Source organism: Pseudophryne corroboree, chromosome 8, assembly GCF_028390025.1.
Source record: "Pseudophryne corroboree isolate aPseCor3 chromosome 8, aPseCor3.hap2, whole genome shotgun sequence".
Taxonomy (NCBI): domain Eukaryota; kingdom Metazoa; phylum Chordata; class Amphibia; order Anura; family Myobatrachidae; genus Pseudophryne; species Pseudophryne corroboree.
In genome coordinates this window covers 470,852,424-470,996,602 of record NC_086451.1, presented here as the reverse complement: position 1 = coordinate 470,996,602, position 144,179 = coordinate 470,852,424, and positions in this window count along the sequence as shown.

The window sequence follows — 144,179 nt, the reverse complement described above, 5'->3', positions numbered from 1 at the left end:
TTCTCTATGCTCATATGTACTATCCTATGTCTGTATAGTGTATAATAGATGTATTATGGTCATGGCCAGTGGTCAGGTCATGTTGGAGGTGTAGTGTCCTATGTCTGTATAGGGTGCAACAGATGTATCATGGTCATGGCCAATAGTCAGGTCATGTTGGGGTGTAGTGTCCTATGTCTGTATAGGGTGTAATAGATGTATTATGGTCATGGCCAGTGGTCAGGTCATGTTGGGGTGTAGTGTCCTATGTCTGTATAGGGTGTAGTAGATGTATTATGGTCATGGCCAGTGGTCAGGTCATGTTGGAGTGTAGTGTACTATGTCTGTATAGGGTGTAGTAGATGTATTATGGTCATGGCCAGTGGTCAGGTCATGTTGGGGTGTAGTGTACTATGTCTGTATAGGGTGTAGTAGATGTATTATGGTCATGGCCAGTGGTCAGGTCATGTTGGGGGTGTAGTGTCCTATGTCTGTATAGGGTGTAATAGATGTATCATGGTCATGGCCAGTGGTCAGGTCATGTTGGGGTGTAGTGTACTATGTCTGTATAGGGTTTAGTAGATGTATTATGGTCATGGCCAGTGGTCAGGTCATGTTGGGGTGTAGTGGTCTATGTCTGTATAGGGTGTAATATATATTATGGTCATGGCCAGTGGTCAGGTCATGTTGGGGGTGTAGTGTCCTATGTCTGTATAGGGTGTAATAGATGTATTATGGGTATGTCCAGTGGTCAGGTCATCCCCGGCGTCATATATGTCAGACTTATAGGAGTACATTTACTAAAGTGCGGGTGTTCAAAAGTGGAGAGGTTGCCAGTAGCAACCTATCAGATTCTGGCTATTATATTCTAGAAGTTACTAAATAAATGATAATTAGATTGTGATTGGATGCTCTTAGCAACATCTCCATATTTGAATACCCGCATTTTATCAATAATACCCCATAGAAGTGTATTTATTTATAGATATCTAAATCTAGGTTTCAGGTAAAAGCTTCCTCTATAGAGCGAGATTATTAATCAATGCAATTAACTTACCCAAGTGAATATTTCATTTGGAAGATTAATGATATATGACGTATTCTGGTTGCAAAGCTTGGAGTAATTCACTTGGAATATTACACAAGATGATATTCAGAGTGAATGGAAGACCTGGTGGCACCTGTTGTTGACCCCTCAAGATGATTCATTGTTTCAGCGTAAGTGAAGTGTGAGATTTAAATTCTGGAAGCAATGTCATCTCCAAGGTCACAGCTGCACAGATCATTAATATAGATGCATCCCATGCAAACCCTGCAAGGAACCTACCCATACTTAAGACATATGTCATATGCGGATGAAAGCACATATTGCGCTCTACAGTCAAGTCAAGCGGTATGACTAATATGTTCTCTGGGCACGGTTATATTGCCAGCAACGTAACTCTGTTTGCACAGCTAGTTTATCTAAACCGAAACATGGGGTAATCTTACTACTTACAGCTATGGGATCCGGTCTCTAGGTCGTCAGTAACTAGGTCAATAAGTTCTAGGTCGACAGGTCAAAAGGTCAACATGAGTTTTTCACAATGTTTTTCTTTTTTTGACCATTTTCATACTTAACGATCCACACGGACTACACTTGGGAATAATTACCAGTGCAGAGCACAGTGAGGCACCGTGTCCGAAGCTCGCGAGCCAAGCGAGGGGACATAGTGCACTGATTGTGGTTCCCGGTCACTGTACGGAGATAACAACACCAATTTTTTTTAAACTCATGTCGACCTTTTGACCTGTCGACCTACACCATGTCGACCTAGAGACCCTGTCGACCTAGTTACTGTTGACCAATAGTGGTCAACCTAGTCACGGTCGACCTTCCATACCACACCCTATACCTACAATATAGAGGCTGAACTTGTAGTGCAAAAAGTTACTTAATACAATAAAATAACTTTAATGGCTGTAAATAGATCACATACTGGGGGTCATTCCGAGTTGATCGCTCGCTAGCAGTTTTTAGCAGCCATGCAAACGCTATGCCGCCTCCCACTGGGAGTGTATTTTAGCTTAGCAGAAGTGCGAACGAAAGGATCGCAGAGCGGCAACAAAATAATTTTGTGCAGTTTCAGAGTAGCTTCAGACCTACTCAGCGCTTGCGATGACTTAAGACTAATCAGTTCCTGTTTTAACTTTACAAACACGCCCTGCGTTCACCCAGCCACGCCTGCGTTTTTCCTGGCACGCCTGCGTTTTTCCGAACACTCCCTGAAAATGGCCAGAAACACCCTCTTCCTGTCAATCACTCTGCGGCCAGCAGTGCGACTGAAATGCTTCGCTAGCCCTTGTGTGAAACTACATAGTTTGTTGTAATAGTATGACGTGCGTGCGCATTGCGCCGCATACGCATGCGCAGAAGTGCCTTTTTTTGCCTGATCGCTGCGCAGCGAACGAAAAAGCAGCTAGCGATCAACTCGGAATGACCCCCACAGTACGTACTGGTTTTACTTGTGGTCTGGACAAAATGCCTGTAAGATGATACAAAAAACAACGCCAGTGTGAACGGCCTTAAAAATAACATATCCGTACTCTTTGCCATGTTAGGGGGTGACAGGCTTTGTGATATGTCGGCGGTAATTATTATGTATCTTCAAATATTTTCAGTACTGCAGAATCTCTATATACTCTAACACAAACTCCACCCTCTGGTGTACAAACCTCATTCTGTCAACCGGGGGGAAAAGTTACAGATTCTACGCAGCATTTGCTACATATACAGAGTGAGATCAGATTGTGACATGTGCGGAGGACGCAATTGCCAACTATAAATATGTTGTGCTTATAATATAAATATAGGAGATACAATTAATCATCGCAGCCAGCAGTTACGCCGTACCTGCTTCAGTCAGTCACCGTGCGCGAGGCATGCTAATTAGACCTATCCTACGACAGAAGAAGAATGGGAAAAATACATAAATCACGTTAATGAGTGATGCAGAGACCACTCTCGTCACTTCTCTGTATTTTCTGTTTTTTCAGCTGGAAACATCACTCCCGTCTGTTCCAGGAGAATGTATAATGATACGCAGTTTGTTATAAATCTCTGTGTACATTTTACTTCATAGCTCACATGATGCGGGGATCGCTAATGATCTCAGGTAGGGTGCCACAGCCTGGGTAGGAGCGCTGATGGCTGTAGTGTCTTGCATTGTGCGCAGGCTTGGCGATGCTCGGAGTACAGTAACGCGCAGAGAGTGTGGATGAGCTTGCGCTGACTGATACAAGAATGTAACAGCCTGTCTTAATCATGTGACCACTGACTCACTGAGCCCCATCCAGCATCGCCCGCTGTCCCCCACAATCACAAACTGTTTCTGAAGGATGCTGACCCCTCCCCCCACGCACCTGATTACATTCATTGGGCCCATAGAGGTGGTCCTGGTATCTTGTTCATTCCCTACTCAGCGTCCGTGGCTGTGGGTCCTTAAGATCGCATTTCATACAGTCAGTGACCAAGTCTGGGGGCCAGGGCCGTTTCTTGGGGCAGGCGAGCAGTGCAACCGCACTGGGCGCCCGCCGCGGCACTAACTGTGGCTCCCTGCTTCCCCCTCCTATTTCTCCCCGAGTAACCCGTTCGGGGGGCGAGGTTTCACGGAATGACGCGGTTGCGTCGTTACGTCACGACGCAACCCCGTCACTCCGCAAAACTCCCCCCCTCCCCCCGAGCAGAGTACAGAGGGGGATCCAAGTTAGGAAGAGGGAAAGGCCGGCGCGAGGAGCGACTGCTGAGGCGGGCTGGAGAGCGGTAATCGCCTCTGTAAGTATTCTCTCTCTCTCTCTCTCTCAATGTGTAAAATGGGGACAGCTGCCGTAATGTGTGAAATGGGGACTCTTGCCTGCCGTAGTGTGGGGATTTAATGTATCAAGGGCATTGCGGTGTTTGGCATAACATGGTGAAGGGGGCATTACTGTGTGGGGCTTAATATGGTAGAATTTTTTTTCCCTGTGGTGGTCATGATCTATTGGAGCAGGGTCAAAAACTGGATTGTGAGGTAGTCTTTTCAGACGAGGCCATGCCCATTTAAATGAGGCCACACCCATTTACATGAGGCCATGCCCCCTTGCCGAGTGCACACTCAAGTTTGTTTTTTTTTAATCTAGGTGTGGGGGGGGGGGCACATTTTTTTATGTCATGGGGGGCGCATTTTTAAATCTCGCACTGGGAGCCAAATTGGCTAGAAACAGCCCTGCTGGGGGCACTTGGCGGAATGAATGGCAGACTTTCAGTACCAAGGGCCCGATTCAGACCTGATTGCTGCGGTGCGTTTTCGTACAGTGGGGGTTTATCGATGGTGCGAAAATTTCGATCGCATAGGCGTTCGCAAGGTGATTGACAGGCAGAGGACATCTGTGGATGGTAACTGACCGTTTTCTGGGAGTGTCAGGAAAAACGCAGGCGTTCCCAAGCGTTCTCAGGGAGGGTGTGTGACGTCAGCTCCGGCCCCGATCAGCCTGTTCACATCGCACTGGAGGAGTAAGTATTGGGCTATGCACACACTACACAGAATGGGAAAAACATTCGATGGTGAGTGTGATGGGAATGATTTTGCAGCTGTCCGCTGACTGAGGGGAATTTTCGCACGGCGTACACATGCAATCGCACACCTGCACAAGGCAAATTTTCACTCCCCCTGGGCGGTGACTATCTGAGCGCAGGACAGTGTAATTTGCAGCACAGCAATCAGGTCTGAATTAGGCCGTAAGCCTTGGAGAGTGATAACATGGAAAGAGATAAAGAGGCCTATTTACCAAGCCTTGGATGGAGATAAAGTATCAGCCAATCAGTTTCTAACTCCCATGTTACAGGCATACTCAAGTCCAACCAGATTTACAAACCTCTGCCGTCAATAGCGACTGTTGAGCGAGATGTAGCTACATTATTGGATTATACACACTTTCGCTTGTAGCTAATTAGGTTTAACATGTCTGGTGGATTTGCAGCGTGACCTCCGTACAGTCATGGTATCTGATATCTACAGCGTTCCTTGTGCCACCATGTTATACAGTTGGGTAAAGAATATACATACAGTATGATGTTTTTTCAGTCACATCCGTTCTTGCCCTGTTATACAGAAGCTTACCGTCTAATCTCTGTACCACATGAACACACGCACTGGGGTACATCTTTTGTCAGTAGCCATGAAACCTACCAATACAGTATGTTTTTGGACTGTGGGACAAAAAACTGGAGCAACAGAAACATGGGGAGAACATACAAACACCACACAGACAGGAATAATGCGTTGAAGTCCAAATCCCAGCACTGTGTGGCCGCAATGCTAACCACTCTTCCACCATGCATATAAGACACTTTTGAATGATGATATTGTGTTCCTTGCCACACACCATAGTTTAAAAAAAAAAAATTGTTCACAAAAACCTAATTTGCGTATCTCCGAAACACTCCAAATTGAAAATAAAAAAATCTAGCAAGTCACGCCTACAGTCTACACGTCCACGTCCGAGCTACCACGGCTATGCAGTCTGTCTGTATGTAAAACTAACTTAATTAGCTGCTATGAGAAAGTGAGCGATAATATTGATCAGGATAAAACAGTGGATGTGATCCATTTAGATTTTGCTAAAGCCTTTGACACAGTGTCGCATATGAGACTGATCTTCAAATTAAGAGAGCTTGGTTTAGGAGACACTACTATATCTGTACTTGGGTAAGTAATTGGCTGGACAACAGGGAACAAGCGTGGTTAATGGGATGTTTTCTGACTGGGCCTAAGTACTCAGTGGAATACCGCAGGGCTCAGTACTCGGGCCATTGCTGTTTAAAATATTTATTAATGACCTAGGAGAGGGACTGGAAAGCACAGTGTCAATTTTCGCAGATGATACTAAACTCTGTAGAGTAATTAATGCAGACAAGGATGTTGAGTCTCTAGCACAGCCTTTTTCAACTGTTGTGCCGCGGCAAAGACCAGTTGCTAGGTGTACCGCCGCCGCCCGCCGCACAGACACCCCTGCCGCCAGCCAGACCTGCCCCCACCACCAACCAGATCGCTGCCTGCAAGACAGTTCCGACTCCCGCAGCAGCTGCCCGGCAGCCAGATACGTAAGGCTGCTCGTCCAGCGCTGCATTTCCGTTCCACGACAGCCGGGCAGTGACCTATGGTGAGTCATAGGCCACGCACCGCATGTCGCATTCCCACCCGCCCACTCACACACTGCTCTGCTGCTCTGTGCTGCCTGGTGAGGTCACAGCGTGACAAATTATTATGGGGGCTGGGGGCAGGTGTGTGGAATTACTAAGGGGGGGGGGCAGGTGTGTGGAATTACTAAGGGGGGGGGGCAGGTGTGTGGAATTAATAAGGGGGAACAGGTGTGTGGAATTACTAAGGGGGGGGGGCAGGTGTGTGGAATTACTAAGGGGGGGGGGCAGGTGTGTGGAATTACTAAGGGGGGGGGCAGGTGTGTGGAATTATTAAGGGGGAACAGGTGTGTGGAATTACTAAGGGGGGGCAGGTGTGTGGAATTACTAAGGGGGGGGGCAGGTGTGTGGAATTACTAAGGGGGGGGCAGGTGTGTGGAATTACTGGGGGGGGGGGGGGAGATATTCTCATGTAAGTAAAACCTAATTATTTCTACTAACTTTATGAGAAATAATAACAAATATCAACATATATTAAATATGTGTCAATATTTTTTATTATATGTATTATATTTGATTAAAAAAACGGATGGTGTGCCTTGACAATTTTAAAATCTTGTTTAGTGTGCCACGAGTGTAAAAAGGTTGAAAATCACTGCTCTAGCAGATCCCAATGTCAAAGTGCAGCAACAAGAGCAAATAAGGTACTGTATTAGGATGCATAAAACGGGGAATGGAGACAAGGGATGAGAGTGTAATCCTGCCACTGTATTAGAGATGTGCACCGGAAATTTTTTCGGGTTTTGTGTTTTGGTTTTGGATTTGGTTCTGCGGCCGTGTTTTGGATTCGGACGCGTTTTGGCAAAACCTCCCTGAAAATTTTTTGTCGGATTCGGGTGTGTTTTGGATTCGGGTGTTTTTTTACAAAAACCCCTCAAAAACAGCTTAAATCATAGAATTTGGGGGTCATTTTGACCCCATAGTATTATTAATCTCAATAACCATAATTTCCGCTAATTTCCAGTCTATTCTGAACACCTCACAATATTATTTTTAGTCCTAAAATTTGCACCGAAGTTGCTGGATGGCTAAGCTAAGTGACCCAAGTGGTCGACACAAACACCTGGCCCATCTAGGAGTGGCACTGCAGTGTCAGACAGGATGGCAGATTTAAAAAATAGTACCCAAACAGCACATGATGCAAAGAAAAAAAAGAGGTGCACCAAGGTCGCTGGATGGCTAAGCTAAGCGACCCAAGTGGCCGACACAAACTCCTGGCCCATCTAGGAGTGGCACTGCAGTGTCAGACAGGATGGCACTTCAAAAAAATAGTCCCCAAACAGCACATGATGCAAAGAAAAAAAGAGGCGCACCAAGGTCGCTGTGTGACTAAGCTAAGCGACCCAAGTGGCCGACACAAACACCTGGCCCATCTAGGAGTGTCACTGCAGTTTTCTAGCGAGAGGATGAGTGCTTCCATCCTCATGTGAATCTGAATCACTAGCCATGAACATAGGCCAGGCCCTCAGCCGTTCCTTGCCACTCCGTGTCGTAAATGGCATATTGGCAAGTTTACGCTTCTCATCAGATGCTTTTAATTTTGATTTTTGGGTCATTTTACTGAAACTTTTGTGTTTTGGATTTTACATGCTCTCTACTATGACATTGGGCATTGGCCTTGGCAGACGACGTTGTTGGCATTTCATCATCTCGGCCATGACTAGTGGCAGCAGTTTCAGCAAGAGGTGGAAGTGGATATTGATCTTTCCCTATTTTACCCTCCACATTTTTGTTCTCCATTTTTTAATGTGTGGAATTATATTCCAGTAATATATCAATAGCAATGGCCTACTGTACCGTACTGCTATATATTATATATATTATATACTGGTGGTCAGCAAAATTATGCACTGTCCTCGTACTATATATACTACGCACAACTAAAATGCACCACAGATATGGATGGATAGTATACTTGACGACATAGAGGTAGGTAGAGCAGTGGCCTACTGTCTCATACTGCTATATATTGTATACTGGTGGTCAGCAAAATTCTGCACTGTCCTCCTACTATATATACTGCGCACAACTAAAATGCACCACAGGTATGGATGGATTGTATACTTGACGACATAGAGGTAGGTAGAGCAGTGGCCTACTGTACCGTACTGCTATATATTATATACTGGTGGTCAGCAAAATTCTGCACTGTCCTCCTACTATATATACTGCGCACAACTAAAATGCACCACAGGTATGGATGGATTGTATACTTGACGACACAGAGGTAGGTAGAGCAGTGGCCTACTGTACCATACTGCTATATATTATATACTGGTGGTCAGTGGTCACAGCAACATTCTACACTGTCCCCTCCTACTATATACTGTGCACAACTAAAATGCACCACAGGTATGGATGGATAGTATACTTGATGACATAGAGTTAGGTAGAGCAGTGGCCTACTGTATCATAGTGCTATATATTATATACTGGTGGTCAGCAAAATTCTGCACTGTCCTCCTACTATATATACTGCGCACAACTAAAATGCACCACAGGTATGGATGGATAGTATACTTGACGACATAGAGGTAGGTAGAGCAGTGGCCTACTGTACCGTACTGCTATATATTATATACTGGTGGTCAGCAAAATTCTGCACTGTCCTCCTACTATATATACTGCGCACAACTAAAATGCACCACAGGTATGGATGGATTGTATACTTGACGACATAGAGGTAGGTAGAGCAGTGGCCTACTGTACCGTACTGCTATATATTATATACTGGTGGTCAGCAAAATTATGCACTGTACTCCTACTATATATACTGCGCACAACAACTAAAATGCACCACAGGTATGGATGGATAATATACTTGACGACACAGAGGTAGGTAGAGCAGTGGACTACTGTACCGTACTGCTATATATATTATATACTGGTGGTCAGTGGTCACAGCAACATTCTACATTGTCCCCTCCTACTATATACTGTGCACAACTAAAATGCAGCACAGGTACGGTGCATACGCAGTTTAGACCTTTTCACCTGCTGTACGAAAACGCAGCCTAGCGCTCAGGTCTGAATTAGCTCCTCAGTCAATATATTTAAAAATGGATTAGATAAATTCCTAGCTGAAAGAAATATCCAAGGATATAAAGTAGCATTTAAAAGGAAGAGAATTGTAGAAAAAGCATGAATTATAGCTGTTATTTAGACTCAAACACAGAACTTCATCTAGTTACATACAGATTAGTGTAAGAATTATAATACATCTTGAACTCGACGGACATTTTTTTCTTTTTTTCAACCTCATTAACTATGTTAGCCGCTAAATGCATCCCTTACAATCCAACGCTGATGGAGTAACCGTTTCGGAACATGTATTTGGATAAATTGTAAACAGATCCTAAGTAATTATGAGCAACAGGATAGGACCCAGTCTGTCAGAAATAGTTGATTTATGACCGGATTCCGGAGTTTGCATACAACTCCGATAGCAAGAAATGTGTTTGGGAGTGGAATATGGTGTGGGGGGATCGGTATGAAATACCTCCAATCAAAATCCTGACGGTCGAAATTCCGACAGCAATTGACCAACGGTCAAAATCCCGACAAGGTCAAAATCCTGACACGGACAAAATACCGACATTTAAAATACCGACAAAGTCAAAATACAGACTTGTAAAATGCCAACAGGTCAAAATACCGACATGCATTTTTCATTGTTTTTTGTGTGTATGTCAACATAAGTCGACATGGATACCATATAAGTGTACCGCGTCCCCTCGTATGGCTTGCTGCGCTCGCCATGCTTCGGGCACGGAGCCTCGCTGCGCTCGGCACACTATTATATTCCCCCTCCAGGTCCACTGGGATGGTAAAGTATGAACCAGTCTGTTTCAATGAAAAAATCATTAAAAACTCATGTCGGCATTTTGACCCGTCTGCATTTTACATGTCGGTATTTTGACCGTGTTGGTATTTTAAATGTCGGTATTCTGACCGTGTCGGGATTTTGACCTTGTTGGGATTTTGACCGTCGGTCAATTGCTGTCGGGATATCGACCGTCGGGATTTTGATTGGACGTAAATTGACTGCATCCCAGTGTGGGTGTGGGTGGGGAGATTTTTTTTTTGGGGGGGGGGGGCTGTGATGGTCACCATTGGAGAAAATCGGGGGAGGGGGTGTCACACCCGTTTTCTGGGCATGCTGAAGCCAGTCGCAGCTGCTACTCTATAGCGTGCACATCTCTGAATCCGGCCCCTAGATCAATAAACGAAAAGGTTTTTGTCAGCAGAAATGTATCCTTGAAAAGCGTATTTCCAGAATCACAGGAATGTCCCACATCTATGTATATAGTATACAGCACGTTACTTGTCATTCTGACATGCAACATCGTGACGGCTCCCAGCTAGCAACAGATGAGATTGCACGCCAATATAAAATATCCATGTATTGCTTTTACATATAAGAGCCAATGTATGTAACATGCTGCTATGAAATAAGTGCTTTGTACGCCTTACAGTACCATCTGCTTTGAAATGCACCAAATTGACACGTCTTTTCATGTGTACACTCACTCTCAGCTCTTCCCACTCACACTGCACAAGAAATCAGCTTTATTTAAAAAAACAACCCAACAACAACAACAATATATATATATATATATATATATATATATATATATATTATTTTAAGAACAACCAGGAAAAATCGTAGTGAAAATGTTGTAAGAAGACAAAAATGTCAGGTTGTCAGAATGCTGCAAACGCACGCGGGCCGGGATTCAGCCAGGGACAAGAATGCTTCTGACAACATTAAGTCAGAAGTAATTCATTACAATACACAAGAACTAAATCACAAAGTCCCTGAAACAATGACAGGTAGAATTGTCTCAAACAAAAGCGCTCTTTGTGCCTCCTTGCAGATATTATCACGAGCAATGTTAACTCAGTTAGAAATATTAACACAGAGCTCGCTGGGAACATAAAATGTAAATTCTAGAACTCTGGATTTTTTTTTTTTTTTTTTTAAGTGTCTTATTTTCACTCGTCCTCCAATTTATAATGAATTTAGAACAACTTAGAATATGTGAGGGTGGCTCAGTAAGGGTCTATTTACTAAGCTTTGGACGAAGATAAAGTGGATTGAGATAAAGTACCAGCCAATCAGCTCCTAGCTGCCATGTCACAGGATGTGTTTGAAAAATGACAGGAGCTGATTGGCTGGCACTTTATCTCCATCCAAGTCTTAATAAATGGACCCCTAAGTAAGGTGCAGTACAGTAAGTAACAAGAGACCTCTCATGTGTGTAATGTTCTCTATTTCATTCTCATTTCCCACCAGGCCAGAGCAGTTAGACCATACAGTACCTCCATGAAAAGAAAAGAAATTCTACCTCTGGCGCTGCAAAATGAAGCAGCACAAAACCACACAAACAGGTCACCAAACCTATAACAATGTATACAAAAGAAAAAGTACGGTCTCACTTGCGCTCCAAAATGTCCACAATTTTAGATCCTCCTCAATAAGATGATTTCATGGGAGAGTCCATCAGCGCATATGCTCCAACGTTGGTTACATGAAAATAAAAACAATAATATAGTGTAATACTGTATAATGAAGACTGAGAAGCACCCTTGGTGATGGAAAAGGTAGGTGTGTAGAAAAAAGTCCCAATCCGGTTAAAGATCCGTTCTTCTTTTAGCAGCACCCCAGATGTGAAGGAAATGGATTTTTAAACAGATTCTTACTTGTGTTCAATGGGTAAAAAGCTCATAAAGGTTTCTTTTTGGCTCCTGTAATGTTCTCACTGGATGTGACAAGGGACCGATGACTCTCATGGTATAGATGCAAATAATATAAAACAAATGGGACCGTATTAAAAGCCCAAAATGTTTATTGTTAAATAAATTAAAAATTTGGTCATGACAACCATACTTTAAAGATGTTATGTACACTCCACTTATAAGATGTAACCCGGATATGAATATATGTGGTGGGTACCATTATGGATATGGACAGTCAGCCAAAATGCGAACACCGTATCTACACGTTTCGACACACTGCGGCGTCTTTGTCAAGATGACAAAAGTGATGATAATGTACTCTGCTGTCTTAACCGCTAGTATGCAGTTTGCCAGAGAAGGCTTCTAAGTCTTCATTATACAGTATTACACTATATTATTGTTTTTATTTTCATGTAACCAACATTGGAGCATACACTGTATGCGTTGATGGGCTCTCCCATGAAATCATCTTATTGAGGAGGATCTAAAATTGTGGACATTTTGGAGTGCAAGCGAGACCGTACTTTTTCTTTTGCATACAGTACCTCCATACTGTCCCAATTTTCACGGGACAGTCCCCTTTTTTTTTTGCGACTGTTCCGCCATCCCATCTGCGGCCCCAGTGTCTGGGGGCATGCCAGCAGCTCACAGAGCCCTGGCTATGACCCCACCTGGGGTGGTTAGGGTAGGGCTACGGGGGGGATTGGAGATTAAGGTTAGGCTGCGGGGAGGGGGGTTAGACTTATGCACTTCTGGGGGAAGGTTAGGGTTAGGCACTAAGGGGGAGGGTTAGTGTAGGGAAGGGGAGGTTAGGTTTAGGCACCACCGGGGGGAGGTTAGGGTTAAACTCCAGAAAGAGAACATTATGGGGTAGGGGAGAGGGGATAACATACTTACCTCTCCCCTATTGAGATTCCGGTGTTGGTATTGTGATCGCTGACATCCCGTCTGCCGGCCAATCATACTGAACCCATACATTGAGGTGTATAGTTACGGCCAGCTCTAACAGTAGGCAGCTGCCTAGGGTGCCCGTGATCAAGTGGGGCTCAACTGAGTCTGCTTATCACAATGTTAAGGATGTCTCTGAAAGACACATCCTTGTTGCACTTGAAGCAAGTCACACTGTCACCTGAAGGGCTGGGAAGTGGGTATTGGTGGTGGTTGGAGGCGGTAGGCTGAAGTTTTACCTAGGGTGCCGAGAAACCTTGCACCGGCCCGGTGTGTAGTGTGATCAGATTGCTGCATCTGAAGGGCACATCAGCAGCTGGAATTCATCGCCAACTTGTCACGGTGTACGCATAGGCGAATCTGGGGGGTGGTCCGGGGGTGCACCGAACTACCCATTAGCCTGTATCCATGATTTATTAATTTAAATTGTGTCCGCCCAGTCAGGATGGGATGCATTTACTGACGGGCAGGACTATAGCCGTGCGCGCTGCTGCACCCCGGCTCCGCCCCCTCCCCATGCTATTGAATGTGTGCGGCGTGACGTGCTGACATCACGCCGCACTCATTCCTGTCAAAGCCCGCCTACCTACCGGAGCTCCGCCAGTCCTCCCGCCCGCCACCAGCTCTTACCGTGGTCACGCCTGCTGCCCTCCGCTGGCTCCTGGTCCTCCTAGACATAGAAGGGACACACACACTGAGAGACTAAGAAGGAGAAGAGAGAGACACTGAAAGGGATAGAAAGGGGGGGGGGGGGTGGCGACACACTGAGAGACACAGAATGTTAATTGGGGGGAGACACAGACATAGAATGTGATGGTGTGCTGAGAGACTTTGCAGGGGGTATGTGATGGTGTGCTGAGAGACAACACAGGGGGTAGGTGATGGTGTGCTGAGAGACAACACAGGGGGTAGGTGATGGTGTGATGAGAGATGACACAAGAAGTAGGTGATGGTGTGCTGAGAGACAACACAGGGGGAGGTGATGGTGTGCTGAGAGACAACACAGGGGGTATGTGATGGTGTGCTGAGAGATGACACAGGAAGTAGGTGATGGTGTGCTGAGAGACAACACAGGGGGTATGTGATGGTGTGCTGAGAGATGAAACAGGAAGGTGATGGTGTGACTGACAGATGCAGGGGGCAGAATGTGAGTCTGGTGGAACTGCTGTTGTATGATGCTGACCTTGTTAATATTCCCACACAAACAGGCATCTTCTGGACGATGTGAAGTCCTACATGAATAGTGAATACCGACTGAAGATGCCGTCTGCCTTAGAGGAAACAGTTCTTCAGAGGTTCCACATTGTGATCATCCATTATATAGGTAAGGTGCATTTGGAATTGAAAAGAATGTTCCAAGTGTGACAAGAAACTGGAGGCATGTCATGTTGACACGCCCCATTTTCAGTGACCACGCCCCTCTGGTATGTGGTCACGCCCATTTTCTTTTCACCACGTCATTAGCTTTGTAGGTCTTTTTGGGAGTGGGGGCCCAAATAGGATCACCCATTACCAAATGTCTAGTTTCGCCTATGGGTGTACGGTGATAAAGTCATGTCACGGAAACAGGTTTGAGTTTGGTGCACGGCCTTTGATAACAGGACAGACGAGCAGCAATCCGGCCAACCACGTCCACCACAGACCGTGCACCAAATACAAACCAGTTTCCATGACATGACATTATCACCGTATACTGCGACAGGTTGGCGATGAATTTCAGCAGCTGATAGGCCCTTTAGACGGAGAAATGTTGAAATTATATATTTTTTTCTTAATGACTAGTACGACACAAACAAGTGACTGATAAAATAAAGTACACATTTCAGAGCATAAACAAACATGTTCTCTCATTTCACCTTCTACGTCAGGGATGGGGAACCTTTTGGCTCTCCAGCTGTTGCTGAACTACACATACCAGCATGCTCTGCATCAGTTTTGCAATTTGGTCATGCTAAAACTGTTGCAGGGCATGCTGGGATGTGTAGTTCAACAACAGCTGGAGGGCCAAAGGTTCCCCCCTTCCCTGTTCTACGTTATTGCACAGGATCCAAAACCTAACATTAGAGGGACACGGAGGGATGCGCTAAACAAAATGCTCGGAGTTGGTTGCAAATTGGATGTAAAAATGTAAAGCTAGCCTACAGGTTGGTATCAGCAGCAGTTGAACCCATTTTACGGGTGGTATTCATGTGACCGCCGGTCAGCTGACCGACAGTCACATGACCTCCTCCACCAGCCCGGCGGCTCACTATCCCGATGATCGGCATGCTGACCAACAGGGACTATATCCACTCGTGGGTGTTCACGACACCCATAGAGTGGGAATAGAACCCGCGGCGAGCGCAGCGAGCCCGCAAGGGGCTTGCTGCACTTGCCCCTCCCGGCGTCGGTATGCTGCCGGGATCCCGGAGTCGGTAAGCTGGCCGGCGGTCTCCTGACCGCCGGTCAGCAGTACTAAACCCCATTTTACAGTATGTCCTACATGTGTCACACATGTTAGTATTATTAATTTCAATAACCATAATTTCCACTCATTTCCAGTCTATTCTGAACACCTCACACCTCACAATATTATTTTTAGTCCTAAAATTTGCACCGAGGTCGCTGGATGACTAAGCTAAGCGACACAAGTGGCCGACACAAACACCTGGCCCATCTAGGAGTGGCACTGCAGTGTCAGACAGGATGGCCCTTCAAAAAAATAGTCCCCAAACAGCACATGATGCAAAGAAAAAAAGAGGTGCAATGAGGTAGCTGTGTGACTAAGCTAAGCGACCCAAGTGGCCGACACAAACACCTGGCCCATCTAGGAGTGGCACTGCAGTTTTCTAGCGAGAGGATGAGTGCTTCCATCCTCATGTGAATCTGAACCACTAGCCATGAACATAGGCCAGGGCCTCAGCCGTTCCTTGCCACTCCGTGTCGTAAATGGCATATTGGCAAGTTTACGCTTCTCCTCAGACGCTTTTAATTTTGATTTTTGGGTCATTTTACTGAACTTTTGTGTTTTGGATTTTACATGCTCTCTACTATGACATTGGGCATCGGCCTTGGCAGACGACGTTGATGGCATTTCATTGTCTCGGCCATGACTAGTGGCAGCAGCTTCAGCATGAGGTGGAAGTGGATCTTGATCTTTCCCTATTTTACCCTCCACATATTTGTTCTCCATTTTTTAATGTGTGGAATTATATGCCAGTATCAATAGCAATGGCCTACTACTATATATACTGCGCACAACTGAAATGCACCACAGGTACGGATAGATAGTATACTTAACGACACAGAGGTAGGTAGAGCTGTGGCCTACTGTACCGTACTGCTATATATTATATACTGGTGGTCAGCAAACTGTGCAAAACTGAAATGCACCACAGGTATGGATGGATAGTATACTTGACGACACAGAGGTAGGTAGAGCAGTGGCCTACTGTACCGTAATACTATATATGATATACTGGTGGTCAGCAAACTGTGTAAAACTTAAATGCACCACAGGTATGGATGGATAGTATACTTGACGACACAGAGGTAGGTAGAGCAGTGGCCTACTGTACCGTACTGCTATATATTATATACTGGTGGTCAGCAAACTGTGCAAAACTTAAATGCACCACAGGTATGGAATGGATGGATAGTATACTTACACAGAGGTAGGTAGAGCAGTGGCCTACTGTACCGTACTGCTATATATTATATACTAGTGGTCAGCAAACTGTGCCAAACTTAAATGCACCACAGGTATGGATGGAATGGATAGTATACTTGACGACACAGAGGTAGGTAGAGCAGTGGCCTTCTGTACCATACTCCTATATATTATATACTGGTGGTCAGCAAAATTATGCACTGTATTCCTACTATATACTACAATGCAGCACAGATATGGAGCGTTTTTCAGGCAGAGAACGTATAATACTGGTGGTCACTGGTCAGCAAAACTCTGTACTGTACTCCTCCTATATAATACTGCTGGTCCCCAGTCCCCACAATAAAGCAGTGTGAGCACAGATATATGCAGCACACTGAGCACAGATATGGAGCGTTTTTCAGGCAGACAACGTATAATACTGGTGGTCACTGGTCAGCAAAACTCTGCACTGTACTCCTCCTATATAATATACTGCTGGTCCCCAGTCCCCACAATAAAGCAGTGTGAGCACAGATATATGCAGCAAACTGAGCACAGATTTGGAGCGTTTTTCAGGCAGACAACATATAATACTGGTGGTCACTGGTCAGCAAAACTCTGCACTGTACTCCTCCTATATAATATACTGGTGGTCCCAAGTACCCACAATAAAGCAGTGTGAGCACAGATATATGCAGCATACTGAGCACCTATATGGAGCGTTTTTCAGGCAGACAACGTATACTGGTGGTTACTGGTCAGCAAAACTCTGCACTGTACTAATCCTATATAATAAACTGGTGGTCCCCAGTAACCACAATAAAGCAGTGTGAGCACAGATATATGCAGCACACTGAGCACAGATATGGAGCGTTTTTCAGACAGACAACGTATACTGGTGATCACTGGTCAGCAAAACTCTGCACTGTACTCCTTCTAGATAATACTGCTGGTCCCCAGTCCCCACAATAAAGCAGTGTGAGCACAGATATATGCAGCACACTGAGCACAGATATGGAGCGTTTTTCAGGCAGACAACGTATAATACTGGTGGTCACTGGTCAGCAAAACTCTGCACTGTACTCCTCCTATAATACTGCTGGTCCCCAGAATAAAGATATTTGCAGCCCCCTGAAACAAAGTGAGAGGACGCCAGCTACGTCCTCTCACTATCATTTCCAGTGCACGAGTGAAAAATGGCGGCGACGCGCGGCTCCTTATATAGAATCCGAATCTCGCGAGAATCCGACAGCGGGATGATGACGTTCGGGCGCGCCCGGGTTAACCGAGCCATACGGGAGAATCAGAGTATGCCTCGGACCCGTGTAAAATGGGTGAAGTTCGGGGGGGTTCGGTTTCCGAGGAACCGAACCCGCTCATCTCTAGTATTTACACATTTGCTTTGCTTGCAAAATATAAATATTTGCATTAGTAAAACATCAAAACCATTAATGGAATGCAACTTAACCAACTACAGTATCTGTAATAAAATATGCTTCACTCTACGCATCAGAAACGCAATTTCATCAGGTGAAACGCTTTAGTACAGTGGTTCTTAAACGGTGTGCCGTGGCACCCTGGGCGCCTCAGGACACTTGCAGGTGGGCCTTGGATTGGTGGTTCAGGACCAATTTAATTATTTATGTCCAATGTAATAGGCTAAACCAGTACTGGAGGCTGCCAATCATAACATATGTGGACAACCAGAAGCAAATATCGTCCCTCACCACATAACTGACCCTAAGGATGACATGTAAACACAATTTACTTAATTTAATATTTATTTCTAAATTTCTCAATAAGAAATTTTGTCCTAGGGGTGCAGTGAAATTTTAAAAAAAAATCTGATACTCTAGGGGGTAAATTTACTAAGATGGGAGTTCTATTTAAGATGGGATGTTGCCCATAGCAACCAATCAGATTCTACTTCTCATTTATCTAGCACCTTCTAGAAGATATTACCTGAAATCTGATTGGTTGCTATGGGCAACATCCCATCTTAAATAGAACTCCCATCTTAGTAAATTTACCCCTAGGGCGCCGTGATTCAAAAAAGTTTGGGGACCACTGGCTTAGTAGATGTTAGACTTTTGCTTAAACTGGATTAGTAGTCTTTTACCCCACACTAACAGACTTAGGAGGGTATTCAATTATGTGCCATTTTTTTAAGCTAGCCCAAAAAACGGCACTAGTTCGACCATGGGTATTCAATAGTGGGCGTTTTTGCCCATTATTGAACCCCTATTCACTGACGCCGTCTCTTTTTTTTTTTGGAGGGTCGAATCGGCATGGGCGAAAACGGACCCGCAAATTCGACAGTGCCGGATTTTTCAACCAGTCAAAAAATCAGCACGGGCATTGAATAGGGCGAATCTAATTCACCCTAAAAATATCCGATAATTACCGATTTTTTGATTGGTCGAAAAATCTGCCAATAATTGAATACCCCCCTTAGGCTGGTTTGTTTTGTTCCCTCATGTCTTCACAGGAAAGGAATGGATCTCTATGTGTGAGGACGGATTAACATTCGTGTAAGTGTGATACACCAACGGCATATTATTAAAATCTGCTAATGGGGTTGTGATGAGAATTCTCCAGGTAAATTCACAAATATGGCAAAAAAAGAATTTCTTCACGTAAATGTATCATGTTTCTCTAGGTGGGACATGGACTCTGAGTGACACTCTGCTTCCATGTTTGACTGCATCGGTTGAGGCTGATGGAAAGGACCCGTCTCTGGTAAAAACTTGTGACAGTGTAGCCCATACTGTAGGCTAATACCCTGTGTAGGTGGCAATAACGCAGGGGGTGAAGTACCACAATTATTTTCATTCTGAAGCTTGGTAAATCTACCATTTATGTAGCATGCTTAGGAACTTGTGGCGGTTGCCTTTGCAGTTGGAAATGGAAGGACCATGGGGGTCATTCAGAGTTGTTCGCTCGCTAGCAGTTTTTAGCAGCCGTGCAAACTAGTGATGAGCGGGTTCGGTTCCTCGGAATCCGAACCCGCCCGAACTTCAGGTTTTTTTACACGGGGCCGAGCGACTCGGATCTTCCCGCCTTGCTCGGTTAACCCGAGCGCGCCCGAACGTCATCATCCCGCTGTCGGATTCTCGCGAGGCTCGGATTCTATCGCGAGACTCGGATTCTATATAAGGAGCCGCGCGTCGCCGCCATTTTCACACGTGCATTGAGATTGATAGGGAGAGGACGTGGCTGGCGTCCTCTCCGTTTAGACTAGAGTACTAGAGAGAGACACAAATTTTGGGGAGCATATTATTAGGAGGAGTACTACTTGCTGCTGATAGTGTGACCAGTGACCACCAGTTTAATTAATCCGTTCTCTGCCTGAAAAAAAACGATACACAGTGTGACACAGTCACATACCATATCTGTGCTCAGCCCAGTGTGCTGCATCATATGTAATACTGTATATCATTATCTGACTGTGATGAGTGCTCACTGTTCACACAGCTTAATTGTGGGGGAGACTGGGGAGCAGTTATAGCAGGAGTACATATTTTAACAGTGCACACTTTTGCTGCCAGAGTGCCACTGCCAGTGTGACTGACCAGTGACCACTGACCACCAGTATTGTGATTGTCTGCTGACCACCAGTATATTGTGATTGTCTGCCTGAAAAAGTTAAACACTCGTCGTGTGGTGTTTTTATAAACGCATTCTGCAGACAGTGTCCAGCAGGTCCGTCATTACATAATATATACCTGTCCGGCTGCAGTACTAGTGTGATATATATATATATTTTAGTTTTATCTCATTATCATCCAGTCTATATTAGCAGCAGACACAGTACGGTAGTCCACGGCTGTAGCTACCTCTGTGTCGGCAGTCGCTCGTCCATCCATAATTGTATACCACCTACCCGTGTTTTTTTTTTTCCTATCTTCTTGATACTAGTAGCTTACTTTAGGAGTCTGCAGTGCTGAGTCTGACAGACAGTGTCCAGCAGGTCCGTCATTACATAATATATACCTGTCCGGCTGCAGTACTAGTGTGATATATATATATATATTTTAATTTTATCTCATTATCATCCAGTCTATATTAGCAGCAGACACAGTACGGTAGTCCACGGCTGTAGCTACCTCTGTGTCGGCAGTCGCTCGTCCATCCATAATTGTATACCACCTACCCGTGGTTTTTTTTTTCTTTTCTATCTTCTTGATACTAGTAGCTTACTTTAGGAGTCTGCAGTGCTGAGTCTGACAGACAGTGTCCAGCAGGTCCGTCATTACATAATATATACCTGTCCGGCTGCAGTACTAGTGTGATAGATATATATATATATATATATATTTTTTTTTTTTTTTTAATTTTATCTCATTATCATCCAGTCTATATTAGCAGCAGACACAGTATGGTAGTCCACGGCTGTAGCTACCTCTGTGTCGGCAGTCGCTCATCATCCATAAGTATACTAGTATCCATCCATCTCCATTGTTTACCTGAGGTGCCTTTTAGTTGTGCCTATTAAAATATGGAGAACAAAAATGTTGAGGTTCCAAAAATAGGGAAAGATCAAGATCGACTTCCACCTCGTGCTGAAGCTGCTGCCACTAGTCATGGCCGAGACGATGAAATGCCATCAACGTCGTCTGCCAAGGCCGATGCCCAATGTCATAGTACAGAGCATGTAAAATCCAAAACACCAAATATCAGTAAAAAAAGGACTCAAAAATCTAAAATAAAATTGTCGGAGGAGAAGCGTAAACTTGCCAATATGCCATTTACCACACGGAGTGGCAAGGAACGGCTGAGGCCCTGGCCTATGTTCATGGCTAGTGGTTCAGCTTCACATGAGGATGGAAGCACTCAGCCTCTCGCTAGAAAAATGAAAAGACTCAAGCTGGCAAAAGCACAGCAAAGAACTGTGCGTTCTTCGAAATCCCAAATCCACAAGGAGAGTCCAATTGTGTCGGTTGCGATGCCTGACCTTCCCAACACTGGACGTGAAGAGCATGCGCCTTCCACCATTTGCACGCCCCCTGCAAGTGCTGGAAGGAGCACCCGCAGTCCAGTTCCTGATAGTCAGATTGAAGATGTCAGTGTTGAAGTACACCAGGATGAGGAGGATATGGGAGTTGCTGGCGCAGGGGAGGAAATTGACAAGGAGGATTCTGATGGTGAGGTGGTTTGTTTAAGTCAGGCACCCGGGGAGACACCTGTTGTCCGTGGGAGGAATATGGCCATTGACATGCCTGGTGAAAATACCCAAAAAATCAGCTCTTCGGTGTGGAAGTATTTTAACAGAAATGCGGACAACATTTGTCAAGCCGTGTGTTGCCTTTGTCAAGCTGTAATAAGTAGGGGTAAGGACGTTAACCACCTCGGAACATCCTCCCTTATACGTCACCTGCAGCGCATTCATAATAAGTCAGTGACAAGTTCAAAAACTTTGGGCGACAGCGGAAGCAGTCCACTGACCAGTAAATCCCTTCCTCTTGTAACCAAGCTCACGCAAACCACCCCACCAACTCTCTCAGTGTCAATTTCCTCGTTCCCCAGGAATGCCAATAGTCCTGCAGGCCATGTCACTGGCAATTCTGACGAGTCCTCTCCTGCCTGGGATTCCTCCGATGCATCCTTGCGTGTAACGCCTACTGCTGCTGGCGCTGCTGTTGTTGCTGCTGGGAGTCGATGGTCATCCCAGAGGGGAAGTCGTAAGACCACTTTTACTACTTCCACCAAGCAATTGACTGTCCAACAGTCCTTTGCGAGGAAGATGAAATATCACAGCAGTCATCCTGCTGCAAAGCGGATAACTGAGGCCTTGGCATCCTGGGTGGTGAGAAACGTGGTTCCGGTATCCATCATTACTGCAGAGCCAACTAGAGACTTGTTGGAGGTACTGTGTCCCCGGTACCAAATACCATCTAGGTTCCATTTCTCTAGGCAGGTGATACCGAAAATGTACACAGACCTCAGAAAAAGAGTCACCAGTGTCCTAAAAAATGCAGCTGTACCCAATGTCCACTTAACCACGGACATGTGGACAAGTGGAGCAGAGCAGGGTCAGGACTATATGACTGTGACAGCCCACTGGGTAGATGTATGGACTCCCGCCGCAAGAACAGCAGCGGCGGCACCAGTAGCAGCATCTCGCAAACGCCAACTCTTTCCTAGGCAGGCTACGCTTTGTATCACCGGTTTCCAGAATACGCACACAGCTGAAAACCTCTTACGGCAACTGAGGAAGATCATCGCGGAATGGCTTACCCCAATTGGACTCTCCTGTGGATTTGTGGCATCGGACAATGCCAGCAATATTGTGTGCGCATTAAATATGGGCAAATTCCAGCACGTCCCATGTTTTGCACATACCTTGAATTTGGTGGTGCAGAATTATTTAAAAAACGAGAGGGGCGTGCAAGAGATGCTGTCGGTGGCCAGAAGAATTGCGGGACACTTTCGGCGTACAGGCACCACGTACAGAAGACTGGAGCACCACCAAAAACGCCTGAACCTGCCCTGCCATCATCTGAAGCAAGAAGTGGTAACGAGGTGGAATTCAACCCTATATATGCTTCAGAGGTTGGAGGAGCAGCAAAAGGCCATTCAAGCCTATACAATTGAGCACGATATAGGAGGTGGAATGCACCTGTCTCAAGCGCAGTGGAGAATGATTTCAACGTTGTGCAAGGTTCTGCTGCCCTTTGAACTTGCCACACGTGAAGTCAGTTCAGACACTGCCAGCCTGAGTCAGGTCATTCCCCTCATCAGGCTTTTGCAGAAGAAGCTGGAGACATTGAAGGAGGAGCTAACACAGAACGATTCCGCTAGGCATGTGGGACTTGTGGATGGAGCCCTTAATTCGCTTAACAAGGATTCACGGGTGGTCAATCTGTTGAAATCAGAGCACTACATTTTGGCCACCGTGCTCGATCCTAGATTTAAAACCTACCTCGGATCTCTCTTTCCGGCACACACAAGTCTGCTGGGGTTCAAAGACCTGCTGGTGAGAAAATTGTCAAGTCAAGCGGAACGCGACCTGTCAACATCTCCTCCTTCACATTCTCCCGCAACTGGGGGTGCGAGGAAAAGGCTCAGAATTCCGAGCCCACCCGCTGGCGGTGATGCAGGGCAGTCTGGAGCGACTGCTGATGCTGACATCTGGTCCGGACTGAAGGACCTGCCAACGATTACGGCCATGTCGTCTACTGGCACTGCATATGATTCTCTCCCCATTGAAAGAATGGTGGAGGATTATATGAGTGACCGCATCCAAGTAGGCACGTCAGACAGTCCGTACTTATACTGGCAGGAAAAAGAGGCAATTTGGAGGCCCTTGCACAAACTGGCTTTATTCTACCTAAGTTGCCCTCCCACAAGTGTGTACTCCGAAAGAGTGTTTAGTGCCGCCGCTCACCTTGTCAGCAATCGGCGTACGAGGTTACTTCCAGAAAATGTGGAGAAGATGATGTTCATTAAAATGAATTATAATCAATTCCTCCGTGGAGACATTGACCAGCAGCAATTGCCTCCACAAAGTACACAGGGAGCTGAGATGGTGGATTCCAGTGGGGACGAATTGATAATCTGTGAGGAGCGGGATGTACACGGTGATATATCGGAGGATGATGATCAGGTGGACATCTTGCCTCTGTAGAGCCAGTTTGTGCAAGGAGAGATTAATTGCTTCTTTTTCGGTGGGGGTCCAAACCAACCCGTCATTTCAGTCACAGTCGTGTGGCAGACCCTGTCACTGAAATGATGGGTTGGTTAAAGTGTGCATGTCCTGTTTATACAACATAAGGGTGGGTGGGATGGCCCAAGGACAATTCCATCTTGCACCTCTTTTTTCTTTGCGTCATGTGCTGTTTGGGGAGTGTTTTTTGGAAGGGCCATCCTGCGTGACACTGCAGTGCCACTCCTAGATGGGCCAGGTGTTTGTGTCGGCCACTAGGGTCGCTTAGCTTACTCACACAGCTACCTCATTGCGCCTCTTTTTTTCTTTGCGTCATGTGCTGTTTGGGGAGTGTTTTTTGGAAGGGCCATCCTGCGTGACACTGCAGTGCCACTCCTAGATGGGCCAGGTGTTTGTGTCGGCCACTAGGGTCGCTTAGCTTACTCACACAGCTACCTCATTGCGCCTCTTTTTTCTTTGCGTCATGTGCTGTTTGGGGAGTGTTTTTTGGAAGGGCCATCCTGCGTGACACTGCAGTGACACTCCTAGATGGGCCAGGTGTTTGTGTCGGCCACTAGGGTCGCTTAGCTTACTCACACAGCTACCTCATTGCGCCTCTTTTTTTCTTTGCGTCATGTGCTGTTTGGGGAGTGTTTTTTGGAAGGTCCATCCTGCGTGACACTGCAGTGCCACTCCTAGATGGGCCAGGTGTTTGTGTCGGCCACTAGGGTCGCTTAGCTTAGTCATCCAGCGACCTCGGTGCAAATTTTAGGACTAAAAATAATAGTGTGAGGTGTGAGGTGTTCAGAATAGACTGAAAATGAGTGGAAATTATGGTTTTTGAGGTTTTTTGGGGGGGGGGATTTCTCTTAATGTAACTTTATAAAAAATACCCCTTAGCGCAGTTGCTTACTGCAGGTACTATCCTTTACATCCGTGTAAATTATTAACCGACAGGTATCACGGTCACGCAGCACGCTAATCGGACATTGCCGTTCCTCCTAATCAATTCTCCGGAGGAAACACAAGCTTTTGCCTGAAGGGGTGGTATTCATGTGACCGCCGGTCAGCTGACCGACAGTCACATGACCTCCTCCACCAGCCCGACGGGTCACTGTCCCGATGGTCGGCATGCCGACCAACAGGGACTATTTCCACTCGTGGGTGTCCACGACACCCATAGAGTGGGAATAGAACCCGTGGCGACCCGCCTGAAGTGCTGGTTCATTTCTCCAGCCTGGGAGACATTTGTGGCTGACTGTATCCATATGTATGTTTGATGTGCAATACAGTAGCACCTGGTTCCTTTGCTGCAAATTGATTATTTTACCCTGATATTTCTAACTACACTAGACAATAAATTACTTTATTAATGTTAGGCTCACTCCACGTATTATTTCTATATTGCTTTATAGGTCACGGGTGCTTGTGGTGGGTGGGTGTCTGATTTTAGAGCAATTTTACACAAGATGCACCCTGCAAACTGGCGTACTGTAGTACTCGCCCTACGTCAGCTACAGACTTCCGTAATTACTTAATTTATTAACTTAAGAAAGTTTTGCCTCATGCAGAGTCCTGAAAGACTGCGTAGGTCATGAATGTGGCCGAGACAACATAAACTCACCGGCTGGGCATGCGGCACGCCTCTTAATGCATCACTCTGGCACGGAAGGGGTTACAGTTTTTGTGGGAGGAACGTAAGGGAAACTGCCTGGATGGTGATTGGCTGGATTCTGTATAGGCGCTGGTCTGACATACATATAGTCTTCAGACCTAGGACATCCTGCCTCTTTCAAGTTTTTCCGTGACTGTAAGTACTACTGCTTCTCAGTTTTTATTGCATTTGGCTTCTATTACTCTATCCTCTTTCTCCCTGCTCTCCTCAGCTTTACACTCTCTGTATTTCTCTTTCATACCTCTGTTCTTCCCTTCTTCCTTCCATCTTCCCCCTTTTGTTTCTCATTGAGCCTGCAGTGATTGCCGCCAGACCCGGACGCAGGGGCCCGGCCACAGGTCAATCGCCCCCGGAGGGGACGGCGTGCGCAGGTGGGTAACGAGTTGTCTGTCCCCCGCCTCGTCCAGACTGATAATTTGGACGCTGCTGTGGACGGCCCTCAGTCGGACAGTGCGCTGAGTTTTTTCTAGTACTGACGGCGCACAGGTATATTGTGCTGAGACCAATGCTCGGGATTGGCGGAGGTCGTGTGCAGGCAGATCAGGCAGATTTTATTGCAGCAGGACAGATATGCTGTGATACCCGACAGCGAGGGATATTCCGGTTCCTTTCTCCCGACGGGTGGTTTTGCGAACCTCCCGTGGGGCGCGGTACTCGCGTGCCGCATCTGAGCTTAGAGCACCAGCTACGGCGGCCGCACCCCTGGTGGACACCGCCGTCTTGTCCGCCATTTGTGCCACAGTCGTGTTGGCGGTGGCTCCCTTGTTATCCTCCGTACCCGGGGGACAGGGGCAGACCACCGCTTCTTTGGCTGATAGCTACGCGCAGACTCTTGTGCCGCTCCTGTCCTCTGGTGGAATGGCCGGCCCGCCAGCCCCGCTTGCGGCGGCTGCTGGACCGGTGGGGGTGCACGGGAACAATGTCCCTTTTGTCTCCCCAGCCGTGGACGTAGGGACTGGAATGGAGTCGGTCGGTGCCTCAGCAAGTCGTCCTGAGGGAGCAGGGATGGATGGAGTAGCTTCTCGTGCAGGTGAGTCTTCATCGGACCCTGACTGGTCCCGAGGGAGCGCGGTTAACCCCCCCCCCGTAGCGGATTGGGGTCATGTACCCAGTCCCGCTCCTCTACCGATGGTAGGAGTACGCGTAGGGTTTCCAGCAAGCGAAATAGACGTAGGCGTCGGGGCACGGACTCTTCCCTTGGCTCCACGTCCTCGGAGGGTGTGTCCTCCTCTGACCGAGGTTTGCACAGGGTCCAACGTCACAAACGGCGCGAGCACCGGTATTCACCCTGTTCCGCCTCACAAGTGTCGGTCGAGTCGGACACTCTTCACTGCGCTAACACGGCAGTGCAACGTGGTCTGAGCCCCTTGGGATCGTAACGCTTTGGTTTCGGCTAAGAAAAATGGCCGTGGCAGCAAAGACACTTTGCGATCCTACCCGAATTGGGTTAGGTGCATGTTAATCTTCCTGGCGTGTTCTTTAGCGACGCGCCCGGACGAGCACATGAACCTAGTGCGCTATCAGTTCCTTATACACGCGCTGTGCCATAAGTACGAAGGGTCGGTTTGGAGACGTTATTATTAGGACTTTCGGCGCAAATAGCATAGCCGGGATATCTGCAATTTCGGTAAAAAGGATGTCGAAATGTGCTCTGAGCTGACACAGGGCTCCGTGGGCACCGGGGAGGGCGGTACGGCGAGAAGATGGCCAAAGCGGCCTGGCTCTCGTTCTACCGCTTTTTGAAGGGATCCATCGCGCACGGGGCATGGCAAATGCTTCGCTTTCAATAATGGCCAATGTGACTTGGGGGGGTCCGTGTCGTTTTTCGTCACTCCTGCATCAGATGTGGCGGAGCCCATGGGATCAAGGACTGCACCAGTCCTGGGACAGGGGGTAATTCCGGCCTGCACACCCGACAGAGTCGCGTTCCCGCGACACCAGGCACGGGCAATGGCCCCCACCCCAATTCGGCTCCTGGCGCTCATACCCTGGCTGCGACGATACCCGCGGCGGGTGGACGCCCAATTTTTTGCACTCGGGTTTCGCCTCCGGCTTCCCCTTGCCGATATCTGGGCTAGTGGGTCCTGGGGCTGGTACGAACCTGCGTTCGGCTCGGGAGTTTCCGGACGTGCTCCGGCAGAAGGTTCAGGCTGAGGTGTCGTTGGGCGGGATGATAGGGCCCCTTTTTCGGAATCCCCCCCCCCCTTACCGGATTTGGTCTTGTCCCCCGTCGGGATAGTGCCCAAGAAGACCGCGGGCGAATTTAGGCTCCTCCGTAAATGATACTATCTTCGATTATCAGTGTAGAGTCATTTACCTGTCCTTTGTTTCGGCCTTTGGAACGTGGGCCGTGATGTGTAACTTGGACATCCAGTCAGCATTTCGTCTTCTCCCTCTGCACCCTTCGGCCTTTCGGTTTATGGGTTTCTTATATTGGGCGATGGCTATTACATAGATCGGTGCCTCCCTATGGGTTGTTCTCTCTCTTGCGCATGCTTCGAGGGATTCAGTTCTTTCCTCCATTGGTGCCTGGAGCATGCGACGGGCGAACGTCGAATTTCGCACGGCTTTGATGATTTCCTTTTGATCGTGCCACAGGACTCAGATTGCTGCACTAGCTTCTTGCGGAGGGCACTCGCCCTCTTCGCACACTTCGGGGTTCCGGCGGCGCCTGAGCGACTTTATGGGCCCTCTGCATCCGTAGTTTATCTCGGAATTCAGATTGCTTCGGTCGCCGGCCTCTGTGGGCTCCCAGTGGATACGGTGTTACGGCTTCACGATGATATCCTTTATGCACTTGCTGCGAGCGAAGCTTACTTTCATGCAGGCTCAATCCCTATTGGGCCTGTTTAATTTTGCTTGCAAAATTGGAGCGGGCGACAGTTGGAATTCGACGTCCGCATCACTTTCTCAGATTGTCCCTTGAAATTCGGCGGGATTTACGTACAAGGAATGCATTTCTGGTTCGTTTCAGCGGCGTCTGTGTTGGGTGGGAGGCGGTCGTGTCTGGCACCTCCCTGGAGCTTTTCACGGACGTCTCTGGTGCTTGCGATTAGCGAGCGCTTCACGACACACTTGCTGTTGCGGGATATTTTTCCCATACTGGGCGCATTGGAGCTCTGGCGCTATGCCATGCGTAACGAACGGGGGGTCTTCTGGTGCGACAATTTGGGCGTGGCTTGGGTCTTCTGGTGCGACAATTTGGGCGTGGCTTTTGCCATCATTAGGCAGGAGTCCACATCCTTGCCGGTACTGCGGGTCTTCGCGCAGATAGTCTTGCTATGCTGGGTGAACAACATTACGTTGCAAGCCGCGCATTTCCCGGCCGAGTGCAACGACATTGCTGATACCCTTTCTCGTGTCGACTGGCAGCGGTTTAGGCAGTTGGCTCCTGCAGCTCTAATCCAAAGGGACTTCTGTCCTGCTTCAGTGTGCGGATTGGAGGATTTAGCCCACAGGTCTTTGGCTCCTGCAACTTTCGCGGCTTGTCTGGCCGCTTGTGAGCGGTGGAGTCGCTACCTTCTGGAGAGGGGCCATAGTGGTAAGACCCCTCACAAGGCAGATGGCCCATAGTTGCATTGGATTCGGGATGTCAGGGATGGTGGCAGCAGGCCGATCCCTGAACATCTGGGCAGCCGGCCCTCAGGGATGGTGGCAGAAGGCCGATCCCGGAACATCGGGGCAGAAGGCCCTCCAACATTTAGGATATTATTTCTCTTCTAATTTTGAGATATTTTATTTTCATGTGCTGTATGCTTTCTGCTATGTGTGATAAATATTTCAGTTAGAGAGGGAGTTTTTCATCCAAGTTTGGATTTAATAGGCCTTCCTTTCCGTCAATAAAAGCCGTCGACATAAACCCCGACGGTTTGCGATGTAGGATTTAGCCGGGATACGAGGTTTGCCTCTTCATGGCGGCCTTTACGATGGCCTTCCACGGTGGGTTCTGGGTGGGTGAGCTGGTGTCCGTCTCTCGGACTTCTGCCTCGCCCATGCTGGCGGCCCACGTCGTCGTACGCCCCGACGGTTTGTGGTGTGGGATTCAGAGCTCCAAGACGGACGTAGTGGGCAGGGGGCTGTGGGTTCGAGTGGGTCGGGCTCATGTGCGGGGCATTTGTCCAGTTCTCGTGACCCGGTCTTATTCGTCCGTACGGCCTCCAACGCCTCCCGGGTGGCTCGTCCATTGTGACGGTTCCCGTTGACTAGGTATCAATTCCTGTTGGTTTTGGGGCGTTGTATTACAGTATATACCTGGGTCTATCTCCGGCCGACTATGGGACTCACTCTTTCCGCATCGGCGCTGCTTCGGCAGCCGCTGTGGCGGGTTGGTCCGAAGTCGACGTCCGGGCACTGGGTAGGTGGGGGTCTGGTGCAGTCAGATGCTATATCAGGCCTTTTCCTCCCAGTGCGCCCTTTTGAGGATTAGCCGCTCATCGCAGTTGCTTTTTGCAATTGCGGGGGCCTTGAGGAATTTTTTTTTTATCGTTGGTTTTAATTACGGCTTTTGCCGGCTGATGAAGTTTTGCGTTTTTGCCTCAAGTCAAATTAGGCGACTCGCCTTCCCCCCCCTCCCCCCTTCCTGTTAGGGATGCAGGTTAGGTTACCCATTTTCTCCTTATATTTTGTTTTGTTAACCTCAGTAACACCCTTCTTTTGCAGGCAGGTGGCTGGATCCGCGCTTTACATGGCTTGTCGGACGGGGGTGGCAATTTCTCTGGTGCGCCGGGTCTTGAGGTCTTTTTAGTTTCGTATTCTGTTTTCTTTAGTTTGAGTTGAGTGAGTTTTCTTCGTATTCTGCTTTGTTTAGTTGAGTTGAGTTTTCGGTTCAGGTGCCGGTGGCAGGTTGGTAACCTGGCTGTTGGCCGGTTTCTGAACGTTTTTTTTTTAGTTTAACTTAAGGAGTTTATTGTTAGTAAGTTCGGGTGAACTTTTAGGTAATTTTATAGTCTTATTATTAATTGATGGGCACCACCGTACCTGGTGGGCCCATATGATAGATCATAAACATGTGTGGATATCGGGGCCGGTGGCCCTATTTTTTACCCCGTAGGGGCGGAGCATCCCTCCGTCCCTACAACTGTTGGTGGGCAGGGGTAGTGGCAGAAGGTCGACCCCATGCCTTGGATTTTTGGATTTCCGATGTCTGGGATGGAGGCAGGAGGCCGATCCCGGAACATCTGGGGCAGAAGGCCGCCTCACACATATGTTATTATTGCTCGGGATGGAGGCAGGAGGCCAATCCCGGAACATCTGGGGCAGAAGGCCCCCTCACACACACATGTTTATTGCTCTATTTCATCATATAATTTTGGATTACCCTCATTAAGTTGTTTATCATGCTTAACCGTTCTTCTCCCCGCCACCTTAGTTAGAGAGGGAAGTCTGCATTTCTAGTTTTAGTATTAATAGGCCTCCCTCTCAATCAAAATAAAAAGCTGACCCCTTTCACGCCAATTACGGTTGTTGTGTTTTTATTTACTAATATAAGTGTGCTTGAGTGGCGTGCGTATGCATCTGACGTGTAAAGTTTAAGACTGCGTAGGTCATGAATGTGGCCGAGACAACAAACTCACCGGCTGGGCATGCGGTACGCCTCTTAATGCATCACTCTGGCACGGAAGGGGTTACAGTTTTTGTGGGAGGAACGTAAGGGAAACTGCCTGGATGGTGATTGGCTGGATTCTGTATAGGGGCTGGTCTGACATACATATAGTCTTCAGACCTAGGACATCCTGCCTCTTTCAAGTTTTTCCGTGACCCACCCTCCCGCCCTGGGGAGTTGGTTTTTTGTTGCTCCAATGTGGTTACTTGTGTCAGCTTTTGGCGGCTGGTTTCTGAACGGTTATTTTAGTTTAACCTAAGGAGTTTATTGTTAGTAAGTTCGGGTGAACTTTTAGGTAATTTTATAGTCTTATTATTAATTGAGGGGTACCACCGTACCTGGTGGGCCCATATGATAGATCATAAACATGTGTGGATATCGGTGCCGGTGGCCCTATTTTTTACCCCGTAGGGGCGGAGCGTACCTCCGTCCCTACAACTGTTGGTGGGCAGGGGTAGTGGCAGAAGGTCGACCCCTGGCCTTGGATTTTTGGATTTCCGATGTCTGGGATGGAGGCAGGAGGCCGATCCCGGAACATCTGGGGCAGAAGGCCCCCTCACACATGTTTTTATTGCTCGGGATGGAGGCAGGAGGCCAATCCAGGAACATCTGGGGCAGAAGGCCCCCTCACACACACGTTTATTGCTCTATTTCGTCAAATAATTTTGGATTACCCTTATTAAGTTGTTTATCATGCTTAACCGTTCTTCTCCCCGCCACCTTAGTTAGAGAGGGAAGTCTGCATTTTTAGTTTTAGTATTAATAGGCCTCCCTCTCAGTCAAAATAAAAAGCTGACCCCTTTCACGCCAATTACGGTTGTTGTGTCTTTATTTACTAAGATAAATGTGCTTGAGTGGCGTGCGTATGCATCTGACGTGTGAAGTTTATGAACTTGTTACTTGCTTATCAGGTTTTGCCGCCCTTATCAGAAACAGCTGTAGCAAGACACTTCCTGTGGTTATTGATCAGTTTCCTGCAGAGCAGTAGAATCATGTTGGTCTGCTCCGTTTTGCAGAACTTCTACAACTCATGTACAGTAGATGTCTGAAAACGAATGCCTTGTTCTTGCACCAAGGGCTCTCGCATATTTAAAGCTGCTAAGGCAGACGGCTACCCACCATGTTTCAGGTCGCAGCGACTGCGTTTTGACATCACGCAATGCAGGCATGTCCGGACCATTTGTAGGGCAGGCCGCGGCAGCTGCCACCCCAAAGTGCCGACGTGATGCTCCCACCAGCCCCATGAACACCTCTGCCTGTCCAATCAGGCAGAGGCGTTCGCACATGTGAGACGCCGGTTTCTGCGCGTGCGCACACTGCACTGGGCTTCAGTATGTGAACGCTGTTGGTGCAGCATTCTCATGCTGAATTAGGCACCACGTCACCCCGGAGTTTATGTGACAGTCTAAATCTCAGAATATCTTGCTCTTCACCCATTTTGTCAGAGACTTCTTATTGTGATTTGGAACAGTGTTTCGGCAGCTCTGTATTTCGATTCAAATGGGTGGAGGTTGTTCGGCCAAGTCTGAACACAGGCAACAATCCGCATTTTTTCCCAAGCCCACAATGGGGACCACTTTCAAGCAAACCTGAATTGACCTTCTAGGTCTTTAGTTTATTTTAAATGACCTATAAGCCTAGATTATCTATAAGCCAATTTTTTGTTTTTCACAAAGGGCATATTTCACCGTATAACTCCACATTTTAATATATGTGACCGCTGTCCGCTGCGTATACAAAAACAAGTACAGTGGTTTCAAAACTTTTTTTTTTTTTCCAATCCTTCTCATGCCTCTAGGGCAGAGGTTCTCAAACTCGGTCCTCGTGGGCCCACACAGTGCATGTTTTGCAGGTAACCCAGCAGGTGCACAGGTGTATTAATTACTCACTGACACATTTTAAAAGGTCCACAGGTGGAGCTAATTATTTCACTTGCGATTCTGTGAGGAGACCTGCAAAACATGCACTGTGTGGGCCCACGAGGACCGAGTTTGAGAACCTCTGCTCTAGGATGTGACACACCTCTGAGTTTCAGGCACGCTGAGCTAATTTTTTGTAGCCTTCCTCTAACTTTTAGGGGCATAGACATATTTATCAACCCCATTGGATTCCCATGAATTAGTTATCTGGCTCACAGTGGGTTGCGGAGGTGGACACCAAACTACAGTACTACTCCTTTGCAGGACAGCTACTCGGAATAGCAGCTGTCCCCACGAGCTCTATCACACTACTTTTGGCAAGTCCAAGATTATTAGCATAAGCCCTTCATCTATTGTTCTCTGCTGCAATACAATACAATACAGAGAGAACAATACATCAGGGGATTAAGAGGGACATGTACTAAGCAGTGATAAAAGTTGAGAATAGTCAGTGGAGGAGTTGCCCATGGCAACCAATCAGCATTGACGTAACATGTATAATTTGCATACTATAAAAGTATACAGAGCAGCTGAATGGTTGCCATGGGTAACTTCTCCACTGGCTCACTTCTCCACTCTTTTCACTGTTTAGTACATGTCCCCCTTTGTCATTACAGCGGGAGGATTAAGTCTGACTGCCCTGGCTCTGTTAATCCTATTAAAGGCCAAGATAAAGATGGCTCCGTCTGTATCATTGGGAGCCAGTACAGGTGAGCATTAAAAGAGCTGTTACTTTCCACCTGTGGTTGCCTGTGCAGCACCTGGATCAGGATCCAACATCTGTAACTACTAAGGGGTACATTTACTAAGCAGTGATAAGAGCAGAGAAGTGAGCCAGTGGAGAAATTGCCCATGGCAACCAATCAGCACTGAAGTAACATCTATAATTTGCAAACTATAAAATGATACAGAGCTGCTGATTGGTTGATGGGGAAATTTCTCCACTGGCTCACTTCTCTGCTCTTATCACTGCTTAGTAAATGTTCCCCTTAGTGTCCTTTCTTTATTGGGGCATCCAGTAGGCCACAAGGGCGGTCCATAGAAACCCATTGTGCCCATTACAGCCCCTTAGCCTCCCTGCCCTCCAGAGAGAACTTTAGTTCCATGCCTATCACCTCCCCTATTTGGACTTTAGGCCACTGGCCAGTAAAGCGGACAGGCTGTAGGCCTGGCACTTTACTGGCCACGCATTCAACTACCAGCATTCCCTCTGTGCAGCTAACGCTAGGACTGTTACCCATATTATAGTCATTATGTCTGGGCACAGGATGGAGGTTTCGCTACTAGCTATGGATTAGGCACTTGTGTGTTTTTGCCAGCTGTAGGAGCCCCATTTGGCGAGCAAAGCCCCTCTACATTTTTTCTTGACAGAACTGGCCACATATACTGTAGTTATAGTTAAAGGGGTAAACCCTTTCTAGGCCCAGTAACGTTACTTTGGCATAGCCAAGCTCCATGATTACACTGCTAATTGGTTTCTTCATTAGTTAGGCCTCCATTAAAATGAAGGTTTTGGGTGTATTCCTTGTTACTGAACGCTATATGGTAACGGTGATTGTGCTATCGGCATCAATATTAATCAGTGCGGCAAGAACAGGTGGCGCGATACTGAAGACAGAACGGGACAGTCTACACACTGCTCACCACAACACTAGTGTCATCAATAGAGCGTATTAAAGACCCCATACGGTATGGAACAAAGATTGCCAAAAATTGCAAACAAGCGATTTTTGGCAATCTGCACGCGCGCCGCGTCTTCACAGTGTGCACAGGTTATCAAAGTGCGATCGCATCCCTGAAGGATCTGTTCACACTTTGATTGACAGCGGTAGGGTTGTGTTGCGGTAGGGTGGCGGTACGAATGCAGTCGTGGACGGACCATTTTTGGGGTGGCTGTATGATGTCAAACACAGCTGCTCTGATGGAAAAGATGGCTGTGGTGCGGCTGCAGCGGGGCATCAGTTATTCCCTGGTCAGCGATGCGATCGCAATTAGATTACGATTGCAATGCTGTGCAGGACTTTGCATGCTGGGCGCCTCGCCCTGCGCTGTCTGGTCCTCCAGCATGCGATCACAAGTAGTAGCAGAATAGGTTCCTGAATACACTAAATATCATCAAGTAGATTGTGTGTTTCCCTTTCTATTAACCTGCCGCCGCACATGTAGCAGAACTGGCACTCACAAGAGTTCGAGGAGAGTGGCTGAGGTCCATCAATGTAACCTGGGGGCACTGCGTCATAATGTGACCTGGGGGCACTGCGTCATAATGTGACCTGGGGGCACTGCATCATAATGTGCACTGGGGGCACTGCGTCATAATGTGAACTGGGGGCACTGCGTCATAATGTGAACTGGGGGCACTGCGTCATAATGTGACCTGGGGGCACTGCGTCATAATGTGACCAGGGGGCACTGTATGACAGAATGTTAGCTAGAGGGGTATAACACGAACCAGCAGTGTGCAGAGGTGTCTCACTAGAAGCATTGGGAGACCCTTCACAATGTTGCGATGGGGCCTACAGAGTTCTAGTTACACAACTGCGTACACACAGCCACAGTCCTGTTGTGCAGCTTTAATAACTAGTTCATTGTCATTGTTTAGGTCACTGCGCTTGTTGACAGTGAAGAGGAAAAACTGCACAAGAACGTGACAACACGCCACCGCTGCTTATGAAGAATAACATGTAGATATAGTGAATAGATGAATAGAAAAGATGTCACTTAGGATAAAAGCAACAAGAACTGAAAGAACACGGAGCATTAACATGAATGCTGTTCTATATATACATTTATACAGACACTGATAGGTCAAGGAAAAGGATCATGTTTAATGGAAAAATAAACCAATCCATTATCCTAGCGTGTGAAAGTGGCCACAACCATGGGGACTTAATGCATTGCTCAGCGACAAACAATTCTCCATCACGAGTGCACAGATACACTGCAGAAATACACAAAAACTAAGGGCATTTGGTCCTTTTTGCTCATAGCTGCCGTAGATGCAGGGGTCCGTCACCCAAGCCACCTTCCCCCCAAGCACTCATCTCACACCGCAGATAGGTCTTTCCTGGGGGTGTGGATCAAAGAGTCGAGCAGACTTAAGTCGACAGTGTGTTAATTGACCACTATTGGTCAACAGTAACTAGGTCGACACAAGCATTAGGTCGAGATGATAAAAGGTCGACATGAGTAAAAAAAAAAAAAATTGGTGTCATTTTCTTCGTAGAGTGACCGGGAACCCCAGTTAGTTCATTGTGTTCGCTCTCCATGCTTCGGGCGGGTTAACGTTCCCAATCATAGTCCACGTGGATCGTAAAGTATGTAAAAGTTCGACGAGCAAACGCTGCACACTAATTGGGGTCACATGTGGTTTATCAAAGAAAATGACACCCCCATTTGCATGTCGACCATTTGCATGTCAAGCTTTTAACCTGGTCAACCTCTTCACTCTGCCGACCTACTGCATGTTGACCAAGGGGGTCATTCCGAGCTGATCGTTCGCTAGCAGTTTTTAGCAGCCGTGCAAACGCTATGCCGCCGCCCACTGGGAGTGTATTTTAGCTTAGCAGAAGTGCGAACGAAAGGATCGCAGAGCGGCGGCAAAGTTTTTTTGTGCAGTTTCAGAGTAGCTCAAAACCTACTCAGCGCTTGTGATGACTTCAGACTGTTCAGTTCCTTTTTTGACTTCACAAACACGCCCTGCGTTCGCCCAGCCACGAATGCGTTTTTCCTGGCACGCCTGCGTTTTTCTGAACACTCCCTGAAATCAGTCAGTCAGTTGACACCCAGAAATGCCCACTTCATGTCACTCTGCGGCCAGCAGCGCGACTGAAAAGCTTCGCTAGACCTTGTGTGAAACTACATCGGCCGTTGTAATAGTACGTCGCGCATGCGCTGCACAGCAAACATATGCAGCTAGCGATCAACTCTGAATGACCCCCCATATGTGGTTGACCCATTAACTTTCAACCTAATTTTGGTCGACTATATGATCTACACCCCACCTGAACAATGTTATCTCCGCCTGCTGGGAGGGGAGATGATGCAACGTCTGCTGTGGGGTGGATCTGTGGGGCTGAGGGGCGGAAGCGGGACCCCAGGAGAGGTGCGGCCAGCACCTGGTGCCTCTCCGGCTAGATGACTTACTGTGCACAGAGCAACAGCGCAGTTGTATGCGTCTGTGGTGGGTCCAGAATGGGAGGGGTTGCTGTTGGGGGTGCTAAGTCTACATGTCAAGGTAGTGAAGGGTGCTAAGTGTGCCCAGTAAGTGTGTGTGGGCGGATGACAATTGTGCACAGTAGGAGTGTGTGGGCGGATGACAAGTGTGCACAGTAATGGCACGGGGCCCCTTCAGATTTATGCTATGGGGCCCACAAAGTTCTAGTTATACCCCTGGCTCTCACTGACTGCAGTTCATCCTGTAAGGATTACTTGATCCCAGGGTAAAACTCTCTCTCACCACTGGTAACCTACTGTGACAGTTCCCATTGCTGCATCAGGCCGTTCCTGTGGTTCTAACAGTAACGACCACTCTCTCATTCTGGAAAACTAGACTCGCAGTGGGTATTTGCATAGTGAACACAATATGCACCTGCAGCCCAATAACCAGATTAACCGTAGATCTAGTGTACGGTTCATGTTCTCCTGAGAGCCGCAGGTTCTGTGACATCAGTGACATTCACCGTTTCCGAGCAGTTTAAATCCTCGTATCAACAGTGTCCGTGTGCAACACATAAGCAGTGTCCATGCTATGTGTGCATGCCAAATACCAACGTCAGTATTTACCTTTTGATTAAGCATATTGGACCTTACTCAGTAAGGATTGCAAAATTAGCGAATCGCAATCCGGACGATTATCGAATGACTGCGCATGTGCAGTGTTCATATTGCGCATGTGCAACTTAAAATAGCAATGGAAAATGCATGCACATCGTGATCACAATGCAGCCGCCTTTTGACTCACAGGAAGCCAGAATTTCTGGGCGGAAACCTGACGTTTTCTGGGTGTGTATGGAAAAACGCAGGCGTGCCCAGGTGTCTTTAGGGAGGGCCTCTGACGTCAGCGATGACCACTACCAGCCTTCTGTGTTGCAAGAATTGTGGACAACCTTGATTGGCGCAGGTAGGAAAAATCTTCGATGTTCCGGTTATTGCGTATGGTTCTGCGATCAGCCGCATATTGCGATGCATTTGCAATTTCTGCAATGACTGCTTTTTAGCAGAAACTGCAATCTTTGCTGAATGAGGCCCATAAACCGCAGGGCACACCTGTATGTTAAAGTACAACACCAGAAAAGCTGCATAGAACTGAATACCTTGCTAAGGAGCAGTGGTTCACAAACTCAGTCCCCAGGACCCCACACAAGTCAGGTTTCCCACGTCCCTCGGCAGGTGCACTGTACATCACCAACTGTCACATTTCAAAAATCCACAGGTGACCTGGAAAACATGAACCGCTGGGGGTCCTGAGGACCGAGTCTGAGAACCACTGCTATAGAGGATCTGTTTGGAGCTGCTGTATTACTGCAAAAGCAGACAACATTGTATTTCCTACCTATTAATAGAACAGACGCTAATTAGTACTTAAACTTGAGTCGGTGAAACGCAGAGGACATCTTTTCTCTCTGCAAAAGATGATAAACAAACGTTGCTTTGAGAACCTTTAACCGAAACAGCTGGAAATGATTTGATACATTTGCAACACACAATGGAGAGTTACTTGAAATTCCGATGCAGCAGTTACCGAGTGTCAGTTGTTATTCTGGGAGTCATCCCTGACTGCGATCAAAAATACATTTTCAATGTTAGATAGCGGGTGTCCCTCCGAGGCCAGGTAAAATATTGGGAGGCGTGCATTATCCGGCGATTCTTGTGCCGTATAAAAGGGAGTTGGAGAAAGTCTGCACAAGAAAGAGTCACTCCCGCAGCCAGTTACCACCACTTATGAAGACTTATGGACGTACTGAATAGATGAGAAGTTGTTATGCACAAAAGCGAGAGAGCGCTGAAAGAACAGCGAGTACGAACATGTGTACAGTGTACAGACGTATATGTAGAGTAACAATCCAAAGGAAGGGTCAAGGAAAAGGGCAACGTTTACGGAAAAATAACAAATCATTATGTTAAAGGAGAGAAAGTAGCCATATCTATGGGGACTTAATGTATTGCATAGTAAAAAAAGCAATTCTCACCTAACAATTACTTCCGCCGCAAGAACACAGTCATGGAACAGCACCTGCAGAGATATACAAAAGCTAAGTGCAACTATAGCCGCGGAAACAGGAACAATATAAGGCTAATATGGATTATTTGTAGGCAGTAAGAAGAATTTCTTAAACCAAGCTGCAAAATAAAATCAAGAGTAATCTGCTGAAACCCCACAAAGGATGATCCAGGGGGCGGTGTAAGGAGCTACAAAGAACAAGACTTAACATTAGCGCACACCCGTATACAGTACTTACCTTCCATCCTAAGTGTAGGAACCCCCCCCTCTACCCCCACTCCTGCTACTCATTAGGCAGAAGAGAGCCTGACTGTGCCTAGGTACTTTTTCAGGGGTGTGGCCTAATCACAGGAGGTGTGGCCATGCACCCTGAATACAGTAGGCACTATGCGTAACTGGGAACATATATATTGAAAGCTGTATTGTTTGCAAATACACTAATCATTGCTAGCACAAGGATGGCCCTGGGAGTTGCCCGGGGCCCCCACACATGGCAAAATCATCAGTGTAAGGGGCACTGTGGCTTAACATGAATTAAGGGTTGTGTGTGCCATAGGGGGAGATGTATCAAACCCTGGAGAGAGAGAGAGATAGCGGAGAAGTTGCCCCCAAAAACTAATCAGCTTCTAGCTGTCATTTCATAAACGGTGCTAGATAAATGATAGAAGCAGAATGTTTGTTTCGGGCAACTTCTCCACTTTCTCTCTTTCCAAGGCTCGAGACACCTCCCCCATAATGGGAGGTTTCTGGGGACACCAGAGTGGGTTCAACACATCTTCGGGTCTGTGAGTAGTTACAGGCTGTGTTAGGAGCTGGTTGGTTGGCACTTTATCTCTCTCCACTTTATCTTTCTCCCCAAGGCTTATTACATAGGCCCCCTATGTCATACTCGCCTACTTTTGAAGTCTACTCTCCGGGAGAAGTGTGGAGAGGAGACTCCGCTTGCCACTCTCTCTGCACATGTTATATCTGCCTCCCCTGCACTGCACATGGGGGTAATTCCAAATTGATCGCAGCAGGACATTTTTTAGCAATTGGGCAAAACCATGGCCCTCATTCCGAGTCGTTCGCTCGGTATTTTTCATCGCATCGCAATGAAAATCCGCTTAGTACGCATGCGCAATATTCGCACTGCGACTGCGCCAAGTAATTTAACAATGAAGATAGTATTTTTACTCACGGCTTTTTCATCGCTCCGGCGATCGTAATGTGATTGACAGGAAATGGGTGTTACTGGGCGGAAACACGGCGTTTTATGGGCGTGTGGTTGAAAACGCTACCGTTTCCGGAAAAAACGCAGGAGTGGCTGGAGAAACGGGGGAGTGTCTGGGCGAACGCTGGGTGTGTTTGTGACGTCAAACCAGGAACGACAAGCACTGAACTGATCGCACAGGCAGAGTAAGGTTGAAGTTACTCAGAAACTGCTCAGTAGTTTGTAATCGCAATATTGCGATTACATCGGTCGCAATTTTAAGAAGCTAAGATACACTCCCAGTAGGCGTAGGCTTAGCGTGTGTAACTCTGCTAAATTCGCCTTGCGACCGATCAACTCGGAATGAGGGCCCATGTGCACTGCAGGGGAGGCAGCTATAACATGTGCAGAGAGAGTTAGATTTGGGTGGGGTGTGTTCAATCTGCAATCTAATTTGCAGTGTAAAAATAAAGCAGCCAGTATTTACCCTGCAGAGAAACAAAATAACCCACCCAAATCTAACTCTTTCTGCACATGTTATATCTGCCTCCCCTGCAGTGCACATGGTTTTGCCCAACTGCTGACAAAAATCCTGCTGCGATCAACTCAGACTTACCCCTGTGTCAGAACCTGGTAACGCACTGATAATCATTATTATATAACAATTGATCCCTTAGGATCTATGGGGGTCATTCCGAGTTGTTCGCTCGCAAGCGGATTTTAGCAGATTTGCTCATGCTAAGCCGCCGCCTACTGGGAGTGAATCTTAGCATCTTAAAATTGCGAATGATGTATTCACAATATTGCGATTACACACCTCGTAGCAGTTTCTGAGTAGCTCCAGACTTACTCGGCATCTGCGATCAGTTCAGTGCTTGTCGTTCCTGGTTTGACGTCACAAACACACCCAGCGTTCGCCCAGACACTCCCCCGTTTCTCCGGCCACTCCTGCGTTTTTTCCAGAAAAGGTAGCGTTTTTTCCCACACGCCCTTAAAACGGCCTGTTTCTGCCCAGTAACACCCATTTCCTGTCAATCACATTACGATCGCCAGAACGATGAAAATGCCGTAGGTAAAATTCCTAACTGCATAGCAAATTTACTTGGCGCAGTCGCAGTGCGGACATTGCGCATGCGCATTAAGCGGAAAATCGCTGCGATGCGAAGATTTTTACCGAGCGAACAACTCGGAATGACCACCAATCACCAGTAGGGCTGGATGGGAATGTGCCCTGTGCATTCTAGGATTAGCACAAATAAGCAGGACAGTATGTCCATCTGAGAGACATACAGTCATTAGTATATTGTGTTCCGTCTCGGTCTGCAGTGACGCGTCATGTCGCTGTAACCTGTGCTGCGTTCCTTGGATGCCTTGCAAAAATCAAATCACTAAAGTAGTTCATTTTTAATGAAAAAATGCATTATTTAAATTTTATTGCATTTCTAATAACGTCACATTAAGCAGTAAGTAGACAGAGTGTAGGGTCACAACGAGGTTACTGGCATGCAATCACTTTTTATGAAAAAATATGTTTAGCATTCACCGGCGATTCACGCTCGTCACAATATTTTTGGAGCTTTTGTTGGCAAACATGTATAGATTGTTAGTTACAATATACATGGAAATGTCAGTAATCTTTTATCAAATAGAGAATTCCTGAAGACTTACACCATAAAAAAAACCTAACAAATTCTGTAAAGGGACAATAAAGTTAGAGACGTGTATTCAGAGAAAGAATTATACAACATTTTATAACTCTGTGGTTTATTAAAGTTTGCCCATTAACTAAATATAGCATTTGACTGGCCCACAGGGGTACCCCCGTGGGCCCTCCGGCCTGTGGCCCCACCTTCTCCTCTAGAGATCAGGTTCCAGACTGTGCACTTGAATTATACATTAAACATATGTTTCCTTATACTGCACAGGACTATGGTGTATTTTCTACAGTGTATCGCTGTTATTAACCTGGTACATTATCATGCATGCACTAGCTGTATTTACAGTATATTATATTTATCAAGGGACCCAGCCCACGCACCCCAACTAGAGTCTTCATAACGTTAATTTGATCCTGCATTCCCAGAACGTGACAGCACACATATTGTGGGGCTGATTCTGTGTCGCACACAAATCACAACATATATGGATATCAGAATACGCCAGCGCCAAAGAAAGAAATCGGACAGAGATTGTTTGTGTATATGGATTGATCCACCTGTCAACAGACCACACTTTCCTTGAAACTTGCGTTCCGGAGTATCAACTGGGTGGCAACCATGTCATCACCGCAAACTCTTCCGTCTCACGGGGGTGCTGGGGCATGTCGGCCAAATTCCTTGCTCAGTTCTGGTGGAGGGGTGTCTCTGTTTCAGCCGGACCTCTTGCACGCACCATGAATCTTCTGTAAGTCCCAAAATTAATGGTGACGGTTGAGGGCGTAAGAACAGTGGGCGGGACTGGTTTCCACATGCTGCCACGTGGATTTTTAGTATACAACGGCGGATTCAGGGCCGTTTCTTGCGGCGGGTGAGCCGTGCAACCGCACGGGGCGCCCGCCGCGGCACTTATTGTGCTCTTTGATTTCCCCCTCCTCCCGAGTATACAGCTCGGGGGCGGAGTTTCGCAGAATGACGCGGGTGCGTCGTGACGTCACAAGGCAATCGTGTCATTCTGCAAAACTCCGCCCCCCCGAGCTGGGTACTTGGGAGGAGAGGAGGAGGGGGAGCCAAGCAGCAGTAAGGCCCGGCGCGGCGAAGACGAGGGAGAGGCAGCCGAAGAGCGGGAAAAATCGCTTCAAACGTAAGTCAGCCCATCTCTCTCTCTCTCTCTACCCCTGCCTCAGCCACCTGCCGGAATGTGTAAAATGGGGACACTCGCCTGCCGTATTGTGGAAAATGGGGACACTCGCCTGCCGTATTGTGGAAAATGGGGACACTCGCCTGCCGTATTGTGGAAAATGAGGACACTCGCCTGCCGTATTGTGGAAAATGGGGACACTCGCCTGCCGTATTGTGGAAAATGGGGACACTCGCCTGCCGTATTGTGGGCCGTATTGTGGAAAATGGGGACACTCGCCTGCCGTATTGTGGAAAATGGGGACACTCGCCTGCCGTATTGTGGAAAATGGGGACACTCGCCTGCCGTATTGTGGAAAATGGGGACACTCGCATGCCGTATTGTGGAAAATGGGGACACTCGCCTGCCGTATTGTGGAAAATGGGGACACTCGCCTGCCGTATTGTGGAAAATGAGGACACTCGCCTGCCGTATTGTGGAAAATGGGGACACTCGCCTGCCGTATTGTGGAAAATGGGGACACTCGCCTGCCGTATTGTGGAGAATGGGGACACTCGCCTGCCGTATTGTGGAGAATGGGGACACTCGCCTGCCGTATTGTGGAGAATGGGGACACTCGCCTGCCGTATTGTGGAGAATGGGGACACTCGCCTGCCGTATTGTGGGAAATGGGGACATTCGCCTGCCGTATTGTGGAAAATGGGGACACTCGCCTGCCGTATTGTGGAAAATGGGGACTCTTGCCTGCCATAATGTGTAAAATGGGGACACTTGCCTGCCGTAATGTGTAAAATGGGGATTTACATTATCAAGGGCATTGCGGTGTACGGCATAATATATATATTTTTTATTTTTTTCCTGTGCTCGCCGTGATCTGTCGGTGCAAGGTCAAAAACTGGTGTGTAAGGTAGTCTTTTCAGATGAGGCCACGCCCATTTGCCGGGAGCGCGCGCACATACATTTTACTTTTTATATCTATTGGGGGGGGGGGGGCAGTTTTTTGTTATGGCAATGGGGCGGGGGGCACATTTTTTAATCTCGCACTGGGAGCCAAATTGACTAGAAACAGCACTGGGCGGATTAGTGCATTAGCATAAACTAGTAAGCAGTGTGTAGTGGCTACATGTAGAAGCGGCTGCGTCCAACTCACAAGATAGTATAGATGTGGCTGGTGTAGATCTGCAGAAAAGGAAAAAGTATGAAAGGGAGAGAAGGAAGAAGATGAGGATTTATCATAAACTAACCACACTGACTGCCAATGCAGAGGTGTATGCACCTGTATACAGTATGTGAGAAAATAGGTTATGTTTGTATGAAGCTTTTAGTTTATTTTGAGAGCAATTTACACCCATTTTGTGACCAACACTGCATATTCCCATAGACTTAGACTAAGAGGAAATGCATTAACGTAACGGCAATTCACAAACCGCCACTCAAGGGATGCGGCATTCAGATCCAAACCACAGGATTCATTTCAATTCCCATCTTTTGTGTTGTTGTTTGTAAACAACGAAACAGTTTGCTAAATACAGCCTGGAACAGCCCATTACATGTTCTACAACTCCAGAGCTTCTCATCATCGTGCCCTGTCCTCAGTGGGGGCCGAGTGTAAAGCAAATTATCCCATCCCACACCTATAGAGTATTAGCGCAATGCTGCGAAGACCCGTCTTACTACCCCTAAAAAGGCACTAAAAATGCCAGCATGCACAATGTGACCAGATTATAGATGCACTTGTTGTGACTGGAGTAACCATTTAAATTAAACACTAGATAAAATAAAGACTACAGCCCCATTGAAAATACACCATTGCAACCATTAAAAACAATATAAAAAGAGTATTGCCACGTATCATAAATAAAAATATGGCCCCAGTAGCATGATGATTAATACAGTAGTAGTGCCCCTTGTATAAAATAATAGATAAGTCTTCTTACATTCTTAATCCATTATAATCTCCAAATTAAATGGATAAACCATTTGGGAAATTGGAAAAAAAATTGAATAAATGGACCACCCGGGAGAAATGTCTAATGCAAAATGAGTTAAGCTCTGGTAAACTGTCCACCTAATAGCCATGTAGCTGTCAAGACTAAGGTTTTGTGAACCCGGTGTTAGTGAAGTCTGTGCGGGCGACTGGAGGATTATATGAATACTACCACTGACCTGGTTTGGGACTGTTGTGGACTCTGGGTTTCTTCCGGTGACTGGGAAGAGGAACCGCAGCAGAGATGGCCGAATCTAGGTTCTCCTCATGCAGGATTAGGTCGGCAGACAGGAGGCATGCTGAAGGTCTCCTGAAAGACAGAACTGGAAAGGCACTGATGAATCAGTGAAGAATACCAGGTATAATTGTGCTAAAGGGCACGGGGTGCTTGGAGACACTGAGGTGCTTGCGGACACTGAGGTGCTTGCGGACCCTGAGGTGCTTGCGGACCCTGAGGTGCTTGCGGACCCTGAGGTGCTTGCGGACCCTGAGGTGCTTGCGGACACTGAGGTGCTTGGAGACACTGAGGTGCTTGGAGACACTGAGGTGCTTGGAGACACTGAGGTGCTTGGAGACACTGAGGTGCTTGGAGGCACTGAGGTGCTTGGAGGCACTGAGGTGCGTGGAGGCACTGAGGTGCGTGGAGGCACTGGGGTGCGTAGAGACACTGGGGTGCGTAGGGGTGCTGAGGCACGGAGGTGCTGGAAGCACGGAGATGCTGAGGCACGGAGGTACTGAGGGACGGAGGTGCTGTGGCACGGAGGTGCTGTGGCACGGAGGTGCTGGAAGCACGGAGGTACTGAGGCACGGAGGTACTGAGGCACGGAGGTACCGATGCACGGAGGTGCTGGAAGCACGGAGGTGCTGAGGCACTGAGGCACGGAGATGCTGAGGCACTGAGGTGCTGAGGCACGGAGATGCTGAGTCACGGAGATACTGAGGTGCTGGAAGCACGGAGGTGCTGAGGCACGGAGATGCTGAGGCACGGAGATGCTGAGGCACGGAGATGCTGGAAGCACGGAGGTGCTGAGGCACGGAGATGCTGAGGCACGGAGATGCTGAGCCACGGAGATACTGAGGTGCTGGAAGCACGGAGGTGCTGAGGCACGGAGATGCTGAGGCACGGAGATGCTGGAAGCACGGAGATGCTGAGGCACGAGGTACTGAGCCCTGGAGATCCCAACTACAACAGTAGTAAAACTGAAACACGACAGCTGTGGTTTTCAGTGGAGAACACGGAATTCAGTACTGTGCCTTTAAGACGAAACATTGCAGCTGTACCTTTACATTGAGACTCAGGGAAATGGTGAAATCAAATGGCAACACACAAATAAACCAAACGGTAACAAGGGAACAGAGTTTCCACAGGAACTTAGGTACAAAGGTTACCTTTAGGGAGCTCAGCTTAAGACCCACACAAGGCTGTATGTGACACAAGGAACTGGCCTAGATTCCAACTCAGCCTCCTGATTTATACTTCCTGGTCCTTGATGATTGGTGGGCAGGATTAGGTGATGTAGAGAGTCTCAGGCTGGCAGAGGATTGGACAACTCTGGGTCAGGTGAAGTCACTGTCATGTGACTACTCTAGAGGAGGCTGTGAAGTGCAGCGAGGCCTAGCAGGCCGAGAGAACACTGAAGCCTGAACTTCAGATTACTGAATTCAGCCTCACACAGGAGATCACCACAGGTGGAGCTAATTAACTATTACCTCTCAGGCAGAGAACTCAGGAAACTCAGTGCTGACAAGCTGTTTAACTCCGTGAGTGAAAAGACACAGGATCCAGGACAGATGGCAGGGGTAAGTCACCAAATATAAAACCTACAGTCAGGATTGTGACAGTATCCCCCTCTTCAAGGGTGGACTCCGGACACCCATCTTGAATCTTAGAGGAACTTGAGAAATTCATACAGAAGAATTTAGGACCTTCGTTGATGCAGATTCCAAAGGTTTAGGACTAAATTCTTTAACTACAGCGTTACTGAAAGTCTGTAAGTCATGGAACACAGGATCATTACTCTCAAAGAGCATGTTGGCCCACTCCAAAGCTCTTCCTCTGAATGCCAGGAACAGATATCGAGTAACGTTGGAAGGAGTTACTGCACCTGAAGGATCAGACTCCATCCGAGAGAGAAATTGTTCAACCAGAGCGGCATATTGCAATAAATCTCCATCAAAGTAAATAGGTGGAAAACCATCAGACGAAAGCTTAGAGGATGAAACTGAAGAAAGCTTTGGCTGGACGAGTAGGACTGGATTGGATCCGAGGATACTTGAATTGGCTGGAGCCAAAGGAGACGGACCAGGCTTGTCCTGGAGTATTGCTGGACCGGCTGGAACCGGGACGGACTGACCAGGTGGAGCCTGGAGTATTGCTGGACCGGCTGGAACCGGGACGGACTGACCAGGTGGAGCCTGGAGTATTGCTGGACCGGCTGGAACCGGGACGGACTGACCAGGCGGAGCCTGGAGTATTGATGGACCGGCTGGAACCGGGACGGACTGACCAGGCGGAGCCTGGAGTATTGATGGACCGGCTGGAACCGGGACGGACTGACCAGGCTGGGCCTGGAGTATTGCTGGACCGGCTGGAACCGGGACGGACTGACCAGGCTGGGCCTGGAGTATTGCTGGACCGGCTGGAACCGGGACGGACTGACCAGGCAGGGCCTGGAGTATTGCTGGACCGGCTGGAACCGGGACGGACTGACCAGGCAGGGCCTGGAGTATTGCTGGACCGGCTGGAACCGGGACGGGCTGAGCCCTTTCTTCACAGGGCTGGGCTGAGGCAAGAGCCCCCACTTCACGGGGCTGGGCTGAGGCAAGAGCCCCCACTTCACGGGGCTGGGCTGAGGCAAGAGCCCCCACTTCACGGGGCTGGGCTGAGGCAAGAGCCCCCCCTTCACGGGGCTGGGCTGAGGCAAGAGCCCCCTCTTCACGGGGCTGGGCAGCACTCTGTAGACTCTCTGGCTGGGCAGCACTCTGTAGAATCTCTGGCTGGGCAGCACTCTGTAGAATCTCTGGCTGGGCAGCACTCTGTAGAATCTCTGGCTGGGCAGCACTCTGTAGAATCTCTGGCTGGGCAGCACTCTGTAGAATCTCTGGCTGGGCAGCACTCTGTAGAATCTCTGGCTGGGCAGCACTCTGTAGAATCTCTGGCTGGGCAGCACTCTGTAGAATCTCTGGCTGGGCAGCACTCTGTAGAATCTCTGGGGCTGGACGCTCTGAAGACGCCCCTCCTGGGGCTGGATGCTCTGAAGACGCCCCTCCTGGGGCTGGACGCTCCGAAAACGCCCCTCCTGGGGCTGGACGCTCTGAAGACGCCCCTCCTGGGGCTGTGGACACGGACTCCTCTGTGACTGTAAATGGCTTGAACATTCTTCTCTGGACACCCAACTTGGGATAAGGTCTTTTAACCACCGGACCCCAGTCATAAATTTGAGTCTCTCTCAGAAGAGTAGCCTTCTTGATACCCCCGTCAGCAGCAGAAGGATCGGATACTGTGGATGACTTGTAGACATGAGCACTATGATACTGAGATTTGTCACTATTACCTGGCTTGCGAAGAATGCAGTCTTTAACAAAATGACCAGAATTTCCACAGTAAAGACAGAGATGTAGCTCCTTACGCCGCTGACGTTCAGCTTCAGAGAGCTTGGGCCATGGATAGCTCTGATGAAAAACTTTCCCTTGCGCAGAGGAAGAGACTCTATTAACTGGATGGGACAAAACAGGATCAACAACGTTGGTAGTATTCCTGAGGAGATCAGGCATCACAGAGAGAATACTAGGCAAAAGTTCTTGTAACTGTAGTAACATCTGGTAGAAAATCTGCAGTTGGTCAGGAGTCTTAGAGCAGAAGGTCATAGAATCTCTGGAGGACGAATTCCGCTGCAGACACTGTGCCAATCGATGCTGAGTCGACTCCAGACCTTCCAAGCGTCCTGCAATATTGCTTAGGAGGTCATGCGTCAGACAAACACTTTCGGCCGGGTCCATGTGGCCAGTTCCTACTGTCAAGACTAAGGTTTTGTGAACCCGGTGTTAGTGAAGTCTGTGCGGGCGACTGGAGGATTATATGAATACTACCACTGACCTGGTTTGGGACTGTTGTGGACTCTGGGTTTCTTCCGGTGACTGGGAAGAGGAACCGCAGCAGAGATGGCCGAATCTAGGTTCTCCTCATGCAGGATTAGGTCGGCAGACAGGAGGCATGCTGAAGGTCTCCTGAAAGACAGAACTGGAAAGGCACTGATGAATCAGTGAAGAATACCAGGTATAATTGTGCTAAAGGGCACGGGGTGCTTGGAGACACTGAGGTGCTTGCGGACCCTGAGGTGCTTGCAGACACTGAGGTGCTTGCGGACACTGAGGTGCTTGCGGACACTGAGGTGCTTGCGGACACTGAGGTGCTTGGAGACACTGAGGTGCTTGGAGACACTGAGGTGCTTGGAGACACTGAGGTGCTTGGAGACACTGAGGTACGTGGAGGCACTGAGGTGCGTGGAGGCCCTGAGGTGCGTGGAGGCACTGGGGTGCGTAGAGACACTGGGGTGCGTAGGGGTGCTGAGGCACGGAGGTGCTGGAAGCACGGAGATGCTGAGGCACGGAGGTACTGAGGCACGGAGGTGCTGTGGCACGGAGGTGCTGTGGCACGGAGGTGCTGGAAGCACGGAGGTACTGAGGCACGGAGGTACTGAGGCACGGAGGTACTGAGGCACAGAGGTACCGATGCACGGAGGTGCTGGAAGCACGGAGGTGCTGAGGCACTGAGGCACGGAGATGCTGAGGCACTGAGGTGCTGAGGCACGGAGATGCTGAGCCACGGAGATACTGAGGTGCTGGAAGCACGGAGGTGCTGAGGCACGGAGATGCTGAGGCACGGAGATGCTGGAAGCACGGAGATGCTGAGGCACGAGGTACTGAGCCCTGGAGATCCCAACTACAACAGTAGTAAAACTGAAACACGACAGCTGTGGTTTTCAGTGGAGAACACGGAATTCAGTACTGTGCCTTTAAGACGAAACATTGCAGCTGTACCTTTACATTGAGACTCAGGGAAATGGTGAAATCAAATGGCAACACACAAATAAACCAAACGGTAACAAGGGAACAGAGTTTCCACAGGAACTTAGGTACAAAGGTTACCTTTAGGGAGCTCAGCTTAAGACCCACACAAGGCTGTATGTGACACAAGGAACTGGCCCAGATTCCAACTCAGCCTCCTGATTTATACTTCCTGGTCCTTGATGATTGGTGGGCAGGATTAGGTGATGTAGAGAGTCTCAGGCTGGCAGAGGATTGGACAACTCTGGGTCAGGTGAAGTCACTGTCATGTGACTACTCTAGAGGAGGCTGTGAAGTGCAGCGAGGCCTAGCAGGCCGAGAGAACACTGAAGCCTGAACTTCAGATTACTGAATTCAGCCTCACACAGGAGATCACCACAGGTGGAGCTAATTAACTATTACCTCTCAGGCAGAGAACTCAGGAAACTCAGTGCTGACAAGCTGTTTAACTCCGTGAGTGAAAAGACACAGGATCCAGGACAGATGGCAGGGGTAAGTCACCAAATATAAAACCTACAGTCAGGATTGTGACAGTAGCCAATCAGAAGGGATTTCTAACACCATTTAGTCAATAATAGGGAGGCTACTCTAATTCAAATCCCTGCATTTTTTGGACAAAATCCCGGGTCCCACCGATACTGAGATTCTGGCCACAAACGCTGGGATTTGAATCTTGGTATTGATGTCTCCAATCCCAGGATTTCTAGGATTACGGTGCACCTGCTTGTTTTCAGACAGGTAGTGCTGAACACAGATGCTGTCCCAGCCTGGGCCTCCTACGGTAGGTCTGTGCCACGGCACATGACATCATAGAGGTCACGCCGCGCAGTGCCTCAGCAGCTCATCCCTTCAACAGCCACACCCACCCGCTTAAGCAGAGGTCTGCCGAGTGTAGAGGCCGTGTGGTGACGGTGAGTGACACACTGTCACTGTCTGTGCAGCGCCTGCAGCCAGAGTGGGAGTGGACTGTCACTAGTTGCTGCCAGGTACCTGTGCCGCTGCCTGCCTCTGGAACCCACGGAACCCTCTACCCGCTTTGAGCGACAGCCCAAATGGGCGAGCCTTCTCAATGTTTCAAAATATCAGTCAATGTAACTTTTTTATTTTATTCTGAACTTGACCCCCCCCCCCCCCCCCTCCATATACCATTGCTGAACTGAAGTACAATTTAATTCCATGATTGAGATTTTTATTTTTTTCCAATCCTGAATCCCGGGATTACAAAAATGGGGTTGGATTGGCTTCCCTAGTCAATAACAGTTAAAAAATGTTTCATATGTGTGCAGTTTTGTTCTAAGCTCAATTTGTAGACCATAAATGTCATTAAACACAGATTGCAATCTTAAAATACAGTTCAGAGTAGGAACAATGAAGCAATATCTCGAAGATGTATCACTGGAATTATAACATAGGACATATTTTTATTTATATTATATATATATTGGATTTTGGGGGCACGGGGTGGCAAATCTTGGGGGCACGGGGTGGCTAATCTTGGGGGCATAGAGTGACGGCCCTTGGGTGCAGGGAGTGACGGCCCTTGGGTGCAGGGAGTGACGGCCCTTGGGTGCAGGGAGTGACGGCCCTTGGGGGCACGGAGTAACTCATAGTGCAAAATTATATTACTGTGATCAAATAAGTAGCTGAAACAGTTCATAGTTCATCCAATATTAGAGATTCTGCTTAGTGAGACCTCTATGAGAACATCAGATTGCCTGTAATAATCATATCATGTAGATGATTATAAAGAGACAGAGCAGTAATTCAAAGGGGGAACTCAACTATTTTATTGCAGCAGCAGATCCCATCTAAAGTGAAGGGAGCTATTCAATTGGTTGTGCTGCTGGAATCTATTTCTTATCACGGATGTCATGTCCAAAATGCTGCAGATTAGCCACAAAAAGCGACTTCACCTGTCTAAAGAGACAGCTGAGGCGCCTTACTTTGGGAGGATTACTGCTCGCACCTCAGGAGGGTGCGGGCAGAAATCCGCGATGAGTAATGGAAACCCACGGCACTCACTGCCAGCAACACAAACAATTGAATATCTCCTGTCCCTTTAGATGAAAGCTGTGTCCACGACAAAACAATTGAATTCCCCCCAAAGATGCAATTAATTGTAGTCTGCTCTGAAATGGTAAAACAAGATATCCTTGCTTGAGTAACAGATTATGGAAACTTGCTGTAACTAATGAAATGTTCTCTCATCTGTAGCACAATTTTGAGGATGGTGCCTGCATCCCTGTAATACACAAAAAGGAACTTTGTTTGGAAAACGCACCGAGTACTCAGCTGGGTGACGCTCCCTGATGAAGTGAAGTGCAATGCGTTTCATGCGTCTATGTAGATTTATTCAGGGAATGTGACCAAAAGGAACACACATACTGTATAGGACATTTGCAGACTAAAGGCGTTTCACATACAATGGTCAAACCTTAAAGAGGTTAAAGATCACAAATTGCACGTAGAACACAAGAAGACCACAATGACTAAAATGACTAATTACATTGTAACTAATTACTTTAAAATTCTAATATACAGTAAATTCCATTGCTTCCTTTTTTTACAAAATATCATAGTCACCCCATCTGCACCTCAAATAGAAATCACTTTTAAAGAGAAAACAAAAGGCAATATTTTTAGATGGCTTCTTTTGTCGCTGTTTTCAACTATATAATAAAAAATCTAAACACACATGGAACGTATAAAAAGCAGAATGCCTGATAGATTGTCATCTAATCTATTTCTAACCCTCTTGGCTCTAAGATATTTAACATAATTGCATAGATAGATGCTATGCAGTAGCTGTAAATACACTTGGGTGCATTATACAAAGGTAAAAATTTAGGTCAAGAACCATCCAGTCATAGGGGGGTGATTCAGTAAGAATCGCATGTGTGACCCTTACTGCACCTCCCCGATGGTCGGGTCCACCTGTTCACAACCAGTCCTGTGTTTTCAGTGCAGGAATGCAAATGCCTCTGTCTGATTGACAGGCAGAGACGTTTGGAGAAAGAGGCGGGCGCGACAGTCATTCGGGAAAATGGGGGGGGGGGGGGTGTTGCCCCCTTTTTCATCACGAGATGCAGTTTCCTTGGCCTCGGAAGCCACACTGTAACGGCAAAGCTGAGAAAGCTTAGTCACAGAAGAACATTGCAACCGATGGCCACGATGTTCATCTCAGATGCGATCGCATATGCAGAGAGGAGGTGGTATAGAGGCAGGAGGTGGCATGTACCTCCTCCTACATTTGCATTGCCAAGGATTACAATTGCAAAGCTGCTGCAAGCAACTTTGCAATCCTTAGTGAATTAAGGTAGTCATTCCGAGTTGTTCTCTCGCTAGCTGTTTTTAGCAGCCGTGCAAACGCTATGCCGCCTCCCACTGGGAGTATATTTTAGCTTAGCAGAAGTGCGAACGAAAGGATCGCAGCGCGGCTACAAAGTTTTTTGTGCAGTTTCAGAGTAGCTCAATACCTACCCAGCGATTGCGATCACTTCAGATTGTTCAGTTCCTGTTTTGACGTCACAAACACGCCATGCGTTCGCCCAGCCACGCCTGCGTTTTTCCTGGCACGCCTGCGTTTTTCCAAACACTCCATGAAAACGGTCAGTTGACACCCAGAAGGTAACGCCCTCTTCCTGTCAATCACTCTGCGGCCACCAGTGTGACTGAAAAGCTTGGCTAGACCCTGTGTGAAACTACATCGGCCGTTGTAATAGTACGACGCGCGTGCGCATTGCACCGCATACGCATGCGCAGAAGTGCCTTTTTTTTGCCTCAGCGCTGCACAGCGAACGAATGCAGCTAATGATCAACTCGGAATGACCACCTAAACCCATAGTCTGCAGAATGGTTAAACACATTGTGGCTAAACTGGAGAAATTCTGTTGAGAAGATATTTAATGACTATTAGCTGCATTCTGTAGTATGATGAGAGAAGGCGTATGTTGTGCAATGTATATAGGATTTAGCAGTGTATATTTCGCCCCGTCAACCTGTTTCCAACATGTACTGTAGCTGACGTTGTTTATGTAGATTCTGCTCAGCAAACAAACAATCGCAGCAAAGATAACACATCCGCTCCGTTCCCATGCGCTGAAAATGGAAGCTCTTCCTTTTAATTGACAAGTCTGCCGGTGTGAAATCAGAAACATGTTTTGGGTGTGGAGACCAGGGAAAGCAGACGCTCCGAATAGTAATGAGGCTACACGCAGAAGCGGCTGATCAGGAACAACTTTTCCAATTGCAATATGCCCTGTAAAATAAAGATGGGGGCGTCAGACGGAAGAGCCAAAGTCAAGGACCCCTGTCTATTTTCAATCAAGCGAAATAAGGAGAGAAAACCTCGCTTGATTGAACCTAATCAGCATTTCAATGGTAATGAGACTCATTATTGACAAAGAAAAAAATATACATTTCTCAACCTTAGTTCTAGTTCAATATCTCCGGGGCAGTCGGTCTTGTTTTCCTGGCTGCCGAAGATAAAATGCATGATGAATTAGAACATTTTAATGAATTTTTAATGTTTTCAGATCACTTGCTGTCAAAGTTAGACCGTAAAAATCAGAAACGGCAAAAAATAAAAAAAAGTAGCAATCGAAGAAAAAGAAAAAGATCTATAGTCGGAAAAATAATTGGTCGCCCATCTGGTGAAGGCTTTTAAATGCGCTATTTGTCTTCATCAACAAATGTCCTCATGGTCCTAAATGAATTCTGGTGGCAGTACACAAGACTGGTATGTACAAACAAGTTCATTAAAATTGCAGGAGCTCTTAGCACGTTGATAACAGCTTGCCCCAAGGTTAACATTTATTGTTCCATGCAACCAACATCATGCTTTTATAGAGCATATTTATATGCTAAATTGCCTATTATGTTAAGCGGCATGCTTCCAGTTAGCAACATGAGGAATAAGATTTGACTATAGCCGTTTAGATTTTATTAGTCTTGTGCCAGACATCCGAAAAGCCGAAACTTCCTACAGGGTGAATTTTTGTTCTTCCTCTACACAGAATAATTGCCTTTCAGATTCAAATGAATGATAAATTAAGCTTAAAAAAAAAAAAAAAAAATTACTTGAAACATCTGTGCACTTGCAAGAACAACAATTACAGTTGTCACCAGGAAAACAGACAATTTTTGTGCATAAAAAGGGGTGGGAATCACTTTAGGGCTTCGCGGCCGTTGATGGCAGCTTCCGGAATCAGACAACTTCTAAAATGTTTCGGTAACCAAGAGGTTTGCAAAGAAATCAGGGAGCTAAATCATCAACCATGACGGTGATCTTCGCACTGCAATTGTAGATGGTCTGTTGGTTCGTTACAAGGAGCCTGGTTGAGAGTTGGGCTCAAAAGCCATATTGGATGGGGTGATGTCTATCTTCTGCGCTTGGGACCGGTTCGCATAGCGCATTTTCCAGATTTTGTCCGAATTGAGTCACTGATTAAATTTAGACACACTGTATCAGAAGTAGAATTCCTGGACGGTGATTGGGAGGTAACATGGAAAGGGGGGGGGGGGGGGGGGCTAAAAAGATGCTCGGCGTGTTGATATGCGTGTACTACTTTGTGATGTACACAGGTGATAAATAGTAGAGACCAACTGAAATAAAGTATTTGAGGCACACCAGGTGGATAGACTTAAACAGGAGCTTGGGTTTATTGCAATGCACGGATTGAGAGTAGAGATGAGCGGGTTCGGTTCGTCGAGATCCGAACCCCCCGAACTTCACGTGGTTTACACGGGTCTGAGGCAGCATCATATCTTCCCGCCTTGCTCGGTTAACCCGAACGAGGCCAAACGTAATCATCCCACTGTCGGATTCTCGCGAGATTCGTATTCCATATAAAGAACCGTGCATCACCGCCATTTTCACTCGTGCATTGTAGATTGAGCAGAGAGAACGTGGCTACGTTCTCTGCCTGAAAAGCTCGATATCTGTGCTCAGTGTGCTGCATTGTGGTGACCACCAGTATATAGTAGTACAGTACAGCAGGCCATTGCTGTATCTTGCTGCTCTCTGTCACTTCTAGTATCCTGATCAGTGCTCAATATCTGTGCTGCATTGTTGTGACCAGTATATAGTAGTACAGTGCTGCATTGTGGTGACCGCCAGTATATAGTACAGTACAGTAGGCCATTGCTGTATCTTGCAGCTCCATGTCTGACTCAGTTCTAGTATCCTGATCAGTGCTCAATATCTGCTGCATTGTTGTGACCAGTATATAGTAGTACAGTGCTGCATTGTTGTGACCACCAGTATACAGTAGTACAGTACAGTAGGCCATTGCTGTATCTTGCTGCTCTGTGTCACTTCTAGTATCCTGATCAGTGCTCAATATCTGTGATGCATTGTTGTGACCAGTATATAGTAGTACAGTGCTGCATTGTGGTGACCACCAGTATATAGTAGTACAGTACAGTAGGCCATTGCTGTATCTTGCAGCTCTGTGTCAGATTCAGTTCTAGTATCCTGATCAGTGCTCAATAGCTGCTGCATTGTTGTGACCAGTATATAGTAGTACAGTGCTGCATTGTGGTGACCACCAGTATATAGTAGTACAGTACAGTAGGACATTGCTGTATCTTGCAGCTCCGTGTCAGACTCAGTTCTAGTATCCTGATCAGTGCTCAATATCTGCTGCATTGTTGTGACCAGTATATAGTAGTACAGTGTTGCATTGTTGTGACCACCAGTATATAGTAGTATAGTACAATAGGCCATTGCTGTATCTTGCTGCTCTGTGTCACTTCTAGTATCCTGATCAGTGCTCAATATCTGTGCTGCATTGTTGTGACCAGTATATAGTAGTACAGTGCTGCATTGTGGTGACCGCCAGTATATAGTAGTACAGTACAGTAGGCCATTGCTGTATCTTGCAGCTCCATGTCAGACTCAGTTTTAGTATCCTGATCAGTGCTCAATATCTGTGCTGCATTGTTGTGACCAGTATATAGTAGTACAGTGCTGCATTGTGGTGACCACCAGTATATAGTAGTACAGTACAGTAGGCCATTGCTGTATCTTGCAGCTCCATGTCAGACTCAGTTCTAGTATCCTGATCAGTGCTCAATATCTGCTGCATTGTTGTGACCAGTATATAGTAGTACAGTGCTGCATTGTTGTGACCACCAGTATATAGCAGTACAGTACAGTAGGCCATTGCTGTATCTTGCTGCTCTGTGTCACTTCTAGTATCCTGATCAGTGCTCAATATCTGTGCTGCATTGTTGTGACCAGTATATAGTAGTACAGTGCTGCATTGTGGTGACCGCCAGTATATAATAGTACAGTACAGTAGGCCATTGCTGTATCTTGCAGCTCTGTGTCAGATTCAGTTCTAGTATCCTGATCAGTGCTCAATATCTCCTGCATTGTTGTGACCAGTATATAGTAGTACAGTGCTGCATTGTGGTGACCACCAGTATATAGTAGTACAGTACAGCAGGCCATTGCTGTATCTTGCTGCTCTGTGTCACTTCTAGTATCCTGATCAGTGCTCAATATCTGCTGCATTGTTGTGACCAGTATATAGTAGTACAGTGCTGCATTGTAGTGACCACCAGTATATAGTAGTACAGTACAGTAGGCCATTGCTGTATCTTGCAGCTCCATGTCAGACTCAGTTCTAATATCCTAATCAGTGCTCAATATCTGTTGCATTGTTGTGACCAGTATATAGTAGTACAGTGCTGCATTGTGGTGACCACCAGTATATAGTAGTACAGTACAGTAGGCCATTGCTGTATCTTACTTTTAGTATCATGATCAGTGAACAATATATGTACTGCATTGTTGTGACCAGTATATAGTAGTACAGTGCTGCATTGTGGCGACCACCAGTATATAGTAGTACAGTACAGTAGGCCATAGCGTTATCTTGCTGCACCGTGTCACTTCTAGTATCCTGATCAGTGCTTAAAATCTGTGCTCAGTGTCAGTGCTGCATTGTGGTGACCAGTATACTACTGTACAATAGTCCAGTGCTGTTCTCGCTGCTCAGTGTCAGTTCTCCGTAGTATCATCAGTGCTCAGTAAAATCAGTGCTCAGTAAAAATCAGTGCTCAGTATAATCAGTGCTCAGTATAATCAGTGCTCAGTATAATCAGTGCTCAGTATAAATCAGTGCTCAGTATAATCAGTGCTCAGTATAATCAGTGCGCTGTTAGACGTGCGCCCGTTTTCCGCCATTAGTGCATTGGGATTTAGACAATTGATGAAGTTAGTGTCCCCGGTACAAAATCCCATCTAGATTCCACTTCACTCGGCAGGCGATAGCGAGATTTTACCAAATATCATCAGTGATTTATAATTATTAATTACAGTGATCTTGCCAAATAATTCCAGTGATTTTGTCATTTTCTTCCAGTGATTTGGACCAATAAAACCATTGATTAGAACGAATAATTCCTGTGATATTGTCATTTTCTTCCAGTGATTTGGACCAATAATACCATTGATTAGAACGAATATTTCCTGTGATTTTGTCATTTTCTTCCAGGGATTTGGACCAATAATACCATTGACTAGAACAAATAATTCCTGTGATATTGAGGTGTTTGTGTCGCTTAGCTTAGCCGTCCAGCGACCTTGGTGCACCTCTTTTTCTCTTTTCTTTGCATCATGTGCTGTTTGGGGACTATTTTTTTAAGTGCCATCCTGTCTGCCACTGCAGTGCCACTCCTAGATGGGCCAGGTGTTTGTGTCGGCCACTTGGGTCGCTTAGCTTAGTCATCCAGCGACCTTGGTGCATATTTTAGGACTAAAAATAATATTGTGAGGTGTGAGGTGTTCAGAATAGACTGGAAATGAGTAGAAATTACGGTTATTGAGGTTAATAATACTATGGGATCAAAATGACCCCCAAATTCTATGATTTAAGCTGTTTTTGAGGGGTTTAAAAAAAAAAAAAACCACCCGAATCCAAAACGCACCCGAATTTGACAAAAAATTTTCAGGGAGGTTTTGCCAAAACGCGCCCAAATCCAAAACATGGCCGCGGAACCGAATCCAAAACCAAAACACAAAACCAGAAAAATTTCCGGTGCACATCTCTAGTGATAAATAGTAAAGACCAATGGAAATAAAGTACTTGAGGCACACCAGGTGGATAGACTTAAACCGGAGCTTGGGTTTATTGCAATGCACAGATTGAGAGTGGCGTCACAAGGGGGGTGCGGAGGGGCTTGCACCCGGGTGTCGTCCACCAAGGGATGACACCAAAATGCACTGTAACATAACTTGCAGCAACCTGGCTCCTGTGACCGTATAGAAGCCATCACTGCAAACAAGACATCCCCTGGATGCAGAACGTATCTCCTGGACCCCTCGAGGTGACAAAAATGGGGACTAGGATGCCTGTCCATGCCCCTCCCACTAAGCCATGCCCCCATCCCACTAAGCCAAGCCCCTTTGAGCCCACCTCCGCACCAGGTGTCAATCAGATAAAAGATGCCTTGTATAGATTGTCCAGTCGTACCCACAGTAACGCCAGTAGTCAGCAGAGTTGGAGCCGTGCATACAGCGGACCAGCTGATCATGTACGGATAGGATAATTTATACTTCCATGCAGTACTGAGGCATGCGCAAAAGCCCGAATAGTGGCCATCTTGGCGAAGGACTAAAGGAGCATCATTGAGATCGCGCTATAGCACACTCCATATTCCAACACGGAGGTGCTGCATATTACGAGAGCGTCACAGTGGTGTTGCAGAAAGAGTGCAAACACTCAGAATTGCCCACCTAAGAGGCCATACTGGATGGAGACACTGCACCTGCCAAAGAACTGGTGAAAGTTTTGATGGTGCATTTGCAAATGTACCCAGCGGTATTGCAGTGTCACGGATGCCGACAGTGAGCGTCTCATTCGTTCTACATTTGGACGCAAGAATATATGGAAAGGCTTTGTAGCATAAAGACGCAGACGCAACTACAACAAAAGGCAGAATCAGCACAACATACAGTCATGAACGCATGGCGGCTTCCTGGTACGTAATGGCGAGAAGTAAACACTAATCTAATAAATAGAGTTGAGCAAAAACCTAAGTGACAAGTTGCAGCCCCCTGTAGACGTGCGATGTGCTGATGATTCAATCGATGCATTCCTCCTTCCATGGTCATTCCACGCAATCTTCATTTGGCAACGTCATACACATCCCTCTATCGTTACAGCCCATGCATGGTGATGACTTGATGACAGTTTATTTCGCTCTGTATTTGGCTTTGGGAACAACTGAGGACACTTGAGGCCATCTGCAAAGCTGCAAAACTTTCCAAGTAAATGCAGAACGAATATTTCACAGTACGGTTTAATTATCCGGACCTACTGTATAAGATTCCACTGATTGCAAATAACACAGCCCTCCGTATATCAGTATTACTGTCCCTGCTGCAAGGTGAAATAGGACGCGTTGCCCTCATCTGTAGGCTGCACTTCTGCAATGTTTCAAGAAAAAAAAAAAAGTGTGGATTTTTCATTTCACTATTTACTCATTCAGTGAATTTATCACACACGTGGGAGTTAGGAGTACAGGTGTTAACGAACATCCATGGGAGAGCAGCAGCTGAGATGAGATCACTGAGGGTATGGAACACGCTCTAAACATATTGAAGATCATTACCCATCACAGGCAATGTAAGCACACTGGCTCTGGGGCTTCTGCTCAGCAAATGACTGTTTCTACTACAGTACAAAGATCTTCGCCAATGGGCATTCAATGTGCCAGACGTGCTGTAGGCAAATTATTCTGGACAAGAGAGAGAGAGAAGTTTCTTCCACAGGAACACAAAACAAATCAAAAACATTACTTGCAGCATTTTCTGCCATGGGTGCAGGGTTTGCGGTGAGAGTGTCTCCCATGGCTCCAGGGTTACCCTGCACCGCACACCCAATACCCAAGAAACCACCACCGTGGCTGGCTATGTGGTGTCCCCTCTCTCCAGACCAGCTTCTTGGTGCCAGATTTACGGGTGTGGATCATTAGAGCTATACCGAAAAAGTCTACAGTCATTAGGTCAACCCCGTAGGATGACATGCAAAAAGTTGACAGGGTCAAAAGGTCAACATGGAATAGGTAGACAGTGAAAAAAGGTTGACAGGGTCAATATGAAGATGGTCAACACAAAAAAGGTTGACAATTTTTTTTTGGTCACTTTCCTGCCACAAAAAAAAAACAAAAACAAAAAACATTAGCGTTCCACTTCACTTGACCACATATGTTGATCATTTTCAATCTGATCGTTTAAACCTGTCGACCTATTACATGTTGACATAAGGCACGTCGACTATTAGTGGTCAACCTATAGTCCGGATACCCGTATTTACAGTGGAACATTCAGAAAGATGGCTCTGCACAGGGGCTAGCACAGACACTAGCTCAGTCCATATTAATGTATCACAGTGAAGATGGCAGTACTGGGAACGGGAATGGGGATGGGGGTCCGCACACTAGCCCCCCAGCTTTAAAAATTCCCTAGATTAATTGGTTAGATTATTTTTATGATCGGGTGGGGGGGGGGACTGTGGGTACTGGTGTCCCGGGCCCTTACAGAGAGGGGGTCCACCTCTGGCTCCTACCGCCAGTACCTGTAGAGCTGCGCCAGTCCATGAATTAACAGCAGTCTGATGGACATGGAGGACTTCTGAAAACGAGCCTTATCTGCGCATCAGCTCTCTGTGAACCGTTCCTGTAGGTCCACAACACTCCACCTATAGTGCCTTGCCAAAGTATTCACCCGCCTGGCTTTTTACCTATTTTGTTACATTACAACCTGCAATTTATTTTATTTTTTAATCTGAATTTTATGTGATGGATCTGAACAAAATAGTCTAAGTTGGTGAAGTGAAATGAGAAAAAATTTATAGAAAAAAAGAATTGTTATAAATAAAAATTTGAAAATTGACATATGCATATGTATTCACCCCCTTTGATATGAAGCCCCTCAAAAGTTCTGGTGCTACCAATTACCTTCAGAAGTCACATAATTAGTGAAATGAAGTCCACCTGTGTGCAATCTAAGTGTCACATGATCTGTCAGTATAAAACACCTTTTCTGAAAGGCCCCAGAGGCTGCAACACCACTAAGCATGAGGAATCACACCATGAAGACCAAGGAGCTCTCCAAACAAGTCAGAGACAAAGTTGTTGAGCAGTACAAGTCAGGGTTGGGTTATAAAAAAATATCCAAATCTTTGATGATCCCCCGGAGCACCATAAAATCCATCATCTTCAAATGGAAAGAACATGGTGCCACAACAAACCTGCCAATAGAGGACCGGCCACCAAAACTCACAGACCGGGCAATGAGGGCATTAATCAGAGAGGCAGCACAGAGACGAAAGGTAACCCTGAAGGAGCTGCAGAATTTCACAGCAGATACTGGTGTATCTGTGCATGTGACCACAATAAGCCGTACACTCCATAGAGCTGGGCTTTATTATTTACTTAGTGTTAAAAATAAGAAGGCACGTTTTGAGTTTGCCAAAAGGCATGTGGACGACTCCCCAAATGTACGGAGGAAAGTGCTCTGGTCAGATGGGACTAAAATTTTACTTTTCAGCCACCAAGGAAAACGCTATGTTTGGCGCAAACCCAACACATCCCATCACCCCAAGAACACCATCCCCTCAGTGAAACATGGTGGAGGCAGCATCATGCTGTGGGGATGTTTTTCAGCAGTAGGGACTGGCAAACTGTTTCGAGTTGAGGGTGCTAAATACAGGGATATTCTTGAGCAAAACCTGTTTCAGTCTGCCTGTGATTTGAGACTGGGACGGAGGTTCACCTTCCACAAGGACAATGACCCGAAGCATACTGCTAAAGCAACACTTGAGTGGTTTAAAGGGGAAACATTTAAATGTGTTGGAATGGCCTAATCAAAGCCCAGATCTCAATCCAATTGAGAATCTGTGGTCCGACTTGAAGATTGCTGTTCACAAGCGGAAACCATCCAACATGAAGGAGCTGGAGCAGTTTTGCCTTGAGGAATGGGCATAAATCCCAGAGGCAAGATGTGGCAAGTTTATAGACTTATCCAAAGTGACTTTCAGCTGTAATTGCTGTAAAAGGTGGCTCCACAAAGTGCTGACTTTAGGGCGGTGAATAGTTATGCACGCTGAAGTTTTCTGTTATTTTGTCCTATTTGTTGTTTGCTTCACAATAAAAAAAATAAAAATAAAAAATCTTCAAGGTTGTAGGCATGTTCTGTGAATGAAATGAAGCAAACCTTCAAACAATCCATTTTTATTACAGGTTGTGAGGCAACAAAACATGAAAAATGCAAATGGGGGTGAACACTTTAGCAAGGCACTGTATATGTAACATCACAATGTATGACATCACATAGGGGTGGAACAGTGAGGCAGAATCTTTTTTTTTTTTCCTTTTAGGGAGAGAGGGGCCCTGTCTATTTTGTCAGGCCCGGGTTCTATAATTTCTCATGGCAGCCCTGTTTATGACAGACAAGCAGTGATATAATGACACTTGTTTTATCTGAAAACACACTAGCAATATGCACTATTCACTATCTATGGAAGAGTTTGCAATGGAAAAAAAGATGTTTCACAGAGATAAAAGGGCCTCATTCATGTTTGTACGCAACGGCGACGTTCACGCAACTGAGCAATTACTAGCAGAGATTGTAGAGATAAAAGTCTTGTTAAGGGAAGACCAGTAAGGAGACTATTGCAATAATCAATGCGGAAGACAATGGGGGTCATTCAGAGTTGATCGTAGCTGTGCTATATTTAGCACAGCTACGATCATTCACACTGACATGCGGGGGGACGCCCAGCACAGGGCTAGTCCGCCCCCGAATGTCAGTGCCGGCTTCCCCGCAGAAGTGCAAAGGCATCGCCACCGTTCCGCCCCCTCCCGCCCAGCGATCGCCTCCGCCTGTCAATCAGGCAGAGACAATCGCAGCCCTGCTACGGCCTGTGGCCGTCTGGCATGTCCGGTGTAAGATACGGGCGTCTTCTGGATAGGTTTCTCAAATACAGATGTAGCCACGCACATCCTTGCTGCGATGTGTACGCACGGGCATACACATCACAGCATAGTGCTGCGTTCACTCCATACAAGTCCATGGTGTGCGTGTGCGTATGCCCGTGTGAATCACAGATGCGGGCATACGAGTCGGGCGTACGAATGTACAGGTGCGTCCTCATACATCACTGCCGCAGTCACACCAAACAGCCCCTCTTGCAGCGCCAGGTCTGTGAGAATCTTCTGGCGTCAGGCATCTATTCAGCATCTTTTTGCCAAAAATGCATCTTGGTCGCAACGCCATGTGGCTAGGACGCACGAGGAGACTGCTTATTCATTTCACATGCTCAGTATATCTGTGTGCGACTGAGTCTCTGAAACTGCATTCTAAGCGCTACAGCGCGGCAGCTTTTTCCAAAACAAGTTCTGTTCTGCTCTGTATACAGACTCCGTCACACACAATATACGAGTGTCATATCAAATTACGTAGCGTTGCGACTAAGACGCTAGCAGAGTTGCTCACTGTATGGCCCATTTTCAAGGAATCCACCGGACCACCCCATTCTCCGCCATTTGGGCCTATTGTTGCTTGTTGCGAAGAAGTCACATAACAACTCAAGCTTCAGTGTCCCAAAAAGTAGGTCCACCACCATCCTCACGGAAAAGGCGTTGGTAAGAACCAAACCCCAGCACTGTGAGCAGCTGTACTAACCACTGAGCCACAGTGCTTGAATGTGGCTTCAGTTGTATTAAAAATCTTTTAAAATAGGATTAATAAATGTCAAACTGGTCTTGGAACAGCAGACAAGGAGATGAATATATGAATATTGTGGTTGATCTGTGCGAGGGTCACTATTCATGTTGATATTTATCCCCTAGGTGACTCCATGCATCAATGGCGGTGGGTACCAAGCATCATAAATAAAGGCTGATTCCGCACAAGACCCCCGCTCTCTCTGCTCTAGCCAGAGACTTGATCCATCAAGTGTGCAGAAGTACAGCACATGTTATGGTTTATTAATGTGCCATCAAGGAGTTACTGTCATTATTGGGACGCTACTGAACTGACTGTAGAACGTTTCTTTTTTGGGGTACACCAAGCACCAGTTCTTGCCACTGCGGGACCCAGGAGTCTGCACACAGATGACTGGCTAAGCTCCACTGGAAGAACCACTGAGTATAGAGCCATGGAATCACTACAAGTGGTTTATTTAGGAAAGCTAAGGGGTCTATGTGCTAAGCATTGGACAGAGAGATAAAGTGGAGAGAGATAAAGTACCAGCCAATCAGCTCCTAACTGTCCTGTTACAGGCTGGGTTTGAAAAATGACAGGAGCTGATTGGCTGGTATTTTATCTCTGTCCACTATCGCTCTCTAGGGACCTTTGAGAGAAATGCTAGAATATTAATAATTTCAATGAAGAAGTGTAGATGGTAATATTACCACTATAGGTCTGTCACAGCTAAGGAACCTCTACATTTGTAGCAAGGCCTAAAATCCATTATTTAAGAAACGCTTAAATAAATATTCAGAAAGGAAAATTAAATCTCATTTAACAAATCGGTAGTTTAAACATGTTCATCTTACAAAAGCCGGCAGTCTCTTACTGTAGATTCCCATTTCAGAATAATTTCCTTTAAGCCGTAGACTATTTAGAGAAGTAAACAAACATACATAAATTATTCTGAGCCGTTATAGAAATGTAGAATGAAAGAAAAATAAAATCGGATTCCTAGAGCATTATTAATTAAATGTTGATGTTTGCACTCTGGAATGGGGTACACAGACACGGCCCTCCCCCCCCCATGACGCGGAGTAACACGCATTGCAGAGCGCTGATAAGCAATTTAATAAACAACCTCCACAGGCAACTAGAACCTGTCTCTTTGCTGAAGAACATTTTAATCTGATCCATCAGAAGAGAAATCGAATACGTTGCAGCCTTTTGCTAAGGAAATCTATTTTCGCTCAGATTAACAGAAATGACATTTTTTAATCATCGTCAGACGAGCCGAGCGGCATGTCAGGAGTTAAATTGCATAAGTGCATTTTAGATTTTGGTGGGGGGGGAAAAATAGTCACTATGTTAAAGGGCTCTAAGGGAATGTTATGTGGCAGACTCATATAGAAATCCAACATTAATGCACATATGCCAAACTCTAATTTCTTCTTGCTAAAAGTAAATATATTCCATCTATGGTGGAACATTCCTTAAGATTGGCATACACTAAACAATTATCTAGCAGATCATCTGCCAGATCTGGCTGGTTGGAATGAAAATATGGTATTGAGTGAGCGCAAATGCTCCCAAACACTGGAAAATGGACAAAACCTGTCGTCAGGGCGGTACAGAGCCTGGCTGGGCCCAGGTACTTTTCAAGGCGTGGTCTAATCACAGGAGCTGTGGCCATGCACCCAAAAAAGACACAGAAATATACGTTATGGTAAGAACTTACCGTTGATAACGTGATTTCTCTTATGTCCACAGGTATCCACAGGATAACATTGGGATATGGTTGAGCGACAGCGGAAATGGCACCAACACGATCACAAGCTTTCTGGCCTCCCAGGATGCACTGGGGCCTCCACTATATAGTCCCGCCCACTGACTCAGTCAAATCAGTTCTTTCCACAGCGATTTAGGCAGGAGCATCAGGTAGAGACCTGTTTAGGCGATAAGAACACACATGCACACCCTTCCATACAAGAAGGAAGAGGTTTTAGTGATTGTCTAGATCCTCAAATCAGATGCGTCAGGGTGGAATCCCTGTGGATACCTGTGGACATAAGAGAAATCACGTTATCAATGGTAAGTTCTTACCATAACTAGAGATGAGCGGGTTCGGTTCTTCGGAATCCGAACCCCCCCGAACTTCAGCCTTTTTACACGGGTTCGAGGCAGACTCGGATCTTCCCGCCTTGCTCGGTTAACCTGAGCGCGCCCGAACGTCATCATCCCGCTGTCGGATTCTCGCGAGGCTCGTATTCTATCGCGAGACTCGGATTCTATATAAGGAGCCGGGCGTCGCCGCCATTTTCACACGTGCATTGAGATTGATAGGGAGAGGACGTGGCTGGCGTCCTCTCCGTTAGAATAGATAGACACACTTGAGTTGATTTACTACTAACTTAGTAATTTTGGGGAGCATTAGGAGTACTCAGAGTGCAGAGTTTTGCTGATAGTTACTAGTGACCACCACCAGTTTTATTTATTATTTAATATAATCCGTTCTCTGCCTGAAAAAAAACACGATACACAGTCACATACCATATCTGTGCTCAGCCTCAGTGTGCTGCATGATAATATCATCTATGTATATCTGACTGTGCTGAGTGCTCACTGCTCACACAGCTGAATTGTGGGGGAGACTGGGGTGCAGTTATAGCAGGAGTACAGTGCACACTTTTGCTGCCAGTGTGACTGACCAGTGACCACCAGTATATTGTCTGCCTGAAAAAGTTAAACACTCCTGTGGTGTTTTTTTTTTTTATTCTATAAACGCATTCTGCTGACAGTGTCCAGCAGGTCCGTCATTCATTATATTATATAAATATTTACCTGCAGTAGTGTTATATTTTTTTTGTTCATCTCTATCATCTTTATCATCTCTATATTAGCAGACGCAGTACGGTAGTACACGGCTGTGGCTACCTCTGTGTCGTCAGTGCTCGTCCATAATTGCATACCTACCTGTGGTGGGGTTTATTTTTCTATCTTCTTCATACTAGTAGTTTAGGAGTCTGCTGACAGTGTCCAGCAGGTCCGTCATTATATTATATATACCTGCTGTAGTGATATATATATTTTTTATATCATCATCATCTCTATACTAGCAGACGCAGTACGGTAGTCCACGGCTGTAGCTACCTCTGTGTCGTCAGTGCTCGTCCATAATTGTATACCTACCTGTGGTGGGGTTTTTTTTTCTATCTTCTTCATACTAGTAGTTTAGGAGTCTGCTGACAGTGTCCAGCAGGTCCGTCATTATATTATATATACCTGCAGTAGTGATATATATATATTTTTTTATATCATTATCATCTCTATACTAGCAGACGCAGTACGGTAGTCCACGGCTGTAGCTACCTCTGTGTTGTCAGTGCTCGTCCATAATTGTATACCTACCTGTGGTGGGGTTTATTTTTCTATCTTCTTCATACTAGTAGTTTAGGAGTCTGCTGACAGTGTCCAGCAGGTCCGTCATTATATTATATATACCTGCAGTAGTGATATATATATATTTTTTATATCATTATCATCTCTATACTAGCAGACGCAGTACGGTAGTCCACGGCTGTAGCTACCTCTGTGTCGTCCGTGCTCGTCCATAATTGTATACCTACCTGTGGTGGGGTTTATTTTTCTATCTTCTTCATACTAGTAGTTTAGGAGTCTGCTGACAGTGTCCAGCAGGTCCGTCATTATATTATATATACCTGCAGTAGTGATATATATATTTTTTTTTTATATCATTATCATCTCTATACTAGCAGACGCAGTACGGTAGTCCACGGCTGTAGCTACCTCTGTGTCGTCAGTGCTCGTCCATAATTGTATACCTACCTGTGGTGGGGTTTTTTTTTCTATCTTCTTCATACTAGTAGTTTAGGAGTCTGCTGACAGTGTCCAGCAGGTCCGTCATTATATTATATATACCTGCAGTAGTGATATATATATTTTTTTTTTATATCATTATCATCTCTATACTAGCAGACGCAGTACGGTAGTACACGGCTGTGGCTACCTCTGTGTCGTCAGTGCTCGTCCATAATTGCATACCTACCTGTGGTGGGGTTTATTTTTCTATCTTCTTCATACTAGTAGTTTAGGAGTCTGCTGACAGTGTCCAGCAGGTCCGTCATTATATTATATATACCTGCAGTAGTGATATATATATATTTTTTATATCATTATCATCTCTATACTAGCAGACGCAGTACGGTAGTCCACGGCTGTAGCTACCTCTGTGTCGTCCGTGCTCGTCCATAATTGTATACCTACCTGTGGTGGGGTTTATTTTTCTATCTTCTTCATACTAGTAGTTTAGGAGTCTGCTGACAGTGTCCAGCAGGTCCGTCATTATATTATATATACCTGCAGTAGTGATATATATATTTTTTTTTTATATCATTATCATCTCTATACTAGCAGACGCAGTACGGTAGTCCACGGCTGTAGCTACCTCTGTGTCGTCAGTGCTCGTCCATAATTGTATACCTACCTGTGGTGGGGTTTTTTTTTCTATCTTCTTCATACTAGTAGTTTAGGAGTCTGCTGACAGTGTCCAGCAGGTCCGTCATTATATTATATATACCTGCAGTAGTGATATATATATATTTTTTATATCATTATCATCTCTATACTAGCAGACGCAGTACGGTAGTCCACTGCTGTAGCTACCTCTGTGTCGTCAGTCACTCATCATCCATAAGTATACTAGTATCCATCCATCTCCATTGTTTACCTGAGGTGCCTTTTAGTTGTGCCTATTAAAATATGGAGAACAAAAATGTTGAGGTTCCAAAAATAGGGAAAGATCAAGATCCACTTCCACCTCGTGCTGAAGCTGCTGCCACTAGTCATGGCCGAGACGATGAAATTCCATCAACGTCGTCTGCCAAGGCCGATGCCCAATGTCATAGTATAGAGCATGTAAAATCCAAAACACAAAATATCAGTAAAAAAAGGACTCAAAAATCTAAAATAAAGGGGCGTGGCCTAGCCAGCAATAGGGAAAGCTGTGACCCCGTGGAGCTCCAGGCTAAATCCTATATTAAACGTGCCCTGGCCCAACTTAATCACGCCTGGCCGGCCTGTACCTGTATTCCCAGACTTGCTGACCCGTCCGGCACCAGGAGCCGGGAGCTGCGGAGTCGGGGGGGCCCTGCTTTGCCACCCGCAGATTGCGGCCTACCTTCGGTATTGGAGCCGGGGCCTCGATTTCTGTGGCGGGCCGCCGAAGCGACCCGTCCGCTGGATCCGGACCGTCCCGCCTCCCGCCGAGGATTAACTGGCCCACTCTCCTGATACCCTCTGCTGTGGGGACCATCGCCGCGCTGCCTGCGGACACCCCCGGGAGCCGCGGACCACTGAATCCGACTGAGGTGAGGGCTGCTGCGAGCGGCGGCGGCCATCTTGCGGTTGGCGCCGCCACATGCTCCACCCACTGCTGCGGTTGCTGGGCCGGTTTTTACAGGGGTCCCCGAGCCTGACACCACACCTGTAACACCCCCTGTGCTGACACTGTGCTCTGGTGGTCCCAAACATATAGCAGACCCACAGGACGAGACAGCTCCGGCGGCCATATTGGGACTGGCGCCACCACAAATCCTGTTCCCCAGCCTCCTCCTTCTACAGTGCAGGGACAGCAGAGCCTTGAGAACTACTGGGCCTCCCCACATTACCCCACAAGCTAGCTCTTTAGCCGAGTCCCGCTGGTCCAACCTGACCTGTCCGCGACCTGGTGACCTCCAAACTGCCTCTCCCTTGTACCCAACACCAGTGACACTGAGCGTCACCTGCGATTGTCACAAATCCCTCTGCCCTATCACCAATCTAGAGGCCTCCGGGGGAGATTGATGGTGACTCGCTGGCCGCTGTACATAATACCGGGCGACTATTGCTGCTGAAACGCTCCTGCACCCAGTCACCCACCCCTAGGTGGCTTCTGGACACTAAAAGTACCGCTCCTTCGGTCCAAGTCTCCCCGCACGACCGAAACCACCGCATTCTCCAGCACTGTACCTACTTCCATTACTGTCGCACCCACTTATCTACACTACGCAACCGCACAACGCGGCAACGGAGCGCTGCCTCTGATCTACTAACGGCCGACCGCAGCCGCGAATGTGACATCCGACCCAAAACCCTCGGACCTCCTCTACCGCGGTGTCCAACGTACTCACAAACAGCACCGACTGGGTATACCTCAACTCTCTAAGACGCCCACCAATTCGCATGCTCCACTGATCACATCATAACTAAGCCCTCCAGTGGTTCCCTCTCTGGCGACTAAATAATCCTACTTTACCCCCCTACCTCAACGCTTTGTGTGGTCCCCTTTTCCTCCACACTCATTCACCAACGTGCAATCATGTCCAAACCTAACCCGAACACAAGAAGACGTGCGGGTACAGATATTTCTCAACACTTCACCAAAACCGACAAGGGCGATAAACCCTCCCTACCCTCTGGCCCTCCCTCTCCCAGCCTATCCTTTCCAGGTGGAGACGACCCACTACCCTCGCCCGCCCCATCGACCAAAGAGGATATCATGGCTCTGAAGTCGCTCATAATGGACTTTAAAGAATCCCTAGAAACCAAACTCGACAGAGCAGTTACCTCTATTAGGTCAGATATCTCATCCTTATCCTCCAGAACCTCCAAACTGGAAGCCAGACAAGACGTTCTACAAAAAGACCACATAGAAACGGTCAGGGATATAGACCATCTCATCCAAGATATAACAGAGCTCCGATCCAAGAACGAGGACCTGGAAAATCGCGAAAGGAGAAATAACCTCAAAATCCGCAACATTCCAGAGTCCATTCTCCCGACAGCCCTCGAACCATACCTCCAAAGGCTGTTCTCCACTCTTCTACCAAGTGCAGATTCTCGAGAGCTACCTCTGGAGAGAGCTCATAGAGCCCTCCGTCCTAGACCCCGAGACGGCGAGCCCCCGAGAGATGTCATCATGCGCTTCCTCAATTTCAAGGATAAAGAGATGGTCCTTCTCCCGACCCGGGGCAAGCCACACATAATGTTTGAAGATGTCAAACTGCAGTTTTTTCAGGACTTAGCCCCCTCCACCATACTTAAAAGAAGAGAACTCAGAGATCTAACATCAGCTCTCCACACACGTGGTATCCGCTACCGTTGGGGTTTTCCCTTCAAACTCCTGATCGAGTATAATGGGAAGACAGTTGTCATTAAAGACCAGAGAGACGGAAATGACTTCCTATCACACCTGGAGGACTCTGACCCACTAGCTGACCACACCTCTGACCTTCATCCACCCTGATTGCTTCAGCATCTATAACTACAAAGACGCTTTGTTCATTATACTGTTATAATACCTCTATAGACTACTTTACCTGTTTTAGTTTCACATCTTAACCGTTCCATGAACATACTGTATTTTGTCTGTCCTTACCTCTCTCTAACCCACCTTGCTAATCCCGCTATTTGAAACCCTGCGCTTTAGGCTATCCTCCTAGGCCCGCCCACATATATGCCTCACGTAGCATACTAATAACTAACATGCTCTCTCTATTTCCATATAGGAACCAAGAGGCTCAGTTCGAAAATCTAACTACTTTTCAGTTTTGTTGGTATTGATGTTGTATTGCTATTATTGTACTTGTTGTTTGACTTCGCATGTTACCTTTTAACCACACACCACTTTCCCAAAGACTCATACGCCTCTCAACTAATATTGCCTCTATCACACAGACCACCACTGGAGGGACGTGTTCCTTCACTCCCTGTACTTACCACACAAGCCCAAACAGGCCCACACTGTTGTTTTCAAACATCTAGGCCCACCCCCATCCCCACCTCTTTCCCTCCGTGGAGGGAGTACGATCGCTACCCGACGCTCCTCCACCTTGGATCCTTTGATCCCACTCTCTGTGCCCGTTCCTTCTCGCTGGTCGTAAGGAACTTCTACACAGGCCCACCCTACCTTCTCCCCCCCCCCCTTTTTTTTTTCCTTCCTCTTCCTCCCTATCTCTCCCTTCACTTTCTCACTATTGTTTCATTTTCTTATCCTCCTCTCCTTCTGCGCTTCCCTCTTTCTCCCCCATTTCTCCTCTGCGCACCCTCCCAACGCCATAAAAGATGCCCCTACTCCTGGCGTCTTTGAACACCAAGGGTCTCAACACCCCCCAGAAACGCTCGTCACTATTCCACTCTCTCCAAACCTTAAAAGCGGGAATTGTGCTCATTCAAGAGACCCACTTCAAATCTCGATCACACCCTTCCCTAATCACTAAACGCTACCCAACAGCCTTCTACTCTTCAAGTCAATCGAAACACAATGGGGTGGCCGTCCTGATCCACTCCAAAATCCCATTCACACTCCATTCATCCCACACAGACTCGGATGGCCGGTATATCATTCTGACGGGCACGCTCGGACACCTAGAATGCACGATCGCCACTGTCTACGCTCCCAACTCTGGGCAATCCTCTTTCTTTAACACCTTTTTCTCAGATCTGAACAAAATCAGAAAAGGGTACTTAATACTAGGAGGGGACTTCAACACTGTCCCAGACACCGATCTGGATAAATCTTCTGCCCAGTCCCACCCCCATCGAGACTCTCCCTCACGCTCTTTAAACAAACATATCCTCGAATCTGGTCTCTTCGACGTTTGGCGAGCTCTCAACCCAACAGCCAGAGACTATACCTTCTTCTCAACCCCACACCAATCATACTCTCGCATTGATCTATTTTACTGCGGCGCACTGCTCTCCCGACACGTACTAGACTCATCTATTCTCACTAACCCTTGGTCTGACCACTCCATTATCACAGTCTCCTTCGACTTCCTTGACACCCCGACGACTCGCCCCAATTGGAGACTAAATGAAACGCTCTTAAAAATCCCTCAATTTCAGGAAAAGATCAAACTAGCTTTAGCCGACTATTTTTCCTTAAACATGACTGACTCTACTTGCACCCCACTAATCTGGGAAGCCCACAAAGCAGTAATCAGGGGACACATCATTAACTACGCATCACATAGGAACAAGGATCGCAAACAAAAAATATCATCCCTCACAGTTGAAGTCCACAACTTAGAAACACTACATAAGCAACGACCCTCGCAATCTCTCTACTCAAAACTCACTTCCACCAGGGCCACTTTGAACGCGTTGCTAGCCGAAAAAACCGAGCACTCACTCCGCTGGCTAAAACAAAAATTCTACGAAAAAAGTAATAAAGCCGATTCGCTATTAGCCGGCAGATTGAGGGCTCGGAAAGCGCACACTGCTATTCCGGCTATCAAGGACGAACAAAACACCCTCCAATACAACCCAAAGACTATCAACTCTCTCTTTCGGACGTATTATGAGAAACTCTACAACTTACCAGACACTTCCTCCTCAATTGACCCGACTTACCCCACGGTTGCAGACTACTTAGCCTCCACAGATTTGCCTCGTATCGACGCCAACACCTCCATGGCCCTGAACAAACCCATCACCCCCGAGGAATTAACCCTTGCCATCGGTAGCCAGAAACCATCTAAGACCCCGGGCCCTGATGGCTACCCAATGTCATATTATAAAACTTTTCAACCCGTACTACTCCCCCACCTCACATCACTATTCAACCTTATCTTAGATGGATCCTCCTTTCACCCCCACACTACCAAGGCCGTCATTACCGTGATTCCAAAACCCAATAAAGATCCCCAACTCATTTCTAATTATAGACCCATATCACTTTTAAACTCGGATCTGAAAATTTTTGCCAAAGTACTAGCTAATAGACTTAATCCTATCCTCCCCTCGCTCATACACCCCGACCAAGTGGGCTTTGTTCAATCCAGACAAGCACTTGACAACACTAGACGTGTCGTGGACATTATCGACCACATTAACCTCCACAAGATCCCGTCCCTGACCCTTGCCCTAGACGCAGAGAAGGCCTTCGACAGAGTTTCTTGGCCCTTCATGCAACAGACTCTACAACGTTTTGGCCTTCAAGGTAAATTTCTCCAGGCAATACAAGCCCTTTACCAGGACCCCTCGGCCTTGGTTCTCTCCAATGGCCTTCTCTCGGACCCCCTAAAAATTTCAAATGGAACACGACAGGGATGCCCATTATCTCCCCTTATATTCGCACTCATCATTGAACCCCTTGCAAGCCACATCCGGACTAACCTTGACATCACGGGAGTCCAAGTCAACCATACTCAGTACACCATCTCCCTCTTTGAGGATGACATCCTCCTGACCCTGACAAACCCAACTATTTCTCTCCCAAACCTTTTCCAGGAACTAGCCACATATGGCAATCTCTCAGGCTATAAAATTAATCAAACCAAATCCGAAGCCCTCGCATTGCACATCCCCAAACCAACTAAGCTACAACTACAACAGAATTTTAACTTTTCCTGGCGCAGACGCTCCCTCAAATATCTTGGAATCTCCATCACCAAAACTTACAATTCCCTCTACAAGGCTAACTACCCCCCTCTCATCACGTCAATCCTCACTGATATTCAACAATGGGAATCTTACTTTCTTTCCTGGGTGGGACGAATCAATGCTATAAAAATGAATGTCCTTCCCAAACTTCTCTACCTATTTCAGACACTCCCGATCTCTGTGCCCTCCCAGACTCTTAACAAACTCCAGTCCTCCCTCTGCAAATTTGTCTGGAACCACAAAAAGCCTAGAATCCGGCGGGATATCTTAGCCAAACACTCTCAAAACGGGGGTCTGGGCCTTCCCATCCTCCAACGCTACTACGACTCGACCAGACTAAGCCAACTAGCTGCCTGGCACGCTCCAGAACACACTAAAAGATGGGTTGACCTAGAGAGTGATTTATCGGGACTCCCATCAATCTCTTACTTGCCCTGGCTCTCTAGTAAAATACGCACCCCATCCCACTACACCTCCCCAGCAATAGAATTGACACTTACACATTGGCGAAACATGAGCAAAAAATTAAAACTATCAAGCCACCCCTCCCCCCTGACTCCCATCTGGAGCAACCCAACATTTCCCCCGGGACTCTCTCGGGAAATGGCCCGCCCCTGGATCTCAGCGGGAATTACCAGGATACACCACTTCACAGGGACACACTCTATTAAATCATTCTCTGACCTACAAACTGCGCATAGCCTACCTCACTGTTTTACCAATACCTGCAAATTCGCCACTTTCTTTCCTCTCTACAGTTAAAGTTTCCTCTATCGACCCCCACACCTTTTGAGAGACTCTGTATTTACAACTCTACCGGCAGAGGCACCATCTCCCTCCTCTACAAGACTATCCTCAGCCCTACACCCCCACCTCTCGAACCACATGAGTTAGCATGGGAGGCTGACATGGGGTGCCACCTAGAGGACGAGGGATGGGATACAATACGCACCGCGATCTCACAATGCTCCATCAGCGTGGCCATACGGGAAAACTCTTACAAAATATATACTAGATGGTACCTGGTACCGGACCGACTGCACAAGATCTACCCCGACACCTCCAACCTTTGCTGGAGAAGCTGCGGCCAAGTAGGCACATTCTATCACATTTGGTGGACCTGCCCGGTGATTGTTCATTACTGGGCAAAGGTCCGTAAGCTTATCTCACGACTAATCGACTTGCCAGAACCCTTATCGCCTGCGAACCTCCTCCTCTGCTCTCCGCCCGATCACATCTCCAAGGAATCTAAAAACCTAGTTCTCTTCATATCTTGCGCAGCAAAATACCAAATTGCAAGTAATTGGAAGAACCCTGAAACCCCCAGCAGCCAGGCTCTCAAGAATAGAATCTGGTTTGTGGCAAACATGGAATATATCACTAGCCTTCGCCATAACACAGTTAAAAAGTTCCACTCCACCTGGCTCCCATGGTACAGGCTCCACGACCGCCCCCTCCCAGGACTTAACTAATTAAAGACCCCGCCTCGCAACCACAACCCCTCCTTCTATATCCCCTCCCCCCCCCTATAAATGTTAATTTTTTATTTTATTTTTCCCCCTCTATTTATTTACTTTTCATCTTTCTTTTCCCTCTCCTCTCTTTTCTATTTTTTCCTTCTATCCTCTGAACTCACGTCCCATTACTGACACTGCTCTACTCCCCCGCTTTCTCCCTCACCTCATGGCTCTGGATTCTTCGGCTTCCAGTTCTTCTCTCTATCAATCATACCACACCTCCCCACCATTCTCTCAAAGAAGTTTACTAGCATATTTTGTTTCTATAACGACCACTCTGCTTTTACAAACTCTTGTTTACCGTTTGTATTTCGACAAATGACTTATATGTTTCTAACATAAAATAAAAATCATATGATGAAAAAAAAAAAAAAAATCTAAAATAAAATCGTCGGAGGAGAAGCGTAAACTTGCCAATATGCCATTTACCACACGGAGTGGCAAGGAACGGCTGAGGCCCTGGCCTATGTTCATGGCTAGTGGTTCAGCTTCACATGAGGATGGAAGCACTCAGCCTCTCGCTAGAAAAATGAAAAGACTTAGGCTGGCAAAAGCACAGCAAAGAACTGTGCGTTCTTCGAAATCACAAATCCACAAGGAGAGTCCAATTGTGTCGGTTGCGATGCCTGACCTTCCCAACACTGGACGTGAAGAGCATGCGCCTTCCACCATTTGCACGCCCCCCGCAAGTGCTGGAAGGAGCACCCGCAGTCCAGTTCCTGATAGTCAGATTGAAGATGTCAGTGTTGAAGTACACAAGGATGTGGAGGATATGGGTGTTGCTGGCGCTGGGGAGGCAATTGACAAGGAGGATTCTGATGGTGAGGTGGTTTGTTTAAGACAGGCACCCGGGGAGACACCTGTTGTCCGTGGGAGGAATATGGCCATTGACATGCCTGGTGAAAATACCAAAAAAATCAGCACTTCGGTGTGGAAGTATTTCAACAGAAATGCGGACAACAGGTGTCAAGCCGTGTGTTGCCTTTGTCAAGCTGTAATAAGTAGGGGTAAGGACGTTAACCACCTCGGAACATCCTCCCTTATACGTCACCTGCAGCGCATTCATCATAAGTCAGTGACAAGTTCAAAAACTTTGGGCGACAGCGGAAGCAGTCCACTGACCAGTAAATCCCTTCCTCTTGTAAGCAAGCTCACGCAAACCACCCCACCAACTACCTCAGTGTCAATTTCCTCCTTCCCCAGGAATGCCAATAGTCCTGCAGGCCATGTCACTGGCAATTCTGACGAGTCCTCTCCTGCCTGGGATTCCTCCGATGCATCCTTGCGTGTAACGCCTACTGCTGCTGGCGCTGCTGTTGTTGCTGCTGGGAGTCGATGGTCATCCCAGAGGGGAAGTCGTAAGACGACTTTTACTACTTCCACCAAGCAATTGACTGTCCAACAGTCCTTTGCGAGGAAGATGAAATATCTCAGCAGTCATCCTGCTGCAAAGCGGATAACTGAGGCCTTGGCTTCCTGGGCGGTGAGAAACGTGGTTCCGGTATCCATCATTACTGCAGAGCCAACTATAGACTTGTTTGAGTTACTGTGTCCCCGGTACCAAATACCATCTAGGTTCCATTTCTCTAGGCAGGCGATACCGAAAATGTACACAGACCTCAGAAAAAGACTCACCAGTGTCCTAGAAAATGCAGTTGTACCCAATGTCCACTTAACCACGGACATGTGGACAAGTGGAGCAGGGCAGACTCAGGACTATATGACTGTGACAGCCCACTGGGTAGATGTATTGACTCCCGCCGCAAGAACAGCAGCGGCGGCACCAGTAGCAGCATCTCGCAAATGCCAACTCTTTCCTAGGCAGGCTACGCTTTGTATCACCGCTTTCCAGAATACGCACACAGCTGAAAACCTCTTACGGCAACTGAGGAAGATCATCGCAGAATGGCTTACCCCAATTGGACTCTCCTGTGGATTTGTGGCATCGGACAACGCCAGCAATATTGTGTGTGCATTAAATCTGGGCAAATTCCAGCACGTCCCATGTTTTGCACATACCTTGAATTTGGTGGTGCAGAATTATTTAAAAAAACGACAGGGGCGTGCAAGAGATGCTGTCGGTGGCCAGAAGAATTGCGGGACACTTTCGGCGTACAGGCACCACGTACAGAAGACTGGAGCAACACCAAAAACGCCTGAACCTGCCCTGCCATCATCTGAAGCAAGAAGTGGTAACGAGGTGGAATTCAACCCTCTATATGCTTCAGAGGTTGGAGGAGCAGCAAAAGGCCATTCAAGCCTATACAACTGACCACGATATAGGAGATGGAATGCACCTGTCTCAAGCGCAGTGGAGAATTATTTCAACGTTGTGCAAGGTTCTGCAACCTTTTGAACTTGCCACACGTGAAGTCAGTTCAGACACTGCCAGCCTGAGTCAGGTCATTCCCCTCATCAGGCTTTTGCAGAAGAAGCTGGAGACATTGAAGGAGGAGCTAACACTGAGCGATTCCGCTAGGCATGTGGGACTTGTGGATGGAGCCCTTAATTCGCTTAACAAGGATTCACGGGTGGTCAATCTGTTGAAATCAGAGCACTACATTTTGGCCACCGTGCTCGATCCTAGATTTAAAACCTACCTTGGATCTCTCTTTCCGGCAGACACAACTCTGCAGGGGTTCAAAGAACTGCTGGTGAGAAAATTGTCAAGTCAAGCGGAACGCGACCTGTCAACATCTCCTCCTTCACATTCTCCCGCAACTGGGGGTGCGAGGAAAAGGCTCAGAATTCTGAGCCCACCCGCTGGCGGTGATGCAGGGCAGTCTGGAGCGACTGCTGATGCTGACATCTGGTCCGGACTGAAGGACCTGCCAACGATTACGGACATGTCGTCTACTGGCACTGCATATGATTCTCTCTCCATTGAAAGAATGGTGGAGGATTATATGAGTGACCGCATCCAAGTAGGCACGTCAGACAGTCCGTACGTATACTGGCAGGAAAAAGAGGCAATTTGGAGGCCCTTGCACAAACTGGCTTTATTCTACCTAAGTTGCCCTCCCACAAGTGTGTACTCCGAAAGAGTGTTTAGTGCCGCCGCTCACCTTGTCAGCAATCGGCGTACGAGGTTACTTCCAGAAAATGTGGAGAAGATGATGTTCATTAAAATGAATTATAATCAATTCCTCCGTGGAGACATTCACCAGCAGCAATTGCCTCCACAAAGTACACAGGGAGCTGTGATGGTGGATTCCAGTGGGGACGAATTGATAATCTGTGAGGAGGGGGATGTACACGGTGATGAATCGGAGGATGATGATGATGAGGTGGACATCTTGCCTCTGTAGAGCCAGTTTGTGCAAGGAGAGATTAATTGCTTCTTTTTTGGTGGGGGTCCAAACCAACCCGTCATATCAGTCACAGTCGTGTGGCAGACCCTGTCACTGAAATGATGGGTTGGTTAAAGTGTGCATGTCCTGTTTATACAACATAAGGGTGGGTGGGAGGGCCCAAGGACAATTCCATCTTGCACCTCTTTTTTCTTTCATTTTTCTTTGCGTCATGTGCTGTTTGGGGAGTGTTTTTTGGAAGGGCCATCCTGCGTGACACTGCAGTGCCACTCCTAGATGGGCCAGGTGTTTGTGTCGGCCACTTGGGTCGCTGAGCTTAGTCATCCAGCGACCTCGGTGCAAATTTTAGGACTAAAAATAATATTGTGAGGTATGAGGTGTTCAGAATAGACTGAAAATGAGTGGAAATTATGGTTATTGAGGTTAATAATACTTTGGGATCAAAATGACCCCCAAATTCTATGATTTAAGCTGTTTTTTAGGGTTTTTTGAAAAAAAAAACACCCGAATCCAAAACACACCCGAATCCGACAAAAAAAATTCGGTGAGGTTTTGCCAAAACGCGTTCGAACCCAAAACACGGCCACGGAACCGAACCCAAAACCAAAACCCGAAAAATTTCCGGTGCACATCTCTAACCATAACGTATATTTCTCTGGCTGGGTCCACAGGATTATCCACAGGATAACATTGGGATTCTCAAAGCCATTTTAGTGGTGGGGACGCTCCTGATTACACAGGAGGACCTTTCGCCCGAAGTCTGCGTCATGAGAGGCAAAAGTATCCAAGGCATAATGTCTAACAAATGTGTTTATGGAAGACCATGAGGCTGCCCTACATATCTGTTCTGCTGAAGCACCCTGTTGTGCTGCCCAAGAAGGACCTAACTTACATGTAGAGTGTGCAGAGACATTAGCCGGAGTAGGGAGATCTGCATGAGAATAAGCTTCTGATATTACCATTCGGAGCCATCTCGCCAGCGTCTGTTTACTAGCAGGCCATCCTCTTCTATGGAATCCGTAGAGGATGAAGAGAGAATCCGTTTTTCTGATGGCACTAGTACGATCTATGTAGATTCTTAAAGCTCGGACCACGTCCAGCGACGCTTCTCCCGCAGATAGTCCCGATACCTGAAAAGCTGGGACTACAATCTCTTCATTCAGGTGAAACTTTGATATCACCTTTGGAAGATAACTAGATCTCATTCTGAGAACTGCTCTGTCTGGAAAAAATTTTAGGAAAGGAGACTTACATGATAATGCTCCTAAATCTGACACTCTTCTGGCTGATGCCATTGCGAGTAGAAAAAACACTTTAGCCGTTAACCATTTAAGATCTGCTCTCTTAAGAGGTTCAAACAGAGGACCCTGGAGAAATTTAAGAACTAAATTCAAATCCCAGGGAGCTGCAGGAGGAACAAATGGAGGTTGAATATGTACTACTCCCTGAAAAAAAAGTACGTACATCCTGTAAATCAGCAATCTTTCGCTGAAACCATACAGTTAACGCTGATACTTGAACTCTCAAGGAAGCAACTTTCAAACCTTTATCCAATCCTGCTTGAAGGAAATCCAAAATCCTGGACACTTTAAAGGATCTTGGATTCAAATTTTTTCCAGTACACCAATGAATATAGGCTTGCCATATTCTATGATACACACGGGCCGAAGAAGGCTTTCTTGCTCTAAGCATAGATTGGATTACTTGATTTGAAAACCCTTTAGCCTCTAAGATAGAGGTTTCAACAGCCATGCCGTCAAAGGGAATCAGTACTAAATGCCGCCGGCCGGAATCCCGGCGGTCGAAATACTGACGCCGGAATCCCGACAAGGGTGGCGAGCGGAGCGCAGCCCCTTGCGGACTCGCTTCGCTCGCCACGCTGCGGGCACGGTGCCTCGCTATGCTCGGCACACTATTATATTCTCCCTCTATGGGTGTCGTGGACACCCACGGAGGGAGAATATGGCGGGATTGTGGCGGTCGGGATTCCGGCGTCGGTATTTCGACCGCCGGGATTCTGGCCGGCGGCATCTTGACCGCATCCCCGTCAAAGACAGGTGATCCAGATGACTGTGACAACAAGGACCCTGCATTAGCAGATCTGGACGCTGAGGGAGCAGTATCGGTGCTTCCACGGACATCCTCAGTAGATCTGTGTACCAATGCCTTCTTGGCCAAGCTGGAGCTATTAGAATTATTGCTCCTTTTGCTTGCTTTATTTTTCTCACTACTCAGGGTAACAGAGATATTGGAGGGAACAGATATGCCAGCTGAAACCTCCATTCTACTGACAGTGCGTCTACAAGGACCGCTCCTGGGTCCCTTGTTCTCGATCCATACCTTGGAACTTTTGTTGTTTAGATGAGACGCCATGAGGTCTATCTCTGGTAGACCCCATCTGTTCACCATTGTCTGAAACACTTCTGGGTGTTGTGCCCATTCGGTTTCCTGAATGGTGTGTCGACTGAGAAAATCCGCTTCCCAGTTCAGTACACCCGGGATAAATACTGCTGACAATGCTGGGAGATGGAGTTCTGCCCATTTTAGAATGGGAGTTACTTCCTCCATCAGTCTCTTGCTGTGAGTTCCTCCTTGATGATTGAGGTACGCTACTGCCGTCGCATTGTCTGAGCGAATCTGGACTGGTCTTCCTTGCAGACTGTCCTTTGCCTGAACTAGAGCCAAGTAAATGGCCCTCATTTTCAACAGATTTATTGGCAGGCGACTTTCCCTTGTGGTCCATTTTCCCTGGAACCACAGGCTTCCGAGTACCGCCCCCCAGCCTTGCAGGCTGGCATCTGTTGTCAGGACTTGCCACTCTTTTATCCAAAAGGGTCTCCCCTTGTTTAAATGGTCTGTCTGTAGCCACCACGCTAGAGACCTTTTTACATTTACTGGAAACTTTATCATCTGCTTTTTTATTGTCTGATGATTTCCATTCCATTTGGTCAGAATAAGGCGCTGCAATGGTCTGGAGTGGAATTGCGCATATTCCACCATGTCGAAGGTTGATACCATCAGACCCAACAGTCGCATTGCTGCATGGACTAACATTGTCTGGGCGTGCAACGCTTCCTGAGCCATGACCTGCACCTTGACTATCTTTCTCTCTGGTAAGAGAACTTTCTGTAGGTCTGAATCCAATATGGCCCCCAAATGAACCATCCGCTGTGACGGATTCAGAGACGACTTTTCCCAATTTATGAGCCACCCGTGTCTCTGTAAACAAACTATTGTCTGTTGAAGATGGCTCAAAAGTAAATCTTGCGAATGTGCTAAGATTAACAGGTCGTCGAGGTATGGGAATATTCTTATCCCCTGTTTGCGCAGACAAGCTGCCATAACAACCATGATCTTGGTAAACACCCTGGGTGCTGTTGCTAGCCCGAAGGGCAAGGCTGAGAACTGAAAATGTTCCTGGAGGATGGCAAACCTGAGGTAACACTGATGAGACCGTGCTATAGGCACATGTAGGTAAGCATCCCGTACATCCAGAGATACCATGTAATCTCCCGGTTCCATAGCCAACATTATGGAGCATAACATCTCCATGTGAAATTTCGGGATCCATATGTATTTGTTCAACATTTTCAGATTGAGAATTGGTCGACATGACCCATTTGGCTTCTTGATTAGAAATAGATTGGAGTAAAACCCCTGTCCCCTTTGTGATGGAGGTACTGGGACAATCACACCTGATTGCAGTAAATTTTGGACTGCTTCTTGTAGGGCATTGGACTTCGACTCTATACGAGACGGGCTGGTGCAAAATTTTTTTTGAGGAGGCTGCCTCCTGAATGGGAACCCATACCCCTGAGATACTACCTTCTGCACCCAAGCATCTGCTGTTGACTGTTGCCATATGTGTGCAAAATGAAGGAGTCGGCCCCCAACCCTGGAATCCTCCAGGCGGAGGCCCGTCTCTTCAGGCTGACGGTTTCTGTTCAGGCTTGTACGCTGGCTTTTTGCTAGCCCACTGCTTCCTACCCCTGGATTTAAACTGGGGTTGCTTAGGCTCCTCTTTAGCTTTCGCTTTGCTTTGCCAACGAAAAGAGCAAAATTTTAAACCCTTGGACTTAGGGTTATAGGTAGCCGGAAATCTGACCTTTTTTGATTCAGCCTCTGATTCTAGGATATCCGATAAAGGTTTTCCAAATAATATATTAGCAACGAAAGGCAATGCTTCCAATTCTTTCTTGTATTTTGCATCTGCCTTGCAGGTACGTAGCCAGTCTGCTCTGCGAGCGACTACTGTCAAGGCTGAAGCTTTAGAAGCAACTGTACCTACATCAATTGCTGCTTCCTCCAAGTACTGGGCAGATTGTCTTAAACGGCAAAAACGATCCTCTTGCTCCCTAGTAGGAGAAGGGATGTCATTCTCTAGTTCCTCTATCCATTCGCCCACTGCCTTTGCTACCCGGGCCGAAGCCACAGCAGGTCTTACCACTGCTCCTACTAGAGAAAATATATTTTTTAAAAGGCTATCTACCCTTCTGTCAGTGACATCATTTAGTGAGGTAGATGACAGTGGTAAAGCAGATTTATGCACAAGTCGCAGAACATGTGCATCTACCTTTGGAGGAACTTCTCTTTTCGAACAATCCACAGCTGGAAATGGATAATAAGAATCCCATCTTTTAGGAATCTTATACTTTTTACTGGGCTCCGCCCAAGACTCATCCATCATTTCCGTCAGCTCATCTGACGCTGGGAATTCAGCTTTCACTGATTTTGTTTGTTTAAATACAGGTGCTTTAGCTTTTAACACTGTCTTGGCTGGCTCTTCCAACGAGAGAACAGCCTTCACAGCATTAATAAGTTCAGCTACATTTTCTGAACTAAAACTCTGCGACTGATCATCATACGGAGTATTTGAATCTACTGTATCATCATCCGTATCATCTGTATCATCTTGCGTAGTCTGCCACATAGTATCTGTCTTAGTCTTACCTGTCCCTTGGTTGCTTGTAGAGGCTACTGGAACCAAGCCATAGGAAGGGAGCTGCATGTATGGGTTCATAGTGTAACCTAACCCTTGAGGTGGTGCTACCGGAGTTAACCTGTCCGCTATTGAAGATGGAGTCTTTGCGAACATATTCCATGTTGGCTCTGTTGGTGTTTGAACCAACTCCTGTTTTCTACTTCGCTGAAAAGCAAAATAGTTTGCACACAAACCCTCATAAGTGACCAATTGATTCATATCAATTACCCCTGACTTACAAGATAAACATGTTAGGGCTGTAGGAGTGCTTGATAAATTCTCCTAGTCACTTTTGCCACTCAGACATGGTAATAATCTGTTAATGACTACACAATTTGTGACTGAAAATCACCTATATGTAAGTATATAGAAGTGAGATCAATCTGACCACAGTGCACCTGATTTGAGGGTCAGTACAGGACTGACATTACACAGAAAAATCAGCACACATACTAGCAGTCAGTCACATGTTAAAGCATTAGACATTGTCATATGAGAATACAACCTCCATAACAATTTATACATAAGTTGGAAGATTGTACTTCTGCTTTTAACTGGTTCTTTTTTCAACATAACATGCAGAAAACACAGTAATATACAGGTCTCATATGCAATAGGTACTAAAAATTAACAATTCATACTAAGAAGTAGAGAGAATTTTTAGTACTGTATACCCTGCCTCCGGAGAGCGGGATACAGGGAGACTCACCACACTTCCATTTCCAAGTAAATACGCTCGTAAGACGCTGAGTGGATTCAGACACTACTGATGTACACTACCGCTCTTGATAACTGATAACAGACACGGTCGCTCACTGACGGACATGGATGCTCAGCGACTTCCACGTGTATGCAGACGCTAAGGCCTGCAACTCGGTCTAGGCGGGATCTCTAGTGTACACAACCGCAGCGTCTAAGCTGCGACCGAGTACCCTCGTGGTAGCGTCTGAGCCGGAAGTTAGGTCATGTAGTTCATGAAACGAGACACGTGCGGAAACTGGCCATGAACGCGGAGGAGGGGCGGCCAGGAGAGCATCCAAATCCCCCTGTTGACTTAAACTCCCAGGATCGCGGCCTCTACCTAGTCCTGGCGCCTATGATCCCCGGAGCGTAGTGCTGTCGCACTCGAGATGTTCGGCGCATCAACACACTGTTTGCAGTCTCCACCAAATCAGTGTAGCTGTGTCCTGACCCCTCTAGTAAGAGGAAATCCATAGACTTACCGTCCCCCCATGCTCCAGCCACAGCTTGGTTACGTCTGCTGGACCTGCTAGAACATCTGACACAGACGCCCGTCGAGACAGCACTAATACCCGAAGGTAAGCGTTGTTGCGACCCTGTGGGGAGTTGTTGGAGTGACTCTTTCTAGTATGCGTTTAAGACACTGTTAAGAGAAGTCGCTCAAAAAAAATATATTAAGTCTATAAAAATAAAATAATAAAAGCTTGAGGCTGCTACTCTCAGCAGCCCTGCGACCATGCGGCTTCCTGCCGCACCAAGCAAAAAACTGATTTGACTGAGTCAGTGGGCGGGACTTTATGGTGAAGGCCCCGATGCATCCTGGGAGGCCAGAAAGCTCGAGACCGTGTTGGTGTCATTTCCGCTGTCGCTCAACCATATCCCAATGTTATCCTGTGGATAATCCTGTGGACCCAGCCAGAGAAAAAAAAATATTGTAAGTGCCTCCCTGGCCACACTACATCCCACACTGCTGGGCTGAGGAGGAGAGCTGCTGCCACCAGGTAACGTGTGGGGGAGAACCTGGGCCCCTCCATCAGACCTGGTCCCGGGTAATTAGTACCCCCTTTCCCCCCCTCTCGGCGCCACTGCCTGTCATTCAGTCAAATTGGTTAAATCATTGGGAATCCGATTGGGAATTGCAAAGGAAAGCCCATAGGCTTCTATTGGTCAATGTTAACTAAAATTGTTGTTGCCCACTATATCCAAGCCTGGAATCTAGCGCATTGGCATTTTTCGGAGCTTGGTGAATCCTGCCCTTGGAGAGAGATAAAGTGGACCAAGATAAAAGGACAGATGTACTAAGCCTTGGAGAGAGATAAAGTGGAGAGGCACAGAGTACCAGCCAATCAGCTCCTAACTGTCATTTTTCAAAGACAGCCTGTAACATAGCAGTTGGGAGCTGAGAGGCTGGTACTTTAACTTTCTCCACGGCTTAGTACATAGACCCCTAAGTTGGCCAACAGCCCTAGGCCGACAGTTTGCCAACTCTGATATTGGGATGTAGTCAAAAATAACAATGTCAGTATTCATAATGTTGATACCGTCGGCAGTTAGGATGTCGACAGGGGAGATGTCAACAATGTCAGAAAATCAACATTAGGGTTACGCTGCTGGATGGTTAGGTTTTCGGGATATACTTTCTGGGAGGATCGGAGGTCTATCCCAGATGTGATGGTCACATGACCATCAAGACCCTGAAGATGCAACTGGAGTGGCTGCAGACGTCAGGGGAACATAAGTCACAATTCGTACTTTAGGAACCCCTCGAAGTTTAACTGGGCAGTCCAAGTTTCTTGCTTAAATTCAGCCGTTTTGTTCATAGTTGTCCACACTTACTGTTTTGGAGACTAAGAGCCCCATTTAGTTTGGACTATAAGGTCACGTCCAAATTTTGTGGACAAAACCAACTTTATAGATTTTTTTTGTTGATTTGACACTTTATTTTCCCAGTATAAACCACTTCCACAATAAGATTCAATACTTTATGTGAGTGTTTTGGTAATTCCTAGCAGACAAATCCCATGGGGCAGTTTAAAGTCGTATGAACCTTCAGGATTTCATTAAAAAAAATTGGTAACCCGTCCTACGCCACGTGACGGCGGCTCCTGGTAATACATTATGCAGGGTCTATTGGTGACCCGTGACTACATTTTTGAGTGTCCCTTGGGTTAAGCGGTGGTAACAAGAGACATTATCTTACATATTCTGTCCCACATATGTGACATATGGGTTCAAATTCAACTCATAAAACATTTAAGAGGAGGCCCAGGATAACGAAGTACAAGACATCAAAGAACACTGGAGAAGACAAGAATGCTTAATGAGCTCAAAACACAGATTCGTATGATGGGGAAAAGGTTTATTTGTTTTATTTTTTCTTAAATCCCAATAATAAAATAATAATGAAGTTCTTTCACATGTTAATTCTACTAGAGAATTAATTAATATTCATAAATCGTTTGGGATCACTCTTTACAGTCTGCAATAAACCGAGTTGATAGACATGCTTCAGCAACATCTGCTTCCTCTGGAACAAAAGCACTTAAGAAAGAAGTTTAATTTTGGATTGAATTACCCTGAATATATTTTAGCATTTTACTTAGAATGAGCTGCACACTCTACATTTTGCAGCAAGAAATTAGTCATTTCAATATTAAGATGAACATGAAATACTGAAACCGTAGTAACAGATCGTAGGTTTACCTATAAAACCAGGTTAAAAAAAATTTGACCTTCTTTGCAAAGACTCAGTTGATGTTGCAAACGCAACATTTTATGAGGCCCATCACTGATTGGGTCCATACATCAGCAAGTTCAGAACTTCTTCAGAAGATTGACTTTTTTTTTTAACTTCATGTTGGACAAACTGTAGAAGTCCTCTCTAGTAAAGGTTTGGTGAAAGCTCATGAACTCTTCACAGCAAGCAGTCAGGCAGTGATTCCACCCTTGAGACCCACCAAAATACCTTATGATCACTGCTAAAACCCAAGCATATTAGTATTGCAAGCTCGGAGAGGGAGGTCAAAGGGAGGTATGGAGTGATGAGGGCATCACATTGGACGGCAATGTCATCTGTCCAATCAGGCGATCCCTACTCCAAAGTTACAGTAATGAACTCAAGCAACAATCATAAAGTTAGGAACGGGAGGTGGCTGCATATGTAGGGTGATCATCAAGAGGCTATTACATTGCTTATTCCCTTGGCATCATTGCTATTTATTCCGAAGATCTTATTTCAGTCACATGCTATTTATGTCTTTGGGTACTGGCCCTGGGATTGATTCTCATTGGTGGCGGCTGCCTTACTTTACTCTGTTTTGTTTGTACCACTGCACACAGCCTTGAGAAAAGTGCCCTGCGTGGCGCTGAAACGTTGGCGGAGTTATGCCACCTCTTTGACTAATTTGCTCATTACACTTTGTTATTCACAAGTCCTCTGGAGTGCTGCCTGGTTCTTTATGGATTGAGATATATATATTTTTTTTTAAAGGGGATCCGGTCTCTAGGTCGACAGTAAGGTTGACATGGTTTCTAGATTGACAGGGACTCTAGGTCGACATGTTCTAGGTTCTAGGTTGACATGACAAAAGGTCCACGTGAGTTTTTCACATTTTCTTTCGTTTTTTTTTACTTTTTCAGACTTTATGATCCACGTGGACTACAATTGGGAACGGTAACCTGTGCCGAGCTCAGCGGTAGCTGAACGAGGCATCTTTCCCCGAAGCATGGTGAGTGAAGCGAGCCATGCGAGGAGACACGGTGCACTAATTGGGGTTCCCGGTCACTCTACGAAGAAAACAACACCATGTAGTCTTTTATTCAGAACAGTTTTGCATTCGGTCTGTCTTTATGTCTTGATAAGTTATCATCACTCTGAGATCAAGCGGTCTATGGGGGTAATTCAGAGCTGATCGCAGCAACAAATTTGTTAGTACAGGTTGAGTATCCCTTATCCAAAATGCTTGGGACCAGAGGTATTTTGGATATCGGATTATTCCGTATTTTGGAATAATTGCATACAATAATGAGATATCATGGTGATGGGACCTAAATCTAAGCACAGAATGCATTTATGTCACATATACACCTTATACACACAGCCTGAAGGTCATTTAATACAATATTTTTAATAACTTTGTGTATTAAACAAAGTTTGTGTACATTGAGCCATCAAAAATCAAAGGTTTCACTATCTCACTCTCACTCAAAAAAGTCCGTATTTCGGAATATTTGGATATGGGATACTCAACCTGTAGTTGGGCAAAACCATGTGCACTGCAGGGGTGGCAGATGTAACATGTGCAGAGAGAGTTGCTGCGATCAGGTCTGTTTTAGGCCCTATGTATGAAGCCTGGGAGAGAGATAAAGTGAACGGAGATAAAGTACCAGCCAATCAGCTCCTAACTGTCATGTTACAGGCGGTGTTTGAAAAATGACAGTTACTGTAGGAGCTGATTGGTTGGCACTGTTATCTCCATCGACTTTATCGCTCTCCATGACTGAAGGCAGAAGTGATATTCTTGTTGTCACTCATTACAAATGATAAATGATGAGCCAGCCAATCAGCTCCTGTCATTTTTCAAACACTGGGGCCCATTTACCAACGAGTGATAAAACTAATTGTAAATGATAATTCTTGCTGCGTATGATAAATGTTGCTCCACTTAGCATTCGTAACGAGTGATAACAATATCACCCATTGTTAATTCTGCCCTTTTGTACATAGACCACCAATTCCTGGGAGAACCAAATACTTGTGAACATATACTGTCCCATTCTAACCGATGTGGGGTATACACCTGACCGATTTGCTAAATGAAGCCAGGGACTAAGCAATTATCAAAGCTTAAAAATGATCCAGACAACATCCGATTTCGAGCGAATGCACTATCCAGTTATTGTGCAGGGAAGAGGCTGTACCCGCAAGGCACTGTGCGCTCATCTGTGGCTGCTGGGTACTGCCCACTGCACATGCTCAGTGTAACATCAATGCATGCACAAAACGATTGGCGGTATATGAAAGCTGTCCGCCTTTCTCACTGGGAGAGAACTTTCTTTAAACCTTTATCCTGGCACCTGCATTTATTGTCCTTTTTGGATTCAGATAAATTCTAATTCAGAATCGTTATTTTTCCCAATTGTACAATTACTGAGATTCCATGACAGAGGCCGCGGTGGGTCTCATCCCAACGATCACTGATAAATAAAGTAATTCCATGATTTGCTCACCAGCTGCGCTATTGTGCATGTCCCATTGTCCATTGGCGCATGTGTAAGAAGAAGGCAGTACCAGGGAGGGACCTTCTCCCGAAATTTTTTTTCAAAAGCTTGCCCATAGGCTATTATAAGCTTAGCGGCTGGAGCTTCGCTTTTCGCTGTCAACAAATCTGGCAGCCCCCATAGAAATCTGATGCCCGCATCTGGTTATCCTCTTTATTGAGAATTAATCAGACAGACACGCAGTGTTCATTCTAGCACCCTGCACCTTTGAAAACTTGTGCAGTTCCTCTTTCCTGCCTGAGGTGTCACTCTCTGCTCTGGTGCTTCTCAGAACACTCTGCTCTGTATCTCAGCACTAAAATACAGAGCAGAGTGTTCTGAGAAGCACCAGAGCAGAGAGCGACACTCCAGCCAGGAAATAGGAACTGCACATGTTTTGAAAGGTGCAGGGTGCTAGAATGAACACTAGACACGTCATAATGAAAACATTGGAGAAATATTGGTTCAGATACATTTATGGAAATAATATTGCGGGAAGAGACCACTTGCATTGTTCACCATGTTACATTGGTTTCCTATTATAACGGAAATATTTGCACCTTGAGGCGCCTAAATTTATACATATTTATATACACATAAGTAGGCTTACCGTGCTATCCCTTTAAACCGGAACACTCATAAATTACACAGGTTCTGTGGCTGACTGACTGCAAGCCAGCATGTCATCTGGATTTAAGCAGCTATAGAACCCGTATAATCCACAAGTGTCCCAGTATAAAGTTTTAGAGTGACCATATTATCCCTGTTACCTGGGACACTCATGGATTAGCAGACAAACAATGGTAGTTGCTCGGTCATTCCTGGAGATAATTATGTATCAGGTGCTGGAAAGGGGGAGGGGGTCACAGATAGACAGAGGGGGGGAGGGGGTTGCAAATCCCACCCCTACATTTCCCTTCAGCACACTAAAAATTACCTGTAACCATACCTGAACCTATCTGGTAACAGAAATTCAGAGAATTAGTTATACATGTTTGCAAACACGTTTAAGATGCTGAGCCACTTCAAGGCTTCTCCAATATCAGCAGTCCTAACACTACATAATAGCAGTACTCACGGATTACACAGGTTCTGTGGCTGGCTGACTTCAAGCCTACATTTCAGCTGGTTTTAATTAGAGATGAGCGGGTTCGGTTCACCTATTTTACACGGTTCCGTGGCAGCCTCGGATCTTTCAGCCTTGCTCGGTTAACCCGAACGTCCTAATCCCGCTGTTGGATTCTCGCGATATTCGTATTCTATATAAAGAGCCGCGCGTCGCCGCCATTTTCACTCGTGCATTGGAGATTGAACATTGAACGGAGAGGACGTGGCTGCGTTCTCTCCCTGAAAAGCTCCATAATCTGTGCTCAGTGTGCTGCAAATATCTGTGCTCAGTGTGCTGCAAATATCTGTGCTCGGTGTGCTGAAAATATCTACGTTCTCTGCCTGAAACCGCTACATATCTGTGCTCAGTGTGCTGCAAATATCTGTGCTCAGCTCTGTGTCAAGTATACTATCTCTGTGCTGCATTATTGTGAGCAGTATATAGTAGGACAGTGCAGCATGTTGGTGACCAGCAGTATACATATATAGTACAGTACAGTAGGCCATTGCTGTATCTTGCAGCTCTGTGTCAAGTATACTATCTCTGTGCTGCATTATTGTGAGCAGTATATAGTAGGACAGTGCAGAATTTTGGTGACCAGCAGTATACATATAGTACAGTACAGTAGGCCATTGCTGTATCTTGCAGCTCTGTGTCACTTCTAGTATCCTGATCAGTGCTCAATATCTGCTGCATTGTTGTGACCAGTATGTATACTGTACTGTGCGACGTGTGTTATACACCTGGTGATTTTATACATCCTGTAATATGTACTGAGCGATGTGTGAGATACACCTGGGGATTATACACCCTGTATACTGTACTGTGCAAGGTTTGTGATACACCTGGTGATTATACACCCTGTATACTGTACTGAGCAATGTGCGAGATACACCTTGGGATTAGACACCCTATATACTGTACTGTGCGATGTGTGTTATACACCTGGTGATTATACATCCTGTAATCTGTACTGAGCGATGTGTTAGATACACCTGGGGATTATACACCCTATATTATTATTATTATTATCCTTTATTTTTATGGCGCCACAAGGGTTCCGCAGCGCCCAATTACAGAGTACATAAATAATCAAACAGAAAAAACAGCAACTTACAGTTGATGACAGTATAGGACAAGTACAGGGTAAATAAACATAGTTACATCAGCCGATGACACTGAAATAAGTATCAGGTGGCAGAAGACTGCTGGATGTGGTACAGTTGAAGATTATTAAAGTAAGACAAAGGATAAGCACATGAGGGAAGAGGGCCCTGCTCGTGAGAGCTTACAATCTAAAGGGGAGGGGTAGACAGACATGGGTGACACAGATGGGGTACATAGAGAACGTAGAACAGAGGGTTAAGATGAGATTTGGCTGGGTTTGGTGAAGAAGTGGACCCCCAGAAGGCACAAGTCAATACTTAATATTGCAACATTTTACTGGGCTATGCAGGAGAAAATTAAAAATAGGGGAAAATAATATAAAAATAAAAAGAATCAATAACTTCTACCGCTTTCAAAAAGGTCAATGGAAGCTGAAATAATGGACAACTACCTCATGGAAGCCAGATACAGTATACCAAACAGTACTTAGCAGAGTTAGGAATGAGTGCTTATGAAATACAGTAACATTTTGTCATAATATTTCAGAAACTGCATGGCTGGTCTCTTGCACTCTTTTGCTCTAATACACCACCTGCTTTAGGATTTATATTCAAAAACATTATGTCTCCATAATCCCAAAAACGTCAGTCTTCTTTTGTAAGGGAAAGAGAACAAACGTTCTCAAACAACGGTTTCTCAATTTCTTATTCCTCTGGGAAGGGATTGTGGATTCGCAGGAATATCTGAGCATTTCTGTAATCAGAAAGCAGCGACTTTCTACAAATGTTTACAAATAATTCCAGTGATTTTGTCATTTTCTTCCAGTGATTTGGACCAATAATACCATTGATTAGAAGAACGAATAATTCCTGTGATATTGAGGTGTTTGTGTCGCTTAGCTTAGCCATCCAGTGACCACAGTGCACCTCTTTTTCTATTTTCTTTGCATCATGTGCTGTTTGGGGACTATTTTTTTAAGTGCCATCCTGTCTGACACTGCAGTGCCACTCCTAGATGGACCAGGTGTTTGTGCGCCCCCTTGGGTTGCTTAGCTTAGTCATCCAGCAACCTCGGTGCAAATTTTAGGACTAAATATAGTATTGTGAGGTGTGAGGTGTTCAGAATAGACTGGAAATGAGTGGAAATTGTGGTTATTGAGGTTAATAATACTATAGGATCAAAATAACCCCCAAATTCTATGATTTAAGCTGTTTTTGAGGGTTTTTTTTAAAAAAAAAACACCCAAATCCAAACACACCCGAATCCGACAAAAAATTTTCAGGGAGGTTTTGGCAAAAAGCGTCCGAATCCAAAACCCGAAAAATTTCCGGTGTACATACTGTACGTAGGCTTACCGTGCTATCCCTTTAAACCGGAACACTCATAAATTACACAGGTTCTGTGGCTGGCTGACTGCAAGCCAACATGTCACCTGGTTTTATTCAGCCACAGAACCTGTGTAATCCACGAGCGTCCCAGGTAACAGGGGTAATATGGTCACTCTATAAAAGGGATTGTATGGTAAGCCTATACATACAGAATGTGTGTTGTTTAATGTGACTCCTAAAAACATTCTAGACAATGCCTGTTAGAGAGAATAGGAGCAGAGAATCGTTTTTCAAGCAGCGGAAATCCAAATCAATTGAATTTTAGCAAAACTGATTTGCTGATGCTTAGAGATGCAGAATGATTATACTTTACTTTAACTTGATTATAATTTCATCAAAACATGTTTGCTCTATCACACACAGTGCAGGTGATTATGCAGATCTAAAAATAACACTAGCCGACTCCTCGACTTAACCTCCAGAAGCCATTGAACGTAGAATCACGCTCCTAAATGTAATACAATGCTGTGTTTTCTACAGAGAGAATACAGTACCAAGGAGTGATCCTGGTCTAATTAATGCAGTTCATTTCCTAGTACTAGCACCGTTGTGCAAATTGCACTCGCAGGCAATTCATTCTTCTTTTGTCATTTCATTAATACCTTTAATTACTCATTTAACAATGGCAGGCTCTCTGACTTAATGCTAATTGGAAGTTAATGAATATGCACCTTTTATAAATGCTACCTAATTACTCATACTTTTGGGTGCCTTGGTACTGTAGCTCTCACTCATTGTTTTAATTGCAGGAAATATAACAGCGTTTCAGAATCCAGGTCCCCCCGCCCCTCAGGTTGATACAATTACAGCGTTTACAAATAATGCCACATATACTGTATAGTCACAGTCAATTGGTGTTTGAAGGATTCAAACAATTGTTGCAGTTGTAATATTTTATCGGTGACATCCGCATTCTGGAGGTAATTCTGATCACTCGCTAGGTTTTTTTTTGCAGTCCTGCGTTCGCATAGTCGGGGAGTGTATTTTCGCTGTGCAGGTGTGTGCGATCGCATGTGTAGCAGAGCGGTACAAACAGATCTTGTGCAGTCTCTGCGCAGCCCAGAACTTACTCAGCCGCTGCGATCACTTCAGCCTGTCCGGGACCGGAATTGACGTCCGGAACCCTCCCTGCAAACGCTTGGATACGCCTGTATTTTTCCAACCACTCCCAGAAAACGGTCAGTTGCCACCCACAAACGCCTTCTTCCTGTCAATCTCCTTGCGAACGTGCGTGTGAATGGATCCTTTGCACAAACCAATCACTGAGCAGCGTTCTGCTTTGTACCCATGCGATGCACCTGCGCATTGCGGTGCATTTGCATGCGCAGTTTAGACCTGATCGCCTGCTGTAGGAAAACGCAGCCTAGCCATCAGGTCTGAATTAGGCCCCATATGCTCTATAGCTGAGTGCGCGTATTTACGGGAGATACAGAGTCAAACGCATCGCAGTCACAGGAATTGTGTAACCGAGTGGTAACAGGGTCATTTGAATGCAGGCAACACCCCCTGGGTGTGTAGATCAAATTGCAGGCAAGAAGTGCAAACTCACCTGATTTCATATGACTCTCTTGTAGCAAGCTTAGGGCTGGTGCAAGTGTGCGCTGATAGTGAAGGTGGCTGGATAGGTGCAATTACATAGACTGCATCCAGGCAAATATCCAGATTTAGACCCAAGAATGCAATATAAGTTCAACTGCAGCCAATTTAGGTGCAATCCTAAATTAGCCCCTTTAGGTTCAGCTGTGATACAGTTATAGTATCTCACATTTATGCAGCAGTGATAACCCCACTAGGAGGAGCCCCAGATTGATAAATTACAGAGAAACTATGGCCCTCATTCCGAGTCGTTCGCTCGTTAATTTTCTTCGCATCGCAGCGTTTTTCTGCTTAGTACGCATGCGCAATGTTCGCACTGTGACTGCGCCAAGTAATTTTGCTATGAAGATAGTTTTTTTACTCACGGCTTTTTCTTCGCTCCGGCGATCGTAATGTGATTGACAGGAAATGGGTGTTACTGGGCGGAAACACGGCGTTTTATGGGCGTGTGGATAAAAACGCTACCGTTTCCGGAAAAAACGCGGGAGTGGCTGGAGAAACGGGGGAGTGTCTGGGCGAACGCTGGGTGTGTTTGTGACGTCAAAACAGGAACGACAAGCACTGAACTGATCGCAGATGCCGAGTAAGTCTGGAGCTACTCTGAAACTGCTAAGTAGTTTGTAATCGCAATATTGCGAATACATCGTTCGCAATTTTAAGAAGCTAAGATTCACTCCCAGTAGGCGGAGGCTTAGCGTGTGTAACTCTGCTAAAATCGCCTTGCGAGCGAACAACTCGGAATGAGGGCCAATGTTCTATATCGCTGCCATATGGACCCATTAGACCAATCTTTCCTCAAGACACTCTAACAGTCCAGGTTTTAGTGATATCCAAACTTGAGCGCAGATGGTTAAATTAAAATAACTGCGGTACAATAAAGTGGTCTAAGCACTAAGTGGTCTATTTATTAAAATTATTTTTACTAAAATAATGTGAAAAGGCTATGAAAACACCCTTTTTCACATTATTTTAGTATCACCTGAATGTAATAAAGGGCATTTGGAGCAGTTTTCATGAAAAACTGCTCCAAACCCTTTAATTCACTTTTTTTTTTGTAGTAACCCACATCGCATTCCCCATACTTATAATGTACCGCAGTGTGCCCTGTGATAATCTCTAGCGAGTTCACAGGGCAGCACTGCGATACTGTATGCACCCTTTTGCCCAGCTGCCTCTGCCCCTGGCTGAGCGGGGACCTGGCAGAGTGATCAGCTATGTGTGTCCGATGGGGGGGCGACAGGGCGGCGGCAGTAGCGGCGATGTCGGGGGGGGGGCGGCACATGCGCAGCAGGATATCGGGGTATTAATTCCAAAAAATACCCTGATGATGCTGCGAAGAGGAACCACAGGGACAGAGCTTGACTACAAGCTATGTCCCTGCATTCCTGCGATGTAGATCAATTATCTCGGGCTCTCATTCCGAGTTGATCGCTCGCTAGCAGTTTTTAGCAGCCGTGCAAACCCTAAGCCGCCGCCCACTGGGAGTGTATTTTAGCTTAGCAGAAGTGCGAACGAAAGGATCGCAGAGCGGCTACAAAATAATTTTGTGCAGCTTCAGAGTAGCTCCAGACCTACTCAGCGCTTGCGATCACTTCAGACTGTTCTGTTCCTGTTTTGACGTCACGAACACGCCCTGCGTTCGCCCAGCCACGCCTACGTTTCCCCAGCCACGCCTGCGTTTTTTCACTCACTCCCTGAAAACGTTCAGTTGACACCCAGAAACGCCCTCTTCCTGTCAATCACTCTGCGGTCAGCAGTGCGACTGAAAAGCTTCGCTAGACCTTGTGTGAAACTACATTGTTCGTTGTAAGAGTACGACGCGCATGTGCATTGCGCCGCATACGCAATCACAGAACTGCCATTTTCTTGCCTGATCGCTGCGCTGCGAACGAAAGCAGCTAGCGATCAACTCGGAATGAGGGCCTCAGTGTGAGTTGGGGCGATTTAATCACCTCACATCCGCATCCTGGATGCGGATGGTGATAAATAGGCCCCTAGGACCCTTATGTACAAAGATTTGGAGAAAGATAAAGTGGACGGATATAAAGTACCAAAAAATGGAAAGTGATAAACTACCAGCCAACCAGCTACTAACTGTCATTTTTCCAACAGGGCCTGTGACATGGCAATTCAGAGCTGATTAGCTGGTACTTTATCTCTTTCCATTTTATCACTCTCCAGGCGATGATGCATCTAGCCCTTTATCTCTCTCCACAGCTTTAGCACATGACCCCAAAGTAGCAGCCAATCAGCTCCTAACTGCCATGTTACAGGCTGTGTTTGAAAAATGACTGCTAGGAGCTGGTTGGTTAGTACTGTACTTTATCTTTCTCCAAGCAGAGCTGGCCATAGGCATAGGCAAACTAGGCAATTGCCTAGGGCATTTGATATGCCTAGGGGCATCAGCAGCCTCTGCTGATTAAAATAATATGCGGCATGCCTATATTCTGTATGTAGCATTTCATATGCAGATACAGCCACAGTCTCACACAGTATATTGGCATGCTGCATATCATTTTAATCAGCAGAATCTGATTGTGCATCCTAGCCACATAGCAATGCAAATAAGATGCGTTTTCATTAAAAAAAAGGTGCCCGACGTTATCATTGAGATAAGATTTATGAGGACACATCTGTATCCAAGCAGAGGCAGAGGTCACAGTGTTAGCGGCAGTGTGAGTGCTGTGTGCATGTGAGTGGGTTGGTTGTGCAGTAGTGTTCGGAATATGTGTAAGGAGCATTATGTGTGTCATGTAAAAATGCATTAATAATGTGCAACATATGTGTAAAGAGCCACTATGTGTGTCATTATGTGTATAAGGGCATTAATAATGTGCGGCATATGTGTAACAGAGTACTACTGTATGTGTGTCATTATGTGTATAGGGTCACTAATAATGTGCAGCAAATGTGTAGGGGGCACTATGTGTGTCATTCTGTGTATAAGGGCATTAATAATGTGCGGCATATGTGTAACAGAGTACTACTGTATCTGTGTCAGTATGTGTATAGGGGCACTAATAATGTGCAGCAAATGTGTAGGGGGCACTATGTGTGTCATTATGTGTATAATGGCATTAATAATGTGCGGCATATGTGTAAGGGTCACTGTGTGTGTCATTATGTGTATAAGGGCATTAATAATGTGCGGCATGTGTGTAACGGTACTACTGTATGTCTGTCATTATGTGTATAGGGGCACTAATAATGTGCAGCAAATGTGTAGGGGGCACTATGTGTGTCATTATGTGTATAAAGGCATTAATAATGTACGACATATGTGTAAGGGACATTATGTGTAAAAGGGCATTAATAAAGGTTGTCATAATGTGTAAAGTGCATTATGTTTATAAGTACATTAATAATGTGTCTCATATGTGTAACGGGCATTACTGTGTGGAATTAGGTGTATAAATGCATTACTAATGTGTGGCAGTATGTGTATAAGGTGCTCTACTATGTGGCGTTGCATATAGAAAGGGCACTACTGTGTCGTCTAATGTGAATAAAGAGCAATAAGGTGTGGTGTAATGTGAATAAGGAGCAATTCAGTGTGATGTAATGTGAATAAGGGGCTCTACTGTAAGGAGTAACGTTTAAGGTAAAGTGATACTACTGTGGGATGTAATATGAATTATGGACACTATCGCATGATCAAATGTGAATAAAGTTGCAGTACTGTGTGGCGTAATTGGAATTGGGGTTACTATTGTGTGGCCATGCCCCTTCCCAGCAAGAAGATGCCCCTGTTTGGGCTGTGCACCAAATGTGCAAACTATTCCTAATTAAAATATAGGGGGTACAAGGACTGCTATGGGTGTGGGGTGATGGTGCTGGGAGAGAGGTGCAAGGTCAGAGGCAGAACCAGCGGTGGTGCTAGGGGACACCAGCCAAAATCTTGCCTAGGGCATCATATTGGTTAGGGCCGGCTCTGACTCCAAGTCTTAGTACTTAGGGGCAGATGTATGATCCGGTGATATGAGGGTGGGAAGGGGAGGGGGGGGGGGGGTTGGGTGAGGAATCAGTGCACGTTACAGTATGTGCGCTATAGTGGCTGCGGAGGAATCCAGACTTGTGAGTATTGAGATCTCGTGCATGCGCTCCGGAGCCGGCCGGGGAGAGACACAGCACATCAGCGTGGCTGGTGCTCTGCGGGCAGAAGCGTTCGCCGGTGCGGGGAGTTTTTAGTCCCCTTCTTCAGGACCGGAGATGTTCATACACCTTGGTGCTGCTGCTTCCTGCTTCACCCCGGTAAAGAGGCAATGCAGGAAACATTATACCCGTACACTAACTGCGGGTAAAATACATCTACCCCATAGACCTCTAAGTCACCTGTGCTTAAGTATGGCTATCCTTAAACACTGGACAGCTAGTGTGCCTTGAGGACTGTGTTTGGGGACCCTACCTTAGACTTTCTAAAATGTTACATTTTTCAAATATGAAGAAACAGTTTGAAAATCAATTATATGGCCGGTGTGACTGTAGAGATGTGCACTTGAAATTTTTCGGGTTTTGTGTTTTGGTTTTGGTTTCGGTTCCGCGGCCGTGTTTTGGGTTCGACCGCGTTTTGGCAAAACCTCACCGAATTTTTTTTGTCGGATTCGGGTGTGTTTTGGATTCGGGTGTTTTTTTCAAAAAACACTAAAAAATAGCTTAAATCATAGAATTTGGGGGTCATTTTGATCCCAAAGTATTATTAACCTCAAAAACCATAATTTCCACTCATTTTCAGTCTATTCTGAATACCTCACACCTCACAATATTATTTTTAGTCCTAAAATTTGCACCGAGGTCGCTGGATGACTAAGCTAAGCGACCCTAGTGGCCGACACAAACACCTGGCCCATCTAGGAGTGGCACTGCAGTGTCACGCAGGATGGCCCTTCCAAAAAACCCTCCCCAAACAGCACATGACGCAAAGAAAAAAAGAGGCGCAATGAGGTAGCTGTGTGAGTAAGATAAGCGACCCTAGTGGCCGACACAAACACCGGGCCCATCTAGGAGTGGCACTGCAGTGTCACGCAGGATGGCCCTTCCAAAAAACCCTCCCCAAACAGCACATGACGCAAAGAAAAAAAGAGGCGCAATGAGGTAGCTGTGTGAGTAAGATAAGCGACCCTAGTGGCCGACACAAACACCGGGCCCATCTAGGAGTGGCACTGCAGTGTCACGCAGGATGGCCCTTCCAAAAAACCCTCCCCAAACAGCACATGACGCAAAGAAAAAAAGAGGCGCAATGAGGTAGCTGTGTGAGTAAGATAAGCGACCCTAGTGGCCGACACAAACACCGGGCCCATCTAGGAGTGGCACTGCAGTGTCTCACGCAGGATGGCCCTTCCAAAAAACCCTCCCCAAACAGCACATGACGCAAAGAAAAAAAGAGGCGCAATGAGGTAGCTGTGTGAGTAAGATAAGCGACCCTAGTGGCCGACACAAACACCGGGCCCATCTAGGAGTGGCACTGCAGTGTCTCACGCAGGATGGCCCTTCCAAAAAATACTCCCCAAACAGCACATGACGCAAAGAAAAATTAAAGAAAAAAGAGGTGCAAGATGGAATTGTCCTTGGGCCCTCCCACCCACCCTTATGTTGTATAAACAGGACATGCACACTTTAACCAACCCATCATTTCAGTGACAGGGTCTGCCACACGACTGTGACTGAAATGACGGGTTGGTTTGGACCCCCACCTAAAAAGAAGCAATTAATCTCTCCTTGCACAAACTGGCTCTACAGAGGCAAGATGTCCACCTCATCATCATCCTCCGATATATCACCGTGTACATCCCCCTCCTCACAGATTATCAATTCGTCCCCACTGGAATCCACCATCTCAGCTCCCTGTGTACTTTGTGGAGGCAATTGCTGCTGGTCAATGTCTCCACGGAGGAATTGATTATAATTCATTTTAATGAACATCATCTTCTCCACATTTTCTGGATGTAACCTCGTACGCCGATTGCTGACAAGGTGAGCGGCGGCACTAAACACTCTTTCGGAGTACACACTTGTGGGAGGGCAACTTAGGTAGAATAAAGCCAGTTTGTGCAAGGGCCTCCAAATTGCCTCTTTTTCCTGCCAGTATAAGTACAGACTGTCTGACATGCCTACTTGGATGCGGTCACTCATATAATCCTCCACCATTCTTTCAATGGGGAGAGAATCATATGCAGTGACAGTAGACGACATGTCCGTAATCGTTGTCAGGTCCTTCAGTCCGGACCAGATGTCAGCATCAGCAGTCGCTCCAGACTGCCCTGCATCACCGCCAGCGGGTGGGCTCGGAATTCTGAGCCTTTTCCTTGCACCCCCAGTTGCGGGAGAATGTGAAGGAGGAGATGTTGACAGGTCGCGTTCCGCTTGACTTGACAATTTTCTCACCAGCAGGTCTTTGAACCCCAGCAGACTTGTGTCTGCCGGAAAGAGAGATCCAAGGTAGGCTTTAAATCTAGGATCGAGCATGGTGGCCAAAATGTAGTGCTCTGATTTCAACAGATTGACCACCCGTGAATCCTTGTTAAGCGAATTAAGGGCTCCATCCACAAGTCCCACATGCCTAGCGGAATCGCTCTGTGTTAGCTCCTCCTTCAATGTCTCCAGCTTCTTCTGCAAAAGCCTGATGAGGGGAATGACCTGACTCAGGCTGGCAGTGTCTGAACTGACTTCACGTGTGGCAAGTTCAAAGGGCATCAGAACCTTGCACAATGTTGAAATCATTCTCCACTGCCCTTGAGACAGGTGCATTCCACCTCCTATATCGTGCTGAATTGTATAGGCTTGAATGGCCTTTTGCTGCTCCTCCAACCTCTGAAGCATATAGAGGGTTGAATTCCACCTCGTTACCACTTCTTGCTTCAGATGATGGCAGGGCAGGTTCAGTTGTTTTTGGTGGTGCTCCAGTCTTCTGTACGTGGTGCCTGTACGCCGAAAGTGTCCCGCAATTCTTCTGGCCACCGACAGATTCTCTTGCACACCCCTGTCGTTTTTTAAAAAATTCTGCACCACCAAATTCAAGGTATGTGCAAAACATGGGACGTGCTGGAATTTGCCCATATTTAATGCACACACAATATTGCTGGCGTTGTCTGATGCCACAAATCCACAGGAGAGTCCAATTGGGGTAAGCCATTCCGCGATGATCTTCCTCAGTTGCCGTAAGAGGTTTTCAGCTGTGTGCGTATTCTGGAAAGCGGTGATACAAAGCGTAGCCTGCCTAGGAAAGAGTTGGCATTTGCGAGATGCTGATACTGGATCCGCCGCTGCTGTTCTTGCGGCGGGAGTCCATACATCTACCCAGTGGGCTGTCACAGTCATAGTCCTGACCCTGCCCTGCTCCACTTGTCCACATGTCCGTGGTTAAGTGGACATTGGGTACAGCTGCATTTTTTAGGACACTGGTGACTCTTTTTCTGAGGTCTGTGTACATTTTCGGTATCGCCTGCCTAGAGAAATGGAACCTAGATGGTATTTGGTACCGGGGACACAGTACCTCCAACAAGTCTCTAGTTGGCTCTGCAGTAATGATGGATACCGGAACCTCGTTTCTCACCACCCAGGATGCCAAGGCCTCAGTTATCCGCTTTGCAGCAGGATGACTGCTGTGATATTTCATCTTCCTCGCAAAGGACTGTTGGACAGTCAATTGCTTGGTGGAAGTAGTAAAAGTGGTCTTACGATTTCCCCTCTGGGATGACCATCGACTCCCAGCAGCAACAACAGCAGCGCCAGCAGCAGTAGGCGTTACACGCAAGGATGCATCGGAGGAATCCCAGGCAGGAGAGGAATCGTCAGAATTGCCAGTGACATGGCCTGCAGGACTATTGGCATTCCTGGGGAAGGAGGAAATTGACACTGAGGGAGTTGGTGGGGTGGTTTGCGTGAGCTTGGTTACAAGAGGAAGGGATTTACTGGTCAGTGGACTGCTTCCGCTGTCGCCCAAAGTTTTTGAACTTGTCACTGACTTATTATGAATGCGCTGCAGGTGACGTATAAGGGAGGATGTTCCGAGGTGGTTAACGTCCTTACCCCTACTTATTACAGCTTGACAAAGGCAACACACGGCTTGACAAATGTTGTCCGCATTTCTGTTGAAATACTTCCACACCGAAGAGCTAATTTTTTTGGTATTTTCACCAGGCATGTCAACGGCCATATTCCTCCCACGGACAACAGGTGTCTCCCCGGGTGCCTGACTTAAACAAACCACCTCACCATCAGAATCCTCCTTGTCAATTTCCTCCCCAGCGCCAGCAACACCCATATCCTCCTCATCCTGGTGTACTTCAACACTGACATCTTCAATCTGACTATCAGGAACTGGACTGCGGGTGCTCCTTCCAGCACTTGCAGGGGGCGTGCAAATGGTGGAAGGCGCATGCTCTTCACGTCCAGTGTTGGGAAGGTCAGGCATCGCAACCGACACAATTGGACTCTCCTTGTGGATTTGGGATTTCGAAGAACGCACAGTTCTTTGCGGTGCTTTTGCCAGCTTGAGTCTTTTCATTTTTCTAGCGAGAGGCTGAGTGCTTCCATCCTCATGTGAAGCTGAACCACTAGCCATGAACATAGGCCAGGGCCTCAGCAGTTCCTTGCCACTCCGTGTGGTAAATGGCATATTGGCAAGTTTACGCTTCTCCTCCGACAATTTTATTTTAGGTTTTGGAGTCCTTTTTTTACTGATATTTGGTGTTTTGGATTTTACATGCTCTGTACTATGACATTGGGCATCGGCCTTGGCAGACGACGTTGCTGGCATTTCATCATCTCGGCCATGACTAGTGGCAGCAGCTTCAGCACGAGGTGGAAGTGGATCTTGATCTTTCCCTAATTTTGGAACCTCAACATTTTTGTTCTCCGTATTTTAATAGGCACAACTAAAAGGCACCTCAGGTAAACAATGGAGATGGATGGATACTAGTATACTTATGGATGGACTGCCGAGTGCCGACACAGAGGTAGCTACAGCCGTGGACTAACGTACTGTGTCTGCTGCTAATATAGACTGGATGATAATGAGATGAAATCAATATATATGTATATATAATATCACTAGTACTGCAGCCGGACAGGTATATATTATATATTTATTATGTAATGACTGATGACGGACCTGCTGGACACTGTCAGCTCAGCAGCACCGCAGACTGCTACAGTAAGCTACTATAGTAGTATGTATAAAGAAGAAAGAAAAAAAAAAAAAAAACACGGGTAGGTGCTAGGTGGTATACAATATTATATATATATTATATACAATTATATATATATATATATATATATATATATATATAAAATATATATTAAACTCATAAACTGGTGGTGATTATTAAACTGGTGGTCAGGTCACTGGTCACACTATCAGCAACTTGCAAGTAGTACTCCTGAGTCCTAAGCAGACAATCACAATATATATTATACTGGTGGTCAGTGTGGTCACAAACAATGGCAGTGTGGCTGGCACTCTGGCAGTAAAAGTGTGCACTGTACGTTATATGTACTCCTGAGTCCTGAGTCCTGCTCTCAGACTCTAACTGCTCCCCACTGTCAGTGTCTCCCCCACAAGTCAGATAATACAGTCACACTATCTCTCTCTATCACTTCAGCAAGTACTAGTAGTAGTAGTACTCCTCCTAATGCTCCCCAAATTACTACTGTGTCTCTCTCTGTCTCACTCTCTTCTCGAATCTCTATAAACGGAGAGGACGCCAGCCACGTCCTCTCCCTATGAATCTCAATGCACGTGTGAAAAATGGCGGCGACGCGCGGCTCCTTATATAGAATCCGAGTCTCGCGATAGAATCCGAGCCTCGCGAGAATCCGACAGCGTGATGATGACGTTCGGGCGCGCTCGGGTTAACCGAGCAAGGCGGGAAGATCAGAGTCGCTCGGACCCGTGTAAAAAAAACTGAAGTTCGGGCGGGTTCGGATTCCGAGGAACCGAACCCGCTCATCTCTAGGTGTGAGCATCCCCGATCTCAAACACCAGCAGATCCGATTGGCTCCTGAAAGTCACTTGTATATGCCAACTTATATCAGAGACTTATGGGCCCTACACACTGGCAGATAAAACAGAACGATATCAACATTCTCATTCATAAATGAAAGAGAACTCGTTCATATCGTTCTGTGTGGAGGCACCAGCGATGAACGATGCGCGGCCCCGCGCTCGTTCATCGCTGGTGCCACATCGCTTGTGCATGCAGGCCAATATGGACGATCTCGTCCATATTTGCCTGCACTGCTATGGAGCCGAGTGACGGGGAGAGTGAAGAAACTTCTCTCCCCCCCGCCACCGGGTCACCCATCGGCCGTATCCGCCATCGGGCAGCTCAGCGGCGGATCGGTATGCGTGTAGGGCCCATTAGAGGTGCTTTCATGAACTTTTACATATGCTCATTTATTTATTTATTTGGACAGCACAGCAATTACAGAAAGCCCGTCCATCTACATCAAGCAGAACCATTTATATATTATGTAGGTGGTGGGCTGATAATGAGGGGATGGAAAGGACCCTAACAGAATCGTACATCTGAAACAGGTCATCGCACAAACTGACCGGCATGAGAAACGTACATTGATCCACAATAGACACAAGAAAAAAAATTGTAAATACCAGCTATCATTAAATTGTTATAAAATGCATTTTAATTCCACTTCTATTGGTTGTTAAGAATAAATCCCGTCAGCGAAGGTTACGATGCACTGAGATAAATAAAAAGAGTAAGAATACGGTTTGTGCGGCGATTTTTCTGCAGTCAATATCTGTCTATTGCAGGAACTGGACTGAAACTAACAGCTCATTGTACACAGGCCACTGAGCAGCCATCAGAACCTGCATATATTTGTCACAGCAGATTCTTCTCTTTCTGATGCTTCATAACAGGTAATAAAGAGAGATGGATATTAACCTCCAGGAATCCACAGAGATTTTACCCTCAGCCTAGAAAATTTGGCAATGCATGACAAGATCACTGCATTGTACTGAATCCCAAACGAAACAGCAAGCCAAGGCTGCAACGTGCCGCCCCCTCTATCCGAGAGGAAGAAAGCATCATAGAGTCACAGCAAGCCCTCCAAGTACTGACATGGACACATGCAGAATGGCCACTGGGAGGTGCGCCCAGCCCCGTCATACTACATGCCGTATACCTCTATAGAATGTATGAAATAAAATTATAATGTACAGTATATAATCAATTGTTCAGTGTATAGAAATGTTGCCCTGGAATTACTGTACCTGCAAGGTTCAGTGTCCATCAAGGAGGAACTGGGAGATCAGATGACTCAGCAGCGCCATCATACTTCCACAGGTGGTACTGCGACAACTGTGATTTTTGGTGGTCATTCCGAGTTGTTCGCTCGCCAGCAGTTTTTAGCAGCAGTGCAAACGCTATGCCGCCTCCCACTGGGAGTGTATTTTAGCTTAGCAGAAGTGCGAACGAAAGGATCGCAGAGCGGCTACAAAGTTTTTTTGTGCAGTTTCTGAGTAGCTCAAAACCTACTAAGCGCTTGTGATGACTTCAGACATGTACAGTTCCTGTTTTGACGTCACAAACACACCCTGCGTTCGCCCAGCCACACCTGCGTTTTTCCTGCCACGCCTGCGTTATTTCGAACACTCCCTGAAAACGGTCAGTTGACACCCAGAAACGCCCACTTCATGTCAATCACTCTGCGGCCAACAGTGCGACTGAAAAGCTTCGCTAGACCTTGTGCGAAACTACATCGTTCATTGTAATAGTACTTAATGCGTGCGCATTGCGCCGCATGCGCAGAAGTGCTGTTTTTTTGCCTCATCGCTGCACAGCGAACGAATGCAGCTAACGATCAACTCGGAATGACCACCTTTGTGTCTTGTTTCGACATGCCTGAGCTAATTCTTAACAACATGGGGCTCCAGTCACCTGTAATAAAAATAAGTGTGTAGGGAGCAGTGGGGCAGATGTATTAAGCCTGGAGAAGTGATAAAGCAGTGATAAGTGCAAGGTGATAATGCACCAGCCAATCAGCTCCAATATGTAAATTGGCAGTTATTAACTGATTGGCTGGTGCGTTATCACCTTGCCTTTATCACTGCTTTATCACTTCTCCAGGCTTAATACATCTGCCCCATTCTTACCTATGCACCAAGCCTAACAAGACTGTATTTAGTCTCTACTAGGACAGCGCACAAAAACACCTTTGCTGCTCATTTTATTGTATTATTTTTAAATACTCGTTTTGGTGTACACCAAGATAATGAGGGCGTTGAATAGAGTGTGGGCTCTGCAGTTAAATGGTCTCTGTAAACCATACTGGACTACTCTCCCGGTACATCTAAGCTACAGTACGCTCAAATTCTCAGCAAATCCCACATAAGAGTAGACTAACCTCCTGCCACTGGCATATTTATAGTGAGTGCCAGGGCAGCCGTCGTAGGGGGGGGGGGGGGGGGGGGGGGCTGTGGGGACTGGTGTTCTGGGCCCTTACAGAGAGGGGGCCCCACCCCTGGCTCATATCACCAATACCTGTAGAGTTACACCAGTCTATGAATCAGCTGCAGTCTGATGCGCAGGGAGGACTTCTTAAAACAAGCCTTGTCTGCGCATTAGATCTCTGTGAACCGTTCCTATTGGCCCACAACACGCCATCTTTATGTAACGTCACAATGTATGACATCACATTGGGGTGGAGCAGTACGGCAGAATCTTTTATTTGACAGTCCCGGGCCCCATAATTTCTGATGGCAGCCCTGCTGAGTGCATTGTGTGAGGTGCACACGGGGCCCCAGGGCCCACACAGCCCAACCTGCACCCATTTTTTTCAAAACTTACCCTCCGGAGTCCCACATCATAGCAGCACTGCAGAAATCCCGTGTTTCGCACATGCGCAGTAGGAAAATCACTGGGGAAAACGGCCACCGCACCGTTTCCCCCCCTAGACCTGCGTATGTGCATCAGACTGTGACAGCACTAGGTCATACTTGCCGAAATCCTGGCTGCTCTCTCCAAGTCGGCTCAGCAAGGGGGCGGGGCAGGTCTATGATGTGCAGAGGGGGCAGAACGGGGGTGGGGTGGAGGCGGAGCGGGAGCATGGGTACCGTGTCACGTCATGTAAGCCACACCACCGCTCTGTAATGCCGACATGAGTAAATGAAGGCTGTATAGGCATGAAATTATAGAAGGGGTCTTTGGTTTGTGATGAGTTAATGAGAGAGTTTTTGCTAGTTATATTAGCCTCCCCCTTGGGGGGGGGTTTGGTTTGTGTTGCATTAGCCTATCAGGGTAGGTAGGGAAGGTAACAGTAAGGGGGTATATAGATAGGAAGTGCTGCTGCCTCCCTTTTTGGGTTCCCGGAAATCCCGCCCGTCCTCACCTTTTTTGTTTTGATGATGCTCTCGGATTTGGCTACTATTTGGCTTTCAATTTAGCTTTCGGCGGGAAGGCGCTTTTGACCAGCGGCCACATGGGGCATTAATGGTCTTTGAGGGGCAACTACCCTTTCCAAGGACGACTAGTGAGTTCTGCCCGTACAGGGGGACGATGGGCATTTTCGTAGGAAATGGTCACGCTATGCCATAGTAAAGGGTGGTGTTTGCCTTATCAGGACAGGTTATGCTTTTGGCCAGATGAGGCGTTTAAGTCGCCTTATATCATAAAGTTGGGGTGTTTAAGTCGCCACCATTATTATATAACATCAATTGGCGAGAGCTGGTCATCAAGCGCTTTCCTTGCCATCCCTTACCAGAAGGGTCATTCCACTTAATAAATACATTAATGACCTTTTAAAACTGACGCAGTTGTTGTCCGTGTCATTTATTTTAGAAGATAAGCTAGCTTAATGGTTATGCAAAAGTAATCACAATAAATCAATAGACACCTTATACTGCCATTATACTGCAGGGGGCGTGGCTATGATGACACGGTTCAGCAAGAATCGCATCATTGACTGCCCACTTTACTCACTAAGTGTGAGGTTGGGTGGGGGGGGGGGCATAAAAATTGGGAGACTTGTCTGGTCTTCCAATGGGCCAGGAGTGTCACCCGATCTTTGGAAGCAACCGAGTTATTCCAGGAAAGTAGGCAAGTATGCACTAGGATCTCCTAATAATCCTAGTGCCCAGAGTCAAGAGCCCTGCCGGCTAGAGAGGAGGGGGCCCTGAAGGAGACTACAGGATTCTCCTCCTCTCTGAAGACGCCCCGCCTCCTGCACCCTATCCACTTCCTAGTGGATGGGCAGAAAGGTGGAGTAAGGACGCAGCTGTTCATATTGGCTCCTCCCCTTCTTCATGCTCCCTCTATTTACTGCATTGGCCACAGGGGGCGGGACGTAATGTTACAATGACCACCTGCAGAAAGAGGCGCAGAGGGGGAAAAGGGGCGGGGTACCAATTACCCATCCGAAAAATTAATGGTTTTTAAACTATGTTATAAATACAGTAAAAGCCACGTCTCTCGTCTGTCCCAATTTAAAGTCTCTGTCTTGCCGTCGTGATCGGGACTGCGTTGTCCCAATGTTTTCGGCATTTGGGAGGCAGGTCCCATAAAGGGAGCTGCGAAATTCATAATAGGTGCTCAGCACCCACAAGTGATACTCCTGTGACATACACAATTGCGTCTATTCGTGGCCTTCCTGTACTCGGCCAACGCTTGAACCCCGCATATAGGTGCTTCTGCCTTGTCGCTGTCATCACTATAGCTGTAGCTAAGGCTTCACCTTCATTAAATTATAGACAGTTTTTAAATGCATCTTTTAGAGGACAAGTCATAAGTTTCTCAAGTTTTTTTTCCCCATCTCCATAAAACACAAACGAATATTTAAGCAGGAAGAGGAAAAAATCTGCAAATAAACTTGATGCCGTATATCGTCCTACAAGTGACAATCGAGCAGGTTTCCCTTGTAATACTTTATTGATGGATATATCATTTCTACTTTTTTATGTTCCAGCAGATCAGTAAAATAACGGTCGGTATAAATCAAATGGCAAATAAAAGATAGTGATTACCTAAAAAAATAAGGCAGGTGAAACGGTCGTAAAAAAAAAAATCCCATCACTTCATTTTCCCAGCCCAGTTTAGTGGCTCGTCTGATGAAATACTCTTTATATCCTTAAAATATGAAACTAAAAACTGGTTTACTTACTGAGGAGCACAGATGAACCCAAACGGCCGTAAAGAGGGAATGTGCAGATCTACAATAAGTAGCGTGAGGGTGGCAAACTTTTATAACACTTTTTTAAAAGCATACCTTTGACTTCCTAAGAGCGGAGGCAGCTACGTTCAAGCTGAAAAAGACGTATTCAATTAAAATAATTAATGTCAGCTAAAGAGCCTTCAGCAGCGCCACCTCAAACCTCATCTCTAAATACTTTCAGATCTACCCTTGGCAACCACTTCTTGTTCCCACTTATAAGAAGTCTCCCATGATGCCATCCACTTTTGGGTTTTCACAAACCGCGCTGGGGCAGAACTATAATGAGGTTGCCAGAGGGGGCAATAGGCAAATGTTTTTTTCAGTGCCTTGACCCCTCCTGCAATTTGATTGACCATTGCCATCCACCAGTCACTGTGCCACTACAGCTGCACGTTGCTTGGTTGGGCTGGAGAATCAGAGTAAGCTGCCCGGCCGCTTTGGTGCCTTTTAAACACATCAGTTAATCCCCAAATCGAAGGCTTCACACTGAGACATGTGCTGACCATGAACCGGGCCATGCAAGTAGAGGCCCCACTCTGCCCTACTAAACATAGAATTTGTCAGCAGATAAGAACCGCTTTGCCCATCTAGTCTGCCCCTTTTTTTTACATTATTTTTTATCTCTAACCTCTACTAAAAGCAGAAGGAGTGTGGGGCTCAATAGTTGAAAGCGGAATTTTCGGGCCCCTACAAAAATTGGCTATCTAGAGTAGTGACCCTCTGTTCCAAACGTACATGAGTGAAGTTTCACCTCAGTGCAATTATGTTCTATACAGTATATTAAGGATTATACAATTTAGTGACGTTTGATCTCTGCTGGGGTCACCATATGAAATCTGACTTAACTAGGTCTCCAAAGTAAATCAGGACAGCCTTAATTTAAAGAGGCAAGTCCAGTCTGTTAAACAAGTCTGCTCTTTATTAATTATTAGAGATGTGCACCGGAAATTTTTCGCGTTTTGTGTTTTGGTTTTGGGTTCGGTTCCGCGGCCGTGTTTTGGGTTCGAACGCATTTTGGCAAAACCTCACCGAATTTTTTTTGTCGGATTCGGGTGTGTTTTGGATTCGGGTGTTTTTTTCAAAAAACCCTAAAAAACAGCTTAAATCATAGAATTTGGGGGTCATTTTGATCCCAAAGTATTATTAACCTCAATAACCATAATTTCCACTCATTTTCAGTCTATTCTGAACACCTCACACCTCACAATATTATTTTTAGTCCTAAAATTTGCACCGAGGTCGCTGGATGACTAAGCTCAGCGACCCAAGTGGCCGACACAAACACCTGGCCCATCTAGGAGTGGCACTGCAGTGTCACGCAGGATGGCCCTTCCAAAAAACACTCCCCAAACAGCACATGACGCAAAGAAGAAAAAAAGAGGCGCAATGAGGTAGCTGTGTGAGTAAGCTAAGCGACCCTAGTGGCCGACACAAACACCTGGCCCATCTAGGAGTGGCACTGCAGTGTCACGCAGGATGGCCCTTCCAAAAAACACTCCCCAAACAGCACATGACGCAAAGAAAAATGAAAGAAAAAAGGAGGTGCAAGATGGAATTGTCCTTGGGCCCTCCCACCCACCCTTATGTTGTATAAACAGGACATGCACACTTTAACAAACCCATCATTTCAGTGACAGGGTCTGCCACACGACTGTGACTGAAATGACGGGTTGGTTTGGACCCCCACCAAAAAAGAAGCAATTAATCTCTCCTTGCACAAACTGGCTCTACAGAGGCAAGATGTCCACCTCATCATCATCCTCCGATTCATCACCGTGTACATCCCCCTCCTCACAGATTATCAATTCGTCCCCACTGGAATCCACCATCACAGCTCCCTGTGTACTTTGTGGAGGCAATTGCTGCTGGTGAATGTCTCCATGGAGGAATTGATTATAATTCATTTTAATGAACATCATCTTCTCCACATTTTCTGGAAGTAACCTCGTACGCCGATTGCTGACAAGGTGAGCGGCGGCACTAAACACTCTTTCGGAGTACACACTTGTGGGAGGGCAACTTAGGTAGAATAAAGCCAGTTTGTGCAAGGGCCTCCAAATTGCCTCTTTTTCCTGCCAGTATACGTACGGACTGTCTGACGTGCCAACTTGGATGCGGTCACTCATATAATCCTCCACCATTCTTTCAATGGGGAGAGAATCATATGCAGTGACAGTAGACGACATGTCCGTAATCGTTGGCAGGTCCTTCAGTCCGGACCAGATGTCAGCATCAGCAGTCGCTCCAGACTGCCCTGCATCACCGCCAGCGGGTGGGCTCGGAATTCTGAGCCTTTTCCTCACACCCCCAGTTGCGGGAGAATGTGAAGGAGGAGATGTTGACAGGTCGCGTTCCGCTTGACTTGACAATTTTCTTACCAGCAGTTCTTTGAACCCCTGCAGACTTGTGTCTGCCGGAAAGAGAGATCCAAGGTAGGTTTTAAATCTAGGATCGAGCACGGTGGCCAAAATGTAGTGCTCTGATTTCAACAGATTGACCACCCGTGAATCCTTGTTAAGCGAATTAAGGGCTCCATCCACAAGTCCCACATGCCTAGCGGAATCGCTCTGTGTTAGCTCCTCCTTCAATGTCTCCAGCTTCTTCTGCAAAAGCCTGATGAGGGGAATGACCTGACTCAGGCTGGCAGTGTCTGAACTGACTTCACGTGTGGCAAGTTCAAAAGGTTGCAGAACCTTGCACAACGTTGAAATCATTTTCCACTGCGCTTGAGACAGGTGCATTCCACCTCCTATATCGTGCTCAGTTGTATAGGCTTGAATGGCCTTTTGCTGCTCCTCCAACCTCTGAAGCATATAGAGGGTTGAATTCCACCTCGTTACCACTTCTTGCTTCAGATGATGGCAGGGCAGGTTCAGGCGTTTTTGGTGTTGCTCCAGTCTTCTGTACGTGGTGCCTGTACGCCGAAAGTGTCCCGCAATTCTTCTGGCCACCGACAGCATCTCTTGCACGCCCCTCTCGTTTTTTAAATAATTCTGCACCACCAAATTCAAGGTATGTGCAAAACATGGGACGTGCTGGAATTTGCCCATATTTAATGCACACACAATATTGCTGGCGTTGTCCGATGCCACAAATCCACAGGAGAGTCCAATTGGGGTAAGCCATTCTGCGATGATCTTCCTCAGTTGCCGTAAGAGGTTTTTAGCTGTGTGCGTATTCTGGAAATCGGTGATACAAAGCGTAGCCTGCCTAGGAAAGAGTTGGCGTTTGCGAGATGCTGCTACTGGTGCCGCCGCTGCTGTTCTTGCGGCGGGAGTCCATACATCTACCCAGTGGGTTGTCACAGTCATATAGCCCTGAGTCTGCCCTGCTCCACTTGTCCACATGTCCGTGGTTAAGTGGACATTGGGTACAAATGCATTTTTTAGGACACTGGTGAGTCTTTTTCTGAGGTCTGTGTACATTTTCGGTATCGCCTGCCTAGAGAAATGGAACCTAGATGGTATTTGGTACCGGGGACACAGTACCTCCAACAAGTCTCTAGTTGCCTCTGCAGTAATGATGGATACCGGAACCACGTTTCTCACCGCCCAGGATGCCAAGGCCTCAGTTATCCGCTTTGCAGCAGGATGACTGCTGTGATATTTCATCTTCCTCGCAAAGGACTGTTGGACAGTCAATTGCTTGGTGGAAGTAGTAAAAGTGGTCTTACGACTTCCCCTCTGGGATGACCATCGACTCCCAGCAGCAACAACAGCAGCGCCAGCAGCAGTAGGCGTTACACGCAAGGATGCATCGGAGGAATCCCAGGCAGGAGAGGACTCGTCAGAATTGCCAGTGACATGGCCTGCAGGACTATTGGCATTCCTGGGGAAGGAGGAAATTGACACTGAGGGAGTTGGTGGGGTGGTTTGCGTTAGCTTGGTTACAAGAGGAAGGGATTTACTGGTCAGTGGACTGCTTCCGCTGTCGCCCAAAGTTTTTGAACTTGTCACTGACTTATGATGAATGCGCTGCAGGTGACGTATAAGGGAGGATGTTCCGAGGTGGTTAACGTCCTTACCCCTACTTATTACAGCTTGACAAAGGCAACACACGGCTTGACAAATGTTGTCCGCATTTCTGTTGAAATACTTCCACACTGAAGAGCTGATTTTTTTTGGTATTTTCACCAGGCATGTCAATGGCCATATTCCTCCCACGGACAACAGGTGTCTCCCCGGGTGCCTGACTTAAACAAACCACCTCACCATCAGAATCCTCCTGGTCAATTTCCTCCCCAGCGCCAGCAACACCCATATCCTCCTCATCCTAGTGTACTTCAACACTGACATCTTCAATCTGACTATCAGGAACTGGACTGCGGGTGCTCCTTCCAGCACTTGCAGGGGGCGTGCAAATGGTGGAAGGCGCATGCTCTTCACGTCCAGTGTTGGGAAGGTCAGGCATCGCAACCGACACAATTGGACTCTCCTTGTGGATTTGTGATTTCGAAGAACGCAGTTCTTTGCTGTGCTTTTGCCAGCTTAAGTCTTTTCATTTTTCTAGCGAGAGGCTGAGTGCTTCCATCCTCATGTGAAGCTGAACCACTAGCCATGAACATAGGCCAGGGCCTCAGCCGTTCCTTGCCACTCCGTGTGGTAAATGGCATATTGGCAAGTTTACACTTCTCCGACGATTTTATTTTAGATTTTTGAGTCCTTTTTTTACTGATATTTGGTGTTTTGGATTTGACATGCTCTGTACTATGACATTGGGCATCGGCCTTGGCAGACGACGTTGATGGCATTTCATCGTCTTGGCCATGACTAGTGGCAGCAGCTTCAGCACGAGGTGGAAGTGGATCTTGATCTTTCCCTATTTTTGGAACCTCAACATTTTTGTTCTCCATATTTTAATAGGCACAACTAAAAGGCACCTCAGGTAAACATTAACAATGGAGATGGATGGATACTAGTATACTTCTGGATGATGAGCGACTGCCGACACAGAGGTAGCTACAGCCGTGGACTACCGTACTGCGTCTGCTAGTATAGACTGGATGATAATGATATAAAAAATATATATATATCACTACTGCAGGACAGGTATATATTGTATAATGACGGACCTGCTGGACACTGTCAGCACTGCAGACTCCTAAACTACTAGTATGAAGAAGATAGAAATATAATGAATGACGGACCTGCTGGACACTGTCAGCAGAATGCGTTTATAGAATAAAAAAAAAAAACACCACACGAGTGTTTAACTTTTTCAGGCAGACAATATACTGGTGGTCACTGCTGGTCAGTCACACTGGCACTCTGGCAGCAAAAGTGTGCACTGTTAAATATGTACTCCTGCTATAACTGCTCCCCAGTCTCCCCCACAATTAAGCTGTGTGAGCAGTGAGCACTACTCAGCACAGTCAGATATACATAGATGATATTATCATGCAGCACACTGAGGCTGAGCACAGATATGGTATGTGACTGTGTATCGGTTTTTTTCAGGCAGAGAACGGATTATATTAAATGATAAATAAAACTGGTGGTCACCACTAGTATAACTATCAGCAAAACTCTGCACTCTCTGAGTACTCCTAATGCTCCAGTAAATCAAGTGTCTCTGTCTCACTCTCTATCTAAACGGAGAGGACGCCAGCCATGTCCTCTCCCTATCAATCTCAATGCACGTGTGAAAATGGCGGCGACGCGCGGCTCCTTATATAGAATCCGAGTCTCGCGATAGAATACGAGCCTCGCGAGAATCCGACAGCGGGATGATGACGTTCGGGTGCGCTCGGGTTAGCCGAGCAAGGCGGGAAGATCCGAGTCTGCCTCGGACCCGTGTAAAAAGCGAGAAGTTCGGGGGGGTTCGGTTTCCGAGGAACCGAACCCGCTCATCTCTATTAATTATATCCCGCTAACTGTTTTTGATCAGGGGCCTATGTCCCCCTTGGACTCTCATCTTTCCTGGAATATTTTGCATGAAATGACTAGTATCTTATGCAGTGAGCTGTGGTTATCATTCGCCGGGCTACTGACTATTCCTCACGTCACATTCTTGTGGATCAGTTTGCACGAGTGCACTCTTTTTGGTGAAGGTTCAGCCCTCCCCGCCCCTGTCTCATACATAGGCTTTCCGTACTATCCCTTTAAACCGGGACACTCATGAATAACACAGGTTCTGTGTAGAGATGAGCGGGTTCGGTTTCTCTGAATCCGAACCCGCCCGAACTTCATGGTTTTTTTCACGGGTCCGAGCAGACTCGGATCCTCCCGCCTTGCTCGGTTAACCCGAGCGCGCCCGAACGTCATCATGACGCTGTCGGATTCTCGCGAGACTCGGATTCTATATAAGGAGCCGCGCGTCGCCGCCATTTTCACACGTGCATTGAGATTGATAGGGAGAGGACGTGGCTGGCGTCCTCTCCATTTAGATTAGAAGAGAGAGAGAGAGAGATTGACCTGATTTACTGGAGCTTAGGAGTACTGTAGAAGTGTAGAGAGTGCAGAGTTTACTAGTGACTGACCACAGTGACCACCAGACAGTGCAGTTTTATTTAATATATCCGTTCTCTGCCTGAAAAAAACGATACACACAGTGACTCAGTCACATACCATATCTGTGTGCACTGCTCAGCCCAGTGTGCTGCATCATCTATGTATATATATCTGACTGTGCTCAGCTCACACAGCTTATAATTGTGGGGGAGACTGGGGAGCACTGCAGTGCCAGTTATAGGTTATAGCAGGAGCCAGGAGTACATATTATATTAAAATTAAACAGTGCACACTTTTGCTGCAGGAGTGCCACTGCCAGTGTGACTGACCAGTGACCTGACCACACTGACCACCAGTATAGTTAGCAGTATACTATATTGTGATTGCCTGAAAAAGTTAAACACTCGTCGTGTGACTTCACTTGTGTGGTGTTTTTTTTTTTATTCTATAAAAAACTCATTCTGCTGACAGACAGTGTCCAGCAGGTCAGTCATTATATAATATATACCTGTCCGGCTGCAGTAGTGATATATATATATTTTTTATATCATTATTTATCATCCAGTCGCAGCAGACACAGTACGGTAGTGCACGGCTGTAGCTACCTCTGTGTCGGCACTCGGCAGTCCATCCATAATTGTATACCACCTACCCGTGGTTTTTTTTTCTTTCTTCTTTATACATACATACTACTACATCTCTTTATCAACCAGTCTATATTAGCAGCAGACACAGTACAGTACGGTAGTCCACGGCTGTAGCTACCTCTGTGTTGGCACTCGGCAGTCCGTCCATAATTGTATACCACCTACCCGTGGTTTTTTTTTCTTTCTTCTTTATACATACATACATACTACTACATCTCTTTATCAACCAGTCTATATTAGCAGCAGACACAGTACAGTACGGTAGTCCACGGCTGTAGCTACCTCTGTGTCGGCACTCGGCAGTCCGTCCATAATTGTATACCACCTACCCGTGGTTTTTTTTTTCTTTCTTCTTTATACATACATACTACTACATCTCTTTATCAACCAGTCTATATTAGCAGCAGACACAGTACAGTATGGTAGTTCACGGCTGTAGCTACCTCTGTGTTGGCACTCGGCAGTCCGTCCATAATTGTATACCACCTACCCGTGGTTTTTTTTTCTTTCTTCTTTATACATACATACATACTACTACATCTCTTTATCAACCAGTCTATATTAGCAGCAGACACAGTACAGTACGGTAGTCCACGGCTGTAGCTACCTCTGTGTCGGCACTCGGCAGTCCGTCCATAATTGTATACCACCTACCCGTGGTTTTTTTTTTCTTTCTTCTTTATACATACATACTACTACATCTCTTTATCAACCAGTCTATATTAGCAGCAGACACAGTACAGTATGGTAGTTCACGGCTGTAGCTACCTCTGTGTCGGCACTCGGCAGTCCGTCCATAATTGTATACCACCTACCCGAGGTTTTTTTTTCTTTCTTCTTTATACATACATACTACTACATCTCTTTATCAACCAGTCTATATTAGCAGCAGACACAGTACAGTACGGTAGTCCACGGCTGTAGCTACCTCTGTGTCGGCACTCGGCAGTCCGTCCATAATTGTATACCACCTACCCGAGGTTTTTTTTTCTTTCTTCTTTATACATACATACTACTACATCTCTTTATCAACCAGTCTATATTAGCAGCAGACACAGTACAGTACGGTAGTCCACGGCTGTAGCTACCTCTGTGTCGGCACTCGGCAGTCCGTCCATAATTGTATACCACCTACCCGTGGTTTTTTTTTCTTTCTTCTTTATACATACATACTACTACATCTCTTTATCAACCAGTCTATATTAGCAGCAGACACAGTACAGTACGGTAGTTCACGTCTGTAGCTACCTCTGTGTCGGCACTCGGCAGTCCGTCCATAATTGTATACCACCTACCCGAGGTTTTTTTTTCTTTCTTCTTTATACATACATACTACTACATCTCTTTATCAACCAGTCTATATTAGCAGCAGACACAGTACAGTACGGTAGTTCACGGCTGTAGCTACCTCTGTGTCGGCACTCGGCAGTCCGTCCATAATTGTATACCACCTACCCGAGGTTTTTTTTTCTTTCTTCTTTATACATACATACTACTACATCTCTTTATCAACCAGTCTATATTAGCAGCAGACACAGTACAGTACGGTAGTCCACGGCTGTAGCTACCTCTGTGTCGGCACTCGGCAGTCCGTCCATAATTGTATACTAGTATCCAACCATCTCCATTGTTTACCTGAGGTGCCTTTTAGTTGTGCCTATTAAAATATGGAGAACAAAAATGTTGAGGTTCCAAAATTAGGGAAAGATCAAGATCCACTTCCACCTCGTGCTGAAGCTGCTGCCACTAGTCATGGCCGAGACGATGAAATGCCAGCAACGTCGTCTGCCAAGGCCGATGCCCAATGTCATAGTACAGAGCATGTCAAATCCAAAACACCAAATATCAGTAAAAAAAGGACTCCAAAACCTAAAATAAAATTGTCGGAGGAGAAGCGTAAACTTGCCAATATGCCATTTACCACACGGAGTGGCAAGGAACGGCTGAGGCCCTGGCCTATGTTCATGGCTAGTGGTTCAGCTTCACATGAGGATGGAGGCACTCAGCCTCTCGCTAGAAAAATGAAAAGACTCAAGCTGGCAAAAGCAGTAGCACCGCAAAGAACTGTGCGTTCTTCGAAATCCCAAATCCACAAGAAGAGTCCAATTGTGTCGGTTGCGATGCCTGACCTTCCCAACACTGGACGTGAAGAGCATGCGCCTTCCACCATTTGCACGCCCCCTGCAAGTGCTGGAAGGAGCACCCGCAGTCCAGTTCCTGATAGTCAGATTGAAGATGTCAGTGTTGAAGTACACCAGGATGAGGAGGATATGGGTGTTGCTGGCGCTGGGGAGGAAATTGACCAGGAGGATTCTGATGGTGAGGTGGTTTGTTTAAGTCAGGCACCCGGGGAGACACCTGTTGTCCGTGGGAGGAATATGGCCGTTGACATGCCTGGTGAAAATACCAAAAAAATCAGCTCTTCGGTGTGGAGGTATTTCAACAGAAATGCGGACAACAGGTGTCAAGCCGTGTGTTCCCTTTGTCAAGCTGTAATAAGTAGGGGTAAGGACGTTAACCACCTCGGAACATCCTCCCTTATACGTCACCTGCAGCGCATTCATAATAAGTCAGTGACAAGTTCAAAAACTTTGGGTGACAGCGGAAGCAGTCCACTGACCAGTAAATCCCTTCCTCTTGTAACCAAGCTCACGCAAACCACCCCACCAACTCCCTCAGTGTCAATTTCCTCCTTCCCCAGGAATGCCAATAGTCCTGCAGGCCATGTCACTGGCAATTCTGATGATTCCTCTCCTGCCTGGGATTCCTCTGATGCATCCTTGCGTGTAACGCCTACTGCTGCTGGCGCTGCTGTTGTTGCTGCTGGGAGTCAATGGTCATCCCAGAGGGGAAGTCGTAAGACCACTTTTACTACTTCCACCAAGCAATTGACTGTCCAACAGTCCTTTGCGAGGAAGATGAAATATCACAGCAGTCATCCTACTGCAAAGCGGATAACTGAGGCCTTGGCATCCTGGGTGGTGAGAAACGTGGTTCCGGTATCCATCATTACTGCAGAGCCAACTAAAGACTTGTTGGAGGTACTGTGTACCCGGTACCAAATACCATCTAGGTTCCATTTCTCTAGGCAGGCGATACCGAAAATGTACACAGACCTCAGAAAAAGAGTCACCAGTGTCCTAAAAAATGCAGCTGTACCCAATGTCCACTTAACCACGGACATGTGGACAAGTGGAGCAGGGCAGGGTCAGGACTATATGACTGTGACAGCCCACTGGGTAGATGTATGGACTCCCGCCGCAAGAACAGCAGCGGTGGCACCAGTAGCAGCATCTCACTAACGCCAACTCTTTCCTAGGCAGGCTACGCTTTGTATCACCGCTTTCCAGAATACGCACACAGCTGAAAACCTCTTCTTACGGCAACTGAGGAATATCATCGCGGAATGGCTTACCCCAATTGGACTCTCCTGTGGATTTGTGGCATCGGACAACGCCAGCAATATTGTGTGTGCATTAAATATGGGCAAATTCCAGCACGTCCCATGTTTTGCACATACCTTGAATTTGGTGGTGCAGAATTTTTAAAAAAACGACAGGGGCGTGCAAGAGATGCTGTCGGTGGCCAGAAGAATTGCGGGACACTTTCGGCGTACAGGCACCACGTACAGAAGACTGGAGCACCACCAAAAACTACTGAACCTGCCCTGCCATCATCTGAAGCAAGAAGTGGTAACGAGGTGGAATTCAACCCTCTATATGCTTCAGAGGTTGGAGGAGCAGCAAAAGGCCATTCAAGCCTATACAATTGAGCACGATATAGGAGGTGGAATGCACCTGTCTCAAGCGCAGTGGAGAATGATTTCAACGTTGTGCAAGGTTCTGCTGCCCTTTGAACTTGCCACACGTGAAGTCAGTTCAGACACTGCCAGCCTGAGTCAGGTCATTCCCCTCATCAGGCTTTTGCAGAAGAAGCTGGAGACATTGAAGGAGGAGCTAACACGGAGCGATTCCGCTAGGCATGTGGGACTTGTGGATGGAGCCCTTAATTCGCTTAACAAGGATTCACGGGTGGTCAATCTGTTGAAATCAGAGCACTACATTTTGGCCACCATGCTCGATCCTAGATTAAAAGCCTACCTTGGATCTCTCTTTCTGGCAGACACAAGTCTGCTGGGGTTGAAAGACCTGCTGGTGAGAAAATTGTCAAGTCAAGCGGAACGCGACCTGTCAACATCTCCTCCTTCACATTCGCCCGCAACTGGGGGTGCGAGGAAAAGGCTCAGAATTCCGAGCCCACCCGCTGGCGGTGATGCAGGGCAGTCTGGAGCGACTGCTGATGCTGACATCTGGTCCGGACTGAAGGACCTGACAACGATTACGGACATGTCGTCTACTGTCACTGCATATGATTCTCTCACCATTGAAAGAATGGTGGAGGATTATATGAGTGACCGCATCCAAGTAGGCACGTCACACAGTCCATACTTATACTGGCAGGAAAAAGAGGCAATTTGGAGGCCCTTGCACAAACTGGCTTTATTCTACCTAAGTTGCCCTCCCACAAGTGTGTACTCCGAAAGAGTGTTTAGTGCCGCCGCTCACCTTGTCAGCAATCGGCGTACGAGGTTACATCCAGAAAATGTGGAGAAGATGATGTTCATTAAAATGAATTATAATCAATTCCTCCGCGGAGACATTGACCAGCAGCAATTGCCTCCACAAAGTACACAGGGAGCTGAGATGGTGGATTCCAGTGGGGACGAATTGATAATCTGTGAGGAGGGGGATGTACACGGTGATATATCGGAGGATGATGATGAGGTGGACATCTTGCCTCTGTAGAGCCAGTTTGTGCAAGGAGAGATTAATTGCTTCTTTTTTGGGGGGGGTCCAAACCAACCCGTCATATCAGTCACAGTCGTGTGGCAGACCCTGTCACTGAAATGATGGGTTGGTTAAAGTGTGCATGTCCTGTTTTGTTTATACAACATAAGGGTGGGTGGGAGGGCCCAAGGACAATTCCATCTTGCACCTCTTTTTTCTTTTATTTTTCTTTGCGTCATGTGCTGTTTGGGGAGGGTTTTTTGGAAGGGACATCCTGCGTGACACTGCAGTGCCACTCCTAAATGGGCCCGGTGTTTGTGTCGGCCACTAGGGTCGCTTATCTTACTCACACAGTCAGCTACCTCATTGCGCCTCTTTTTTTCTTTGCGTCATGTGCTGTTTGGGGAGGGTTTTTTGGAAGGGCCATCCTGCGTGACACTGCAGTGCCACTCCTAGATGGGCCCGGTGTTTGTGTCGGCCACTAGGGTCGCTAATCTTACTCACACAGCTACCTCATTGCGCCTCTTTTTTTCTTTGCGTCATGTGCTGTTTGGGGAGGGTTTTTTGGAAGGGACATCCTGCGTGACACTGCACTGCCACTCCTAAATGGGCCCGGTGTTTGTGTCGGCCACTACGGTCGCTAATCTTACTCACACAGCTACCTCATTGCGCCTCTTTTTTTCTTTGCGTCATGTGCTGTTTGGGGAGGGTTTTTTGGAAGGGACATCCTACGTGACACTGCAGTGCCACTCCTAGATGGGCCCGGTGTTTGTGTCGGCCACTAGGGTCGCTAATCTTACTCACACAGCTACCTCATTGCGCCTCTTTTTTTCTTTGCGTCATGTGCTGTTTGGGGAGGGTTTTTTGGAAGGGACATCCTGCGTGACACTGCAGTGCCACTCCTAAATGGGCCCGGTGTTTGTGTCGGCCACTAGGGTCGCTTATCTTACTCACACAGTCAGCTACCTCATTGCGCCTCTTTTTTTCTTTGCGTCATGTGCTGTTTGGGGAGTGTTTTTTGGAAGGGCTATCCTGCGTGACACTGCAGTGCCACTCCTAGATGGGCCCGGTGTTTGTGTCGGCCACTAGGGTCGCTAATCTTACTCACACAGCTACCTCATTGCGCCTCTTTTTTTCTTTGCGTCATGTGCTGTTTGGGGAGGGTTTTTTGGAAGGGACATCCTGCGTGACACTGCAGTGCCACTCCTAAATGGGCCCGGTGTTTGTGTCGGCCACTAGGGTCGCTAATCTTACTCACACAGCTACCTCATTGCGCCTCTTTTTTTCTTTGCGTCATGTGCTGTTTGGGGAGGGTTTTTTGGAAGGGACATCCTGCGTGACACTGCAGTGCCACTCCTAGATGGGCCAGGTGTTTGTGTCGGCCACTAGGGTCGCTTAGCTTAGTCATCCAGCGACCTCGGTGCAAATTTTAGGACTAAAAATAATATTGTGAGGTGTGAGGTATTCAGAATAGACTGAAAATGAGTGGAAATTATGGTTTTTGAGGTTAATAATAATATGGGATCAAAATGACCCCCAAATTCTATGATTTAAGCTGTTTTTTAGGGTTTTTTGAAAAAAACACCCGAATCCAAAACACACCCGAATCCGACAAAAAAAATTCGGTGAGGTTTTGCCAAAACGCGGTCGAACCCAAAACACGGCCGCGGAACCGAACCCAAAACCAAAACACAAAACCCGAAAAATTTCAGGCGCTCATCACTAGTTCTGTGGCTGGCTGACTTCAAGCCTGCATTTCACCTGGTTTTATTCAGCCACAGAAGCTGTGTAATCCATGAGTGTCCCGGTTTAAAGGGATAGTATGGTAAACCTAAAATTACATAGCAGGCAGCCTGATCCAGACCAAGATGTAAAGCGCTTGGCTGCGAGCACCAGTATTCTGTACAGGGACTCTCACCCCATTTCGGCTGACCCCCCACTCATTAGCCGCTTGGAGGTGAATGCTTCTGTTGAAGAGAGACCGTAAATAAATAGTATCTAGACACTGTTGATCTTTTAACCCACATTCCAGAAAGCCGGTTCGCCAGCGCATGGAGATGATGTCATCTTCCAAGCGTCGGCAGGACAGGCAAACTGCACACATGTAGAGTCTGAAAGGGGTCTGCCCGCCAATACGCCGGGTCCAGCTTGTGGTGTGAACAGAGTTTGACCTGGCTGTGACACGGGTTGGAACCGTGTTCAAAACCTCGGGTTGGACCTGGCATTCTGGTGGAAAAGGGGTATAGGTGAAAAAAGAAGGATGAATGGGATTTTCAGGGGTGCTGTGCAAATGAGTGCAGAGCATATTGTTCTATGCAAAAGATCTTGTGTCTTGTCCAAACTCAGAGCTGATGTTTTAGTAATGGAGGACACTATAAACTTTCCAGTTGCACTGTCGCGCAGATGCGCATTTCTCTATGCCCTCCTAACAATGCCATAATATGGTGCACACACAAGCGTGTCCGATGAAATTCAGACAGTCCTAAATTAATCTGAGATTTCATTTAAGACAGAGGTTCCCAAACTCAGTCCTCAGTGCACCCTAACAGTCCAGGTTTTCAGGATATTCATGCTTGAGCACAGGTAACTTCATTAATACCTAAGTCAATTTGATTTAGCCACCTGTGCTCAACCATGGATATCCTTAAAACCTGGACTGTTAGCGTGCCTTGAGGACCAAGTTTGGGGTCCACTGCTTTAAGCCATAAATGAGGTTAAACAGGAATTTGCTAAGCTCTGCCATTACTGTCCAGGTTTAAGGACATGCTTGAGCACAGGTGATGTAATTAGCACATCAGTCCATTCAATGTAACAATCTGTACTCAAGCATGGATATCCTGATAACCTGGATTGTAAAAGGTGGTGTTTGGGAAACTTTGGGTTAAACCAAACAATATTTGTGCAAGAAAACCTGAAGCATGCCATGTAATGAAAGGGGAAAGGGGTGATGCTAAAGTGGCAGGAGGGTGGACTTTGATGTGAAGTCTGCACAATTCTCTAGAAACCTCGGAACGCTTCAGGCATGCAGGTAGGTCTCTGGAGAATATAATCTAACGTTATTTGTGAGGTGCACCAATTGCTCTTTATACAGGACTTTTAGATTTGTGACTTGTTATTTCTCCCCCTTTGCATGACTTATTGTCACATCATTCATTACCTTTTCAGTAAGTATCATGTTGAAACCAATTTTCCTTTACATTAGTTATGAAGCTTTTCTTTTATAATAAATGTAAGTGACAATTTTGTGGCATGACGGGATCCCGCTCTGACAATACCCGTGTTCTGCTTCTGGCTCTGCACTGTATGTAGGATCACCGGATTATAGTGACCGGTGAGACATGCAATATTCTGGTCTGTGCTCATCTCCACAGTACCCCAGGTAATACATTGCTGGACATTTCCTTATAAGCAGGTGTACAGTCTCACAACGCTGTGTTCCTGTGCCTGCCATTTGTATGAGGTGTATACAGTAAGTACCCAGGCCGTACACACTGCCATCTCTAAACCGTCATCACCTGCGCACATGGGCCCAGAAGCCCTATTTCCATCAGTTATATAGATGCAGAAAACCCAGCAATACAGGACACTCACATCATTCAAGAATTAGGTTTATAATAAATACAAAGACAGTCTATTGTGACATCAGCCGCAGTATATTACACACTGACCACCACAAAGCAGCTTATGTGCATTCACTCTGTCTTATCTAAACTCCTTTTCTTGTTGATGTCACAATGTCCAATATAAAACAGCTGGAAGAGCTTTAATACTGAATGTCAGCAGAATTTCTGATGTGTCAAATACCCTCTGGTATATATACACATGCTGCATGCATCATATGTGTTCTGATTTACACGGCTGGCACACTATGCAAGTTACTGCTTAGCACCAGTCATGGAACAATCTGGTTCTCAGCTGCAAATTGCACAGATCTGTAAAACACTCACACACTGTGTTTGCTACATAACAAAGACCAGTTGTTATATTTTAAATGGTACCTTATGCTGCTGTACTGTGTTTTCTGTCTGCACACAGGGGTCTGTTAGTACTGCCAGGTGAGGTGCACAGGTGTGTCCTAAGGACTGGCAGGTGTAGTCTGCAATCACATGGGTGTGGCCTAATAATGATTGGCAGGTATAGTCTGCAATCACATGGGTGTGGCCTAAAAATGATTGGCAGGTATAGTCTGCAATCACATGGGTGTGGCCTAATGATTGTCAGGTATAGTCTGCAATCACATGGGTGTGGCCTAATGATTGGCAGGTATAGTCTGCAATCACATGGGTGTGGCCTAATGATTGTCAGGTATAGTCTGCAATCACATGGGTGTGGCCTAATGATTGGCAGGTATAGTCTGCAATCACATGGGTGTGGTCTAATGATTGTCAGGTATAGTCTGCAATCACATGGGTGTGGCCTAATAATGATTGGCAGGTATAGTCTGCAATCACATGGGTGTGGCCTAATAATGATTGGCAGGTATAGTCTGCAATCACATGGGTGTGGCCTAATGATTGGCAGGTATAGTCTGCAATCACATGGGTGTGGCCTAATGATTGGCAGACAGAATTTACTTGTCTCTTTCCCATCCCTGTCTTGGACTCCTGTCCCTCTGTTTCTGGTGGTGTATACTAGGCCTGGTTCTGATATGTATGTGATGGTACAGTAGTCAGTCTGCGTCGTGTTATAATGTGTATCACATGTGTCTGCACACCTGCAGTACTTTAGGAATACATGAAAACATGACTCTTTTAAAAAAAAAAAAATGGTCCCTCTTCACATACAGGTCACCTTCATTTCTTCTCATTATTAAATAATGCTACATTTTTACTTTACCCACTTACAGTATTTTACGACTACAGTAAAAGCCTATTTCACCTTAAACATTTTTTTTGCAATGTATCACCCCCCACCCCTTTCCTCTTACCGGAGTGGTGGGGTTCCCAAAGTACTTATGATACAGTATGTGCAAATACTTTCTATAGACACTTTCCAGTTAATTCTGATCTCTCCGTATGTTGTGCAGATAAGACCCTCGGTGCACTACAAACCTCAGCATCAAATTCACTTTATTTGGTTATTTCATTTTTTTTTTTTCTAAATTCCTCCACTTAAAGCTGTACAGAGAATAAGAATACATAGTGATGACTTTAACTCCTATACAATAAGAGGAATTGTACAAAACAATTGGTCAGTATAGCTAAAAGGACATTTCCTGGGTCAAATCTTGAAAACCTGAACCTTTCGCTGGAAATAATCCTAAGGGACTGTTTACAACTACTGCACTTGTACGGTCTCATAACTGCAATTTACCAATCTTCAGCTCAACGTGTCGTACCTGATGTCACCACTGGGTGGGCATTGATATGTGCCCGCCCACTTGTGACGTCAGTCACCGCGGCCTCGGTAGCAAGTGTACGAGCAGTTGGCTGACCACCCATACACACAGCACGTTGCGATGAAACATCTGTAGATACTGTATATTGGGCATTGGCTGTGCTGCACAGCCGGCGAGATACACACCTGCTGAGGCCCAATTGAACGGCCGATATAACGACCAGTGTGTACCCAGCTTAAGTTCTGCATTGGCTGCAGCAGATCCTCTATTGACCCATCCTAAAGTGTCAGGGTACATACTTATCACTCAGATAATGCTGCACCTTTCCACTATAGCTACATCAGGATGCTGCACCTTTCCACTATAGCTACATCAAGATGCTGCACCTTTCCACTATATCTACATCAGGATGCTGCACCTTTCCACTATAGCTACATCAGATGCTGCACCTTTCCACTATAGCTACATCAGGATGCTGCACCTTTCCACTATAGCTACATCAGATGCTGCACCTTTCCACTATAGCTACATCAGGATGCTGCACCTTTCCACTATAGCCACATCAGGATGCTGCACCTTTCCACTATAGCTACATCAGTTTATTCATTTTGAAAAGTTGATACAAAGTAATCTTTACTGAGTATTGTGAAGGTGTTCACTGAATGTGACTGTATTTCTGTCAATGTGGTAACTTATTAAGGGTCTACTCTATTTACTAAGCCTTGGAGATAAAGTCGCTGGAGTTAAAATACCAGCCAATCAGCTCCTAACTGACATGTTACAGGCTGTGTTTGAAAAATGACAGTACAGAGCTGATTGGCTGGTACTTTATCTCCGTCCACTTTGTCTACATCCAAGGCTTAGTAAATAGACGCCTTAATGTCCTAATCACTGTCTGTAATACAGCAGCTGGCAACTTGGAGGCTGAGCCGCAAATCGCTGTATGTGTTCCTGCTATTGCATTGCCAGCCAGGGCTTGGGGCTATATAGCGGGAATACACACTCATACCTCCCAACATGGGCCCTCATTCCGAGTTGTTCGCTCGCTAGCCGCTTTTCGCAGCAGTACACACGCTAATCCGCCGCCCTCTGGGAGTGAATCTTAGCTTAGCAGAATTGCGAACGAAGTATTCGCAATATTGCGAAAAGATTTTTCTGTGCAGTTTCTGAGTAGCTCGAGACTTACTCTTCCAGTGCGATCAGTTCAGTGCTTGTCGTTCCTGGTTTGACGTCACAAACACACCCAGCATTCGGCCAGACACTCCCCCGTTTATTCAGCTACTCCCGCGTTTTTCCCAGAAACGGCAGCGTTTTTTCACACACTCCCATAAAACGACCAGTTTCCGCCCAGAAACACCCACTTCCTGTCAATCTCACTCCGAACACCAGAACGAAGAAAAAACCTTGTAATGCCGTGAGTAAAATACCAAACTTCTTAGCAAATTTACTTGGCGCAGTCGCAGTGCGAACATTGCGCATGCGCAATTAGCGGAAAATCGCTGCGATGTGAAGAAAATTACAGAGCGAACAACTCGGAATGAGGGCCATGACCCCCTCCAGGAGGGACACAATGCTCTGCTCCTGGACTTCTCTCTTAATGTATGATTGCCATCACATGTGTTGAACAGGTTAATGGATAAGAAAGGTGTTTAACCACAGGTGATGGCAATCATACATTAAGAGGGAAGTCCAGGAGCAGAGCATTGTGTCCCTCCTGGAGAGGGTCATGTTGGAAGGTATGCACACTGGTTGCTTCTAGGACATGCAGGCACTTGTAGAACCACAGGTGTCAGCATACCGTGGCATCTTGGGACCTGTAAAGAAGAAAAACTACTGTCAATGACACAGACTCCTACAGTATATGAGGTTAAATAGTGTTTTATTGGAGTAACACTCCCCGACACTCACACCTTCTTTACATTTGTCCCTTGATATGATGCCTTGTGTGTTAAGTGTGCACCAGACCTGTTAGATTGTAAGCTCACTGGAACAGGTCCATTTTTTCCTTCTATTTTATGTCATTGCATGTTATTTATTTGTGTACTCCCCACTATGTACAGCACTGTGTAATACAGTACAGTATGCCTGAATAAGAATCGCAATCGCCATTTTCATAGCTGATTCATTGGACAGCTGAGGTACTCTGGTCAATGGCCCTCATTCCGAGTTGTTCGCTCGTTAGCTGCTTTTAGCAGCATTGCACACGCTAAGCCGCCGCCCTCTGGGAGTGTATCTTCGCTTAGCAGAATAGTGAACGAAAGATTAGCAGAATTGCACACGCTAAGCCGCCGTCCTCTGGGAGTGAATCTTAGTTTAGCAGAATAGCGAACGAAAGGATAGCAGATTTGCTATTACATATTTCTTTGCAGTTTCTGAGTAGCTCCGGACCTACTCACAGATTGCGATCAGGTCAGTCCGTTTAGTTCCTGGTTTGACGTCACAAACACGCCCTGCGTTCGGCCAGCCACTCCCCCGATCTCCAGCCACTCCTGCGTTTTTCCCTGATACGCCAGCGTTTTTTAGCAAACGCCGTGAAAACGCTGAGTTGCTGCCCAGAAACACCCACTTCCTGTCAATCACACTACGATCACTCGAGCGTTGAAAAAACGTCACTCGAGCTTGTGTAAATCTACTAAGTTCTTAGTTAAATAACTAAGCGCATGCAACGAGCGAACAACTTGGAATGACCCCAATGACTGCACAGACTTGTCATGTCTAAAAAAAATCCTTTTATTTTTATTTTTTTGCAACTTTATTAATGACTTATTTCCCCAAGGAAAATAATAACAGGGAGTTAAAGGGTATTATTCCTTTGAAATGTACTCTCTGGAAATGCCACGAGCAGCAGGGCAGTAATTACTGGTTGGCCAGGATGGCTCTCGCCACTGGGTGCTTGTCAAGGAAGGGGACACTGCCCAGCTCATCCACTAAGGCCATAACTAGGGGTGAGCATTCTGTGCCATCGCCCAGGGAAACTGGGGGCAGCACTGATGCTTCCTCATGGCACTTGCATACAGCTCGTTGTACAGTGTTTGCAATGGCACCTGAAGCCAGTGGCACTGCTGCAAAGCTACCCGGATTGTCCAAGAGACGCTCCGGGCAGGCACCCTTCAGCCTGTGAGCCTGGGCTTGCTGTCACTGGTTTAGGGGGTAGGGCTGGCACAGGGCAGCATACCAAGGATCCCCTGGGTGGACTTGTGGCCTTTGCAAATTACACCTGCCTTTACATTTGCTTCAAGCGCCTTGCTCTGGGCACTATCATGCAGCCTCCATAATGTTGTGGCCTAGAAGTACATTCCGTGCGACATCATGATATGGCGACATCTTCGCCAAGGGTGCCCACTCCCCATGGTACGCTACTGAAGAGAAGCACCAATTCCAAGTACAGTTCTGTTTACTGTATGTAGACTTTGTGAGCATGCACCCAATATTGTAACATGAGCTTTAATGCTCTAGCTCACAGGTTCTCAAACTCGGTCCTCAGGATCCCACACGGTTCATGTTTTGCAGGTCACCTGTAGATTTTTTAAATGTGACAGTTGGTGATACACAGTGCAGCTGCTGGGTAACATGGAAAACGTGAACCGTGAGGGGTCCTGAGGACAGAGTTTGAGAACCACTGCTCTAGCTTAAGCTTAGGTATCACTGATTTTAATGAGAAACAAATAAAACTGTGGTAATTTACTTTGTAGCTATGAAATATCTTTTGGTTTTACTGATAGACGCCAAGTCTGTGAAATACGTACTGGTAGAGATGCAGTCACTTTATTTGAGAAAAACGTGATTATTTTTTAATAAAGTTTTGCAAAATATATTCACCCGTTAAGTAGCTATATTGAGTGGGTAGATTTTAGCTGACAGTTGGCGGCGCATTTTATCCCGGTGACGCGTTTCACTAAACCTTTTCTCTCCAATAACCATTAAAGTGTTAAATAAGATATTATATTTGGGAAATAACACACACTTATGTCATGTATACTCCACTACTAATCCACTGTACAATATAAGTTTGGGGAAATTAAAATTTACACTAATGATTATGCAATTGGAAAATTGTGATCTGCTTATTATCCAAAATGACTGTATTTTATACAAGAGCTAATTGTGGGGAGTGGAAACAAACAAACAAAAATATTCATAAAGAATAATACTCATTCTGCTCTTTATTAAAAAAATAATAATCCCGTAACAAATACTTCTCATTAACAACCACATATTCAAACAAACTCATTTCTGAGTCTAAGTAACATTAACCCATAAAACAATCAAATTAAAAAGTAGATTAAAAAGTCATTGAAATTAATTAAAACAAGAGCGAAAAGGAAAGCTCAATTAAAATAATTTAAATGGTCCACCTAAGAGCCGCAATGTTTTATTAAATTTAGATCAGAAATGAAACTCCGAGCTGGGGACATGGAACGGCTGCGAACGCCACGTTCTGGTGAGATCAGTAAAACTTGTATCCTAACGAAGGGTATTTATCATTTAGTGCCACAGGCTTTGCAATAGATGGAAAATCAATGGGCTGCAGGTCACCCACGACTTCAAGTGTTAAAGAGCGACAGTACTTCAGCTACAGAACATTACATATTAATCAACATGCCAGTGTTTTAAGTTGCCTAGCAATCCATCATATTATTTTTTTCTCTCTCTCTCTGTAGAATAATTTAACAAAGGTAATCAGCAGCTGTTCAACGCTTACTTTATTGAGTATATAAAAATCAGACGCAAGGATACAAGTATGTGACAGAAACGTATATATATCTATATATTTTTAGAGATATCTTTTTTCTTTTTTAGCCGCGCAACAGACATATTTTTATTTTACTGCTGGAATATCTCGTATAACTATACATAAAAAAGTAAGACTTAATAAAACAGCGATAAAACAGAGATGAAAGGTTGAAATATAACAAGCTGTTTTTCTCCGTTTGAATTATGCAGAAAAGTTGATCGTATCTGCCACTGTTATTCTCTTATGCATCCGCAAATTGAAAGCAATGTTTGGTTTAACTTTCATATTCCGCGTTTAGATTTATGACAGATTTAAAAGTATAACTTTTTTTTGGTTACTCGGTAAAGATTAAGCAGATGTAAGGATTTCTTTGTATTATTTACAGCGTGAAACGTCTGTTATTATTTAATAAGAGTAAATATACATGGCTGACTTCACCTGCGGTGCCGTTTGGGGAATATTTGTACATTTTCACTAAGAGATTACTTTTGCATTAGAGATTTTGGATTAGGTCATCAGACTGGCACGTCATTGCTGGAAGACTATGCGCCATATTGCATGTAAAGACTCTGCCCATTCACGTATATGATGCTTATGTAGAGTTTAGTACGAGTCTATTTTTACATAACAAATTAATTTTGGTACCCATAGGTGGTTTAACGGGTCTATTCATGAAGCAGTGAAAAGTGTGGAGAAGTGAGCCAGTGGAGAAGTTGCCCATGGCAACCAATCAGCATTGAAGTAACATTTATAATTTGCCTACTATACAACTGTACGGCGCACATATATTGGCAAGCTGCTCAATCAGATTGTAATGTCACTCAGGTGCTAAAAGGGAGGGGTAGTTCTGGGTAAGAAAACATTTTTTGTTATCCCTAATGCACAATGAGTGAAAAATAATACTACATAATAATCAGATAATACGGAGATCTTAGTTGCATATATCTGAAGATATAGGGTTAAGCCCCCAGGCCGATCGGCAAGGCATCTCCGTCACTGGGGGTCCCTAATACTAGGTATGGGTCCGGGGTGCATGACCCCATCACGTCGGCACAGGTCGGCTACCCCAGGTCAGCACACAGGTGAAAATTAATAAGGGTTAATAAGAAGCACATAAGTGCTATGTAAGTAAAGTGTGATTAAAATATTACAAAAATATATACAATTATTTATGGGGTGGGTGTGGGGTGCGGTGGCCCCTATGTCGGTATGGCTGGGCGGCTTCAGGTCGGTACACCCTAACACTTCATTAACACTTATGATTTTCCCTATCACTTTGTATATATTTTTGTATTATTTTGCAAACATAGCCACCAGGGTGATCAGATAAAGTATCGATCACCTTCAGACCTGCTCCCATGCTGTTCTTATCCTCTGGAATACCATCCTCTGATCGTCTCTGCTTTTAACACATGTCCTAAAGTCACCTCCTAACTACTGCCAAATCCAAGGGCAACTACTTTCTGCTCATTCTCATTGACGTCTGTGATGTTTTTGATCCCATGGACCACCCTCTTCTCCTGAAAATTCTTCACTCCCTCTGTCTTTATGATACTACCTTCTCCTGTCTGTCTTATTTCTATGTGATAAATTTACTAAAGCTTCTAAAAATGAAAAAAAAAAAAAAAAAAAAAAAATTTTTTTTTTTAAATTGTGATGTTGCCCATAGCAACCAATCAGAGTTCATCTATCTTTTCTCTATTGCATCCTAGAAAATGATAGACCAGAATCTGATTGGTTGCTATGGAAAACATCACCACTTTTCATTTTTAGAAGCTTTAGTAAATTTACCCCTATGACTGTTATTTCTTTGTCTTCTCTCATGATTCCACATCTCCCCCACTTCCACTACCAGTACATGTACCCCAAGGTTCTGTTTTTGGAGCCCTTCTGTTCTCCCTCTATAAATCCTCTTCAGGTGAGCACATCAGCTCATTTGACCTCCCTCTCTACACTGATGACAATCAAATCTATCTTTCCTCTCCTTGACCTTTCCCTCTCTCTCCTCACTCGTATCTCCAGTTGTCTCTGCTTGCTCCTCCTGAATGTCCCAGTGCTTTCTTAAACTAAACATGTCTAAGACTGAGCTGATCATCTTCCCACCGAACAACCTCATCTCCCACAATTTCATTATCTGTTAACAGCACAACCATCTCCTCTAGCTCTCAAGTGCCCTGCCTTGGAGTTATCCTTGAATTCTCCTCCGTCAAACCACACATTCAGTATCTTTCACAGTCCTGCCAGTTCCATAACAGAAATATCACCCTATGTCACACATCAGAGGTGGCGTTCGCCACGCTTACCCCTGCGTGTCTGCTGGTCGGTGTTGCGGCCTTTGCCTTCGGTGGGCCACGGGCTCCGGCATCTGGCTGGCGCGGCTCCCGGCGGTTCTCCCGGGCATGGGCGCCACCATGACACCCGGCATCATGTGGACGGGGGGCAGGTGACGTCATCAGACTGCTCCAGCGCTGCCAATCCAGACTGCTCCAGCGCTGCCAATCCAGCGCTGGCGGGAGATTTAAAGTCAGACGCCGGACAGAGCTTCAGTGCCTGAGTATCGTCTTTCCCTGACGTAGATGCCAGCGCTCTTGTTCCCGGCAAGGATCTCTGCAGTTGTACTCCAGTGTCTCTGGCATTTCCAGCTGCCAGTTCGCTGCACCGGTTCCAGTGTATTCAGCGGCAGGTATATCTCTCTGCGTTCCAGTCACCAGTGCTCCTAGGAATCAGCGTGGCTGCGGGCCTAAATCACCGTTCTCAAGTTCTGCGAATCAACAGCGTCTTAAACCCCTGCACTTCAGTTCCTCACATCATCAGCGTCTCAGTCTCCGTTCTCAAGTTCTACAAATCAACAGCGTCCAAAACCCCTGCACTTCAGTTCCTCACATCACCAGCGTCTCAGTCACCGTTCACAAGTTCTACAAATCAAACAGCGTCTTAAACCCTTGCACTTCAGTTCTTCACATCATCAGCGTCTCTGTCACCGTTCACAAGTTCTTCAACCATCTGTGCTATTAGTCATCATTTATAAGTTCCACAAGTTATCAGTGACTTTTAAACATCACCCACAGTTTCTTCAATTACCAGCATCTCTAATACTGCTCACAAAACCCTTCAGTGGGTCTGGACATTTCCCTCATTTATTCCAGTTTGGCATTTGACTGTAAGTTGTTTTCCTCTGCAATAAAGCTTTAATATTTCATCAAACTCCACTGTCAGCGTCCTGTATGAGGAAATCCTATATTAGGCCTCCCCTTTTCCAGCTCAGTTGTGGTTCCTCTTCCCAACCATCGGAAGAATCCCCGAGTTCACAACACCCTCAGTCTAGGCCAGTGACAGTATACTCAGGCCACATGGACCCGGGAATCGGAACCCATAGGCAAGCGCCATGCAGGACCTGGTTTCCCGAGTACAGAGTCAGGAAGCAGCACAGAATCAGGTGATGCATTATCTCCAGGAGTTATCTGGTCGGCTGGATCAAATCCAGACTTCGCTGGCTTCAGTGGTTCCAGCTCCAGTTCCAGTATCCGCTCCAGTGGTTGTCTCTGGCAATGTTTCCTCCTTGTCTGGAACCAGGTCACGCCTTCAGCTTCCCACTCCTCCTCATTATAACGGGAATCCGAAAAATTGCCGTGGATTCCTCAATCAGTGTGAGGTACATTTCGAACTCCTCTCACACAACTTCCCTACTGATCGGTCTAAAGTGGCATACATTATCTCTTTGCTTGAGGGTTCAGCGTTTGAGTGGGTGTCACCGTTGTGGGTGCGATCAGATCCATTAGTTTCTAGTTATACCAACTTCTTGGCGTCATTCCGAAGGATCTTTGATGAGCCTGGCAGGACGACTGCTGCCTCAGCTGACTTGCTCCGAGTTCGACAAGGCTCTCGTACAGTGGGACAGTATGTAATTCACTTTCAAACTATAGCTTCTGAACTGAGCTTGAATAATGATGCCCTTCGGGCTGCTTTTTGGAACGGGCTCTTGGATCGTTTAAAAGATGAATTGATTACTAGAGATCTGCCAGATTCCTTGGAACAGTTGATCTCACTCTGTGTAAAGGTGGATCTTCATATGCAGGAACGAGGTGGTGAACGTAGTCGGTCAGACCGGTTGAGACTCTGATCTCTTCCTTCTAAGCAGACAGTTAATTCCAGTCCAGACGAACCCATGCAGATTAATCGGTCTCGGCTGTCCCCAGAAAAGCGTCGGCGTGAGGGTAGACTTTGCCTCTACTGTGTAGCCGCGGATCATTTCCTCAAGTCTTGCAAGTCTTGCCCGGGAAACAGGCAGTCCTAGCTTGTTCTGGAGAAGTCAAGCTAGGGGTTGTTTCTCAATCTTCTCCGGCAGTGGACTGTCTACTTTCTGTATCTCTGTTTTCTGAGTCTGAAGTCAAAACCGTTAAGGCACTGTTGGATTCAGGAGCTGCGGGGAATTTTATTTCCCTTTCCTGCGCCCTGAATCTGGGTTTGAAGTTACAGTCGGTCGAACGACCTATTACGATAACTGCTATTAATGGTACCCAAATTCCTAATGCTCTGATTACAAGTCGTACTATGCCAATCAAGCTGCAAGTGGGAGCTTTGCACCAAGAACATCTGGAGTTCCTTGTGATTCAGGAGATGTCTCACGATCTCGTCCTTGGTCTTCCCTGGCTCAAGCTTCACAACCCTTACGTCGACTGGAGGTCGACACAGATAATTTCTTGGAGTCCATTCTGTCACTCGAATTGTCTTACTCATGTCTACCCGCTTCGTGCATCGTCCAAGTCGGATGTAGAGCTTATTCCAGAGGCTTATCGGGAGTTTACAGATGTCTTCTCGGACAGGCGGCCGATAAGTTAACACCGCATAGACCCTGGGACTGTCCTATTGAGCTCATTCCGGGGAAAATGCCACCTCGAGGTCGTATCTATCCTTTGTCAGTTCCTGAGACTCAAGCCATGTCAGAATATATCAAGTCTAATCTGCAGAAGGGATTCATCCGCCCCTCTACTTCTCCAGCGGGAGCAGGCTTCTTCTTTGTGAAGAAAAAGATGGAGGCCTGAGGCCATGTATCGATTATCGTGGTCTAAATGAAGTCACCATTAAGAATAAGTATCCTCTGCCGCTCGTCACGGAGCTTTTCGATAGAGTTCGCGGAGCTCGAGTCTTCACTAAGCTCGATTTAAGGGGAGCTTATAACTTGATACGTATCCAACAAGGGGACGAATGGAAGACTGCCTTCAATACTAGGGACAGGCATTATGTGTACCTGGTAATGCCGTTTGTCCTCAGCAACGCCCCCGCCGTCTTCCAGGGATTCATTAATGAAGTCTTTCGGGACATGTAATACCTAAATGTGGTGGTATATTTGGATGACATCCTGATATTTTCGAAGAATCTCTGTGAGCACAGAATACAAGTTAAGGAGGTACTCCTTCGGTTGCGAGAGAACCATCTTTATGGCAAGATTTCCAAGTGCACCTTTGAGGTCCCATCTATTCCATTTCTGGGCTACATTATTTCAGGTACGGAGTTGCGTATGGATCCGGAGAAACTTCTGCCATTCGGGACTGGAATCAGCCTCTTTCCCTGAAAGCAGTGCAACGATTTTTAGGGTTCGCAAATTACTACCGGAAATTCATGAGGGGTTTCTCTACTATTGTGGCGCCTATTACTGCCCTAACCAAGAAAGGGGCTGACCCAAGCCATTGGTCCTCTGAAGCTGTAGCAGCGTTCGCTCAGTTGAAGGCAGCCTTTATGACCGCTCCGGTACTTCAGCAGCCAGACTTTCTAAAACCATTCTTTCTGGAGGTTGATGCTTCTACGGTAAGCATAGGTGCCGTACTTTCGCAGTACGCTCCAGATGGGAAGTTACATCCATGTGGTTTCCATTCTCGCAAGTTCTCCCCTGCTGAATTAAATTACACCATTGGAGATAAAGAGCTGTTGGCAATAAAATCTGCCTTAGAAGAATGGAGATATCTTTTGAAGGTGCTAAACACCTAATTACGATTTTCACGGATCACAAGAATTTACTGTATCTCAAGACGGCCCAGTGCTTGAATCCCCGTCAAGCAAGATGGGCGCTCTTCTTTGCTCGATTTTCGTTTGTCATTAAATACCGGGCTGGAACTCTTAACACCAAGGAGGATGCCCTATCCCGTTCCTTAATGGCTTCGGATGAGGAGAGTACCGTTGAAAAGGCGTTGATCCTCAGTCCTGTCTCTATCTCTGCGGCTCCCAATGCGTTGGGTCCTCCACCTGGAAAAATGTCTGTGCCAGCTAAATTTCGACCAAAATTGTTGCAGTGGGCTCACATTTCCAAGTTTTCTGGCCATCCGGGACTTCAAAAGATGTGGGAATTTCTACGAAGATCTTACTGGTGGGACACTATGAAGAAGGACGTTCAAGAGTATGTCAACTCGTGTCCTCAATGTGCTCAGCACAAAACTCTTCGTCTGCCTCCTGCGGGATTGTTGCACCCACTGTCCATTCCTAAGAGGCCTTGGACTCTTATCTCTATGGACTTTGTTACTGAACTACCTCTCTCTAAGGGTCATAACACCATCTGGGTGATTATCGACCAATTCTCTAAGATGGCACATTTTGTTCCGTTGACCGGATTACCATCAGCTTCTAAGTTGGCTTTGTTATTCATTCGGGAACACTTCCGCCTGCACGGGTTACCTCTGGAAATAGTCTCGGATCGAGGGGTACAGTTTACGGCAAGATTCTGGAGAGCACTCTGCACGGCTCTACAAATAAAACTCAAGTTTTCATCTGCTTACCATCCACAGACCAATGGGCAAACTGAACGCGTCAATCAAGATTTAGAGACTTTTCTCCGTGTTTACCTCTCTCCCTCACAAGATAATTGGGTGGAGTTGTTGCCTTGGGCCAAGTTTGCCCATAATCATCTATATCACTCCTCAACTGGTGAGTCTCCATTTTTCATTAATTACGGATTTCATCCTCAAGTTCCGGAATTACCCATTTGTCCTCCAGAAGAAGTTCCTGCTGCAGCCTCTACTCTCCGGCATTTCTGTCAAATCTGGAGTCGAGTTCATGCCAACCTCAAGAGAGTTTCCGGTCGCTATAAGTTCTTTGCAGATAGGAAGCGACGGGCAGCTCCTCAAAACAAGGTTGGTGACAGGGTATGGCTCTCTACCCGCAATCTCCGTTTAAAGGTGCCCACTATGAAGTTCGATCCAAGGTTCATTGGTCCTTATACCGTGTTACAAGTCTTGAATCCGGTTGCCTGCAAATTGGGATTGCCTTCCCATCTCCGGATACCAAATTCCTTCCATGTCTCTCTTCTTCGGCCTCTTGTTTTGAACCGGTTTCATTCCAAGTCCCCAAGGCCAACCTCTGCAGAGGCTGAAGAGGGTACGGACTTTGAGATCAAAGCCATTCTTGATTCTCGCTATCTTCACAAGAATCGACAGTATTTGGTGGAATGGAAAGGTTTTGGCCCCTCGGAAAGGAGCTGGGTCAAAGCTACTGAAGTTACGGCTCCCTGACTGGTGCGGATGTTCCATTCCAGACATCTAACAAAACCTGGAAAGTGTCCAGGGGCCACTCCTGGAGGAGGGGGTACTGTCACACATCAGAGGCGGCGTTCGCTGCGCTTACCCCTGCGTGTCTGCTGGTCAGTGTTGTGGCCTTTGCCTTCGGTGGGCCACGGGCTCCGGCGTCTGGCTGGCGTGGCTCCCGGCGGTTCTCCGGGGCATGGGTGCCGCCATGACACCCGGCATCACGTGGACGCGGGCAGGTGACGTCATCAGACTGCTCCGCCAATCCAGCGCTGGCGGGAGATTCAAAGTCAGACGCCGGACAGAGCTTCAGTGCCTGAGTATCGTCTTTCCCTGACATAGATGCCAGCGCTCTTGTTCCCGGCAAGGATCTCTGCAGTTGTACTCCAGTGTCTCCAGCATTTCCAGCTGCCAGTTCGCTGCACTGGTTCCAGTGTATTCAGCGGCCGGTATATCTCTCTGCGTTCCAGTCACCAGTGCTCCTAGGAATCAGCGTGGCTGCGGGCCTAAATCACCGTTCTCAAGTTCTGCGAATCAACAGCGTCTTAAACCCCTGCACTTCAGTTCCTCACATCATCAGCGTCTCAGTCTCCGTTCTCAAGTTCTACAAATCAACAGCGTCTAAAACCCCTGCACTTCAGTTCCTCACATCACCAGCGTCTCAGTCTCCATTCTCAAGTTCTACAAATCAACAGTGTCTAAAACCCCTGCTCTTCAGTTCCTCACATCATCAGCATCTCAGTCTCCGTTCTCAAGTTCTACAAATCAACAGCGTCTAAAACCCCTGCATTTCAGTTCCTCACATCACCAGCGTCTCAGTCACCATTCACAAGTTCTACAAATCAAACAGCGTCTTAAACCCTTGCACTTCAGTTCTTCACATCATCAGCGTCTCTGTCACCGCTCACAAGTTCTTCAACCATCTGTGCTATTAGTCATCATTTATAAGTTCCACAAGTTATCAGTGACTTTTAAACATCACCCACAGTTTCTTCAATTAGCAGCATCTCTAATACTGCTCACAAAACCCTTCAGTGGGTCTGGACATTTCCCTCATTTATTCCTTTTTGGCATTTGACTTTAAGTTGTTTTCCTCTGCAATAAAGCTCTTTAATATTTCATCAAACTCCACTGTCAGCGTCCTGTATGAGGATATCCTATATTAGGCCTCCCCTTTTTCCAGCTCAGTTGTGGTTCCTCTTACCAACCATCGGAAGAATCCCCGAGTTCACAACACCCTCAGTCTAGGCCAGTGACACCCTAGAGTCAACTAAGACCCTAAGGTGATCTCTAGATTGGACTAGTGATGTGCACCGGAAATTTTTTGGGTTTTGTGTTTTGGTTTTGGATTCGGTTCCGCGGCTGTGTTTTGGATTCGGACGCGTTTTGGCAAAACCTCACCGAAATTTTTTTGTCAGATTCGGGTGTGTTTTGGATTCGGGTGTTTTTTTACAAAAACCCCTCAAAAAACGCTTAAATCATAGAATTTGGGGGTCATTTTGATCCCATAGTATAATTAACCTCAATAACCATAATTTCCACTCATTTCCAGTCTATTCTGAACACCTCACAATATTATTTTTAGTCCTAAAATTTGCACCAAGGTCGCTGGATGGCTAAGCTAAGCAACCCAAGTGGCCGACACAAACACCTGGCCCGGGATGCGGTCAAGATGCCGCCAGCCGGAATCCCGGCGATCGAAATACCGACGCCGGAATCCCGACCGCCACAAGCCTGACATATTCTCCCTCCGTGAGTGTCCACGACACCCATAGAGGGAGAATATAATAGTGTGCCGAGCGTAGCGAGCGAAGCGAGCCCGCAAGGGGCTGCATTCCGCTCTCCACCCCTGTCGGGATTGTGTGGTCGGGATTCTGGCGTCGGTATTTCAACCGCCGGGATTCCGGCCGGCGGCATTTAGTACTGATCCCCCTGGCCCATCTAGGAGTGGCACTGCAGTGTCAGACAGGATGGCAGATTTAAAAAATAGTCTCCAAACAGCACATGATGCCAAAAAAAAAAGAGGTGCACCAAGGTCGCTGGATGGCTAAGCTAAGCGACCCAAGTGGCCGACACAAACACCTGGCCCATCTAGGAGTGGCACTGCAGTTTTCTAGCGAAAGGATGAGTGCTTCCATCCTCATGTGAATCTGAACCACTAGCCATGAACATAGGCCAGGGCCTTAGCCGTTCCTTGCCACTCCGTGTCGTAAATGGCATATTGGCAAGTTTACGCTTCTCATCAGACGCTTTTAATTTTGATTTTTGGGTCATTTTACTGAACTTTTGTAGTATACTTGACGACACAGAGGTAGAGCAATGGACACTGTACCGTACTGCTATATATATATAAACTGGTGGTCAGCAAAATTCTGCACTGTCCTCCTACCATATACTGCACACAACTAAAATGCAGCACAGATATGGATGCATAGTATACTTGACGACACAGAGGTAGAGCAGTGGACTACTGTACCGTACTGCTATGTATATACTGGTGGTCAGCAAAATTCTGCACTGTCCTCCTACTATATACTGCGCACAACTAAAATGCAGCACAGGTATGGATGCATAGTATACTTGACGACACAGAGGTAGAGCAGTGGACTACTGTACCGTACTGCTATATATATATACTGGTGGTCAGCAAAATTCTGCACTGTCCTCCTACTATATACTGCGCACAACTAAAATGCAGCACAGGTATGGATGCATAGTATACTTGACGACACAGATGTAGAGCAGTGGACTACTGTACTGTACTGCTAT